Source organism: Ranitomeya variabilis, chromosome 2 (assembly GCF_051348905.1).
Source record: "Ranitomeya variabilis isolate aRanVar5 chromosome 2, aRanVar5.hap1, whole genome shotgun sequence".
Classification (NCBI taxonomy): domain Eukaryota; kingdom Metazoa; phylum Chordata; class Amphibia; order Anura; family Dendrobatidae; genus Ranitomeya; species Ranitomeya variabilis.
The window spans coordinates 1,096,306,742-1,096,450,920 of record NC_135233.1 but is presented as its reverse complement, the minus strand read 5'-3'; positions in this window follow the sequence as shown (position 1 = coordinate 1,096,450,920).

Genomic DNA, 144,179 nt, shown 5'->3' with positions numbered 1-144,179 from the left:
ATATTACTCGTGGCCATGACGACGATTTCACCATAATAGCCAGTAATGGTCAGCCGTTGCCACAAGTGGGGTATAAAAAGGCCACCATCAAGGTGGGGCGGGTGGAATTGAAAGCCCAAGGGATTGTGATTGTTGATATTGATCGCCGAGAATGTAACCCCATGATGACTATCGGTACTAATGTTATAGAAAATTGTCTTGCAGAAGTTATTGTTTTGTTGCAACAGTAAGCAGAAACCGCTGGCCACAGTGAACAACGTGCCCTGCAAAAAGAAATCAGAGCTCTGATGCAGAGACAGCAGGTAGAGCTGACTGGTGGTGAGATTGGTCGTGTCACTGTGAGTGATTCAAACCCTATCGCGATACCCCCCAGGAGTGAGATGTTAATATGGTGCCGGGCAGCCATAGGCCTCAGGGGTAAGGACTACCAGGCCTTGGTAGAACCCGTATATTCAGACAATAGGCCTACTGTTCTGACAGCCCGGGGGGTGGTCGATGTTCGCCAGGGGAGGGTGCCCATACGTGTCCTTAATTGTGGGGAGGAAGAGGTCCACCTCACCAAGTATGTCACGCTTGCCAAACTGTTCGCTGTCAATAATAGTGTGATACAGACACCTGAACCCTTGGTCCAGTCAAACGTGGCGGAGGACAATGGTTCTGCAGGGCACTCAAAAGATTGGTGTCAAGAATTGCATGTGGGCACTGACTCTACCCCATCCCATCAGAAACAGGGGGCCCACAGGGTGGTTCACGAGTACGAGCAGGTATTCAGCAAACACCCCTTAGATTTTGGACAGGTGAAAGGGATCCAACATCATATCCCCACGGGAGATCACCGACCCATAAAAGAGAGATACCGCCCTGTACCCCCAGCTCATTACCAGTGTGCCAAGGACATGTTGTGAGAAATGAAGGAGGCTGGAGTGGTGAGAGACAGTTGTAGCCCCTGGGCAGCTCCATTAGTCCTTGTTAAAAAGAAGGATGGTACAATGAGGATGTGTGTTGATTACAGGCAGTTGAATCACATTACACATAAGGACGCATACCCACTGCCCAGGATAGAGGAGTCTCTGGCTGCCTTAAAATCTGCTAACTACTTCTCTACCCTAGATCTCAACAGTGGGTACTGGCAGGTTCCCGTGGCGGAGGCGGACAAGGAGAAGACGGCCTTCACGACACCGATGGGTCTCTGCGAATTTAACTACATGCCCTTCGGATTGTGCAATGCTCCAGGGACGTTCCAGAGAATGATGGAGTGCTGCCTGGGGCACAAGAACTTTGAAACCGTGCTGCTGTATTTAGATGATGTCATTGTCTTCTCTAAGACCTACGATGACCATCTGAAGCACCTGGCTGAGGTGTTTGAAGCCTTGTCCAACTTTGGCTTGAAGGTGAAACCGTCCAAATGTCATCTGCTGAAACCAAAAGTGCAGTACCTGGGCCATGTGGTGAGCGCCGAAGGAGTGGCCCCAGACCCCGACAAGGTCACGGTGATCCAGGACTGGCCAAAGCCCAGCAACCTCCACGAAGTCCGGCAGTTCCTCGGGCTGGTAGGCTATTACCGGAGGTTCATTAAGGACTTCACCAAGAAGGCCGCGCCCTTGCAAAACCTGTTGGTGGGCCAGTCAAAGAAGACCAAAGGGAGGAACATCCCATTTGATTGAAACGAGGGGCTGGAGGGATCCTTCACTTGCTTAAAGTCGGCACTGACGGGAGAAGAGGTACTGGCCTACCCCGAATACGACCAACCATTTGTGCTGTACACGGATGCCAGTAATATAGGATTGGGAGCCGTGCTGTCCCAGGTCAAGAAAGGCAAGGAGAGGGTAATCGCTTACGCCAGCAGGAAACTCCGTCCCACGGAAAGGAACCCTGACAACTACAGTTCCTTTAAGCTGGAATTCCTTGCCATTGTCTGGGCAGTGACAGAGAGGTTCAAACACTACCTGGCCTCAGCAAAATTCACAGTCTTCACGGATAACAATCCGCTAACGCATCTGGATATCACCAAACTCGGGGCCTTGGAACAGCGGTGGATGGCCCGGCTGTCCAACTACGACTTCACCATCAAGTATCGTGCAGGACACAAAAATGCAAATGCCGATGCCTTATCTCGAATGCCCAATTTGCCAGAAACGGGGGAAGACCCGGAGGCACTTGAAGAGGTGGAGCTGCCTGCATTCCATCGCCCCAAAGCTACTCAGAACTCCCATCATGTGAAGAACAGGCGTAAGAACCAACCGGATGCCACGCTGAATCCCCTGCCCCATCACGGGTGGTCGGAAATCCAGGATGGTGACCCCGCGGTCCGTCGGGTGAAAGAGCTCTTGACGCAGGCAGGGTTACATCCCGGCCCAGATGATCCACAGGAGACCCAACAGCTGTGGAAGGGGAGAAGCAAACTGTTTATCCATGAATGATGGCAAGCTGTGCCGAAGAAGCATCGACCCACGTACTCATGAATTGGTGTGGCAGATAGTGGTGCCAAGGCGAGATGCGCCCATGGTTCTGGGAGCCTACCACGATGGAGTCGGAAACTTCAGATAGAAGAAGCTAGAGAGGCTACTCTGAGGGAGGTTCTATTGGATTGGCATGAAGAGAGCCATTGAGAAGTGGTGTCGGGAGTGCGGTCCATGTAGCCTACGCAGGAAGGACCGTGGTAGCCAACGGGCTCCCCTGCGGCCTATCATCACCAAACGGCCGCTCGAACTGGTCGCGCTGGATCATGTGAAGCTGACACCTAGCCGGTCGGGCTGTATCTACGCTCTTACCATCGTAGATCACTACTCCAGATTTTTGGTGGTTGTACCTGTCAAGGATCTAACAGCCAGAACTGCCGCCAAGGCCTTCCAGCAGTACTTTTGTAGGCCCCATGGCTACCCGCAGAAGGTACTGACCGATCAGGGACCAGCATTCGAGGCAGAAGTGTTCCAAGAGTTCTGCCAACTGTACGGGTGCAAGAAGATCAGAACCACACCGTACCATCCTCAAACCAATGGGATGTGCGAAAAGATGAACCAAGTGGTGATCGACTTATTGAAGACCTTGCCCGTAGAGGAACGGAACCTGTGGCCGACAAAGTTGCCTGACTTGGTGGATATATACAATCACATCCCAGTAAATTCCACCAACTGCACTCCAGCGTACCTGATGCGAGGAAGTTCCAGCCAGTTACCCGTTGATCTGGACATGGGGGTCCTCGTCCCCGAAGATACCTCGCCGGATGCGGATTGGGATGCAGAAAGGCAGCGAAGGTACTGCAAAGTACAGGAGTGCGTGGAAAGAAGTCTCACCCAGGCTAGGCAAAAACAAGAAAGGGACTACAACCAGCACGCTCCTGCGATTCCCCTGTCTCCTGGTGAGCAAGTACTCAAACGAAAGAGGAGACTACACAAGCTCGATGACCAATGGGAAGCGGAACCGTATACCATCCTGCCATCCGATTTCGACAATACGAAGGTCTGTCTCATCAGCAAGGACGGAGGGGAGACCTCGACAGCGATATCCAGGGATCACCTTAAGGCCTGCCCTGATAAGTTGAGAGAGAGGGAAACGGCTCCAGGAATCTCCCCGCCTGTAGAAAAGGAGAAGATGATCCACACCGTCCTTGGTGACTTTCCCCAGTCCTGGACTCAGATAAATCAGGCCATCGTGGTACCTGTTCTAACGTTCCACCAGCCGAACCCACCAGAAACAATGGTGGTACCAGATCATCCGGACTCGCAACCTCAACAAGTCCTACCTGAAGATGCCGTGCCAACCATTGAGCTGGCAAATCCTCCCTCTGCTATCGGCGAGCCTGCCGTACCCACTGTTGCTAGCAGCAGCAGCCCTGAGAGCTCCAGCTTGCCCGTGCTACCCAGACTCACTAGAAGCGTAGCTAGAAGACAGTGCACTACACCAGCGGTAGCAAGCATAGCGGGCCCTGTTAGGTCAATAGCGACCCCTGCGCTGCGGAGGTCCACACGCAGCACTCAGAATCAAATTCCCCTCCGCTACAAAACTTGGAGGTATTAATGAGGGCTGCTATTTCGTTGAAAATGTTTGTGTGCATATCTTCTGTTACAGGTTTTAAAAAAATGGACAACGGAGTAATGGACAGTGAATTGCTCCAAAAACTTCTAAAAGGGGGACCCCTTTGTTTACCCGGGGTCCCCGCTGTTTCAACCACTGAACTGAGAGTCATAAACTGTGCATGACCTAACTTTCGCAACATTCAAGAAGTCCTCACCTCCCATAATGGGAAGCACTGTTATGTTTAATTGTTTATGATATTTCAAATTGTTGTGTGTTTCCTATTAACATGTATTGTTGTTCTTGTTTTCCCAGTTCGGGAGTACTGGATTTATCCGGGGGTGAGTGCAGCGCCCCAGAGTCCTGGTCGTTGCAGTAATGTCGCTCTGCCATTAAGGGGAGTGATGTTACGTCTGACTGCATTAAAGGAGTTCACCTGATCAGGTAACACTCACACTACATTTCACACTCCGGCCACCAGGGGGAGTGGTTCTATCTAGTAGGCCACTCCTCACACTCTGGTAAAACTGGGGGTTGGACAGGAAGACAGGGAGAAGTAACTGGGAAGAGCTAGAGAGAGGACCTGTCAGGGATGGGATCCTGACAGATTCCTAAGAAAGGACAAAAAGTGAGAGAAACAGGAATACAGCAAAGAGGCGATAGGACCAGAAGGAGTTGTGCTGTAAGATCGAGGCAACATCCTTCTGAGGCGCAAATAGTCGGTGGCCGGAACGCCGAGAAAGTAAGAGACTTTAAGCAATACTTCAAACCATGGCAGGACAGCCAATTATAGGTTGGCTGTCTCACTTAAACACCTAAGCAGACAACGGAGGCAGCTGTGGGAGAGGGGCGACTCTAGGGTCCCGGAAGAACTGCAGGCCTACCCCATCATACGGGGGCGTCCTAGCCATATCATCTGGGGGACGGAGAGAGAACGAACATCAGAAGCAGACAGAATCAGTTGTGAGGACTATCCCGGGGTGCTCAGCAGGGAAGGACTACAACACACAGGTGCTAGAAGGTAGACGCTTATTCCCACCTGTTAAGGGGACTCCTGATGTGCCTTTGGACCGGCCGATCTCAGACAGCCCGGTTAACAGCGCTCCGGATTGGACACCTCGAAGCCTTCAGTAAAGAGGTACAGAGACTGCAACCTGGTGTCCTCGTTATTTACTGCGACCGGCACTACACGGCACTACCACCACCATCCACTCCTATTATTGGGTGCCCCTCAGCAGGGTCACGGACCGGGTCCAGCCACCGTGACAACCCCAGGACAGAGACTCAGAGGCCCGGTACCGGGTACCCCTCGGCCCTGCGGCGGTGGGAGCGCCACAACTGCATCAATATACTCCACACAATTCTTCAGGTTTCAGCCTTACACAGAATAATAATATGAGTAATGAATCATGCTCTCTATAAATGCTGCTACTTTGAAAATCTTACCCACACATCCCTTTCTAAAGGGAAATTCGACTTAATACCTTTGTTAGCATACGCCATATACTGCTCATATACTCAGCACCCCAGTAGGTGGGTGAAACGCCAGGGTGTAAAATCTGTGTCTGACTGTAAAATCACTGGCCCTTCCCCTGTGGTGTGTCCTTCCCAATCTGCTGTCCAGGAAGCAGGTGCTGATGCCTCCAGTCCACAACGTGCAGTTGCACAGACACAACAGTCAGCAACCACATCCAGTTCATTGTCCCAGCGCAGTTTTCAGTTGTCCCTTGTCAGCATATATGTCTAAGCAGGTCTAAGGCTACGTTCACATTTGCGTTGTGCGCCGCAGCGTCGGTGCCGCAACGCACAACGCAAACAAAAACGCAGCAAAACGCATGCACAACACTGCGTTTTGCGCCGCATGCGTCCTTTTTTTGATTGATTTTGGACGCAGCAAAAATGCAACTTGCTGCGTCCTCTGCTCCCGGACGCGTGCGCCGCAGTGACGCATGCGGCGCAAAACGCAAGTGCGACGCATGTCCATGCGCCCCCATGTTAAATATAGGGGCGCATGACGCATGCGGCGACGATGCAGCGCCCGACGCTGCGGCGCAGACCGCAAATGTGAACGTTACTTAAGTGACTATGTTAATATGCTCCACAGACCTATTCAGGTCATAGCCTTACACATATTGGATCATGGTCATTGCCATGCTAAGGTCTTTACCTGCACTCTGTAGCACTGCCTTTCACCTAAGTAATACAGCCCACAGACCTCGACACTCTCTGGGACATATCCTGTAATTTCTCCATTGTTGCTCAAAATCATGAAAGATCCATTCTGCCTGTTTGGGTAGTTTCCAGAAGAAGTGCGTAGGCTTGTGCAGATTGATCATTTGCACTCCTGGCTCTTTCCGTTGAAGAGGCTGCTTCCAAGTAAAATGAGGCTTGTACATGTTCCTGACATGGGTTTCAGGCCTGACAGACTGACCACAATACAGGCCCTCACTTGCATACACTATACTAAGAATTTAATTCTAATTCTTTTGGTGTCTGGTAGAATCAAATTTACTGTCATTGAGCATACAGCTCCCCAAGTCCTGTATTATATTCACCTTATTGGGATCCGGTGGCCAAAATGAACTCTGGAGCTCACAAAACTCAGGTTTCACGGCACCTGCTGGCCCTTTGATAATGTGAAGCGAGTGCCGCATAATGACATGGCAGTGGACATGGTGGTGGCGAGCGAAGGCCAAAACTCAAATAGGCATGTTTGAACTGGCATTATAAAGAGATGGGGAATATGTATTCCACTATCTTGCCGACTATTTGGAATAATGGAGGAACCTCATAAATGTAGGAGTGACAGCTCTCCCAATGTATGATACAGGGCCACCTGAGGGCTCTTCCAAAACTCAGGTTTCATGACACCTGTTGGCCCTCTGAAAATGTGAAGCGAGGGCCGCATAATGACATGGCGGTGGACATGGTGGCGGTGTTGGCGGGCAAAGCCCAAAATTGAAATGGGCATGTTTGAACTGGCATTGTAAAGTGATGGGGAATATGTATTCCACTATCTTGCTAACAATTTGGAATGAGGGAGGGACCTCCCAAATGTAGGAGTGAGAGCCCTCACAAATGTAAAAGGAAAAACTAACGCCAAAATGCTCCATGTGAACAAATGCTAAAGGGGATATATAAATACAGTATATATGTATATAAGTTTTGCTTTGCATTATATGCATGTCATTTCTTAGCATTTTTTCCTTTTATAAAAAGACCTATCAAACGAAATCTTTACTTTTTAATCCATAAAACTGACACAATAGTCTAGTCTGACAATATTTTCCCAGATACCAAATGTGAGTCAGAAAGGCATGCGGGCATCTTCTTCATGCTGCTCTAATTTAGTTTTAGCCTTTTCCCATCAATTTCAGCTTTTTCTCAGGCCCTCCGACCTGTTTGTTGGGTCCATCAGAAAAATATTCGGCTTTCCCCTTGACTTGCATTGGATTTGTTATTCGGTACGAATACATGGATATTAGAAATTATTTATATATATATAATTATACTAGCTGTACTACCCGGCTTCGCCCGGGGTAATAACTGCTGTTAGAATGTGTTAACAAAAATTTATTCTGCACAAAAAAACCACAAAACAAATAGATAGAAATGTAATTATTAAAAGGCAAAAACTAAGCTAATAGAAGCATTTTACAACATATATTTCAACACCAGAGATATTCCACACAGATTTAACTAAATTGGCCAAGTAATGTGAAGTAATCTTCTACTACTTATTCGAGAGCCTTTTGAGAAACGACATTCTTAGTTTTTCCTTCAGGTGCAAAGACAAACAGATTTTTGGCTGTTCCAACTCTTGAACAGGCCACATAAAGTTGACCATGAGAAAAGCATGGAGATTGTAAATCTAAGCTAGCTGAAGAGCCCAGCGTTGCCTGGGCATAGTAAATATCTGTGGTTAGTTATAGCACCTCACTTCTCTTATTTTCCCATCACGCCTCTCATTTTCCCCATCACATCTTTCATTTTCCCCCTCACATCTCTCATTTTCTCCCTCACACCTCTCATTTTCCCCCTCACTCCTCTTATTTTCCCCCTCACTCCTCTTATTCCCCCTAACACTTGTCAATTCGACCTCACATCTGTCATTTTCCGATCACTCCACTATTTTCCCTCACTCCTCTCATTTTGCACTCACACCTTTTCATTTTCACCTCACACCTCTCATTTTCACCTCAGTATATACATGTTTGTCATCTCTCTTATATATAGTATACACCTGTATGTCATCTCCTGTATATAGTATATACCTGTATGTCATCTCCCCTGTATATAGTATATTCCTGCTGTGTGTCATCTCCCCTGTATATAGTATATACCTGTATGTCATCTCCTCCTATATATAGTATATACCTGTATGTAATCTCCTCCTGTATATAGTATATACCTGTGTGTCATCTCACCTATATATAGTATATATCTGTGTGTCATCTCCTCCTGTATATAGTATATACCTGTATGTCATCTCCTCCTATACATAGCATATACCTGTATGTCATCTCCTCCTGTATATACTATATACCTGTAGGTAATCTGCTCCTATATATAGTATATACCTGTGTGTCATCTCCTTCTGTATATAGTATATACCTGTATGTCATCTCCTGCTGTATGTAGTATGTACCTGTATGTCATCTCCTCTATATAGTATATACCTGTGTGTCATCTCTCCTGTATATAGTATATATCTGTGTGTCATTTCCTCCTGCATATAGTATATACCTGTGTGTCATCTCCCCTGTAAATAGTATATACCTGTGTGTCATCTCCTCCTGTATATAGTATATATCTGTATGTAATCTCCTCCTGTATTAGACCTCGTTCACACGTTATTTGGTCAGTATTTTTACCTCAGTATTTGTAAGCTAAATTGGCAGCCTGATAAATCGCCAGCCAACAGTAAGCCCACCCCCTGGCAGTATATATTAGCTCACACATACACATAATAGACTGGTCAAGTGACTGACAGCTGCCGGATTCCTATATGGTACATTTGTTGCTCTTGTAGTTTGTCTGCTTATTAATCAGATTTTTATTTTTGAAGGATAATACCAGACTTGTGTGTGTTTTAGGGCGAGTTTCGTGTGTCAAGTTGTGTGTGTTTAGTTGCGTGTGGCGACATGCATGTAGCAACTTTTTGTGTGTCGAGTTGCATGTGACAGGTTAGTGTAGCAAGTTGTGTGCAGCAAGTTTTGCGCATGGCGAGTTTTGCGCGTGGCGAGTTTTATGTGTGGTGCCTTTTGAGTATGTGCAAGTTTTGTGTGAGGCAACTTTTGCATGTGTTGCAACTTTTGTGCATGTGGCAATTTTTCCGCGTGTGCAAGTTTTGCGTGTGGCGAGTTTTCCATGAGGTGAGTTTTGCACGTGTGGCGAGTTTTGCATGTGGAGAGTTTTGCGCGTGGTGAGTTTTGAGCAGCGACTTTTGTGTTTCAACTTTTATGTGGCGAGGTTGGTGTATGTGTGGTGAAATGTGCGCTGAGGGTGGTATATGTGTTCGAGCACGTGGTAGTGTGTGGCGCATTTTGTGTGTGTGTTCATATCCCCGTGGTGGTGTGATTATCCCATGTTGGGGCCCCACCTTAGCAACTGTACAGTATATGCTCTTTGGCGCCATCGCTCTCATTCTTTAAGTCCCCCTTGTTCACATCTGGCAGCTGTTAATTTGCCTCCAACACTTTTCCTTTCATTTTTTCCCCATTATGTAGATAGGGGCAAAATTGTTTGGTGAATTGGAAAGCGCGGGGTTAAAATTTCACCTCACAACATAGCTTTGACGCTCTCGGGGTCCAGACGTGTGACTGTGCAAAATTTTGTGGCTGTAGCTGCGACGGTTCAGATGCCAATCCCGGACATACACACATACATACATTCAGCTTTATATATTAGATATCCCGAATCTGAATATGTCACTATTCTCTCATCATTGACAATGACCACTGAGTTCTCTTCCAACGCTAACATTCTTTGATTCTAGGATGAGAACAGTAAGGTCACCTGAGTTTATAGTAGCTGTTTTCCTTGCTTTGTAAATGCCAGACTGATAAACAGCCGGAGTCAGGCACTTTGATTTCTGGCATTCAACAGTCTGGCACTGAAGTTACCGTGAGACTTGGTGGGTTGTACTCAGGCAACCTTTTAGGTTTCCAGAGTTCAGAGCCACCGGGTCTCCCAGCACCTGCGAGGCCCAGAAACCTCAAATGAAAGTTAGGACATTTTAAGATAACTGAAGTTTCCAGCTGCTGTAACACCTGAAGGCTGTAAACTAAGGTGACCTTGGGTGTGTATTCCACTGTACTGGTTAATAAATAAAAAAAATGAAGTGTGCATCTATTCGTGATAACCAACTCAGCTAAATCTGACAGCTGAGGGTTGAAGCCCGCATCTGTCAGTTTTGCCTGGCTGGTTATCACAAAAATGCAGGTGAACCCACACTGGATTTTCTGCCTCCCCCCATTCAAGTGGATGGGGTCCAGGTTTGGGTTCGGGCCTGGGTACTATTCTGGTACGTGAACCGAACCTTTTTTTAACTGTTTGCCAAATCATCTAAACCAGAACATTCAGGGGTTTGCTCTTCTCTACACCTGATTCCTAACTGCAACACAGTTTTATTTCATACAATTTGGATTATAAAATAGGGCCTCCTGACTGAACCCCAATATTATGACTAACAATTTTTATGTGGAAATTTGTCATCATGATTCCTCACTGCAGCACAGTTTTATCCCAAACTACCGTATATACTCGAGTATAAGCCGACCCGAGTATAAGCCGACCCCCCTAATTTTGCAACAAAAAAACTGGGAAAACTTATTGACTCGAGTATAAGACGAATGTGGAAAATGCAGCAGCTACCGGCAAATGTCAAAAATAAAAATAGACACCAATAAAAGTAAAATTAATTGAGACATCAGTAGGTTAAGTGTTTTTGAATATCCATATGGAATCAGGAGCCCCATATAATGCTCCATACAGTTCATTATGGCCCCATAAGATGCTCCATATAATGCTCCATGCAGTTCTTTACGGCCCCATGTAATGCTCCATATAATGCTCCATGCAGTTCATTATGGCCCCATAGATGCCCAATATAATGCTCCATGCAGTTCTTTATGGCCCCATATAATGCTCCATATAATGCTCCATGCAGTTATGGTCCCATAGATGCCCCATATAATGCTCCATACAGCTCATTATGGTCCCATAGATGCCCCATATAATGCTCCATACAGCTCATTATGGTCCCATAGATGCCCCATATAATGCTTCATGCAGTTTTTTATGGCCCCATAAATGCCCCATATAATGCCCTACATAATGCTCCATGCAGTTATGGACCTATAGATGCCCCATATAATGCTCCATGCAGTTATGAACCCATAGATGCTCCATATAATGCTCCATGCAGTTATGGCCCCATAGATGTCCCATATAATGCTCCATACAGCTCATTATGGCCCCATAGATGCCCCATATAATGCTGCATGCAGTTCTTTATGGCCCCATAGATGCCCCATATAATGCCCTATATAATGCTCCATGCAGTTATGGCCCCATAGAAGCCCCATATAATTCTCCATGCAGTTATGGCCCCATAGATGCTCTATATAATGCTCCATATAATGCTCCATGCAGTTATGGCCCCATAGAAGCCCCATATAATGCTCCATGCAGTTATGGACCCATAGATGCTCCATATAATGCTCCATATAATGCTCCATGCAGTTATGGCCCCATAGATGCCCCATATAATGCTCCATGCAGTTCTTTATGGCCCCGTAGGAGCCACATATAACATTGTGCCACATGTAATGCTGCTGCTGCACTAAAAAAAATGACATACTCATCTCTCATCGCTGCCCGCTGCTCCTCAGCATCCCGTCTCTCCGCACTGATTGTTCAGGCAGAGGGCGGCGTGCACACTAATACGTCTTCGCACCCTCTGACCTGAACAGTCACTGCAGAGGACACGGAAGACGAGGTGGCAGTGGAACGCGGAAAGGTGAATATGACATACTCACCTACTCCCGGCTCTCCAGGCGCGGTCCCTGCATGTCCCACGGTCTTCGGGCGCGGCAGCTTCCTTTAGTGAGCGGTCACATGGTACCGCTCATTACAGTAATGGGAATGTGGCTCCACCCTTATGGGAGTGGGGTCCATATTCATTATTTTAATGAGCGGTACTGTAATGATTATAAGGGATAACTAAGGAGACACTTTGCATGGAACAAGACAACTACAGGACACAGTTTCATAAGTGGTAAAGTCTATATTATCACACGGTGATTCAAACAGGTGCAGAGAGAAACTCAAGTCCACAACACTTGGTGCAAATAATAAACGCAGCTTAGCAGTCTATAGGAAACTTCAGAGGAAAGTGCAATCAAGCAGAAAGTCTATGAAGCACAATTATTCTTGGGGATACTTGACACGAATAAGTCCTTGGTAGTCCAAACACAGATAGATATGCTTATAAGGCAGTTCAAATAATATCTTAGCACAACCAGGGAGGCCTGGGTAAAAGTCTCAGGTTTAAGCAGAGAAGCAACAGCTTACATGTCCAGCAAATGCAGATGGAAACAAACACAAGCAGCAGATGAAGGAGGATTACTGGAAACCAATGTATGCAGCAGAAACTCAGAGCTGAGTAGCAGGATCTCCACACAGGTTCACAGGAGCAGGTGCAGGTGCAGGTGCAAAGCCAGGGAGTTGTCAGGAGCTGGATGCAAGGCAGAATACTCTTGCACAGACTGAAGGCTGGGGTGGAGTTATATAGCAGGAAGACAAGTGCACATGAGACCAAAGATGCCATCTTGGAAAAGGGCAGTAATTCACAAAAGGTAATCAAAATGTTCAGAGTCCTGACAGGTACCAGTGACCACTGAACAGGGGAAGAAGCTGCCACTCCCGGAGACGTGGGACATGCAGGGAGCGCGCCAGGAGCGCTGGGAGCAGGTGAGTATTTGACAGGCATCGCTCCCCCTCACCCGCCGACCCCCCCGCCTTCCATGACTCGAATGTAAGCTGAGAGGGGCACTTTCAGCCCATTTTTTTGGGCTGAAAATCTCGGCTTATAACAACATAAAACAGGGCCTCCTTGCTCTATCCCAATATTAGGCCTTACGATTTTTAAAAGGAAATGGGTCTTTTGATTCCTCACTGTAACACAGCTTTTGCCCAAATGATTTCAATTAGCAAATGGGGCCTCCTGAAACTGCAACACAGTTTTATCATAATCTAGTTATATACTTGAAGATCGATTTCACACAGGACAGGATCTTATGTAGCTAACTGACAAGTTCACTTTCATCATCAGCAGCAGCAGCAGCCTCTCTGCTCTGTTACACTGAGAAAGTAGGAACTGAAAAACATAATGTCCGATTTTATATGAAGAGGGACATGTGACTTCAGAAGCCTATTAGAGATGACCTTGTTTCATGACGTTGATGGTTTCTGTGCCCTATTTTGCTGCTGGAATGTACACACATTAAATTATTACAGAACAGAAAAATAAATAAATAAAATTACACTCCGCAGCTCCTCTGACCAAGGCAAACCCTCTCGCTTCATAAAACATATCCCAATGGTTCATCATACAGCACCACTATCCTAGACAAAGGCAAAACAAAAGCCTTAGTGGAACCGCAATCATTTACCAATCTGTTATCAATTTTTGCCGAATTTGAGGAAAAAAGCTTGCGAAGTCAAACATGTATCTGATTGTGCTACATTCGCGTTAATATGAGATTGGAAAACGTTTTCCAAAAGAGTTCACTCATCTCTAGTAATAATTTCCCCTTCCTAGGCCCTAGATTGGTAAAATTCCGTATCCTGGGCCCATGTCAAGAATATAGACTCCCATCCTGGGCTCCTTCCAGTGATAATGACCCTCATCCTGGGCCCTTTCAGAAACAATGTCCCTATCCAGGGCACCTGCTTGGTATAATTCCTCAACCTGGGCCCATTCCAAGAATGTAGTCCCCCATACTGGGCCCCTTCCAGTAATAATGTCCCCATCCTGGCTTATTCCAGTAATTATGCCCTCATCTTGGACCCATTCCTGGTATAATGCCCCCAAACTGGGCCTCTTCATGGTGTAATGCCTCCCATCCTGGCTTGTTTCTGTTCTTTTCCATTACACACTTTTAGGGGCTGAGGTCAGTGTGCTGCTTTTCAGTCAGTGACGGGAGTAGGCACTTCAGTACACATTATCAGACCCCTCAAAGTACCACGTGAGTCAGCGTGCTCATATTGCCTCCTGGATGGAGCAGTGCTGAGTGAAGCTCTGGAGTATAATACAAACTGTAATTAAATTTCCCTTACTTATAAAGTGAAAGAACAGGTGGATATATCTTGGTGATATCTATTTACCATTTTGATGTATGTAAAATGAGCTTTATATGTTATGTGATCTGCTATGCTATTTTAGACCTGGTCCGGCTCGGAGTCTATGTGATGGAGTTTGCATTTTCATTTTAGTAAGATTCATTCATTTGAATAAGTGGAAAAAGTTTGTCATTAAAGCTTTGATAAAGCCTTTCTGTGTTATCAGGATCCTCATAGCACAGGAGAGATGGCTGATTCCTCAGAGAGCAAAATGAATTTCCAAACTCTGGGCACTCTGGCCCCAAGACTGATTGCTTTCTTTTTCGGATTAGTAATACATTTATTTATCATAGTCAATAATATCAATGACTGGTGGAAAGGACGATCAGTGACGTCTGTTGACCACATTGTAACTTCTCTCGGAGTGTCAAGGTTGTGCGCCGAATGTGCTAATACTATATTGGTCTATGTGGACACATTCTTCCAGCTATCAAATGTATCTCTGAAGATTATATTGTGGGCTTTTGATTTCTTTTTTTATTCCAATATTTGGTTAACAACTCTGCTCTCCATCGTATATTGTCTGAAGATCTCCAACCTCCGCACCAGACTGTTCCTGTATCTGAGGAGGGTGATATTACCCAGGACTGGTCACTTCATTGTAGCCTCTGGAAATCTCGCTGTTGTCAGTTGTCTGCTAACCGTAGGGATGGTACATTCTGAGGTTCCGAATGATGAAGCATACAATATAACCATGAAAACTCAAGCCATGGGCTGCATTCCTGTTAATTCTGTAATACCTTTAACTATAGGAATCTCCATCCCACTTCTATTCTATTCTATCTCCTCCATTGTCCTCTTTGCCTCTCTGTATCTTCACACAGTAAAGATGAAGAGGAGCAGTAATTTATCCATCAATTTGGAGACATATTACTCAGCGATGAAATTCGAATCTGTCACTTTCACATATAATATCACATTTTTTGCTGGTTATGTGTTTTGTTCTTTTTATTACAATTTTTACTGTGTAAACCTTCCGTGGGTTTATATTGTCCTGGATTTTCTACCGACTCTACATTCCTCCTACCTGATCTATAGAACAGCCAAACTCCATAGTCAGATGTCCAAGGTTCTTCAGAATGTCATTGATGTCATATTGCAAAGGAGAAGTGAAGAAATCAGAAATAGCTCCAGGAGGTGAATCCATATGGACCCACGCTAATCAGCTCAATGAACTGGAATTGACGATGTTTGGACCTAATTGGCTTTCTGTCAGTTCAACACCGAAACGGAGATAATACACTGCAGTACTCAATTACTACAGTCTATTAGTTCCATAGTTGGCCAGTAGGTAATACATAAAGAAAATAATGAAAACATGTTCTTAACCCTTTCACCACCTTGAGATTTCCCATTTTTGCGCTTTCCTTTTTTGTTCTCCATCATCCCAACTTTTCTATTTTTACATCAATTAGCCACATGAAGGCTTGTGTTTTGCTGGACGAGTGATACTTTTGAATGACACTATCGAATTTACCATATATTGTACTGGAATATGGTGAAAAAAAAAAATTCAATTTTGGTGAAATTGCAAAAAAAATGTAGTTCTTCAATTTTTTTTTTATTTACCATGCTTGCTAAATGCTAAAAGTGACCTGCATAGACATGGCCTGGGAATCTGTGATGTGAGACACAGGAGAACTGAGTTCTGTGGATACTTTCTGAAAATTGATGATTTAATCTATGCTTGGAATATTTCAAGTCTCCAAATCAATTCATGAAGACTCTGGGCATCCTGGTGAACATTTATTCTCTCTATGTGTTGGTACTTGGAGTTGGAGTTATTGACCAAAAAAGTCAGCGGGGACCTCAAGCTGATAGCCAAGGAAGCCCCTGCAGTGTTTGCCAGAGTGAATTGTTCTGACATCCAGAGCAGCAGATTCTGTGCTCACCGTGGAAACATTCAGGAGCTGCAAAAGCCTGAGAACATCTCTTATAGAGCTACCGGAGAAGATTCTGAGACAGCTGTCATGTCGAACGCTGTTCAGACCAGGTCGTCCGACAGACAGCGGTAGTTCCGCTTTTGACTACTATTTTCTCATTGGCATCGGCTAGATTTTGTCTAGCTGTTCCGGGGTTTATTTACCTGATCCTCGGATTGGAAGCTGGGCCATGCCCATTGCCTTTAAATAGCTTTCCTGATCATTGGGCATCGCCGATTATAGCTTCTGTCTTGCATTGTTATCTCGGTCTGGAGTGGAGAGCTGGTCGTTGGAGATTCGTTGCTGGTGGTGTATTTTCCTTTGTCTTATTTACTCCTTCCTATATTTGTGTTTATTTTGCCCTGCGCATTTATAGTGTATTCCTGAGTGACTGCGGCGTGGTGTATATTTTTCTTTATCCTTATCTGTGCTAACTGTGGGTATTGGTGTATTGCATTCACTGGGTGGAGTGCGGAGGTTTTCAGCTTAGGGTTGTAACAGGAGGCAGGGTGAGGTTCGAGGCCTGGACATGCACACCATCAGTGTAAACTTCAGGTAGAGGGTCAGTCAGCATTTCCCTAGTCTGAGGGAAATTGCAGGGGCCCGGGTTATTAGCTCTCGCCCACCTTGTCTCCCCGTGACAACAGCACCCGGGTTCTCATTGTAAATAAGGAGCAGAAGACATCTTTAATAGCTTGCTGGATATGGCAGCAGCGAGAGAGGAGCATGACACTGTAAGCTGAGGATTTCCCTTTCTAGTCATCAGCTGGACCATAGGGACTTCTCATCAGTTCCAAACTCCAAAAGCTGCTGAATTTCGGATACATAGAAAACCTGATGAGAAGCTGTGAGAGGCTCTAAAGCTTAGAAGTCATCACTATAAGGGATATCTGAAGAAGATCAACAACTTCATCTGGACTGTTAGTCAAGCAGAAGATCAGAGGTTGTGATTGTGAATGCCTGTCGGGCGCAGAAGAGCAATACACAAGGTGAGAGTGAGAGGAAAACTGTGAGATAATTGTTTTGATGTTTCTGGAGAGTTCACTTCTCACAATCTTCGTCTTGTATGAATATAGCAATATTTTTGCAGACTGGGACATAACAATAATGATCAAACACAATAAAGAGGGACTTTAAATCGATGTATTCCTGATTGATCTTGCATTTAAAGTGGAAGATCTGAACCTCGATTTATTAATATCATTATAAGACTACTAAAGGAAAAAGGAAAGTAGATTTCAGTGTGACTTTGTTGGGAAAAGCTGTTTGTTTAATATACTGTACATTTCTGGCTTTGACAAAAAATTGAAATTAATATCTTCCCTGACTATACTGTCATTTAAACTCTGTTAAAACATATTCTAAAAAATGGGAAAACTGTGTAAACACAATCTGTAGATTTATTCTACTAGAAAGTCAGAAAGGAAATATTTTAAAAGGAAAAAATTAAACACTCTGAGGAGCAAATCCCTTACATACTTGAAAGCTGCATAAATCTCCATCTTGTTATTAGACATAAAAGATGACTTAAACGTGACATAGTTGAGGATATAGGGCTTACAGACCTTTCACCACCATTCTCTAGGAGACCCAATATAACAGTTTATATACTGTTGGAATATTTTGCCAACCCAGGTTGAATACAACCTCAAGATTTATATTCTTACTACCGTAATTTTCTTACTAAAAAGAAATAATAAAAAATAAAATAAATAATAAAAATGGAAAAAACTATTTCAATACTCACTCATAAGCAAATACAAATTATTACCCTTCTACTAGTAGATTGCCCTTATCTGAAAATAAAGCTGGACCACAAAGAATCAGGAAAACACAACTTCAATCATCACAAGCTGACGGTACAGCTTAATGTATCAATCCTCCTAAGTCTCCCACACAAAATGAAAATGAATCACAGGTGCAAATTCAGGAGAATAAAAACAACAATAAAGACGTACAACTATTAAAAAAATCCAATATAAGCAGGTCTACCCCACGACTTTATCGCACTGTGAACAAAAAGAAGGAATTACAATCTTGGATATAAAAGAGGCGACCTCACAATCTGATATGGAAGATGAATTATCTCCTTCTCCAAGTCCAGAAAAACAGCGTCCTACGATTGAGCCAATAAATCCCAATATTATAGTACGAAAAAAAATTGTTCACTAACATTGTTACACTACAAGTTGCACCAAGTAACTAGTGATGAGTGAGTATACTTCTTGCTCGGGTTTTCCTGAGCACACTCGGGTGGTCTCCGAATATTTGTGACTACTCAGAGATTTAGTTTTTGTTGACGCAGCTGCATGATTTCCAGCTACTAGTCAGCCTGAGTTCATGTGGGGATTGCCTGGTTGCTAGGGAATCCCCACATTTAATCAAGCTGTCTAGTAGCCGCAAATCATGCAGCTGCGGCAAGGAAAACTAAATCTCTGAGCAGTCATAAACACTCGGAGACCAACCGAGCAACGAATATACTCGCTCATCAGTACAAGTAACGCCTCAGAAGAATATATGAGAGGAATTATAGCTTCATTAAATGATACTTTTAACTTGTCTTTGGGACAACAAACTCAGTTACTCCAATCAAGCATTGAAGGAATCGACCAAACATTTAAAGTTAATGAAAAGAAAATAGAACAATTAGAAAAAAAAAGATCATCTCCTTAAGAAAAAATAAAGAACAAACTTGTGACGAAATGCATTAAATTAAAACTAAGCTAGCGGATATTGAACATCATAGCAGGAGAAACAGCATAAAACAACATAATATCTCAGAGCGAATTGATGGACTACATAAGGGACCTCCTTGCTAAAAACCATTCCATCATTAACCGAAATGGATTGCACCATTGACAGAATCCATCGCCTCTCTCACCCAAATTCTCTCTCTCCTGAGTTGCCAAGAGACATCAATTTAAGATGTCACTTCTTTCATCCCAAAGAAAAAGTACTACATTACATGAGAGAAAATGGACATCTACCATCCATCTGAAAAGAAATTATTATATTTAGGAATTCCTTCCCTAATAAAACAAACGGACTACGCCAAAATAGAATAATATAGAGATGGGCATTTACTGATAAATTGCTTATATCTTTCAAAGGAAGAATCTCTCCTTTCTTTATATTTAAGAAAGGAAAAGAATTCATTGTTGCATTGGAAAAAGTGGACATTGTAGATCCAAGGCCTCACTGCCATTTTACATGAATCTAACTTCAGGTCTCACGATTAAAAGGTTTTAAATTCTTGAGATCTTATATCGATGATGACCTTAAATGGAGTTTTCAGGTTCTTGCTTCTATTATGAAGCATAAAGCCATGATGACTCTGATGCAGCTGACATTTTTCATATGGTTTCATGTAAAAATATTGCTTGGTCACACATATACAAGATTGTATATGTTTTGCTTCATTTTTTGACTATAGGTAGTATCGCCACAAACATTTATGCACCAAAAAAGAGATAAGACTTGAGGATCAAAGACCATTATCGGAGACTTTCATTTAATTAATATCGGTATTGTTTTGGTAATACTGGTTTTATTGTCATTTAATGTTTGCTATATTGTTTTTTTTAGGTAAATATTATTGTAATTGATAGAGATTTTGCTTTTTAATTTCTTTTTTCTATTTTGTTTAGGTTTGTTAGCTTCTAGGTTTAAATTAGATAATGATTGTCAGGTACATTATATTTTATAATAATAATTAGAAATTAATAATAGATAAAGGTAAAAACAAATGAGTACTAAGATTTTTTTACTTTGAATGTGAAAGGACTGAACAGTTCAGGAAAAAGATTTTTAACATGGAAAGAGAAAAGTTCAAGCAGATCAGAAGTAATTTGTATCCAAGAGATTAAATACACTTATAATAAAAGACAAATACATTTTTAATAACTTAAAAAATCCAAGAATATGAACAAGGAAATCTTATCTTACTTTGAGACTTTAATACAATCCCAGACAAAACTTTTGATTCCACTGAACTATCGAGAAAACATTACCCCACCCTTAATATTTGACTTACCCAACATCAATTGTTAGATGTATTCAGGTGTATGAACACTTAATCTATGGAATATGTATTTTAATCACCCATTCATAAGACTACATAATTCTACCAATTTGAAATTTGAAAAAAAAATCATAATTGGCAATAAGACTTTTTCAGATCCTTAACCTGTTGTAGGTACAATTAAACTTGGATTTGAAGATAAGTCACATTTTTCTTGGAAACCCAATTCCTCAGTTATACAGTCCCCTAAATTTAAGGAAGAATTGGAATCCTCCTTTAAGAACTATTTTTTAGAGACTACTACCGAAGTTGACAATCCTTTTACTATTTGGAATGGTAATAAAGCAATTAAAAAAGGAAAACTCATACAAATATCACTTAGAACTAAAAAAAAATAAATAAGGAACCAATAATTTACAAACCATAATTAAAGAGAAAGAAAAAATAAAACAAAGCAATTTGATGCAATCAAAATATTAATCTTGAGATTCTTAAATTAAAAGTAGAATTGAGAAATCTGTTGTTCTCAGAATATGACAAATATGTTAAAATATTTGGATCCAATCCATTGATAAGCCGTCTAAGTTTATGTCTTCAAGGATAAAACAAATAAAAATAAATAATAGGATTAACAATATAAAAAACAAAGATGGCTCATACAATTTTCACCCCAAAGAAATTGTGGAAATATTCACTAGTCATTATCGAAATCTATATAACTTAGCAGAAGATCCTCTTAAGGTACCTTCACACTAAGCGATGCTGCAGCGATACAGACAACGATCCCGAGGTCCCCGGGTAACCAGGGTAAACATCGGGTTGCTAAGCGCAGGGCCGCGCTTAGTAACCCTATGTTTACCCTGGTTACCAGTGTAAAATGTAAAAAAACAAACAGTACATACTTACATTCGCGTCCCCCGGCATCCGCTTCCTGCACTGACTGTGAGTGCCGGCCCTAACAGCAGAGCGGTGACGTCACCGCTGTGCTGTACTTTCACTTTACGGCCGGCGCTCAGTCAGTGCAGGAAGCGGACGGCGGGGGACGCGAAGGTGAGTATGTACTGTTTGTTTTTTTACATTTTACACTGGTAACCAGGGTAAACATCGGGTTACTAAGCGCGGCCCTGCGCTTAGTAACCCGATATTTACCCTGGTTACCAGTGTAAAATGTCGCTGGTATCGTTGCTTTTGCTGTTAAACACAACGATACACGGCGATCTTACGACCAAATAAAGTTCTGAACTTTAACCAACGACCAGCGATATCACAGCAGGATCCTGATCGCTGCTGCCTGTCACACTCAACGATATCGCTAGCCAGGACGCTGCAACGTCACGGATCGCTAGCGATATCGTTTAGTGTGAAGGTACCTTTACTCCTCAACCAAATGTTACAGCTTGAAATTTTTTTAGACAAGATTAACTTACCAACAATTAAAAAACAACAACTGGATATGCTAATTATTCATTTTTCTGAAGCTGAAACTCTATTATATTATATGATATATTATATTATATGAAAAAATCTTAAAACAAGGAAAACTGTTGGACACGATGGCTTTTCAAATGATTTTTATAAAAACATTTGCTAAAATAAGATTTTCAACTATGCCACACTCAAAAGTAAATATCCTAAGGAAATGCTTCAAGTGACAATTACTATGATACAAAAATGTAATACAGATGAGAGTTTAGTAACTAGTTATAGGCCAATCTCTCTTATAAATACAAATATAAAAATGTTTTTAAAAATCCTGGCTGACAGGCTCAAAAATTATTTGTTTTTCTTATTCATAATGGCCAAGTAGGTTTTGGATAAAGCCACCAAACAACTGATGGAATACGAAGAGCAATTAATTTAATTTAATTTTTAAGTAAGTCAAAAACTCATTCTCTTATGTTGGCATTAGATGTGGAGAAGGCTTTCTACAGAATTAACTGGGAATTTTTAAGAGAAACGTTAAACAAATTTGGATTTAATGAACAGAGTATTAAGAACATCATGGTGATAAACTCTCACATGACGGCTAAGATTTTAGCCAATAATCATCTATAAATGCCTTCCCCATTGCTGGTGGAACTAGCCAGGGGTGCTCACTATCCCTACTGTTGTTTGCTCTGATTATGGAACCAATGCCGGAACTAATTAGATCTAACAGTAAAATTAAATGGATACTTACTAAAAAGATGGATTTTAAGATCAGGCTATTTGAGGATGATTTAATACTATCTTTAAGTGACCCTAACAGTTCAATCAGAAAGTTATTAAAAAAACATTGAAAGGGTTCGTTGGGGTCTCATACTATAAAATTGATGAAAATAGATCGAAGATTTTACTTTCCTATATAGAAGAATCTAAATCTTACATGTCTACATATGTAAACACATGTATAAAAAATTGTGCTGGTTAAAGCCTCTGCAATGGTGAATGGTATTAATAAACCCCTGCAAAGTACTAGAACGATCAGCATACAGACCACTACTGGAGAAGTCCGCCTGAATAAATGTAAATACAAATAATAGATTCAACGTAATTCCACAATTGTTAGTGCATATCTGAGCCCATAAATAACAGTCTGTGAATTTTTAAAAAAATGCAGTTCTTACCCCCATCCAGAGACCATGGAGGAAGATTGTAGGTGGTCCGCAATGATAAGAATGAAGTCAAAAGGGTAATTCAAGTAATATCAGATAGCTGCCCCGGCCGGTGGCAACGTATCCCTCCAGAGCTTGCAGCGTGCAGCAGGATCCAGACAGACGGGCGTCTCACAGAGTGCGAACAGTGAGAGCGGCGTGTCTGAAGGACCTGCGTGACGTGGTGAGTAACGTGACCGTGCACGTGACTAGAAGGGATGTACGGATAGCGGTAAGGACCATAAACCGACAAGTTTCGGAGACATCTGTCTCCTTCCTAAATCTTATATTAAAAACCTAACTTCCTTTGAGTGAGAAGAGAATTTTATTAGCTACCTTGGTATTAATCTATCTAAAAATTTCCAAAACACAATTGAAATTAATTTAAATAATCTTACTTGGAAACAAATTGGTGACTTAGTCAAACAAATAAATAAAAAGATATTAAAATGTCCCCAAAATTAGCCCTTCTTTCCTTGGAAATAGAACAAGTTGACCCAAAATTTAGAGCAATTATGATACACTTGTTTTAACGGTCAAAAACTCTATATTTGGCATGTTGAAAATAAACAGTAGTACCAAACATTCAGGATATTATTAAGAAAATCTGTTTACATAATTCTTATGAACAAAGATATGCAATTAGAAATGACTCTTGGAAGAAATATTTACATAAATGGGAACCCTGGTCAGAGTTTATAGAACATCCTTAATGGAGAAGTATAATCTCTTTTGTTTGATTTAAGATTGTTTTGTTCTGTTATATAAAAAAAAGGTTTGCATAACCAATGCTGTTGTGTGTAAAAATAGTGTAGACTAATTCAGTACTCCTTAAATTTTATATAACCCATTTTATTCCTTAGGCCGGAGTCACACTGCAGCGAGATACGGCTGAGTCTCGCAGGTTAAAACAAAGCTCTGGCACCGGCACTCCGGAGCAGAGCATGCGGCTCCATGTATTGCTATGCGGCCGCATGCTCCGCTCTGGATTGCCGGTGCTGGAGCTTTGTTTTAACCTGTGAGACTTGGCCATGTCTCGCTGTGTGTGATCCCGGCCTCACTATCAGACTATCCTTTCCTCCCCCTTCATTTCTCTTTTAATAAATGTTCAGCCTTTCTAATCTTTTCCCCTTTGCCACTTTTCCCTTCTCTTTCAACTCTATTTGTTTTTAAAATTATTAGTATTTTATGTATAACATTAGTGTAATAAACAATGTATATTGTTAATTATTTTCTTTATATGTTTTAATAAGTTAAAAATTAGTGATGAGTAAGTGATGAGTAAGTCTGCTTGTTGCTTGGGTTTTCCGAGCATGCTCATGTGGTCTCCCAGCATTTTGGGCGTGCAAAGAGGTTTCGTTTGTGTCTCAGCAGCTGCAAGATTTGCTGAATACATGTGTGGAATGCCTGCTTGTTAGGGAATCCACACATGTATTAACCCCTTCACCCCGAAGCCTGTTTTCACCTAAGTGATGGCCAATTTTTACAATTCTGACCACTGTCACTTTATGAGGTCATAACTCTGAAACGCTTCAATGGATCCTGGTGATTCTGACATTGTTTTCTCGTGACATATTGTTCTTTATGATAGTAGTAAAACTTCTTTGATATGACTTGCATTTATTTGTGAAAGAAACGAAAATTTGGCGAAAATTGTGAAAATTTTGCAATTTTCAAAATTTAGTTTTTATGCCCTTAAATGAGAGAGTTATATCACATAATATAGTTAATAAACAACATTTCCCACATGTCTGCTTTACATCAGTACAATTTTGGAAACATAATTTTTTATTGTTAGGGAGTTATAAGGGTTAAAAGTTGACCAGCGATTTCTCATTTTTACAACACCATTTTTTTTAGGGACCACATCTCATTTGAAGTCATTTTGAGGGGTCTATATGATAGAAAATGCCCAAGTGTGACACCATTCTAAAACTGCACCCGTCAAGGTGCTCAAAACCACATTCAAGAAGTTTATTAACCCTTCAGGTGTTTCACAGGAATTTTTGGAATGTTTAAATAAAAATGAACAAGTGACACCATTTTGGAAAGTAGACCCCCTAAGGAACTAATCTAGATGTGTGGTGAGCACTTTGAACCTCCAAGTGCTTCACAAAAGTTTATAATGTAGAGTCATAAAAAAAATCATATTTATTTTCACAATAAATTATATTTTCGGCCCAAATTTTTTATTTTTCCAAGGGTAACAGGACAAATCAGACCCCAATAGTTGTTGTGCAATTTGTCCTGAGTACGTTGATACCCCATATATGGGGGTAAACCACTGTTTGAGCGCATGGAAGAGCTCGGAAGGGAGGGAGCGCCGTTTGACTTTTCAATGCAAAATTGGTTGGAATTGAGATTGGAACCCATGTCGCATTTGGAGAGCCCCTGATGTGCCTAAACAGTGGAAACCCCCCACAAGTGACCCCATTTTGGAAAAAAGACCGCCTAAGGAACTTATTTAGATGTGTGGAGAGCACTTTTAACCCCCAGTTGTTTCACTAAAGTTTAGAATGTAGAGCCGTGAAAATTAAAAAATCATTTTTTTTCCACAAAATAATCTTTTAACCCGCAATGTTTTTCCCAAGGGTAACAGGGGAAATTGGACCTGAAAAATTGTTGTACAATTTGTCCTGAGTACGCTGATACCCCATATGTGGGGGTAAACCCCTGTTTGGGTGCACGGGAGAGCTCAGAAGGGAAGGAACACTGTTTTAGTTATTCAACACAAAATTGGCTGGAATTGAGATCGGACCCCATGTCGTGTTTGGAGAGCCCCTGATGTGCCTAAAAAGTGTAAAACCCCAATTGTAACTGAAACCCTAACCAAACACACCCCTAACCCTAATCCCAACCATAACCCTAACCACACCCCTAACCCTAATCCCAACCCTAATCCTAACAGTAAATGTAATCCAAACCCTAACTTTAGCCCCAATCCTAACCCTAACTTTAGCCCCAACCCTAACTTTAGCCCCAACCCTAACACCAACCCTAACTTTAGCCCCAACCCTAACCCTAAACCCTACCCTAACCCCAACCCTAACCCTAACCCTAGCCCTAACCCTAGCCCTAACCCTAGCCCTAACCCTAACCCTAGCCCTAACCCTAGCCCTAACCCAAGCCCTGACCCTAACCCTAATGGGAAAATGGAAATAAATACATTTTTAAAATTTTATTATTTTTCCCTAACTAAGGGGGTGATGAAGGGGGGTTTGCTTTACTTTTATAGCTTTTATTGGCGGATTTTTATGATTGGCAGCCGTCACACACTAAAAGACGCTTTTTATTGCAAAAAATAGGTTTTGCATCACCACATTTTGAGAGCTATAATTTATCCATATTTTGGCCCACAGAGTCATGTAAGGTCTTGTTTTTGCGGGACGAGTTGATGTTTTTATTGGTACCATTTTCAGGCACATGACCTTTTTTGATCGCTTTTTATTCTAATTTTTGGGAGGCACAATGAACAAAAACCAGCAATTCTTGAATTTCTTTTAGGGGGGGGACGTTTATACCATTCCATGTGTGGTAAAATTGATAAAGCAGCTTTATTCTTCAGGTCAGTACGATTACAGCGATATCTCATTTATATCATTTTTTTATGTTTTGGCGCTTTTACACAACAAAATCTATTTTATATAAAAAATAATTGCTTTTGCATCGCTTTATTCCGAGAGCTATAACTTTTTTATTTTTCTGCTGATGATACTGTATGGCAGCTTTTTTTTTGCGGGACAAGATGACCTTTTCAGCGGTTACATGTTTATTTATATCTGTCTTTTTGATCGCGTGTTATTCCACTTTTTGTTCGCCGGTATGATAATAAAGCGTTGTTTTTTTGCCTCGTTTTTTGTTTATTTTTTTTGCGGTGATCACTGAAGGGGTTAACTAGTGGGATAGTTTTATAGAACGGGTCGTTTCGGAAGCGGCGATACCAAATATGTACTTACTTTTATTGTTGTTTTTTTATTTACATAAATAAATGGATTTATTAGGATTTTTTTTTCTTTATTGGGGATTTTTTTTTTCATACATTCTTTTTTTTAAACTTTCTAACATTGTTCCAGGGTGGGACATCACTATATTAGATCAAAATTCATAAAGTAGCAAAACGAACGGCACCAGGTGATGTGAATCCACACTCGTATCTTTGAAGACAGGATTCTTTGCGGGACATGTGTAGTACGTCTATAACTAGCAATATAAGAGTGGTGCTCCACTTGATGAAAATATAGCCAATTATCCAACGAAATAAGAAGAAAAGAAGTGGCACTCACCCAGGATTTGCTGAACGATACTTGTCCTTTATTGAACAATCACAACATCGCGGACTTTGTTACACGGAGAGGCGGCAGGTAGAGGGAGGGTTGCGGGGAGTGAGGAGAGGACGACGGCCGTTTCGCGCTTGTGCGCTTCCACAGGTCCAGGTGCACAACTAACAACGTCATATCCTTTATAAGGGGGCAGACTTAGTTACGTGAATAAAGTGAAGAAGTGTTACTTTAAAAACGTGCATATATTGACCTTAAACAGCATAACTCTGGAAGTAGCAGTAATTATATCACACATTTCTGAATAATTTCATTTTTTTAAGAAACATTTAAAGAAATATCGCCATGTCCAATTTGTCGTTGAGACCTATAGGTCCCTGCGCGTTGGTCTCAATGATCCACCGCGCTTCGCGCTGAAGCAGTATTTTATTGCGGTCACCGCCTTGAGGTGGATAATCAACCACTTCAAGACCTGCAAAACGTAGCAGATTTGGATTTGCATTATGCTTTTCACGCATATGTTTAATTAAGCGGGGACAGCCTTTCCCAGTGGAAATTGAATTATGATGTTCTCTAAATCTGTTGACAAGCGGGCGGATAGTTTTACCAATGTAAAAAAATAAACACGGACAGAAAACAATATAGACCACAAATTTAGTTTTACAAGTAATAAACTGACGGACTGTGTAATTAATTCCACCGATGCGTACAGGGTTGTTCAAAAATCTCAGGTGACAAAAACTGCAGTTTCCACATTTGTGGTTCCCCTGCGGTTGTAATTTTTGTAGCCAATTATTTCTAATGGGTAAGAGACGATTTTTTACCAAAAGATCTCCCAGATTTTTTGTACGCTTGTACGCAAAACACGGGTGAATTGTAGTGATTTCTGCCAGATCTTTATCGCTTTGGAGCACATGCCAGTTTTTATTAATGGCAGAATAAATTTCCTTGTCTATAGGACTATGTGTGAATGCGAAGACAAATTTTTGGTAACTAATTTCTTGAGAGCGGGGTTGTTTAGTTTTTTTACGATTTCTCAGCAGATCTTTTTGTTTGAGTTTTTCTACCCTGTTTTCCGCTGCTATCAAGATATCAGAAGGATAATTTCTATTTAAAAAATTAGTTTTTAATTTGGCTATTTGTAACGAGAAGGAATATATTGTATTAAGTGAGCAGCTGAATAAAGCTAAAATTGAATTAGCTTCACGTGTCACTGATGAGTATAATAGGTTGTTCTTGAAAAAATTGGAGAAAAAACTTGTTATAATTCAATTGGATACGAAACAAAAGAAAAAAGAAAAGTTTCTGAGGGATAAGAACGATTTTGCCACAGGACAAATTTTCTCATGGAATAAAAACAAAAGAAAAAACTACCAAAGAAATTATTTTTTCAAAAAATCAAGTAAACGCAGGTTCTCAAGAGACGGATGGGTGACGGACTCGGACTCCAGTGGAATAGATGATGTGGCAGGGAATGAATCCTCTACACCCACTCCCACTGCTTCTAATATCCCTTTAGGAAAAGGACCCGACGGGGGGGCCGCAAAAACAAACACGCAAAAGAAGCGCAAGCAGGTGTCTTGGAGGCGATAGATAACAACGCAAATCAACTCCAAATCATTAATTTATATAATAAAGTCTTGTCCGATGAGCAAACTAAAGTACTTTCTATGGGTCTAAATTTTTGTATTCCAGCTGAATTTAATTTGACCGATTTCAAGATCGATTTATTTAAAGCCACGAGAAAACTGCATTTAAAAAAGTTTTTTTCTAACATTAAAAAGAATGCCATTGATTCAACATCAGGTAATGCTTCTACAGAAATTCCTGCAACCATAGGGAATCTGGGTTTTATGGCTGTCCCACCGTCGGATCCACACGATATTGAGGATGCCTGGCTATTAGCCAATATTTGCAACCAAACGTCTGATAAGGATGATACCGAGATCAAAGTACCTGGAAGTAGTATTTTTGAACCCTTCAAAGGTGGCATAAAATCCACATTTATGCCCCCCATATCTCCAGGCAACTGTATTGATCTCTTTCAAGACTTGGTTGTAAAGGACGTTGAAGCCATTTTATATACAAAGCCCAAGAAGAATCTCTCTTTAGGGGAAGAAAAAGCAATACATGAAATGCAACAGTGGAATGACGTAGTCATAAGAAAGGCGGACAAGGGGGGAAATTTAGTTATATTGGAGAAAAGCTATTACATCAATGAAGCTTTGTCACAATTAAATGATAGAACCACCTACATTCCTCTTGACTTTAATCCCACTAACAGGTTTAAAGAGAAATTAAGAATGCTACTTAATAAATATGTGACTAAAGGCACTTTAATGAAAAGTAAAGCAGAGAAACTGCTTCCAGATTTCCCCAGCATACCGCATTGGTACAGCTTACCCAAGATCCACAAGAATGCTACTAAGCCCCCTGGACGTCCTATTATATCTGGAATTGGATCACTTACGGAACCCTTGTCCCAATTTCTCGATTGGCTACTGAAACCACTGTTGCAAAAAATTCCTTCCTTTGTGAAAGACTCGGGGGATTTTCTGTCTGCATTACAATTTTTTGACTGGCAACCAACTTTTGCTTTGGCATCTATAGACGTCGTGAGCTTATACACGAGGATACCTCAGGCTAAAGGCATTGATGCAATCCGAACAATCTTGTCTAACACTGATAAAGATCATGATTTTATTACATTTATTACTGAAAGTTTGGAATTTGTTCTATCGCACAATGCTTTTAAATTTATGGATAAATGGTTTTTGCAATGCACAGGCACTGCAATGGGTACGCCCGTTGCATGTGTCTTTGCTAACCTTTTCCTGGCTGCCTTCGAGGAGAAATATATAACGTCTGCAACGAATCCCTTCTTGAGTCATATACGCATATTTTTGAGATTTGCTGACGACATTTTTATTGTCTGGGACGGGTCCGAAAAGGACTTTGATGCATTTGTTGTTTATCTCAATAATGTTAATGATGAGAATATGCAATTTACTGCCTGTTTTGGAGGTAATTCGCTTGATTTCCTTGATGTAAAAATTGACATTATGGATGGGAAGGTGAACACACGGGTACATAAAAAATTGACTGCAACTAACAATTTATTGCATTATAATAGTGCACACCCGGCCCATACAAAAAAGGGTATACCATATAGCCAGATGATGCGTTATCGGAAAATTAATAATAACAATGCAATATTTAAAGAACAAATAGCCGAATTAAAAACTAATTTTTTAAATAGAAATTATCCTTCTGATATCTTGATAGCAGCGGAGAACAGGGTAGAAAAACTCAAACAAAAAGATCTGCTGAGAAATCGTAAAAAAACTAAACAACCCCGCTCTCAAGAAATTAGTTACCAAAAATTTGTCTTCGCATTCACACATAGTCCTATAGACAAGGAAATTTATTCTGCCATTAATAAAAACTGGCATGTGCTCCAAAGCGATAAAGATCTGGCAGAAATCACTACAATTCACCCGTGTTTTGCGTACAAGCGTACAAAAAATCTGGGAGATCTTTTGGTAAAAAATCGTCTCTTACCCGTTAGAAATAATTGGCTACAAAAATTACAACCGCAGGGGAACCACAAATGTGGAAACTGCAGTTTTTGTCACCTGAGATTTTTGAACAACCCTGTACGCATCGGTGGAATTAATTACACAGTCCGTCAGTTTATTACTTGTAAAACTAAATTTGTGGTCTATATTGTTTTCTGTCCGTGTTTATTTTTTTACATTGGTAAAACTATCCGCCCGCTTGTCAACAGATTTAGAGAACATCATAATTCAATTTCCACCGGGAAAGGCTGTCCCCGCTTAATTAAACATATGCGTGAAAAGCATAATGCAAATCCAAATCTGCTACGTTTTGCAGGTCTTGAAGTGGTTGATTATCCACCTCAAGGCGGTGACCGCAATAAAATACTGCTTCAGCGCGAAGCGCGGTGGATCATTGAGACCAACGCGCAGGGACCTATAGGTCTCAACGACAAATTGGACATGGCGATATTTCTTTAAATGTTTCTTAAAAAAATGAAATTATTCAGAAATGTGTGATATAATTACTGCTACTTCCAGAGTTATGCTGTTTAAGGTCAATATATGCACGTTTTTAAAGTAACACTTCTTCACTTTATTCACGTAACTAAGTCTGCCCCCTTATAAAGGATATGACGTTGTTAGTTGTGCACCTGGACCCGTGGAAGCGCACAAGCGCGAAACGGCCGTCGTCCTCTCCTCACTCCCCGCAACCCTCCCTCTACCTGCCGCCTCTCCGTGTAACAAAGTCCGCGATGTTGTGATTGTTCAATAAAGGACAAGTATCGTTCAGCAAATCCTAGGTGAGTGCCACTTCTTTTCTTCTTATTTCGTTCGATAATTGACTATTTAGATCAGATCGCTGATCTGACACTGTGCATAGCACTGTGTCAGATCAGCAATCTGACATGTAGTGCAGGAGGCTTTCCGGCACCTGTTCTGAGCAGGCGCCGGCTAGCCACCTCACTTTATGACCCAGAAGGAGTCCTGCGCCCATCTTGGATCCAGGAACTCCTTCTGGAATACCCTGTCAACGCAATCGCATCGCGTTGCTCTGGTGGGAGAGCGCAGGGAGCCCCCGTCCCTGTGCGATCCCCCTCTATGCCTCTGTCACTACTGACAGCGGCATCAGAGGGGTTAAATGCCTGCGATCGGTGCTAGCGCCGATCGTGGGCATTGCTGCGGGGTGTCAGCTGTCATATACAGCTGACACCCGCACCCGATCACCGTGGCGCTCAGCGCGAGACCGCGGTAATCGGTGCATCGTAAGAGTACTGCGGCTGGCACAATTGCAGTTGCCGCAGCGCTGTACTAGTATGGCGCATGGTACAAAGCCGCAAATCATGCAGCTGTGGGGACTCAAACATAATCTCCAAGCACACCCAAAATAGCAGGGGCTGCTGTGGAGCGCACACTGACGGATATTACTATGGGTAAGCTGAGCGTCCTTTAAAGGGAACCTGTCACCACGTTTTTGGAAGATGGGATAAAAATAGCGTTAAATAGGGGCAGAGGTGGGCGTTACATTAGTGTGTGTGTTGTGCGTTTATTACCCACCTAAGTTGCCGAAATAACTTTGCAAAGTCTCCGTTTTCGCCTGTCAATCAGGCTGGTCAGGTCGCATGGGCGTTGTCTTCCCCCAGATTTGGCGTAGTTTTCCGTTGGTGGCGTAGTGGTGTGCGCATGCCCAAAGTCCGGAATCCTCTTCCAGGGGATTTAAAATAGCGCGGTGTTCGTTATTGCATTGGTGATCGGTGGGCGCGGCCATCTTCCTTTGGCCGCGCGTGCGCAGAAGCGGCGCTCTGCTGGCCGCGGCTTCAGGAAAATGGCCGCGGGATGCCGCGCGTGCGCAGATGGATATCGCGGCGGCCATTTTCCTGAAGCCGCGGCCAGCAGAGCGCCGCTTCTGCGCACGCGCGGCCAAAGGAAGATGGCCGCGCCCACCGATCACCAATGCAATAACGAACACCGCGCTATTTTAAATCCCCTGGAAGAGGATTCCGGACTTTGGGCATGCGCACACCACTACGCCACCAACGGAAAACTACGCCAAATCTGGGTGAAGACACCACGCCCATGTGACCTGACCAGCCTGATTGACAGGCGAAAACGGAGACTTTGCAAAGTTATTTCGGCAACTTAGGTGGGTAATAAACGCATAACAAACACACTAATGTAACGCCCACCTCTGCCCCTATTTAACGCTATTTTTATCCCATCTTCCAAAAACGTGGTGACAGGTTCCCTTTAAAGGGGTCCGTATATCTTTTTTCTTGTACCATGCCTAATTGAGAATTAGAGATTCAGGATTTGCCTGTTTATGCTGGTATATAGAGTGTATGGTACATGCACAGATATCCAACCCTATTATGGGGTTTTACCTGTTATAGTGGATACTGGTGAATTTGGACTACACGCTTACTAGGTCTGCTCACTTATTTATTCCGTTATTGCAGTTGTGTCATTCTTCCCCCTCATGAGTTGTTGTCTGAAGCCTTTTTCATGTCTGTTTTATACTGATTTTGTGATTTTGTATTCATTAATAAAATATTAAATTGGTTAATTAAGTGGGACATGTACTCCTTTTTGGTCGTGTGTAGGATTTATAGTATTCGGAGTGTCCTGAGATATCTATGAGAAGTCTATCAATGGGGCAATTTGCCCCTTGGAGATATTTCTACATGTTTCAGTGGATTGTTTTTCTATAAGTATCGGCCAATACCCGATACTTACGGTATCGGAATGCTCAACACTAATCTACACACACATTATCAAATTTATACTAGCGCATGGCCGTGCGGCCATACAAACCTTTTATAGCTGTAGCTCTCAAGGAACTTCATAGTGGTCCAATAGGAGCTACTACAGGACCTGAGCATGTGACCCCCGACCTCCAATGGGAGGTCGTCCTATGGGCATGCTCAGTATGGTAAAAGCAGGAATTAGTCCCTGAAACGCCAGCTCGCTGCTGATCAGTGCTGGCTACAAAGGCAGAGCCTGGAAAGTGTCGTTTAAAGTTTGCAACAAGCCACCTGGGAGACACACCAAACATGTGGAAGAAAGTGCTCTGGTCAGATGAAACCAAAATCAAACCTTTTGGCAACAATGCCAAACAATATGTTTGGCATAAAGGCAACACAGCTCATCACCCTGAACACACCATCCCCACTGTCAAACATGTTTGTGGCAGCATCATGGTTTGGGCCTGCTTTTCTTCAGCAGGGACAGGGAAGATGGTTAAAATTGAATGGAAGATGGATGCAGCCAAATACAGGACCATTCTTGAAGAAAACCTGTTGGAGCCTGCAAAGGACCTGAGACTGGGACCGAGACAACGATCCCAAAGCAAAATCTACAATGGATTGGCTCACAAACAAATGTATCCAGGTGTTAGAATGGCTAACTCAAAGTCCAGAACTCAATTCAATTGAGAATCTGTGGAAAGAGCTGAAAAGTGCTCTTCACAAACGATCTCTATCAAACCTCACTGAGCTCAAGCTGATGCCAAGGAAAAATGGGCAAAAATTTCAGTTTCTCGTTGTACAAAACTGATAGAGACATACCCCAATGACTTGCAGCTGTAATCGCATCAAAAGGTGGTGCAACAAAGTATTACGTTAAAGGGGCCGAATAATATTGCACACCCCACTTTTCAGTTTTTGAATTTCCACAAAATTTTAAATAACCAATGAATTTCATTCATCTTCACAATTGTGTTCCACTTGTGTTAGGTGTTGAGTTCCCGCTGCTGCACAAGGGGAATCACTAACCATCTCCGCTGCGGTCTCCAATTCTCCTCCAGCTGAAGTGCAGCCTGCTCAGCAGAGATGTCGGTCCCAGCGTCTGGCTCAAGAAGATACTGTGCGGCTGGTTAATGCTGTCCTTCCAGGCTCAGCCATCGTAACCAGTACTGATCAGCGGTGAGCAGGCGCTCCTGGGACTAAGTCCTGCTTTTCTTCTTCAGAGCATGCCCAAGGGATGACCTCCCATTGGAGGTCAGGGGTCACATGCTCAGGTCCTGTAGCAGCTCCTATTGGATCACTAGAAAGGTCCTGGAGAGCTTCCGCTATCAAAGTTTTGCATGGCCTCATGGCCATGCGCTAGTATAAATCTAATATCGTGTGTGTGTGTGGATGTGTGCTTGTTCTGGTAAATGCTCCTAATCATACCCCTTCCTAGTGATGTTGAATGGTCGAGAATGATGGAGCAATCTAGCGCCAGACAGTGCTATCCAGCATAGGAGCACGATACTTCCGCATCAACCAGCAGCGACCGCCAGTGAGGTGCCTTACGCAATTAGTGCACTTTCCTAGCCCTAGTTAGGGTGGTTAGTGGCATCCGCCAGAGAGGCGCTGCACGCACTCAGTGAGGTAAATCATTAGTCAGATTTTCCCTGGCACCGCAGTTCTGGTGCCGAGCACAAGTGGTCTAGATGGATTCTTACTCCGCGTCTTGGGGGTAGAGTCCTGTGACTTTATATTTGCGTTCCCTCTGCGGTATTGCAGCCCTGTGATGCAACAGGGTTCACTTCCTTCATACCTGGTAAAGCTTACCCATGTGTGTTCTCTTTATACGCCATTTACTGTCCACCATTACTGAGCAGCAGGTATCATCTCTACACGATGGACCTCGGGCTGCGAATGCACCTCATATCTCTCATTATATTATTTGGTGCATTCCGCCAGTTATACTAGAGCCAGGATCTGGCTAGTAATGGAGGACGAACAGTAACTGCAGCAGTACATCCAGCAGCTGAAGGGCAGGTTGGCGGCTCTCGACCACACAACCTTGGCTGTGGATGTTACCACAGTAGCTGTTCAGGCTGCTAGCGTGGCTGCAGCTAGTTTGTCCACTGCCACCCCTGTTCTGACCTTATCCAGCCACCCACTGCCAGATAAGTACTCTGGCGATAGCAAGTCATGCAGGGGATTCGTGAACCAGTATGCGATACACATTGAGCTCCTGCTCCACGTTTCCCCTCAGAGTGGGCTAAAGTGGGATTCATTATATCTCTCTTGTCGCATAGGGGGTTGGAGGGGGCTACGCCGCTGTGGGAGCGTGACAAAAATGTGGTGCCGCATGCTCTGCGGTTCCTGTGCACTCTGAAACAGGTCTCTGTGGGACCTCAAGTCTGGCACTGACACAGAGCTCATCCTTGGTCAGCCATTTTTCTGTCAACTTCCAGACTTTAGCATCTAAGCTGGAGTGGCCGGATAAAGCCCTCAGCCCTCATGTATTTTGGAGGGGGCTGGCTGACCATGTGAAGGACGCTTTGGCCACTAGGGAGATTCAAGCCACACTGGAGGAGCTAATAGCTGTATCAACTCGCATCGACCTTTGTTTTAATGAGCAAAGGTTGGAGCGAGCCCAGTGTAGGCAGAGGTTTCGGCTGGCTCCCACCTTCGCCATACCTTTGGAATCTCTGGTCCAGGCATCCGAGCCACATGAAGCAATGGAGGTGTAACGAGCGAGATCTATGTCCCTGACCGCTCGTGTACTCAAGGTCTGTCATGTCTGCCAGCAGTTGGGACATTATGTCAGAAAATGTTCCCAGCGGTTGGGAGAACGTCAGCGTCTAGTGGTTGCAAGAGGAGGTACAGTAGACATGGCGACATTTTCCTCCAAATTGTCCTTCAAGGGGATAATTACCATAGGCCCATCCACTCATACGGTAGAGCATTGCATGGATTCTGGGGTGGAGGGCAATTTCATGTCTTCTGCCTTTGCCCAATGGCACGCAGTACCCCTGGTGATGCTCGCCAAACCAGTGACCGTCCGAGTGGTGAATGGGTCAACACTGTCCTCACAGATAACACACCAGACCATCCCATTCACGCTTTCTATGTCACCATTCCATCAGGAGATTATCTCCTTACTTGTCATTCCTGAGGGAATTAATAAGGTACTGTTATGGATACCTTGGCTACGGGACCACTCCCCTCATATTGAGTGGTCCACAGGGTGATTTTTGGGATAGAGTGAATCTTGCGATGGTAGATGTCAGAGGGAGTGCGTTCAGGTTGCTACTACTGAGGTACCCACAGATCTTTCCTCTCTCCCCAAGCACTATTGGCCCTATGCGGATGTGTTCTCTAAGAGGGTTGCGGGGACTCTTCTGCCTCACCGACCCTATGACCGTCCTATTGACCTCTTGCCTGGTGCTGAGCCTCCACGGAGTCGAGTCTACCCGTTATCTCTCCTAGAGATGGAGGAAATGTCTCAGTACATCCAGGAGAATCTGGCAAGAGGATTCATTAGGATGTCAGTGTCACCCGAAGGGGCTGGGTTCTTTTTCGTGCAGAAGAAGAACAGAGAATTACATCCGTGCATAGACTACAGGGGTCTAAACTCCATAACCGTTAAGTATAAGTACCATCTGCCACTTATATCTGAGCTCTTCAAAAGGTTGCGGGGGGCTAGGGTATTTACTAAGCTTGATCTACGGGGTGTTTAGAACCTGGTTCGCATCCGTGAGGGGGACAATTGGAAGACGGCATTTTACACCAGGGATGGGCACTATGAATACCTGGTGATTCCATTCAGGCTCTGTAATGCTCCAGCCATTTTCCAAGACTTTGTGAACGATATCTTCCAGGATATGCTCACCACCTTGGTCGTAGTCTATCTGGATAATATTCTCATCTACTCTCCAGATATAGACTCCCACTGGAGAGATGTTTGCAAAGTCTTCGACCTCTTACGGGCAAAGTATCTCTATGCCAAGTTGGAGAAGTTTGTGTTTGAGCAGAAGTCCTTGCCTTTCCTGGGCTATATCATCTCTGCCCGGGGTTGGCCATGGATCCTGCCAAGCTACAGGCTGTGATAGACTGGCAGGAACTCTATTCTCTCAAAGCAGTCCAACACTTTATGGGGTTCATTAACTATTATCGCAAGTTCATTCCCCACTTCTCAACCTTGGTAGCTCCCCTGGTTGCCCTAACCAAGAAGGGAGCTAATCCCAAATTGTGGTCGGAGGTCTCCAAGGCCTTCCTCTCTATTAAGTCACACTTCACTAGCACTCCCATTTTACATCGCCCCGATGTTGATAAAACATTTATCATGCCTCTTCTGTCGGTGCTGGAGCAGTCCTCTTCCAGAAGGATGCTCAAGGTCAGAAGCATCCTTGCTTCTTCTTTTCCAAGACCATCTCACCGGCAGAGAGGAATTATTCCATCGGGGACAGGGAGTTGCTAGCCATGAAGTTGGCCTTTTCGGAGTGGAGACACCTCCTGGAGGGGGCTCGCTATGCCTTTCAAGTATTCACCGACCAAAAAAATGTGGTATATTTACAAACCGCCTGTTCTTCTCCCGGTTCAACTTCACCCTGCATTTTCTCTCCAGGGAGAAGAACATTCATGCCGACGCTCTCTCCCCCTCCATAGTGTCATCAGAGGAGGGGGAGGAGGAGCCTCAGCTTATTGTCCCTTCAGAGAGCCTGAGAACTGTGGCTCCGGTTTTGCCAGAGTCTGTGCCCCCGGGCAAGACTTTTGTGCCACTCAGTTTGCAACTGGAGATTCTCTCTTGGGCTCACTTGTCCAGGATGGGTGGACATTTTGGGACTAGGAGGACATCTGAGCTTCTGGCGAGGATGTACTGGTGTCGACTGCATATAGCCCGTGACGTTGGAGACTATATTCAGGCATGTGTCTCCTGTGCCAAGAATAAGTCTCCTCGACAATGACCTACTGGGTTGCTTTACCCTTTGCCCTCTGCCGGCGGCAGACAGGCCCTGGGAGATGGTCGGGATGGACTTGGTGGTGGACTTACCAAGTCCCGTAGCTGCACCACTATTTGGGTAGTCACCGACCAGTTTTTCAAAATAGTGCACTTGGTGCCACTTCCACGGTTACCTTCTGCACGGATCTTGGCAGCGTTGTTTATTAAGCACGTTTACCGCCTACATGGTATGCCAGACAAAATTGTCAGTGACTGGGTTCCCCAGTTTGCGTCTCGGTTCTGGAGAGAGCTTTGTCTTTTATTCAGCATTGAGCTGAATCTCTCTTCAGCATACCATCCCAAGACAAATGGGTTGTTAGAGAGGGCCAACCAGAACCTGGTCACATACCTGCAACATTTTGTTTCAGCCAGGCAGCATGACTGGGCATGCTTGCTACCATGGGTGTAGTTTGCGTTGAACAATGTCGTAGCCAACTCCCCTGGGCAGACCCCATTCCACTTTAATTAAGGCCAGCATCCACAGGTTCCTGTGCCCATGCCCGTGTCTTCCACCAACTCCAGGGTGGCAGACTGGGCTGTGGAGGCACGTGACATTTGGGACCATACACAGGATGCCATCCGGTCCTCCAAGGAGAGAATGAGGTCCTCCATCGATTCACATCGGCACCGCACTCCGACCTTTGCTCCTGGTGACTTGGTGTGGCTCTCTCATGCTGCGAGTTGAGTCCACCAAGTTTGCACCTCCCTATATGGGTCCCTTCAAGGTCCTGGAACAGGTTAAACTTGTGGTCTGCCATCTGGCCCTTCCTCCACGCTAAGGCATCACTGACACTGTTCATGTGTCCCTCCTAAATCCCGTTCACATATACCTGTTTTCTGAGTCATCTGCCGGGACATTGGGTTCGTCCATGGATAACGAGGTGAACGCCATTATGGGGTATAAGGTGGTACATGGCAAAAGATTCTATTTGGTGGATTGGAAGGGTCATGGCCCAGAGGACAGGCCCTGGGAGCCTGCTGAGCACATTCGGGCTCCGTAGCTCATTGCGGCCTTCGAGCGTAGGGAGGCCCAAGGAGGGGGGTAATGTTAGGTGTTGAGTTCCCACCGCTGCACTGGGGGAATCTCAAACCATCTCCGCTGTGCTCTCCCATTCTCCTCCAGCCGCAGTGGAGCCTGCTCAGCAGAAACGTCGGTCCCAGAGTCTGGCTCAAGCTGATACTGTGTGGCTGGTTACTGCTGTCCTTCCAGCCTCAGCCATCGTAACCAGTACTGATCAGTGGTGAGCAAGTGCTCCTGGGACTGCGACCTGCTTATTGTAGGCCGCAACCACATTCAATCATACAATATGTTGGTCGCACCATGCAAACGATGCATGCTAGATTGAACAAGCATCCACAGAATATCCGAATTGGCTTTCTCCTGCACAGCCTTTTTAAACATTTTTTAACTGTGCATCAAAAAAATCCAAAAACTTTGAAACTAACGATTATTGACCACATACCTGATACCATGGCGGATCACTTCAATTGTCTAATTAATAGAGAAAGCTTTTGGATCTTCAAGCTTGGCACGCTTGCCCCTGAAGGTCTGAATCTAACAATTGATAAAATGACCAGATAACCTTATTTGCCTTTTTTATCATCTGTCCATTTTATTTATGTGCTTCTGGTCTTTTTATTTTGTCTACTAACCTGTTAACATTTTATATTTATTTATTTTATTACCTTTAGCATGTTTTATACATTTAAAACATGGTTAATTCATGCTTTTTTAGCCTATGTTTTTTATCTTACGTTTTATATGAAATGGCTGCTTTTTTTTCCCCTTTTTTTCTCTCCTTTTTGATCATATGATGTCATCTTAACATGTGACTATGATTTTATCATGTGACCATTTTGACTGCTGTGAATGGCTGCTTCCCATTTAAATACCACATCCCCTTTGTTATTAATAAACATCCACCTGATGAAGACTGATGCTCTGTCAAAACGCATTGTGGTTTAACCCCATCTCTCATCTGTTTCTCTTTCCTGCGCTCCTAAGACTGTTTTTCATTGTCTCATTGCTCCCATCCTCCATTGGAGGTTCTTGGCTGGAGCTGAGGTGGAGACCTGACTTCCTGTCCACCCCTAGGCTGCTTCCTAAGCGCTCCTATATGACCGCTCATCAATGACTCTTATTTCATTGGCATAACACTCATGTTGTATGGTACAAATAATCACTTTCTTGGCCTATTCCGTTTGGATCAGTAAAGGCAAGCTTGCAGTGGTGCCAACCTTTACAAGGCTTCCGATTGGTGTGTGATGTTGACTTGTAAGACTGAGCCACATGAATTAAACAGGCAATGGCACAAACAAGCGAGTTCCAGGTTGAGAACCTGCTGAAACAGTGGGATTTGTGGTAATTGTCTGAATTCACCATACGTAGAACAGATACCTGAGGGCGTATTTCCTCATCTGCGACTGGATCTACCAGTTCAAAGGTGTCTGACTCGTCACTGTAAGGTGACGGATGGTATAAGAATGCATGGCCCGTAAACAAGGTTGTGTTCTTAAGGTGGTTTGAATTAACAGATCTAGTTGTGTGGTCCACAGGATTGTGGTGTGTGGACCCACAGCACCAATGTTTAGGGCAGGTGGATCTCCTGATACTTAGCCCCCGATTGTTGATGTCAATTTCTGCGTGGCCATTCTGGAATATTCTCTCCATGAAGGCAAAGAAGAGCTCTCTTGTTTCTGGTGCCTTCTGCAGTTTGCGTTGGATGGAGACAAATCGACTGTGGACAAGTTCTCTATTGTTGGGTAAGTGTTGCCTCTGGGATTTAAATGCCATCTGTTTGACTCATCTCTTACTATCTCTCAATCCATGCTGTCCAAAAACAGTCTGTCTTCTATGGACATTGCTTCTCTTGTTATGTGGAAAACTGTGCATCCTATTTGATCTTGCTCGCGATTACATGTGTGGTCTTCACAGGAAACATCAGCTAACAGACAAGGTAGAGGAGCATTGCGTAGCAACTCTTATCAGGAAGCTACTACTGCATGGCTGGAAGAGAGACGGACATCCATTTTAAAGAGTATCGGTGAGCATACTGTTGACTGAGGTTGGCTTGTGTGCTCCATCTAAACAGACGTCTCCTACAATGACCCATCCCATGTCAAGTCTCTGTGCATATGGGGCATTCAGTAGGCCGTTAATCTGTCCTCTAGCTTTATGAACTTCTAGTATGTCTTTTCCGAGGAGTAAGACAATCGAATATTCTTGGTCCAGCTATGGTATCAGGTGGGCTATACTCTTCAGATGGGAATGGTGAGCTGCTACCTCTGGCATAGGCATCTTAGACCTATTGTCAGGAATTTGGTTGCACTCCAGTGTTGATGGCAATGCTATGCAGGTTTGACTGTCTATAGACTGTACGTTTAATCCAGTTGCTTTTCTTCCTGCCGTCTCAGCAGTACCCGCACATGTCTTCAAGGAGTAATGAGAGCTGGGGCCAGCAATGTTGAAGGTGTCGAAGAGAAAGGACTTGGCTAGAGACCTGTTCTGAACATCCAAGATTGCATATACCTTGATTGTTTTATCCCGGTGGCTCACTGGGTAGACTCTGACAAGGCAGATCTTCGAGCAGGATCTTCCTGCTACAAGTTCCTTACAGATCTCTGTACACTGAGAAGTGACTACTGGGGTGTCTACGTCAGTGCCCATCGACCTTTTGCCACACTTCTCTACTTGTGATGATACCCATGATTGTAGTTCAAGGGGTAAGGCTGTGTTGTGCTCCATGCTACCACATTATTCGCATTTCACACTGGTTTCACAGTTCTTGGCGAAGTGTGAGGTCGATGCACAGCATCTGAAACATATCTTGTTTTCTTTGAGGAAACCTTTGCGGTCTTCTAGAGACTTCTCCCCGAAAGCTCTGCATTTTAGCAGAGGATGTGGTTGCTTGTGTAGGAGGCAGTGTTTGCTGAGATCCTGAGGTTTGACTTCCTCTGGAGAGGTCTTGCTTGACCTGTAAGGAAACTGTTGTGAATTCCATTCTTGGGCTCCATCCTGTGGTTACGAATGGTATTTTTGGGAGTTCTGCTCTTGGGCTCCCTCTGGTGGTTTCGAGTGGAACTTAGCAGCTGCTTTCACTAATCGGTTCCCTGGCCTTGTTATTTAACTGGGCTTTAGGCTGTAGTTGATGCCAGCTGTCAATGTTTTTTCCTGTGGATTCAGTCCTTTCCTGGAAGTTCTCTGTTGGCCAGTCCATTTCAGCTTAAGATAAGTTCTGCTAGTTTTTGGGTGTTTCCCTGCTTATGACCTTCTGTTCAGTTTAAGTTATGTGTCTTTAGTCCAGCTTGTCATTATGAAATATTCCGGCTAGTTGGAAGCTCTGGGGTTCGCAGATTTGCTCCTCCACACCGTGAGTCGGTGTGGAGGTTATTTTTGTAAACTCTGCGTGGACATTTTGTTTTTTATATTGACCGCACAGTAACCTTTTCTATCTCTGTCTATTTAGATAGTATTGGCCTCCTTTGCTAAAATCTAGTTTCATTTCTGAGTTTGTCATTTCCCTCTCCACTCACCGTCAATATTTGTGGGGGGCTATCTTTCCTTTGGGGGTTTCTCTGAGGCGAGATAGTTTTCCGTTTCCATCTTCAGGGGTAGCTAGTTCTTAGGCTGTGAAGAGGCTTCTAGGCAGGGATAGGAACGCTCCATGGCTATTTCTAGTGTTGGTGTTAGGAGTAGGGATTGCGGTCAGCAAAGCTACCACCTCCTCAGAGCTAGTACATTATTTGTTTTACCCACCAGGTCATCTCAGTACTGCTCCGTACCCACCAGGTCATAACTGTACAGCTGGCCCACAATGTGTTAAATGCATCTCAAAAGAGGGAAGAGAAAGTTCTGAATCATTGTTTTGGGTTTTTTTTTGTTGCTTGTTTCGCCTTTTTTTTTCCCCTTGATTTTTGGATGGTGCAGGAGCTTGGTGCTGATATGGAGGTTCAGGGTCTGTCTGCGCATGTTGATCATCTTGCTGCAAGGGTACAGAGTATCCAAGACTATGTTGTTCAAACTCCTGTTTCTGAGCCTAGAATTCCTATCCCTGATTTGTTTTCTGGGGATAGATCTAAGTTTTTTAACTTTAAAAATAATAGCAGATTGTTTTTTGCTCTGAGACCCCGTTCCTCTGGTGACCCCATTCAGCAGGTGAAGATTGTTATTTCTCTGCTGCGTGGCAACCCACAGGACTGGGCATTCTCCCTTGAGCCAGGGAATCCTGCATTGCTCAATGTAGATTCATTTTTTCAAGCACTTGGACTGCTTTATGACGAACCCAATTCTGTGGATCAGCCAGAAAAATTTTTGCTGGCTCTGTGTCAGGATCAGGAAGCGGTAGAGATATATTGTCAGAAATTTAGAAAGTGGTCTGTGCTTACAAAATGGAATGAGGATGCCCTGGCAGCTATTTTCAGAAAGGGTCTTTCTGAAGCCCTTAAAGATGTTATGGTGGGGTTTCCCACGCCTGCTGGTTTGAACTAATCAATGTCTCTGGCCATTCAGATTGATCGGCGCCGACGGGAACGTAAGGTGGTGCACCATATGGCGGTGTCCTCTGGGCAGAGTTCTGAGCCTATGCAATGTGATAGGATTTTGACGAGAGCAGAACGGCAGGAGTTCAGATGTCAGAATGGGCTGTGTTTTACTGTGGTGATGCTACTCATGCTATATCTGACTGCCCGAAGCGAACTAAGAGGGTTGCTAGGTCGGTTACCATCAGTACTGTACAGCCTAAATTTCTCTTGTCTATTACCCTGATTTGCTCATTGTCGTCCTTTTCTGTAATGGCATTTGTGGATTCTGGCGCTGCCCTGAACTTAATGGACCTAGAATTTGCCAAGCGCTGTGGTTTTTCCTTGGAGCCTTTGCAGAGCCCTATTCCCTTGAGGGGGATTGATGCTACGCCATTGGCCAAGAATAAACCTCAGTACTGGACACAGTTAGCCATGAACAAGGCTCCAGCACATCAGGAAAATATTCGCTTTTTGGTGTTGCATAATTTGCATGATGTGGTTGTGCTGGGGTTTCCATGGTTACAGGTACATAATCCAGTGCTGGATTGGAAATCTATGTCTGTGACTAGTTGGGGTTGTCAGGGGATACATAGTGACATTCCTCTGATGTCAATTTCCTCGTCCCCTTCTCCTGAAGTTCCTCAGTTTTTGTTTTCCAGGATATATTTGAGGAGCCTAAATCCAGTCCTCTGCCTCCTCATAGGGACTGTGATTGCGCTATTAATTTGATTCCTGGCTGTAAGTTCCCTAAGGGTCGACTTTTCAATCTGTCTGTGCCAGAGCATGCCGCTATGCGGAGTTATGTAAAGGAGTCCTTGGAGAAGGGGCATATTCGCCCGTCTTCGTCACCGTTGGGAGCGGAGTTCTTTTTTGTTGCCAAGAAGGATGGCTCCTTGATGCCCTGTATAGATTATCGCCTTCTCAATAAGATCACGGTCAAATTCCAGTACCCTTTGCCTTTGCTCTCTGATTTGTTTGCTCGGATTAAAGGGGCTAGCTGGTTTACCAAGATTGACCTTCGAGGGGCGTATAATCTTGTCCGCATCAAACAGGGTGATGAATGGAAAACAGCATTTAATACACCCGAAGGCCATTCTGAATATCTTGTGATGCCTTTCGGGCTCTCTAATGCTCCATCTGTGTTTCAGTCCTTTATGCATGATATATTCCCGGGAGTATCTGGATAAATTCATGATTGTATATTTGGATGATATTTTGTTTTTTTCCGATGATTGGGAGTCTCATGTGAAGCAGGTCAGGATGGAATTTCAGATTTTTCGTGCTAATACACTGTTTGTAAAGGGGTCTAAGTGCCTTTTTGGAGTTCAGAAGGTTTCTTTTCTGGGGATCATTTTTTCTCCCTCGGCTATTGAAATGGACCCTGTTAAGGTCCAGGCTATTTATGATTGGACTCAACCCACATCTGTGAAGAGCCTTCAGAAATTTTTGGGCTTTGCTAATTTTTATCGCCGCTTCATTGCTAATTTTTCTACTGTGGTTAAACCTCTGACCGATTTGACCAAGAAAGGTGCTGATGTGGTGAATTGGTCCTCTGCGGCTGTGGAGGCTGTTGTGAATTTCGTCTGGGCTCCCTCTGGTGGCCTTTAGCGATACTGCGGGTCTGGAGCTGGGCTCAGCTGCCTCATTTCCTGCTATGCTGGTTCCTATTTAACTCCACCTGGACCTTTACTTGTTGCCTGCTGTCGTTGTATTCAGTACTGGTTCTGACCTCTCCTGGATTTTCCTGGTGACCTGTCTATTTCTGAGAAGCTAAGTCTTGCTACTTCTTCTTGCTCATTGTTTCCTTGAAAATGTTTCTCGGTATATGATGTGTTCAGTCCAACTTGCTTATATGTGATTTTTCGCTTGCTGGTAGCTCTGGGGAGCAGAGTGCGCCCCTCACATCGTGAGTCGGTGTGGGGGTTCTTGTACTTTCTGCGTGGATAGTTTTTGATAGTTTTTGTACTGACCGCACAGATTCCTGCTATCTTCTGTCTATTTAGTGTTAGCGGGCCTCATTTGCTTAAACCTGTTTTTCATTCCTACGTTTGTATTTTCCCCTTAACTCACTGTTATTATTTGTGGGGGGCTGCCTAAACTTTGGGGTTATTTCTCTGAGGCAAGTGAGGCTTGCTTTCTCTCTAGGGGTAGCTAGTTTCTCAGGCTGTGAAGAGGCGTCTAGGTTTTTAGGTAACGCTCCACGGCTGCCTTTAGTGTGTGGATAGGATCAGGATTGCGGTCGGTATAGTTCCCACATCCCCGGAGCTTGTCCTACTATTCAGGTTTACCTATCAGGTCAGTTTGGTGATCCTACCACCGGATCATAACAGTACAGCAGGCCAGTAAAGAGTTAATGCATCGCAAAAGAGGGATAAGAGAAATCCTGAGTTAATTTTTTTTTCCTCTGCAGTGTGTCTAGCCTCTCTCCTCCCCTTAATCTCTGGGTGGTTCAGAATTCAGCTGCAGCTATGGACCTTCAGAATCTGTCTTCTAGTGTGGATCATCTCACTGCTAGGGTACAAGGCATTCAGGATTATGTAGTCGGCAGTCCTATGTCAGAGCCTAAGATACCTATTCCTGAGCTGTTCTCCGGAGACAGATCTAGGTTTTTGAACTTTAAAAATAATTGCAAATTATTCCTTTCTCTGAGACCTCGTTCCTCTGGTGATCCGGTTCAGCAAGTTAAAATTATTATTTCTTTGTTGCGTGGTGACCCTCAAGATTGGGCATTCTCTCTGGCGCCGGGAGATCCTGCATTGCAGAATGTGGATGCGTTTTTTCTGGCGCTTGGAGTGCTTTATGAGGAACCTAATCTGGTAGACCAAGCAGAAAAGGTTTTGCTGGCTCTCTCCCAGGGTCAGGATGAAGCAGAGGTTTTCTGTCAGAAGTTTAGGAAATGGTCTGTGCTCACTCAATGGAATGAGTGTGCCCTGGCAGCGATTTTCAGAAAGGGTCTTTCTGAAGCCATTAAGGATGTTATGGTCCTTAATGGGTCTGAATGAGTCAATGTCTTTGGCCATTCAGATTGATCGGCGCTTACGGAGCGCAAACCAGTGCACCATCTGGCGGTATTTTCTGAGCAGAAGCCTGAGTCTATGCAATGTGACAGGATTCTGACCAGAATTGAACGGCAAAATCACAGACGTCAGAATGGGTTGTGCTTTTACTGTGGTGATTCTGCTCATGTTATCTCAGATTGTTCTAAACGCATAAAAAACTTCGCTAAGTCTGTCACCATTGGTACTGTACAGCCTAAATTCATTTTGTCTGTTACTTTGATTTGCTCTCTGTCATCCTACTCAGTTATGGCTTTTGTGGATTCAGGTGCTGCCCTGAATTTGATGGATTTGTCTTTTGCCAGGCGCTGTGGTTTTATCTTGGAGCCTTTGCAATTCCCTATTCCACTAAAGGGAATTGATGACATGCCATTGGCCAAGAATAAACCTCAGTACTGGGCTCAAGTGACCATGTGCATGACTCCTGCACATCAGGATGTGATTCGCTTTCTTGTGTTACATAATTTGCATGATGTTGTCGTGTTAGGTCTGCCATGGCTGCAGGCTCATAATCCAGTCCTGGATTGGAAAGCAATGTCTGTGTCAAGTTGGGGTTGCGAGGGGATTCATGGCAATGCTCCTTTGGTGTCTATTGCTTCTTCTACTCCTTCTGAAGTCCCTGAATTTTTGTCAGACTACCAGGATGTATTTGATGAGCCCAAGTCCAGTGCCCTACCGCCTCATAGGGATTGTGATTGCGCCATAAATTTGATTCCTGGTAGTAAGTTTCCTAAGGGACGACTTTTTAATTTGTCTGTACCAAAACATGCCGCTATGCGGAGTTATATCAAGGAGTCTTTGGAGAAGGGGCATATTCGCCCGTCCTCGTCCCCTTTGGGTGCGGGGTTCTTTTTTGTGGCCAAGAAGGATGGTTCTCTGAGACCCTGTATAGATTATCGCCTTCTAAATAACATCACGGTCAAATTTCAGAATCCTTTGCCACTGTTGTCCGATCTGTTTGCTCGGATTAGGGGGGCCAGTTGGTTCACCAAGATAGATCTTCGTGGAGCTTATAATCTTGTGCGTATAAAGCAGGGCAATGAATGGAAAACTGCATTCAATACGCCCGAAGGCTATTTTGAGTACTTGGTGATGCCTTTTGGGCTTTCTAATGCCCCTTCTGTGTTCCAGTCCTTCATGCACGATATCTTCCGAGAATATCTGGATAGGTTTATGATTGTGTACCTAGATGATATTTTGGTCTTTTCTGATGATTGGGAATCTCATGTGAAGCAGGTCAGGATGGTATTTCAGGTCCTGCGAGCCAATGCCTTGTTTGTGAAGGGCTCTAAATGTCTCTTCGGAGTCCAGAAGGTTTCCTTTGTGGGCTTTATTTTTTCTCCTTCTACCATTGAGATGGATCCAGTCAAGGTCCAGGCTATTTATGACTGGACTCAACCTACATCGGTAAAGAGTCTTCAGAAGTTCTTGGGTTTTGCGAATTTTTACCGTCGCTTCATCACTAATTTTTCCAGTGTGGTTAAGCCTTTGACGGATTTGACCAAGAAGGGTTCTGATGTGACAAATTGGTCTCCTGCGGCCGTGGAGGCCTTTCAGGAGCTCAAACGTCGGTTCTCTTCGGCTCCTGTCTTGCGTCAGCCGGATGTCTCTGCCCTTCCAGGTCGAGGTTGATGCTTCTGAGATTGGAGCTGGGGCTGTCTTGTCACAGAGAAGCTCTGATGGCTCTGTGATGAGGCCATGTGCTTTCTTTTCAAGAAAGTTTTCGCCTGCCGAGCGGAATTATGATGTTGGTAATCGGGAGTTGTTGGCAATGAAATGGGTATTTGAGGAGTGGCGACATTGGCTTGAGGGAGCCAAACATCGTGTGGTGGTCTTGACGGATCACAAGAATTTTACTTATCTCGAGTCTGCTAAACGGCTAAATCCTAGACAGGCTCGATCGTCGCTGTTTTTCTCCCGTTTCGATTTCGTGGTTTCATACCTTCCGGGTTCGAAGAACGTGAAGGCTGATGCTCTTTCTAGGAGCTTTGTGCCTGACTCTCTGGGAGTTTCTGAACCGGCTGGTGTCCTCAGAGAGGGGGTGATTTTGTCTGCCATTTCACTTGATTTACAACGGGTACTTCAGGAATTTCAGTCCAATAGACCTGACCGTTGTCCACCGGAGAGACTGTTTGTCCCGGATAGATGGACCAGTAGAGTCATTTCCGAGGTTCATTCTTCGGTGTTGGTGGGTCATCCTGGTATTTTTTGTACCAGGGATTTGGTGGCTAGGTCCTTTTGGTGGCCTTCCTTGTCGCGGGATGTGCGTTCCTTTGTGCAGTCCTGTGGGATTTGTGCTCGGGCCAAGCCTTGCTGTTCTCGTGCCAGTGGATTGCTTTTGCCTTTACCTGTCCCGAAGAGGATGTCTGTCATCTGGGTGGTTTGTGATCGTTTTTCTAAGATGTTCCATTTGGTGCCCTTGCCTTAGCTGCCTTCCTCCTCTGATTTGGTTCCACTGTTTTTTCAGAATGTGGTTCGTTTGCATGGTATTCCTGAGAATATTGTGTCTGACAGAGGATCCCAGTTTGTGTCCAGATATTGGCGGTCCTTTTGTGCTAAGATGGGCATTGAATTATCTTTTTCATCGGCCTTCCATCCTCAGACGAATGGCCAAACCGAACGAACTAATCAGACCTTGGAGACTTATCTGAGATGTTTTGTTTCTGCGGATCAGGATGATTGGGTGACTTTTTTGCCATTGGCTGAGTTCGCCCTCAATAATCGGGCTAGTTCTGCTACTTTGGTTTCACCTTTTTATTGCAATTCTGGTTTTCATCCTCGTTTTTCCTCAGGTCAGGTTGAGCCTTCTGACTGTCCTGGGGTGGATTCTGTGGTGGATAGGTTGCAGCAGATTTGGAACCATGTGGTGGACAATTTGACGTTGTCACAAGAGAAGGCTCAGCGCTTTGCTAACCGCCGTCGCTGTGTGGGTCCCCGACTTCTTGTGGGGGATTTGGTATGGTTGTCTTCTCGTTATGTTCCGATGAAGGTTTCCTCTCCTAAGTTCAAGCCTCGTTTCATCGGTCCTTATAAGATTTTGGAAATCCTCAACCCTGTGTCATTTCGTTTGGACCTCCCAGCATCATTTGCCATTCACAATGTGTTCCATAGGTAGTGTTGAGCAATACCGTCCGATACTTGAAAGTATCGGTATCGGAAAGTATCGGCCGGTACCGGCAAAGTATCGGATCTAATCCGATACCGATACCCGATACCAATACAAGTCAATGGGACTCAAGTATCGGACGGTATCCTTGATGGTTCCCAGGGTCTGAAGGAGAGGAAACTCTCCTTCAGGCCCTGGGATCCATATTAATGTGTAAAATAAAGAATTAAAATAAAAAATATTGATATACTCACCTCTCCGACGCAGCCTGGACTTTACCGCCGTAACCGGGAGCCTTCTTTGCTTAAAATGCGCGCGTTTAATGGTTTCCGTGATGTCACGGCTTCTGATTGGTCGCGTGCCGCTCATGTGACCGCGACGCGACCAATCACAACAAGCCGTGACGTAATTTTCAGGTCCTGAATGCCTAGAGCAAAGAAGGCTCCCGGTTATGGTGGTAAAGTCCAGGGGCCTCCGGACAGGTGAGTATATCCCTATTTTTTATTTGAATTCTTTATTTTACACATTTATATGGATCCCAGGGCCTGAAAGAGAGTTTCCTCTCCTTCAGACCCTGGGAACCATACACTGGAAACTTCCGATTCCGATTCCCGATACCACGAAAGTATCGGATCTCGGTATCAGAATTCCGATACCGTTAAGTATCGGCCGATACCCGATACTTGCGGTATCGGAATGCTCAACACTATTCATAGGTCATTGTTGCGGAGATATGTGGTGCCTGTGGTTCCTTCTGTTGACTCTCCTGCTCCGGTCTTGGTCGAGGGAGAATTAGAGTATGTGGTGGAGAAGATCTTGGATTCTCGTGTTTCGAGACGGAAACTTCAGTACTTAGTTAAATGGAAGGGCTATGGTCAGGAGGATAATTCCTGGGTTGTCGCCTCTGATGTCCATGCGGCCGATTTGGTTTGTGCCTTTCATTCGGCTCGTCCTGATTGGCCTGGGGGCTCTGGTGAGGGTTCGGTGACCCCTCCTCAAGGGGGGGTACTGTTGTGAATTTCGTATGGGCTCCCTCTGGTGGCCTTTAGCGATACTGCGGGTCTGGAGCTGGGCTCAGCTGCCTCATTTCCTGCTATGCTGGTTCCTATTTAACTCCACCTGGACCTTTACTTGTTGCCTGCTGTCGTTGTATTCAGTACTGGTTCTGACCTCTCCTGGATTTTCCTGGTGACCTGTCTATTTCTGAGAAGCTAAGTCTTGCTACTTCTTTTTGCTCATTGTTTCCTTGAAAATGTTTCTCAGTATATGATGTGTTCAGTCCAGCTTGCTTATATGTGATTTTTCGCTTGCTGGTAGCTCTGGGGAGCAGAGTGCGCCCCTCACATCGTGAGTCGGTGTGGGGGTTCTTGTACTTTCTGCGTGGATAGTTTTTGATAGTTTTTGTACCGACCGCACAGATTCCTGCTATCTTCTGTCTATTTAGTGTTAGCGGGCCTCATTTGCTTAAACCTGTTTTTCATTCCTGCATTTGTATTTTCCCCTTAACTCACCGTTATTATTTGTGGGGGGCTGCCTAAACTTTGGGGTTATTTCTCTGAGGCAAGTGAGGCTTGCTTTCTCACTAGGGGTAGCTAGTTTCTCAGGCTGTGAAGAGGCGTCTAGGTTTTTAGGTAACGCTCTACGGATGCCTTTAGTGTGTGTGGATAAGATCAGGATTGCGGTCGGTATAGTTCCCACATCCCTGGAGCTTGTCCTACTATTCAGGTTTACCTATCAGGTCAGTTTGGTGATCCTACCACCGGATCATAACAGGAGGCCTTTCAGGAGCTTAAGCGTCGTTTTACTTCTGCCCCTGTGTTGCGTCAGCCAGATGTTTCTCTCCCTTTTCAGGTTGAGGTTGACGCTTCTGAGATTGGGGCAGGTGCTGTTCTGTCTCAGAGAAGTTCTGATGGCTCTGTGTTGAAACCGTGTGCTTTCTTCTCCAGAAAGTTTTTGCCTGCTGAGCGTAATTATGATGTTTGCAATTGGGAGTTGTTGGCTATGAAGTGGGCATTTGAGGAGTGGCGACATTGGCTTGAGGGAGCCAAGCATCGTGTTGTGGTCTTGACCGATCATAAGAATCTGATTTACCTTGAGTCTGCCAAGCGGTTGAATCCTAGACAGGCTTGGTGGTCTTTGTTTTTCTCCCGTTTTGATTTTGTGGTCTCGTATCTTCCGGGATCTAAGAATGTGAAGGCTGATGCCCTGTCTAGGAGTTTTACGCCTGATTCTCCGGGAATCCATGAGATGGCTGATATTCTCAAGGAGGGGGTGATTCTTTCTGCTATCTCCCCTGATTTGCGGCGGGTGCTTCAGGAGTTTCAGGCTGATAGACCCGACCGCTGTCCTGTGGGGAAATTGTTTGTTCCTGATAGATGGACTAATAAGGTGATTTCTGAGATTCATTGTTCGGTGTTGGCCGGTCATCCTGGGATCTTTGGTACCAGAGATTTGGTTGCCAGGTCCTTTTGGTGGCCTTCTTTGTCGCGGGATGTGCGTTCCTTCGTGCAGTCCTGTGGGATTTGTGCCCGGGCTACGCCCCTGCTGTTCTCGTGCTAGTGGGTTGCTTTTGCCTTTGCCTATCCCTGAGAGGCCCTGGACGCATATTTCCATGGATTTTATTTCTGATCTTCCTGTTTCCCAGAAGATGTCTGTCATCTGGGTGGTTTGTGACCGGTTTTCTAAAATGGTCCACTTGGTACCTTTGCCTAAGTTGCCTTCCTCCTCTGATTTGGTTCCTTTGTTTTTCCAGCATGTGGTTCGTTTGCATGGTATTCCGGAGAATATTGTGTCTGACAGAGGTACCCAGTTTGTTTCTAGGTTTTGGCGGTCCTTTTGTGTTAGAATGGGCATTAATTTGTCTTTTTCTTCGGCATTTCACCCTCAGACAAATGGACAGACGAAGCGAACCAATCAGACCTTGGAAACCTATTTGAGATGCTTTGTGTCTGCTGATCAGGATGATTGGGTTACCTTCTTGCCGTTGGCTGAGTTTGCCCTTAATAATCGGGCTAGTTCGGCTACTTTGGTTTCGCCTTTTTTTTGTAACTTCGGTTTTCATCCTCGTTTTTCTTCAGGGAAGGTTGAGCCTTCGGACTGTCCTGGGGTAGATTCTGTGGTGGACAGGTTGCAGCGGATTTGGACTCATGTGGTGGACAATTTAACATTGTCTCAGGAAAAGGCTCAACGTTTTGCTAACCGCCGTCGGTGCGTTGGTCCCCGGCTTCGGGTTGGGGATTTGGTCTGGTTGTCTTCTCGTCATGTTCCTATGAAGGTCTCTTCCCCTAAGTTCAAGCCTCGTTTTATTGGTCCTTATAGGATTTCTGAACTTATCAATCTGGTGTCTTTTCGTTTGGCCCTTCCAGCTTCTTTTTCCATTCATAATGTGTTCCATAGATCTTTGTTGCGGAGATATGTGGTGCCCATGGTTCCCTCCGTTGACCCTCCTGCTCCGGTGTTGGTTGAGGGGGAGCTGGAATATGTGGTGGAGAAGATTTTGGATTCTCGTCTTTCAAGGCGGAAACTTCAGTATCTGGTCAAGTGGAAGGGTTATGGCCAGGAGGATAACTCTTGGGTTTTTGCCTCCGATGTCCATGCTGCCGATTTGGTATGTGCTTTTCATTTGGCTCATCCCGATCAGCCTGGGGGCTCTGGTGAGGGTTCGGTGACCCCTCCTCAAGGGGGGGGGGGGTACTGTTGTGAATTCCATTCTTGGGCTTCATCCTGTGGTTACGAATGGTATTTTTGGGAGTTCTGCTCTTGGGCTCCCTCTGGTCGTTTCGAGTGGAACTTAGCAGCTGCTTTCACTAATCGGTTCCCTGGCCTTGTTATTTAACTGGGCTTTAGGCTGTAGTTGATGCCAGCTGTCAATGTTTTTTCCTGTGGATTCAGTCCTTTCCTGGAAGTTCTCTGTTGTCCAGTCCATTTCAGCTTAAGATAAGTTCTGCTAGTTTTTGGGTGTTTCCCTGCTTATGACCTTCTGTTCAGTTTAAGTTATGTCTCTTTAGTCCAGCTTGTCATTATGAAATATTCCGGCTAGTTGGAAGCTCTGGGGTTTGCAGATTTGCTCCTCCACACCGTGAGTCGGTGTGGAGGTTATTTTTGTAAACTCTGCGTGGACATTTTGTTTTTTATACTGACCGCACAGTAGCCTTTTCTATCTCTGTCTATTTAGATAGTATTGGCCTCCTTTGCTAAAATCTAGTTTCATTTCTGAGTTTGTCATTTCCCTCTCCACTCACCGTCAATATTTGTGGGGGGCTATCTTTCCTTTGGGGGTTTCTCTGAGGCGAGATAGTTTTCCGTTTCCATCTTCAGGGGTAGCTAGTTCTTAGGCTGTGAAGAGGCGTCTAGGCAGAGATAGGAACGCTCCACGGCTATTTCTAGTGTTGGTGTTAGGAGTAGGGATTGCAGTCAGTAAAGCTACCACCTCCTCAGAGCTAGTACATTATTTGTTTCAGTCTAGCTGGAAGCTCTGGGGAAGCAGATTTGCCCTCCACACCGTGAGTCGGTGTGGAGATTATTTTTGTAAACTCTGCATGGACTTTTAGCTTTTAATACTGACCGCACAGTATCCTTTCCTATTCTGTCTATTTAGAGTAGTAGTGGCCTCCTTTGCTAAAATCTGTTTTCATTTCTGTGTATGTCATTTCCCTCTCCACTCACAGTCAATATTTGTGGGGGGCTATCTTTCCTTTTGGGGATTTTCTCTGAGGCAGGATAGCTTTCTGTTTCCATCTTTAGGGGTAGTTAGTTCTCAGGCTGTGACGAGGTGTCTAGGGAGTGACAGGAACATCCCACGGCTACTTCTAGTGTTGGTGTTAGGATTAGGAACTGCAGTCAGTACAGATACCACCTCCTCAGAGCTCGTCCCATGTTGCTCCTTAACCACCAGGTCATAACAAAAGTATACAGTGTGATGCAAGCTTTGAGAATTACACAGATCTCTAATAATCACATCCTATGTACTGGCTGCTGTACAGTTAATCACATTTCTGTACAATACTGTATTGCAAGAAAGGGATGCTAATCTTACCAGATATGCTTTTACAGACAGAAAACTCAAGTTGGAACAGTTACAGGAGGGCAAATAAAAACGTGTGTCCCATGAAGTACACAGAAGAAAATGGAGTTTCTTCTCCCCAGCATACCTTGCTTCAATCCCACAATGCAACACACTATTTGCTGCTAAAGACACAGGCGGTAAATTGAGCCACCACTAGATGGCGCTATAACCAACAAGCCAGCACATAGATACAAACATATTGCCCTATACTCAGAGGGCAGAACACCTATCCTGGGCCCTGGCGTGGAATAATGCCCCATCTTGGGCTCATTTCAAGAAGATAGTACCTCATCCTGGCCCCTTTCAGTAATAATGACCATCATTCTGGACCCTACCAGGCACTTTGTAACACCTTATCAGACTCCTCAAAATATCACGTGAGTTGAGATGCTCATCTTGTCTCCTGGATGGAGTGGTCATGAGTGAAGCTCTGGAGAATAATATATGCTGTAACAAAATGTCCTGAACTTACAAGGTGAAAGAACAGGTGAATATATCTTGGTGATATCTATTTTCCATTTTGATGTATGTAAAATGAGCTTTATATGTTATGTGATCTACTATGCTATTTTAGACTTGGTCCACTTCGGAGTCTATGTGATGTAGTTTGCATTTTCTTTTTAGTAAGATTCATTCATTTGAATAAGTGGAAAAAGTTTGTCTTTAAAGCTTTGATAAAGCCTTTCTGTGTTATCAGGATCCTCATAGCACAGGAGAGATGGCTGATTCCTCAGAGAGCAAAACAAATTTCTACAATCTGGACCCTTTGGCCCCAAGACTGATTAGTAATACATTTATTTGTCATAGTCAATAATGTCAATGACTGGTGGAAAGGACGATCGGTGACTTCTGTTGACCACATTATAACTTCTCTTGGAGTTTCAAGGTTGTGCGCCGAATGTGTTCATACTTTATATGGCTTTGTGGACACATTCTTCCAGCTGTCACATGTATCTCTGATTATTTTAATGTTGGTTTATGATTTCTTTTATTATTCCAATATTTGGTTAACAACTCTGATCTCCACTGTATATTGTCTGAAGATCTCCAACCTCCACACCAGACTGTTCCTGTATCTGAGGAGGGTGATATTACCCAGGACTGGTCATTTCATTGTAGCCTCTGGAAATCTCGCTGTTGTCAGTTGTCTGATAACCCTGTAGGGGGCACATTCTGAGGTTCCGAATGATGAAACATACAATATAACCATGAAAACTCAAGCCATGGGCTGCATTTCTGTTAATTCTGAATTACCTTTAACTATAGGAACCTCCATCCCACTAGTTTTCCAATTTATCTCCTCCGTCCTCCTCTTCACCTCATTGTATCTTCACACAGTAAAGATGAAGAAGAGCAGTAATTTATCCATCAATTTGGAGACATATTACTCAGTGATGACATTCGTATCTGTCACTTTCACATATAACACTACATTTTTTGCTGGTTATCTTTTTTGTGCTTTTTATTACGATGCTTACTGTGTAGAGCTTCCATGGGTTTATATGGTCCTGGATTTTCTACCGGTTCTATATTCCTCTTATATGATCTATAGAACAGCCAAACTCCGGAGTCAGATGTCCAAGGTTCTGCAGAATTTCAGGGATGTCATATTGCCAAAGAGAGGTGAAGAAACCAGAACCAACTCCAGGAGGTGAACTGGAATTGACAATGTTGGGTTGGGACCTAGTTGGCTATCTGCAGTTCCACAGTGAAAAGGTTGATAATACACTGCAGGACTCAATTATTACAGTCTATTAGTTCTCTTGTGGGACCAGTAGGTATTGTATAAAGAAAAGAAAGAAACAATGTATTAACCCCTTCACCAATTTGAGATTTCCCATTTTTTCTCATTTGTATTTTGTTCCCTATATTCCCATAGCCATAAGTTTTCTATTTTTCCATTAATATAGCAGTATGAAGGCTTGTTTTTTTGCGGGACGAGTGATACTTTTGAATGACACTACTGAATTTAGCATTTATTGTACTGGAAAATGGTAAAAAATTAAATGTCTATTGCGGTGAAATTGCAAAAAAAAAATGCAATTTCACAATTTTTTTTATTTACCATGTTCACTAAATGCTAAAAGTGACCTGCATGGGCAAGGCCTGGAAAACTGTGAGGTGGACACAGGAGACCTGAGCTCTCTGGATACTTTCTGAAAAGCGATAATTTAAGCTACTCTTAGAAGATTTGAAGTCTCCAAACCAATTCATGAAGACTCTGGAAATCCTGGTGAACATTTATTCTCTCTATGTGTTGGCACCTGGAGTTGGAGTTATTGACCAAAAAAATCAGTGGGGACCTGAACCTGATAGCCAAGGAATCCCTTGCAGTGTTTAACCAGAGTGAATTGTTCTGACATCCAGAGCAGCAGATTCTGTGCTCACCGTGGAGCTGCAAAAGCCAGAGAACATCTCTTATAGAACTACCGGAGAAGATTCGGAGACAGCACCAGGGTTCTCATTGGAAATAAGGAGCAGAGGACATCTTTGAAACCTTGCTGGTTATGGCGCAGTAAGAGAGGAGCGTGACACTGTAAGCTGAGGATTTCCCTTTCCAGTCATCAGCTGGACCATAAGGACTTCTCATCGGTTCCAAAACCTGCTGTACTTCGAATACGTAGAAAACCTGATGAGAAGCTGTGAGAGGCTCTAAAGCTTAAAATACATCACTAAAAGGATATCTGAAGAAGATCAACAACTTCATCTGGACTGTAAGTCAAGCAGAAGATCAGAGGTTGTGAATCTGATTACCCGTTGGACGCAGGAGAGTAATACAGGAGGCGAGATTGAGAGGAAAACTGTGAGACAATTTTTTTGATGTGTATAGCGAGTTCACTTCTCACAATCTGCATCTTGTACTAATATAGCAATACTTTTGCAGAATGGGACATATCAATAATGATCAAACACAATAAAGAGGGACTTTAATTCGATGTATTCCTGATTGATCTTGCATTTATAGTGGAAGTTCTAAACCTTGATATGTTAATATCATTATAAGACTACTAAAGCACAAACTAAAGTAAATTACAATGTGACAGTGTGTTTGTTTAATACATTTCTAGTTTTTGACAAAAAATTGAGAATAATAACTTCCCTGACTATACAGTTATTTAAACTCTGTTAAAACGTATTCCAAAAAAGGTGGGAAAACTGTGGAAACACGCTCCATAGTTTTATTCTACTAGAAGTAAGCAAATAAGTAAGGAAATATTTAAAAAGGAAAAGAATTAAAGACTGTGGAGAAAATCCCTTATATATTTGAAATGTGGATAAATCTCCATCTTATTATTGAATATAAAAGAGGACTTAAAAGTGTCACATTTGTGGATATAACACTTACAGACCTTTAACCACCATTGTCTAGTAGTCCCAGTATAACTAGGTACTCTTCAAACATTTTGTCAACTCAGGCTGATTGCAACCTTAGAATTTATTATCTAATTTTTTTCTAACTTTCTTACTAAAAAGAAATAATAAAATAATAAAAACTAAAAAAAAAATAATTATAAAAAAGAAAAAAAAAACTATTTCAATACTTGCTCAAAATCAAAATACAAATATTTCCCCTTCTACTAGTAATCTGCCCTTATCTGAAAATAAGGCAGGACCACAAAGAATGAGGAAAACACAACTTCAATCTTCACAAGCTGAAGGTACAGTTAAATGTATCAATTCTCCCAAGTCTCCCGCACAAAAGAGAAAAGAAGCACAGGAGCAAAATCAGGAGAAGATAAACAACAATAAAGAAGTACAACAATCAAAAGAATCTAATATAAGTATGTCCACCACTCGACCTTCTAGCACTATAAATAAAAGGAAGGAGTTACAATCTTGGAGAGAAAAGAGGCGACCTCACAATCTGATATGGAAGATGATGCAGAATACTTGCTTTCTCCAAGCCCAGAAAAACAGCATCCTAGGATTTAACCAATAGATCTTAATATTATATTATGACCCAAAATATTCACTAACATTGATACACTACAAGCTACACAAAATAACACCTCAGAAGAATATATAAGAGGAACTATAGCTTCATTAAATGATATATTTAACTTGTCTTTGGGAAACCAAACTCAATTACAGCAATCAAGCATTGAAGGAATCAACCAAACTTTTAAAGTTAATGAAAAGAAAATAGAACAATTAGAAAAAAAGAACACCTCCTTAAGAAAAAAATCAAGAACAAACTTGAGACGAAATACATCAAATTAGCGGATATTGAACATCATAGTAGGAGAAACAACATTAAGTCAGAGGGATTCCTGAAAAGCCAAATCAGTATCTCAATTCACAGACACGGTGTTTCGGGCTGTTGGCCCTCGTCATGAGAACTGATTTGGCTAGGTGTGAGGCTCTGGACTGGGGTCTAAGGAGTAACATTTCTTCTTATGGAGAGTGACATACCAGCTGGCTTGTCAAGGTAAGGAGGCTTATTCACCGTGCAATGCTCCTCTGGGAATTTAAATATGCAAATTACCTCTTCTGAGAAAAAAGAGGACTTAACTCTATAGCGCCACCTGTTGGAAGTAGCGATCCTACAAGTCCCAATCAACCCTTTAACGAGTCGTGCAATATGACTTAGGATAAAATCCAAATCAGTATATCAATTCGAAGACACGGTGCTTCGGGCTGTTGGCCCTCATCAGTGCAAAGCACGAGAACTGATTTGAATAACGCTATGAATAACACTATGTAGTAACTCTAGTTTCACCCACACCTTCAAGTGGCCACTTTTCCAGGTTGCATGAAACAGAGATACCATGGAGTCTTCAAACGAGGGGCCATAAACCCCAAGAAAATAAAAGTCACAAGGATTCAGATCAAACCACCACCGGCATAGCTTCAGGAAACCTTAATGTTTTACAATGACAAACAGCAAACATATAGAGGCTTACAACTGTTTGTGAAGTGAATAAACAAACATTTATCAAGATTGTGTCACTATGAGCATTGTCTGTCACATCTCTAAATGTTTTACAAGAAATGCAGCTATGTGATTGTCTGAATGCATTCAGTATACAGTATTTCAATCTTGTTTACAAATCGCCATTTGTATAATCTCCATTTGTACATTTGAGGCAGACAAAGTTAAGACTCGCAAGGAGAGAAATTAATATAGTGGACAAAGGTATATTTTTAATGAACTACTGAGGCAAAGTAACAGGATTGCTTTATCAAATTTATATGAAGTGTATTGTGTCCAATGTTAGCAACCAGGCAACACAAAAAGGAGCTTTTCAAGTGAGCTCTTTAAGGTACACAAATGTTATGAAGTGTTTACCAACAAGGATGTGGTTTCACCAATGGAGGGTACCTTTTGTAAAAATAGACTAGTGGCATCACAGCCCCCTGTGACCAATCTTCACCGGCCTATAACAGTACAAAACACGTTCACTTGGTGATCTAGTGGCAGTTAAACAAGAGACATTGCAGGAGACAGAGTAGGCCCAATAGAATGCCATGCCCAATTCCCCAATGTGGGGTCCTTCTTGGACTAATTAAAATAGTGCCATCACAACCCCCTAACCCTAAATGCCCCAAACAGACCACGTTCACCCTGCTGATCTACTGGCAGGTACTGGACAGATTGCAGGAGACCGAGTTAAGAAGTAGGCCCAAAGTAATGTTATGCCCAATTCCCCAATGTAAAATCCATTTTTTTTTAAATAAAAGAGTGGCATGATAGTCCCCTTGGCCAAAATGCACCGTACAGAGCACTTTGACTCTGGTGATCTAGTGGCAGGTACAGGACAGATTGAAGGAGACCGAGTTAAGAAATAGGCCCAAAGGAATGTCATGCCCAATTCCCCAATGTGTTGTCCTTTTTGGACTTAAAAATATTGTGCCATCACAGCCCACTTACCCAAAATTCACCGGCCTAGAACAGTACTGAGCACATGCACCCTGGTCATCTAGTGGCAGTTAAAGGACACATTGCAGGGGACAGACTTAAGAAGTAGGCCCAATGTAATGTAATGCCCAATTCCCCAAAGTGGGGTCCAGTTTTTACAAAATGACATAGTGCCTTCACAGCCCCGTGCCCAAAAATCACCAGTCTATATCAGTACTGAGCACGTGCACCCTGGTCATCTACTGGCAGTTAACGAACACATTGCAGGAGACAGACTTAAGAAGTAGGCCCAATGTAATGTAATGCCCAATTCCCCAATGTAGGGTCCTTTTTTCACTAAATTAAATAGTGCCATCACAGCCCCCTGCCCAAAAATCACTGGCCTATAACAGTACTAAGCACGTGCACCCTGGTCATGTCTTCGGAGATAAGAAAGAGACATTGCAGGAGACAGAGTTAATAATTAGGGCCAATGTAGTGGTGTGGGTCCCTGAGACTTGTAATGCAGTGTATGATCTGCCAAACAATTCCCCAATGGAGGTACCTTTTTTAAAAACACACTAGTGCCATCGCATGCCCCTAGCCCAAACTTCAACGGCCTATAACAGTACTGAGCACGTTCACCCTGGTGATCTAGTGCCAGGTACATTTTTGATTGCAGGAGACCGAGTTAAGAAGTCGGCCCAATGGAATGTCATGCCCAACTCCCCAATGTGGGGTCCATTTTTTAAAACAATAAGAGTGCCATCACAGCCCCCTTGCCCAAAATGCACCATACAGAGCTTGTTCACACTGGTAATCTACTGGCAGGTACAGAACAGATTGCAGGCGACCGAGTTAAGAAGTAGGCCCAATGTAATGTCATGCCCAATTCCCCAATGTAAAATCCTTTTCTTTTAAAATAAAAGAGTGCCATCACAGCACCCTTGGCCAAAATGCACCGTGCAGAGCAAGTTCACACTGATGATCTACTGGCAGGTACAGGACAGATTGCAGGCGACCGAGTTAAAAAGTCAGCCCAATGGAATGTCATGCCCAATTCACCACTGTAAAATCCTTTTTTTAAAAAATAAAAGAGTGCCATCACAGCACCCTTGGCCAAAATTCACCGTACAGACCACGTTCACCCTGGTGATATAGTAGTTCTGGATGAAGAGGATGAGGATAAGGAGGAGGATAAGAACAAACAGACCAAATCTGGAAGCGTATACCTATGTGTGGTTGTGAAGAGGTGCATGAGAATACACCTCCGCAAAACAGAGAATGTATTTGAGGTTATGTTTCGCTGTTTTCACTTGGTGGTGTACAGAAGTCTTTCCCAATCCAGGCCTTGTTCATTTTTAAAAGAGTCGGCCTGTCAGCATTTTAAGTTGACAGGCGGATGCGCTTATCTGTTATAATTACACCAGCGGCACTAAAAACCCTCTCTGACAGAACGCTAGGAGCAGGGCAGGCCAGGACCTCCAAGGCACAGAGAGTTAGTTCATGCCACGTGTCCAGCTTAGATACCCAATAATTAAAAGGCACAGAGGAATCACAGAGGACGTTTGCACGATCTGCAAGGTACTCCCTCACCATCTTCCCAAACATTGCACTTCTTGTGACAGCACCCCTTGCCTCTGTGCCACCACGATGGGAGGGTCTGAAAAAACTGTACCAGAACTTGGCTATTATTCCCCTGCCTAAGCTGGATTGTACTTCTGTCTCTCTCGCTTGGTTGTACAACAAACTGTGATGTCTGCTGCCAGCGTTCTCACATGGGAATTTTCTAAGTAATTCCACAACAAGGGCCCTGTGGTACTGCAACATTTTAGTACACCTCTCTGCCTCAGACAGAAGAGATTGAAAGGTCTCCTTGTAGCGTGAGTCTAGAAGTGTCCCCAACCAGTAATGAGTGTCAAACAAAATTTTGATAATCCGAGGGTCACATGAAATTCAGCGCAACATAAAGTCAGCCATGAGTGCCAGACTGCTAACAGGCAAGACTTCCGTGTCCTCACCAGCAGGATGACTGGTCATGCTGTCCTCCTCCTCCTCTTCCCTGTCCTCAGGCCATCCCCGCTGAACAGAAGCTAAAACAGAAGCTGTCTGCAGTGTGATTTCTAGAAGTGTGTTCTAAAAGTGTGGATTACAGTAGAATTAAAACCTGAATTGAACCTGAAGGGAACTGAAGGTAACTGGCCAGTCACTGCAAACAATGTTTCTGTTTGTTGTCACTTTTACCCCGATAATCTTTCACTTTCTGCTACCTCCCCCAATCCCCACACCAAGTAAGGAACTGTTCATCTCCTCTTCAATCCTCCCCATCCATCTCACCTCCTCCTCAGAACTGTTCCTTAACATACAATCCTCTGTCTCAAAGCACAGGCAGCCCCCTCACGCTCTCTCCTGCTCCCACCTGCTAACACTATCTCTGCTCCTTCTCACTGCTGGTGATATCTCTCCAAATCCTGGTCCTCCTCACCACATTCCCACAGTCATTTCTACCTCCCATCCACGCTCCATCACAAACTTCCGTAACCTCTCTAACCTTATACCCATTCGCCCAGCCCCCGCTTCCCCAGTCCCACTAACAGGAGCTCTATGGAACGCTCGCTCTGTCTGTAACAAGCTTTCCTACATCCATGATCTTTTTGTTACTACCAAACTTTCCTTCCTCGCCATCACCGAAACCTGGCTCACCCCTTCTGACACAACCTCTCCTACTGCACTCTCTTACGGTGGCTTCCACCTTTCTCACACACCCCGCCCCAGCAGCAAGCATGGTGGAGGAGTTGGTTTTCTCCTGTCAGATAACTGCTCCTTCACCCCAATCCCACTGCTACCCTCTGTTACCCTCCCTTCCTTTGAGGTGCACTCTGTGCGCATCTACTCCCCCTCCAACCTCCAACTGGCTGTCATTTACCGCCCCCCGGGGCCAGCCACCATCTTCTTTGACCACTTCACCACCTGGCTACTTCATTTCCTTTCTGCAGACATCCCCACTATCATCATGGGCGATTTCAACATCCCCATTGACACTTCCCTCTCAGCTGCCACTAAACTTCTATCTCTCTCTTCCTCCTTCGGCCTCACTCAATGGTCTTCTGCAGCCACTCACAAAGATGGTCACACACTGGACCTCATCTTCACCCGCCTCTGCTCCCTATCTAACCTCTCTAACTCACCTCTTCCTCTCTCTGACCACAACCTTCTCACATTCTCATCTCTCTCCACTCCATGTCTAGAGTCCCCACCCCACAAACTTTCACACCCTCGCAGAAATCTTAAACATCTTGACCTACATTCATTCTCTGAATCCCTCCTCCCTCTCACAGACATAAGTTCCATACACAATGCGGATGACGCTGCCACTCTATATAACACCACAATAGCTGTAGCTTTGGAATCTGCTGCCCCACTTACACATACCAAAGCTTGCAAAATCAACAGACAGCCCTGGCACACCAGCCTGACCAAAGAACTGAGGCGAGCTTCCAGGGCTGCTGAGCGCAGATGGAAAAGATCCCACTCCAACGACCACTTAATCGCATTCAAACAGTCCCTCACTACTTTCAAGACCGCACTCGCCACAGCTAAACAAACCTACTTCTCATCTCTCATATCCTCCCTGTCTCACAACCCTAAACAGTTATTCAACACCTTCAATTCTCTCCTCCGTCCCCCAGCACCTCCTCCCTCCTCACTTATCTCTGCTGAAGACTTTGCCTCATTCTTCAAGCAGAAGATTGATAACATCAGAGACAGTTTTGGTCAACAAGCCCCAGAGCCCTTCCTCCCAACTTCCCTACCCTCCACCTCCAAAACCAACTACTCCACCATTACAGAAGATCAACTCGCCACTCTACTCTCAAGATCGCATCTCACCACCTGTGCACTTGACCCGCTCCCATCCCACCTCATCCCAAACCTCTCCACAATCTTCATCCCAACCCTAACCCATCTCTTCAACCTATCACTAACAACTGGTGTTTTCCCCTCAAGCTTTAAACATGCCTCCATCACACCTATCCTCAAAAAGCCCTCTCTTGACCCATCCTCTGTATCTAGCTATCGCCCTATATCACTTCTCCCCTATGCCTCAAAACTACTGGAACAACACGTCTACCTTGAACTGTCCTCCCATCTCTCTTCTTGCTCCCTCTTTGACCGCTTACAATCTGGCTTCCGGTCACACCATTCCACTGAAACTGCGCTAACTAAGGTCACCAATGACCTCTTAACCGCCAAGAGCAAGCGACACTACTCTGTTCTCCTCCTCCTCGACCTGTCGGCTGCCTTTGACACAGTGGACCATTCCCTATTATTACAGACCCTCTCATCCCTTGGCATCACAGACTTGGCCCTATCCTGGATCTCATCATACCTAACAGACCGGATATTCAGCGTCTCCCACTCACACACCACCTCCTCACCTCGCCCCCTCTCTGTCGGAGTCCCACAAGGTTCATTCCTTGGGCCCCTGCTCTTCTCCATTTATACCTTTGGCCTGGGACAGCTCATAGAATCTCATGGCTTTCAGTATCACCTCTATGCTGATGACACACAGATCTACATCTCTGGACCAGATATCACCTCGCTACTAACCAGAATCCCTCAATGTCTGTCCACTGTTTCATCCTTCTTCTCCGCTAAATTTCTGAAACTTAACATGGACAAAACAGAATTCATCATCTTTCCCCCATCTCACGTGACCCCCCCAACGAACCTATCCATTACAGTAAATGGCTGCCCACTCTCCCCAGTCCCACAAGCTCGCTGCCTCGGGGTTATCCTTGACGCTGATCTCTCCTTCAAACCACATATCCAAGCCCTTTCCACTTCCTGCCGACTTCAACTCAAAAATATTGCACGAATCCGTTCATTCCTCAACCAAGAATCTGCAAAAACCCTAGTCCATGCCCTCATCATCTCTCGCCTTGACTACTGCAACCTCCTGCTCTGTGGCCTCCCCTCAAACACTCTCGCACCCCTCCAATCTATTCTAAACTCTGCTGCCCGACTAATCCACCTGTCCCCCCGCTATTCTCCGGCCTCTCCCCTCTGTCAATCCCTTCACTGGCTCCCCATTACCCAGAGACTCCAGTACAAAACCCTAACCATGACATACAAAGCCATCCACAACCTGTCTCCTCCATACATCTGTGACCTCGTCTCCCGATACTTACCTGCACGCAACCTCCGATCCTCACAAGATCTCCTTCTCTACTCCCCTCTTATCTCCTCTTCCCACAATCGTATACAAGATTTCTCTCGCGTATCACCCCTACTCTGGAACCCTCTACCACAACACATCAGACTCTCGCCCACCATCGAAACCTTCAAAAAGAATCTGAAGACCCACCTCTTCATACAAGCCTACAACCTGCAGTAACCACCGATCGACCAAACCGCTGCATGACCAGCTCTACCCTCGCCTACTGTATTCTCACCCATCCCTTGTAGATTGTGAGCCTTCGCGGGCAGGGTCCTCTCTCCTACTGTACCAGTTATGACTTGTATTGTTCAAGATTATTGTACTTGTTTTTATTATGTATACCCTTCCTCACTTGTAAAGCGCCATGGAATAAATGGCGCTATAACAATAAAAAATAATAATAATAATAATAATAATAATACAGATGTGTTTGTAGTACCAACTATAGCGCATGAAGGTAGCTCCTGTTCCTCCTCCTCCTCCTCATTGCCTACCAAACCACGTTGAGAAGACATGAGGCTGGGCTGAGTGTAATCCCCCTATATGTTTCCTTGCTCCATGTCCTCGTGCTCCGCCTGCAATGCATCATCTTTGATTGTCAGCAGAGAGTTTTTCAGAATGCTGAGAAGCGGGATGGCGATGCTAATTATGGCGTCATGGCCGCTCACCATGTTGGTGCAGTCCTAAAAGTTTTGGAGAATGTTACATACTGTATGCCTGACATCCATGTCCACTCCTGAGGCCTTATGTGTGGAGTCTTACCTGAAATTCGACGGCCTTGTTAATGTTGGTAGTCAACAATGGCCCTCTTCTGCTCACAAATCCTTTCCAACATATGCAGCGTAGAGTTCCAGCGTGTGGGGACATCACACAACAGTCGGTGAGCTGGAAGCTGAAAACGCTGCTGAAGCACGGCAAGGGCGGCTGAAGCTGTAGCTAACTTTCTACAATGGGCAGACAGGCGGCGTACTTTCACTAGCAGATCAGGCAGCTACGGGTAGGTTTTCAGAAAATGTTGAACCACGAGGTTAAGCACATGGGCCAAGCAAGGTACGCGTGTGTGCTTACCTTGCCTCAGAGCCGCCACCAGGTTACGGCCATTGTCACACATGACCATGCCTGGCTGTAGGTTCAGTGGTGTCATCCAAACATCTGACTGCTCTTTTAGTGCTGTCCAAAACTGTTCTGCATTTTTTGCTTTGTCACCTATGCAAATTAGCTTCAGCACAGCCTGTTGCCGCTTGGCTGAGGCAGTGCTGCAGTGCTTCCAGCTTCAGACTGATGTGTTGATTTCAGAGATGGAGGATGAAGAGAAGGAGGAGGAGGTGCAGGAGCTGTAGACTGTGGGGGCAACCCTGATTGATGTAGGGCCAGCAATCCTTGGCGTGGGGAGGATGTGTTCCATCCCAAGGTCCGACTGGGTCCCGGCTTCCACTATGATAACCCAGTGTGCCATCATTGAGATGTACCATCCCTGCCCACAAGCACTTGTCCACATGTCCGTGGTTAGGTGGACTTTCCCAGTAACAGCATTGTTGAGAGCTTGAGTAATGTTGTGGGACACATGCTGGTGTAATGCCGGTACTGCACACCGGGAGAAATAGTGGCAACTGGGGACCAAGTGCCTTGGGAAGGTGCCACCATCAGGTTGCGGAAAGCTTCCATCTCAACAAGCCTAAAAGGCGGCATTTCTAGCGCAAGCAGAAGAGAAATATTAGAATTGAGGACTGTGGCCTGTGTGGCATTGGCTGGGTATTTCCGCTTGCGTTCCAAAGACTGGGTTATAGACAACTGAACGCTGTGCTGGGACAAGGACATGGACGTGCTTGCTGATGGTGCTGCTTGACTGTGGACCACAACAGGTGCAGGGCTAGAGGCATCTTCTCATGAACGGTGTACTGGGAATTGGCTTCTATGCAAAACAGTGGAAGAAGCAGTGGTGTGACTAGCAGGCAGTGGTCCTGTAGCCTGGGGTTTGACCCACAAAGTCTGGTGCTTTGCTTGCATGTGCCTGATCACGCTGGTGGTGGTCAGGCTGGTTGTTTTGCTATCTCTGCTGATGCGGGCATGGCAGGTGCTGCAAATGGCCTGTCTGGCGTTATCAGCAGAGTCTTTAAAAAATAGCCAGACTTGGGAAGATCTCACAGGTGGAATGGCAACTTCACTCATGTTGGTGTTACGGGGAATGGATGCACGTCTTCTGTCTGTGGCCACCACACTGCTTCTTCCTACCTGTTGGGAGGATATGCCTCCTTCCCCATTTGTGCTGCTGTCCTTGATATGCATGTCCTCCTGCCAGGTTGGGTCAGTCACTATGTCATCCACCACCTCATCTTCCACATCCGCACCCTGCTCCTCCTCCTGACTTTCTGACAATTGTGTCTCATCATCGTCCACCTCTTGTGACACTTTCCCACCATCGCTTTCATGTGACCAGGGCTGGTTAAAGCTTTGGGCAGCTCTACATGCGATCTCATCTTTCCCCAAGTTGACAAGCAGAGATTTCTGAATCTTGAAATGGAAAACTGAACAGCTCTTCCGAGTGTCCAACTGTGGGATCAGTTGTCTCAGGGCACTCGGCATGGTAGGAGGAAGGAGACTCAGGCTGAGGAATATCCTGGCCACACTCATGGCTACTTAGACTTGACCGTGTGGAAGACAAGGTGGTGGTGGTGGCTAAGTGACTGGAAGCATTATCCGCTATCCAACCAAGAACCGTTTCACACTGCCCTGGCTTCAATAGTGGTGTGCTGCGGTCCCCTAGAAACTGGGACAGGAAGGTCGAGTGAGAAGATGTGGGTCTTTGCTGTTGCCCTCTTTCATCTTGCCCACGGCCTCATCCTCTGGATACACCATCAGCATCACATCCACTTCCCCATCCCTTGCCCCTTTCCTTAACCATTTTAAATGGACTACTGCACTATTTCAAATGCTCAACACAAATGTCTTTATTAGTAGCGAAATAACATGTGATCAGTATGCCTGCAAATCTACGATTTTTCAAACCCAAACACCAGGAAGGCAGCAGCCTTATCCAACAGACTGTATTCAATTTAATTTTTTTAAACTTAATTTATACAAAATAGTGCTGTATAGAATTTGAGTATCACGCTGCCAAAAAATAAGTACACCGGCCTCCAATGCCCAAACTTGGAGCACAGAGATATATGACGGCTGTAACAGAAATATCACACTGGCAAACCTGTGGCCTTTCAATTTTTTTTATGCTAAATAGCACTGTATAGTATTTGAGTATCACACAGCCAAATAATAAGTACACCGGCCTCCAATGCCCAAACTTGGAGCACAGAGATATATGATGGCTGTAACGGAAATACCACACTGGCAAATCTGTGGCCTTTCAATTTTTTTTTTATGCAAAATAGTGCTGTATAGAATTTGAGCATCACACATCCAAAAAATAAGTACACCGGCCTACAATGCCCAAACTTGGAGCACAGATGTTAGGTGTCGAGTTACCATCTCTGCACAGAGGGAATCTCAATCCTTCTCCAGCCTCAGTGGAGCATGCTTAGTGGAGACGTCGGTCCCAGCGTCTGGCTCAGGCAGATACTCTGCTCCTGGTTACTCCAGCTCTTCCAGGTTCTGACATTATAGCCAGCACTGGTTGAGTATCACACACCCAAAAAATAAGTACACCGGCCTCCAATGCCTAAACTTGGAGCACAGAGATATATGACGGCTGTAATGGAAATACCACACTGGCAAATCTGTGGCCTTTCAATGTTTTTGATGCTAAATAGTGCTGTATAGAATATGAGTATCACTCAGCCAAAAAATAAGTACACCAGCCTCCAATGCTGAGAGATATGATGGCTGTAACGGAAATACCACACTGGCAAATCTGTGGCCTTTCAATTTTTTGGACGCGAATTAGCGCAGTATAGAATTTGAGTATCACACAGCCACAAATTAAGTACACCGGCCTCCAATGCCCAAACTTGGAGAACAGAGATATATGACGGCAGTAACGGAAATACCACACTGGCAAATCTGTAGCCTTTCAATTTTTTTATGCTAAATAGCGCTGTATAGAATTTGAGTATCACACAGCCAAAAAATAAGTACACCGTCCTCCAATGACCAAACTTGGAGCACGCAGATATTTGAGGCCTTTTTCAGTGAATTTAAAACAACAACAAAAAGAAAGAGGGCACAAGGGTAGCACACACAACTATGATACGTATGCCTGACAAACTTTAACTTTTCAACAGGCCACAGTCTGACAGAACAGACTGTATATGTATTTTCTTGGGGGGGGGGGGAATTTTGGAAAATAAATAGGTATATAGACAGTAAATAAGCTGCAGCAGCAGGCAGTTTTGGAGCTTTGGGAGGGATGCAGTGGAAGCTATGGACGCTCATACAGTGCCTGCAGGCCTTGCACTGATGTGGATGTGCTGTGCCCTGCCTACATAGCGCTGCAATATTGGGACCCACGAATTAGCCCTAAAATGGACTTTTGGTTTCTGAGGAGTTGTGGATGTAAGAGTTGCAGACCTACACTACCTCTAAAAACCACGATTCTGACCCTATCTCGGCAGCAGCTCTCCCTGCTCTCGCTGAAACAGGGACAGAATGCGGCGAGCAGGGCGGCGCCAGGTATCTTATACTCGTGATGATGCTGTGTGGCCCAGCCAATCACTGCACGACCACAACAAAGATGGCTGCAGCGTTTCATGGCCTGGCAGAGAATCTCTGCACCGTGATCTAAAGTCTGCCAAAACTGCTGGGTGGAGACTGCAGTTACTGCATAATACCGGAAATGCTCGCTGCTCGCTGAGTACACCGAGCATAGCGATACTCGGGCAAGTGACGAGTAGTGGCAAGCACGTTCGCTCATCACTAATTACTATCCTTTTGGTCACATACATGGGCCATGCTAATAGGCTGAATAGCCACTATGGTACGTTACATGTGGTTTTCACCTTTGACTGAATGCGTTTTATAAATATATTCCACTTTAATATACTCTATCATCATATTTACACTCCTGGTATCACTCATTAATACAGGATAGTGGTCATCAGTGGCAATACCACGTACCAATTTGCAGTCAGGTAGGTTTTTCCCTTTCCATTTACCTGTCCTTCTTTCTCCACATTTATCACACCCTGTGAATTATTGTACTTTAATTAGTGCACTTTCTTGTTATTCTCACACTTTGTGTAAAAATCCTATTTTGGACCATGATGTGGATCTACTCTCGTGTCTTACAATTTACCGATGAATTGACCCGTTTATAATTCATATTTTGCATATACTTTATTTTTTTATATTTTTTTCTATTTTGTTATATTTCTGTAGTCCACTGAAGAAGGTCTGATTGACTGAAAAGTTTTTATATATACTATTTACTACAACACGTGGACTATATTAAATTTCCACTTAAACAATCTCTTGTGTGCCAAGTTTATTCTACTAGTCAAGCACGGTTTGGGAACCTACATACAGTTGTGCTTACGTTTCACATATCTATTCTGAGTGCATGGGCTGAAGAGGAGGAGAAGGAAAGGGAGTTGGAGGAGGATATGGAGAGTTATCCTTCTGGTGGGGACAGGGAAGTCTTTCTTGTTTGGAGTCTGACTTTATTTCAAGCTTCCTTTCCCGTGACCCTCGCATTATATTCACTTCGTCCAACAGTGATTACTGGTTGTTCCCCTTTTTGACCCACGCCACAGGGAGAACTTTCCATCTCTCTTTCCTGAGGTGGGGCAAGCTAGAATAATGGTGCAATACCAGGAGGACCTTGTCAAACAATTAGTACATAAATTCTCATCTGACAATGCTGGCAGGAGAGGTCATAAATCCTTGAGAAATCAAGAAGTAGAGATGATATAAATATATACCAGTACCAACAAAGGCAGGGGAATATTATCGAAGATCTGGGACAGTTTGAGTTCCCAGCCTCCAGGCCTTGATGCTCTGGGTAGTCTGAAAAGGAGGGAAATGCTTTTGAAGATGGTGAAGTAGTATCTAGCTGACTGTACCAGCATACTCCATGATTCCTTTGTGCCATAGAAGTATTGGGTATCCAAGCTGGACACGTGGCATGAACTGTCCCTATTCACCTTGAAGGTGCTGGTCTGGTCATCCGCCTGTCAACTGAAAATGCTGACAGGTTGAATCTTGTCAAAATAAAAAAGTCCCAGACTTTTCAACTCCACCACATGACAGCAGTGGAACATAAAGCCATTTCAAATGTTACTTTTTTATTTGGTGTACTCCTGTGCACCCCTTCCCATCCAAAAAAGGGTATGTGGTTCACGGTTTCTTCTTTTTATGGTGCTCCTCCTCCACCATATTAGCAGGATCATTATGCAACCTTTGCTCATAATTTTTAGGAGGGTCCTCATACAGCCCTTGCTCATAGTTTTAATCAGGTTTTCAGGAGACTCTTTCTCAAAATTGTACATAGTCCCTTCTCCAGCAGCTATCCCTACACTAAAAATACAGCTAACAGCGGCAGTGAATAGAATACATGTAGGCCTGATAAATTGTATTTGTTTTCTGCAGCAAGGCCTGAAATGCACTACTAGCCCTTCTCCGGAAGCTGTCCCTAATTTAAATAGTACATCTAACAGCAGTATTGAATAGAATAAATGTAGGCCTGATAAGGAGTTTCATTTTTTGTTTTCTGCAGCAAGGCCTCCAAGGCACTACTATCCCTTCTCACCCTGCTATTTTTCCCTATACTAAATAGTACAGCTAACAGCAGTGTTGAATAGAATACATGTGGCCCTGAAAATGACTGTTTAGTTATAGGATTTTCATCAGCAAGGCCTGTAATGAAATATAAACCCTGACTATAGGCCTGTAATGCTCACTTTCCATTCTCCAGACCCGATGGCGTGATGATGCCGACCAAGTGCAATAATGCCAGAAGCTACCATGAATATGCCATTACCGTGATTGGAAGGCACTCCTTTCACGTTTAGTGGTAGAAAAACAGCCTCAAAATGTGCAGGGACTCGAGCTTGTGCACAAGCACGAGGAATACTCGATCAAGTATCAAGTGTGCCCAATCACCCTGATGCCCGATTGAATATCGGGCACTGGTGAGTATGAATATGCGAACCCGAACAGTAAAGTTTGTGGTCCACACCAAACATCTAGTGACCGTCCATGGAACCGAACACAGACTTCTCCGAACAAAGGTTGTCGAAAGGCTGCAGGGCAGCTTTGCTGTGTTGGCACTTCCGGTTCAATCACAGCCATGTCAACTATTGCCAGAGCTGTGATTGGCAAGAGTGCTGTGTAAAAAATAAATAAATAAATAAATAAATAAAGACTTGCGGTCCCCTGTATTTTTGGTAACCAGCACAGACAAAGCTGATGGCTGCAGGCTGCAGCACCCAGCTGTCAGCTTTATCATGGCTGGTTTTCAAGAATACAGGGGTCCCACACTGTTTTTTAAATTATTTAAATAAACAATTTTTAAAAAGTCCCTCTCTTAATTGATAGCAATCCAAGCTAAAGCAGCTGGGAACTGATATTCTCAGACTGGAAATCAAAATTATACTCACCTGTCTGGAATAATTCCATGCCAGATGTTTTATGTCTGCTGACATCAAGCCCAGGGGTAAGTAATGGAGAGGCTTCTATCAGACACCCTCATAACTAACACAGTAGTCAAATGTAATAAAGACAGAGTAAAGTCCTTTAATTAAAATATGCACACATACTCCTTTGCTTGAAATAAAAACTCCCAGACCATATTTTACCCATTTATTCCACAAAAATAAAATTAAAAAAGCAAAGTTATACCCACCTTTCCACTGATACTCTATTAATGGCCATGTCCCATGATGATGCAGATGGTTTGGAGAGTTATCACATCAGTGATGCGACAGCTCTCCATGCCAGCCACCGGAACATACTGAGTAGAAACTGAGACCCGCTCTATGTGACCGGCGGTAACCTTATGACACCACCGCCGGTTATCGGTAAAACTAGAAGAGACTCCAAACCATTTTTTTAAATTTATTTATTGTACAGGTGCCTGATGTTGAATACTCCCATGATCATTCGGCTGCTCTTATCAGTCAACACCTGTGACCAGCGGTATCCTTTTTACTGTCAGTCACAGCTGATGGCTCAATTGCTGTCATCTGTGTGACAGCCTGGGAACCGCAGCTCTCTAACCAGCAGTAATGATCTTACAGCTGATCAGAGAGCCGGTGTTTGAAGTGCTGTCACACAGATGACAGTGTGGGAAATTCCGAAACTTCGTGCCTGTTCTGTTACGCGAACCAAACTTTTTTTCAATGTTCGGTTTAAGATGATGGATCCAAACTTCCTTGGGTCCACCCATCCCTAGCAGACTCGCTTATCACTAGTGAACATATCTTGATGATAGCTACATTTCCATTGTGATTAATATAAAATGAGCTTGACATGTTATGAAATCTGTTCTGCATTTCTAGACCTGTTCCATTTAGAAATGTTATTGATATAGTTTGCATTTTCCTAGCATAGATTCCATCATTTGAATACATGGAAAAGTTTGTCATGGAACTATCAATATAACCTTGCTGTGTTATCAGTATCCCCATAGGATAGAGATGGCTGATTCCACAGTTGATGACACTGATTTCCAGAGTCGGGTTCTCCTGGTCACAATACTGATTCTTCTCTTGTTCGGGTTAGTAACGCATTTATTTGTTATAGGCAACAATCTCAACGACTGGTGGAAAGGAAGATCAGTTACTTCTATTGACCACATTGTAACTGCTCTTGGGATTTCGAGGATGTGCACCCAATGTGTGAATGCTAATAATTTTGTTGCTTTGTTTTTTTCTTAACAGCCCATACTCATTTGTTACTATGTATACTTTAATTTGTGTTAACGCTTTTTTTTATATTCCAATCTTTGGTTAACATCTCTGCTCTCCATTGTCTTCTGTCTGAAGATCTCAAACCTCCGCACCAGACTGTTCCTGTTTCTGAAGAGGGTGATATTACCCAGGACTGGTCATTTCATCGTAGCCTCCGGACTTATTTCTGCCATCAGTTGTTTTATTCAATTATGGAATGTTCCCAATGGTGACACTTACAATACAACCATGAAAAATCAAGACAATGGTTGCATTTATATTAGTTCTATGGCACAAATTATTTTAGGAATCTTCTTTCCACTTCTTTTCTATTTCATCTCCTCCGTTGTCCTCTTCACCTCAATGTATCGTCACACAGTAAAGATGAAGATGAGCAGTAATTTATCCATCAATTTGGAGACATATTACTCAGCGATGAAATTTGTATCCATCACCTTCACATACAATATTACATATTTTAGTGGTTATCTTTTTTGTGTCTTGTATTACTATTTTTACTGTATAGACCTTGTAGGGCTTTATTTTGTCTTGGACTTTCTACCAATTCTACATTCCTCCTACCTGATCTACAGAACATCAAAACTGTGGAGTCGGGTGTCCAAGGCTCTTCAGAATGTCATTGAATTCTTCTACCAAAGGAAAGGTCCAGAAAGCAGTAGAAGCTAAAATCACTAATCAGCTCAATGAATTAAAATTGACTCAGCCCAGCCCATTGAAGTGCATGAGGCTAAGTTGAGCTGAGTTGCATGGCGATGTGCTTGCATGAATAGTGAAGGTTGTGGTCCATTTATGCTTCTGATTGGTGGTAGTCCCAGGCCAGCTCCCTCCTTATGGTTGTTTGATTTTATCCAGTCAAAAAGAAGAATAGTTGACAGGTTGTTCGCTCTTGCTTTTAAACTGTAAGGGAGGTACTGGCTTGGTTATCTTTTTAACCTTCTTAGTCACTAATTTTGGGGTTGTTGTGTGTTTTCATAACCTCCTTTCCCATTTATGCCTAAAATGTAAGTTCAGGTGGGATTTTGGTCTAAAGGAAAGGATGGGAGCCTTTACCTAAACTAGTCCATTCGTAACTCACCTGATATTATCATTCATGGATTATCGTTTGCATATAATCTTTACTACATTTATTTAGTTTAGAGAAAAGCCATTGTTCACATTTAATATTTTCTATACATGAAAGTCACTAACAACTTACTATTAGCAGATGTTCTGTTTATATTGTTAGTCCGATAATACCTGGAGTGTACAATAGAATCCAGCTGTGAATAAATTGTTAGATTGATTGGCTCAAATCTTTTGTAATCACATTGATATTTGTTTTAATTTTGGAAATTATACTTTTGTTTTTCATGCTTTTGTGGCTATGAATCCGTAAACTCACAAATACACTGTTGAAATCCATTCTTGATGCATCGGGAAGTCCGTATTCACCCCTACAACTGTCATGTGATCTTTGCTGCAGAGATTCCAGCATTCATTGAGATTCTGCTGATTGATGAAGCGACTTAAGGAAAAAGGACAATGACAAAAAATAATGTCAAAAGTGTAATCAGATGTTTGATGAGTTCAAGTCCAGAGGGTCAAGGAGAGATGTTCTGTAGTGATGAGCGAGTTTTCCAGAGCACGCGGTGACCTCCGAGTATTTGTTATTGCTCGGAGATATAGTTTTCATCGTCTCAGTTGCATGATTTACGGCTTCCAGATAAGCTGAATGCATGTGGAAATTCCCTAACAAACAGGCATTCCTCACATGCATTCAGCGTATCTGGAAGCCGTAAATCATGCAACTGAGGCGATGAAAACTATATCTCCGAGCAATAACTAATACTCGGAGGTCACCCGAGCGTGCTCAGGAAAACCAGACCAACGAGTACACTCGCTCATCACTAATGTTCTGCAAACTGAGCAGATACAAAGCTCATGGGCCAAGATCAGTAAAGTGTCCGAGGATAAATAACAGTGTAAGTGTGGAACAAAGGCCAACATTCATTGCTCGGTGGTGAATAACCCATTTAGGAGGTGCACATTCTGCCACCCACATTCTGAACGTCCAACTCTAAAATTTCACATTAGAGATGAACTATGATAAATAAAGAAGCCCTGAAACGCAAGACCACCAGCCCTTACACAATATCATCTGTCCATTCCACCCACATCCCGAGTCGAAAAGAAATGCATTGCACATTGTGGCAGACTGTTATGTTTAATTAAAGGGAGTTCTCATCATAACATACTATTATTATTAGTTATTGTTATAGCGCCATTTATTCCATGGTGCTTTACATGTGAGGAGGGGCGTACATAATAAAAACAAGTACAATATTCTTAGACAATACAAGTCATAACTGGTACAGGAGGAGAGAGGACCCTGCCCGCGAAGGCTCACAATCTACAAGGGATGGGTGAGAATACAGTAGGTGAGGATAGAGCTGGTCATGCAGCGGTTTGGTTGATCGGTGGTTACTGCAGGTTGTAGGCTTGTCGGAAGAGGTGGGTCTTCAGGCTCTTTTTGAAGGTTTCGATGGTAGGCGAGAGTCTGATGTGTTGTGGTAGAGGGTTCCAGAGTAGGGGTGATATGCGAGAGAAATCTTGTATACAATTGTGGGAAGAGGAGATAAGAGGGGAGTAGAGAAGGAGATCTTGTGAGGATCGGAGGTTGCGTGTAGGTAAGTACCTGGAGACGAGGTCACAGATGTATGGAGGAGACAGGTTATGGATGGCTTTGTATGTCATGGTTAGGGTTTATCACATATGCACAGGATATGCCATGGTGCAGCATAAAAAAACCCTAACTGTGCAAACCACAACAGAACAGCAAAACATATCCACACAACACTGCCGAAACACAGCAGTGTAGCACTAGATAGCAACACAACCAAGGCTGGCTCCAGGTTTTCATGGGCCCCTTAACACATAACACAATTCATGATGTACAGATACGGCAGAGAATTATAGGTATAGTGCTGTGATGGCGAACCTATGTCACTCGTGCCACAGGGGGCACACAGAACCCTCTCTGGAGGCATGTGCAGCGCCCCAGAGTCCTGGTCGTTGCAGTACTGTGGCTCCGCCACTATGGGGAGCTATGGTGCGTCCGATGGCACTGAAGGAGTTCATCTGATCAGGTATCACAGACACCAATACATTTCACAGCCGGGCCTCCGGGGGGAGCTAAGGGTGCTATTCATTAGGCCACTCCCCACCATAGTGGGTAAACTGGGGGTCAGGCAGGAAGTTAGATCAGAAAGCTGACTGGGTTGGAACCAGGCAACACCTTGTGGCAGAGGGTGTTGTAGGGGAAGATACAGTAGGGTCTCTGTCAGGGGTGGGATCCTGACAGAGGCTTGGCAACGAGAACGAACGTAACGGGACCGTGCCTGCTCCGGGTAGCGGCGGTGCCCAAGAAAGGATTAGAAGAGAGATAGATTGTGCTGAGTGAGAAACGGGATCACACAAAGGAGAAATACCAGTAGGAGTCGTGCTGTAAGACCGAAGCAACATCCTACTGAGGCGCAATACTGGTGGCCGGAACGCCGAGGGAGTAGAACAACATTCAGCTTCAAGCAATACTCCAAACAGCGGCAGGGCAGTCAGTCTCAGGCGGGCTGTCTAACTCAAATCACCTATGAAGTCTTGGGAGGCAATTGTGGGAGAGGGGCGTCTCTAGGGTCCCGGAAGAACTCCAGGCCTACCCGTCAAACGGGTGCCGTTCCTACCCGAACCTCAGGGAGGGACGGAGGATTAGCAGAACATCATCTAGTCGAGTTGTGAGGGAACATCAGAAACAGACACAACAGTTGTGGGGTACTTTCCGTAAGCACAGCAGGGAAGGACTACAACACATAGCGCTAGGGGAAGGCACAGATTTCCTCCTGTGAAGAGAACTCTGGAAGTGTCATTGGACCGGCCGGACTTGCGCAGCCTGGTGAGCCGTATTCTGGATTGAGGACCCAGAGATCTTCAGTAAAGAGGTAAAGAGACTGCAACCTGATGTCCTCATTATTTATCGCGACCTGCACCCCACAACTGCACCGTTACAACACCACTTATTGCACCGGACGTCCCCCACTGACAGACAGGGCCACGGACCGGGTCTAGCCATCGTGACAACCCCAGAACTGAGATTCAGAGGCCCGGCTCCGGGTACCCCTCGGCCATGCGGCGGTGTGGGGGCGCTCCACATGCATGTCAAGACTGCCACTGCACACAATCCACTCCCTTCCGATGTTAAATGTATTTGCGTCTTTTAGACGCTAATACATTTAAATCAGGGGTAGGGAACCTCCGGCCCACGAGCCACATGTGGCCCATGGTGGCTTTTCATTGGGCCTGCGGGCAGGTCCCCGGAGTCTGTAATGCTCAGTCGGCAGCCGTATCCTGCCAGCTGCCCTTTAACGCCCAAGTGCATGGTTTGCAGCATTCATTACAGAACGCTGCCTGCACATGACTGATTGTGTCATCGGGGTGGGCGGGGTTAGTGCCCAATGCGCTCCTGTCCTTCTGTCCTGGTATATGAGCTGCTGCAAGAGAGTCTAGAGGGATCTCTGTGCTGGCAGCTCTATGATTGTGTGCTGGTGGTTTCTGTGCCCACAGCTCTGTGCCTTTCTGCTGGTGATCTCTGCCCCTCAGCTATGTGTCCTTATGTGATCTCTATGCCCCCCTGTGATCTCTGTAGCCTCAGCTATGTGCCCAACCTGTGATCTCTGTGCCCCATAGCTATATGTCCCCCTGTAATCCCTATGCACCTATGTGCCCCCTATGATTTCTGCGCCCCCTGCTCTGTTCCCCCTGTGATCTCTGTTCTGCATGATCTCTCTGCCCCCCAGCTATATGACCCTCTATGCTTTCTGTGCCCTCAAGCTACATACCCCCTGTGATCTCTCAGCCATCAGCTATGTGAAACCCTGTGATCTCTGTGGCTCCCAGCTTTGTGCCCCCTCTGATCTATGTGCTCCCCTGTAATTCCTGTGCCCCCTGCTATGTACTCCCTGTGATATTTGTGCTTCCATGTAGTCTCTGTGCCCCGTGTGATCTCTGGCCCCTCCAGTTATGTGCCTCCAGCTATGTGCCCCCCTGTGATCTTCATGCCACCCCCTGGTGATCTCTATGTCCCCTTGGTGATCTATGTGCTTCACTGGCAATGCTGTCAGCCTCAGGTCTAACGTGAAACATTGCTGCTGAGGTGGAAGAGGAGTGAAGACTATGGTCGTGCACTGGTAAGAGCTCCAGCAGGAGCTGGACATTAAATGTATTAAGTAGTTTTGAGAGAGGTGGGGATGGGGAGCTGCTTTAATTCAGAGGGAGTGTGTGTATCTGTGTGTAAATATTTTGCAGAGAGTTAGTGTCCGAGCGTATATGTATACATGTGCTCCACACAGTATAATGAACCCCATATAATTCTCCATAAAGTGTAATGAGTCCCATATAATGCTCCATACAGTATAATAAACCCCATATCATTTTCCATCTATATATATAATTGTCTAAGGTCCACTTCCGTCTGTTTGTCTGTCACAGAAATCCCGCATCGCTGATTGGTCGGCTGGGCGCGACCAATCAGCGACAGGCACAGTCCGGCCGCGAATTAACCCCTCCCTACTACCCTCCAGTCAGTGCCCCCTCCATACTCCCCTCCAGTCAGCGCCCACATAGCGTTTTAGCAGTCCATTAAATGGACTGCGTTACACTGTGGCATAACACGGTGTAACACAGTCCGTTAATGCTGCCATTAACCCTGTAAGTGTGACCAACTTTTTACTATTGATGCTGCCTATGCAGCATAAATAGTAAAAACATTTAATGTTAAAATTAATTTTAAAAAATCATTATATTGTCACCTTCCGGCATCCGCGGCAGCCTTTCCCGCTCCTCGGGTCGCTCCGAACCCAAGAATGCATTGCGGCAATTACCCCAGATGACGTAGCGGTCTCGCGAATGGAGCGTCACAAGGAGCATCGCTAAAGGCCTGGGCTGGATCTGGGGGCCGCCGGAAGGTGAGTATATAAATTTTTTTTATTTTAATTATTTTTTTAACAGGGATATGGTGCCCATATTGCTATATACTATGTGGGCTGTGTTATATACTGTGTGGGCTGTGTTATATACTGTGTCGCTGTGCTATATACTACGTGGGCTGTGCTATATACTACATGGCTGTGCAATATACTATGTGGCTGTGCTGTATACTACGTGTCTGTTATATACTACGTGGGCTGTGTTATATACTGCGTGGGCTGTGCTATATACTACGTGGGCTGTGCAATATACTATGTGGAGTGTGTTATATACCACTTGGGCTGTGCTATATACTACATGGGTTGTGTTATATACTGCATGGGCTGTGTTATATACTGTGTGGGCTGTGCTATATACTATGTGGGCTGTGCTATATACTACATGGGCTGTGTTATATACTGCATGGGCTGTGTTATATACTGCGTGGGCTGTGCTATATACTATGTGGCTGTGCTCTATATTACGTGGCTGCGCAATAAACTATGTGGCTGTGCAATATACTATGTGACTGTGTTATATACTACGTGGCTGTGTTATATACTATGTGACTGTGCTATATACTACGTGGGCTGTGCTATATGCTACGTGGGTTGTGGGACTCTTTCATCCGGGGCCCTCAAAAACCGGGAGCTGGCCTGTGTATTCATTGCATTATTCTGAAATATTCATAAATATACTACATACATATTCTAGAATACCCAATGCGTTAGAATCGGGCCATCATCTAGTATAGTACAATGAGCCCCATTGTCAGGAAAAATGACGCAATGTCTTATTGTTCAATCACACACTGAGTTCGGCTACGTCGTTTGGTTTTGCAGACACCCCCTCACAACCCCTCCTTCTCTCTCTCTGCCTGCATGTGAAATCCTTTACTCCTTTCCCCCTCTCTGAATAATGTGTTAATTAGCAGAACCCAGCTCTTTGTCTGCAGCCATGAGCTCCATGTGTGTACGAGAAAGTTATTCAAGATGAAATAACTTGACCCCAAGTAGCAGTATAGGTGTGAAAATTACATGTTTGGGATGTGCAACGATAGCGCTACACACCAGTGCTTTTTCTCAGCTCAGTGCCTGCCAGAATCTGAGAAACGCATTACTGCTTATCCGAGTCACATAGCCAAGTCATGTTTGGATTTAAATGAATACCAATGTCATGCTGAGAAAAATCATAGTTTTGTCATCCATCTACGAGCCTCACAGACCGAGTTAGGATGGCTATGAGCTATTAGAAGGTTTTCCATACCTTTCCAAGGGTGGTGTATCCAGCCCCTCAGTGATGTCACTAGCAGAGGGTATAAAATATGGGACCTCATTTTAGGAGTAGCATTTTGCCCAGGAAGTCAGCTAACAGAAACTCTGAAATCTGGTCTGATGCATTGGGATATGTCACCCTTCCCCCAGCTGCATGGCCAGCCATAATATGAGAGAACTGTAAGTGTTCTTTTAACTTTAATCCCTTTTTATTTGTAATCTTTCTGTGCATACTATAATTGTCTCATCTTGTAATATTATTTTTATATAATTTTGTAAACACTGCCTATTTCTTTTTGGAGTAAAAGTTATATTTACTAGCTTCGTTTTCCTTGCTCTTAAATGTACCCACAACATAAACATATTATTGGCAAATATTTTGCCCCAGCTATCCGCTCAAGCAGCTTCTCGATGTGTGGCATTGGATGAGCATCTGAGGCTGTGATGGCGTTGAGCCCCCTGTAGTCCACACAGAACCTGGTGGTCCAATCCTTCTTTGGCAGGAGGACTACAGGAGAGACCCACACACTTTTAGACCATTGAATCACCCTCCAGCTGTAATATCTCATCGATCTCCTGGCACATAACCTGCTGTACCTCATTGGAGATATGATAGGGTGTTTGCCGTAGTGGGGCATGATTTCTGGTATCCACCTCGTGGACCGCTAACTCAGTCCTTCTGCAACTGCGACCACTGGGGTTCAGAAAGCCAGGTGCTTAGCTCCTCTTCCTTGATGGACCCACCAGCCTTGGCTTGGACCAGCATTGTCAGTAGGGGGTATTCCTAACCAACTTTGGGCAGGTTGCAGACCAGTAGGACACAGGCTTCATGTTCATGATGAGCCTTCATCTTATTGATGGGAAAGGCCTTTCGCCTACCCCGAGCGTGGTCAAGCGTGACCATGTAGGTTACTGGGTTGAGCTGTTTGGTGTATGATGTACGGGGCATCCCAGGCTGCCTGAAGCTTATCCTTCTGTACAGGGGCCAGCACCCACACCTTCTGACCCACCTTGTAGGTTTGCTCTCGGGCATTCTTGTCGTACCACTACTTTTGATTAGCCTGTTGTCATGCTCCAACTTCATCAATGTCTGCATTTGAAGGGTTCAGCTCTTCTTCCCAGGATTTCCTTACCAACCCAAAGGGCCCCTGAACTCACCTGCCATACATGAGCTCGAAGGCGAAAAACCCCGTTGAGGCCTGCAGAACCTCTCAGTAAGCGAATAGCAGGTGTGAGAGGTACCACTCCCAGTCGCATCCTTGGGTCTCAACAAGCATGCGTATCATCTGTTTGAGGGTACCGTTGAAGGGCTCACACAAACCATTTGTCTGGGGGTGATATGCAATCGATACCAGATGCTTCACCTGCATTTTCTTACAGAGAGCATCCATTAGACAAGACATGAATTGGGTTACTTGGTTGGTAAGCATCTTCTTGGGAAATCCTACCCATGAAAAGGTGGCCAACATTTCATCCGCCACCTTATCCGCCCTAGTTGATGACAGAGCCACTGCCTCTGGGTACCGGGTAGCGTAGTCTACCAAAATGAGGATGTATTGTTTTCCAGAGCTGCTGGGGACGGCCAGCGGGCAAACAATGTCCACCATGATCCTCTGGAAAGGCTCCTATATCACAGGCAAAGGGATCAGGGGAGCTTTAACACTAGAACTACTGGTATAGTCATTTTGACTTCTTTCATTTTTTATTTCTCTTCTGTGACTACATTTTTCGGAATTCCGGCTTGAGACTCGGTGACTTTTCCTAAAATAGTACAAATACAAAAGAAAATATGTGGCAGCATTCACAAGATGACGTGGTTCATTCCTTTATTGAAGATAAAAGATTCATTACAGCATGTTCACGGCACGGGGGAGTACGGACATAGAGGAAGTGAGCAGGGATCGACAACAGCTGTTTCGCACTATTCCAGCGCTTCTACAATTCTACTAATGAACTGTAGATAGCTAGGAAATATTTAACAGCACAGCACAGGAGGTGCCTAGATTATATGGTGACGGATGCAGAGTGCAGCACTGCAGTCCAAACACAGCCGAAATCCCACGGCAGATTACAAAGTGCACTGTGTAAAAAAAGGGGGGGGGGGATATATACAATATACCTGTATAGGAAGGGTCAGCCAGGTCCCGTAAGGCACACCCCAACGCGCGTTTTGGATCTCAGTCCTTCGTCAGGGGGACCCCCTAGCTTCTACAGTACATTTAGTTTTCTTATTGGTACTACTTGCACATTTTTTGCAGTTGTGCACTATAAATATCAGTCGCACCTGCTTCATTTATGCACTTTGTGCGGATGTGACAATTTTCATGGTCTTTGCACAATTATTGCACATTGCACTTTATTCTTTCTGCATCATTTGCACAAAATATTGTGAGACGTATTATAGAGGCTGTATATGTTTTAAAGGATATTTTTTACATATACCCATTATTTTGCACTTTATATTGTATTTTTTGCACATATATTATACAGTTTGGTAATATTGCTTAAAACATTTTTTGCACACATTTTTTTCACATTTTAGAGTGGTTAATATATGGGCCTATGTATATATATATATATATATATATATATATATATATATATATATGTAATCTTCGTATACATGTATTGTTTATGCTATATCCCACATATAGATTTTTTTGTCAGATTATTTGTCTTATTTTTGGGGGGTTATATTAAACCTGATATTTTGAATATATAATTGGGTCAGTCTGTACCATCTCCCATATTGATTTAGGTTTTAATTATAAATTATTACTTCGTCCTGTTGTGCGCACAATTGTTATATTATTTTATTTTTATTGCTGCCAATCAGATACAATAAAGGCATTTTTATATCTCACCTCTGCTTGGTAATGTTTCTGGGTAACTCTATATTGGCTGTGGTTACTCTTTCTGATTAGTGGTTCTCCACAGAACACTAGTCACTGGTATAATACACACATATTTTATTTTATTTTTTTATTCTTATGTTGATTCTATAAGTTATTGGTATACAGTGATTGGTTCATCTGTGGTTGTGTTAATCACACTAGCGTCAGTACGGACCCGTCGCAGTGTGTGGGGCCGACGTACCGACTCATCCTGTGAAATAAAATCACAACGGGGGTAGTGGATGCAGTTTTTCAACGCATCTGCTGCCCCATTGTGAGTTGCGGGGAGGAGGGGGTGGAGTTTCGGCCGCTCATGCGAAAATGCATGCATTGTATTGCATGCAATGCATGCATGCATGGTCGAAAATGGCAGACACGATGCACAAAAAAACGTTACATGGAACGTTTTTTGGTGCCAACGGTCCGCCAAAACACGACGCATCCGTCGCACGACGGATGCGACGTGTGGCAATCCGTCGCAATGCGCCGCTAATGAAAGTCTATGGAGAAAAAACGCATCCTGCGGGCAACTTTGCAGGATGCGTTTTTTCTCCAAAATGACGCATTGTGATGTGCGTTGAATGACGCAAGTGTGAAAGTAGAATTATCCAACGTCACCTACCATAGCACTGACTTCAGAGAGAAGAGGTGTAGTGTAAAGCATGGGTTACATAATCCAATTTGATTACAATCCAATCCCTGTCTCATGCATACTGTGTAAGGCTGAGTTCACACGTAGCAGAATTGCCACGGAAATTTCCGCGGCAATTCTGCGCCTCCTGCCGCGGGTATATTGCATGCAGAATTTGCATGCATATACCCGCAGAAAACTAGCGTTTTGCAAGCATAATTAGCTTGCAGAATGCTAGCGATTTCCAAGCGATCTGTAGCATCGCTTGGAAAACTGTTTGACAGGTTGGTCACACTTCAACCAAAGAAAACCAACAGCACACAGCTGAAGGCTGCATGCTCCAAAGTCCAGGGATCCAATAGGACCAATACTCACAATAGAAAAAGAAGGAGCAGCAACCATTCCAGGTGAAAAAATGTCCAAAGTCTTTATTCCGCCATAGTAAAATTACAACGTTTCGGCCATGATGGCCTTTATCAAGTATAAGATTAATCACATGTGGCCATCTTAAATAGTGTGGAGCCTATACAGCCACCAATCACCACTAAGAGGCGGCCTTTATTAAACATGTTAAAAGACAATATAATATACGTCTGCACCAAAGCTCAAATGGAGTACACATTAAATCACATTTAATTACATGCACATCATATAAAAACTATATCTGAAATACATAAGGGAAACATGTTATCAACGTAAACACATCGCTGCCCCAATCCTAACACAGCTCCTCCGTTGTTATGGTGATAATGCCACCAATCCCTGGCCGTGGATACAATAAACAAACCCCCTAGCCAATCCTAGGTTATCTCAAAAAGAAGCGCTAAAACTCTCACTATCCAATCATCACATACCTATATGATGATGTCCATGAGGCAGCGTACGCCAGCGCCTGCGCACACACACACACCCGGCAGGAGATCACATGACCACCACCGGAGTGCGCCGAGCGCATGCGCCGATCGTCGCCTACCTAAGCGTCATCACTGGGAGCGCCCAGCCGGGTGGACACGTGATCCACCAGGGGGCGGAAAACTGCTCACTCGGGGAACGCACGTGACACACCGGATCTGCGCCCACAGGGAGACGCGGACCTAGCCATTACCATGGCAACAATCTATATCATATACTGCAGAGTACATCGTGATTTGGCACGCAAGAATCAAAAGGAAGGGGACTACAATTACACACGGATTGTGCACAGTTGGAAGGGGGCTATAGTTACAATCAGAACAAAAGAGGGAGGGGAAAAGGAACCAAGGAGGAAAATCCTCCACATCCTCCACATGTCCCTTGTATGTCAAATCCCCGATGCACTGTAGAAAACACAAAAACAAGAAAAAAACAAGAATCAAAACGAAAAGATAAAATATATACAGCAGCACATAATTAAAACCTACACGCATGAGAACACACTATAAGGGAGAAGGGGACTTAGGACATACATATTTGAAGGTTATAATCAACATTTAACCCTCTGGGTTGTAGGGTCTCCAACACCGAGACCCACCTTAGCTCTTTCTGTTTTAATTTCCGTGTCCTATTACCCCCTCTCCGCAAAAACGGGACCCCATCAATAACTCCAAAGCGCAATTAATTAATCGAATGTCTACAATCACTGAAATGCTTTGGAATAGGTAATTCCAATAGTTTTGTTCTTATAGTGCTTTTGTGCTTACTTATCCGGGCTCGAATTTCCATAGTAGTCTCGACGACGTACATAAGTCCGCACGGACATACTATTAAATAGATGACAAATTTCGAAGAGCACGTGTAGCGTTCATTGATCATAAACCTCTTCCCCGTCCGAGGGTGGTTGAAGCTATCGCCTTTTAACATGTTGCCACAGCAAGCACAATTGAGACAGGGAAAGTTGCCCATCCGAGGTGGACACAATGTCCTTTGGACGGCAACTTTACCTGTGCCAATATCGGACATAACCAATTTGTCTCTTAAATTACGTCCCCTGTTGTGAACTATACCTTTTGGCTCCCTCTTGTGGTCACTAGTGATTTGGCACTTGGGTTGTCTTTTACCAGGTTGGTACTCACCTGCTTCGTTAGACCATGGGTGTTGCTATTTAAACTTCCTGGATTCTCAGTCCAGTGCCTGGCATCGTTGTAATCAGTTCACTTCTGTTTGCTCCTGTCTTCAGGTCCTGGTTCTTTGCAAGATAAGCTAAGTCCTGCTTTCGTACTTTTTGATCATTTGCATTGTTCTTATTTTTTGTCCAGCTTGTACAAAATGTGATTCCTGATATCGCTGGAAGCTCTAGGGGGCTGATATTCTCCCCCCACACCGTCAGTCGGTTTGGGGGTTCTTGGATATTCAGCGTGGATATTTTGCAGGGTTTTTTGCTGACCATATAAGTCTTCTTACTATATTCTGCTATTAGTCAGTGGGCCTCTCTTTGCTAAATCTAGTTCATTCTTACGTTTGTCTTTTCCTCTTACCTCACCGTTATTATTTGTTGGGGGCTTGTATTACTTTGGGGTCTTTTCTCTGGAGGCAAGAGAGGTCTTATTTTCCCTGATAGGGTTAGTTAGTTCTCCGGCTGGCGCGAGACGTCTAGGATCAACATAGGCACGTTCCCCGGCTGCTGTTAGTGTTTGCGCTAGGATCAGGTATATGGTCAGCCTAGTTACCACTTCCCTATGAGCGAGTATTTATGTTTTGCAGACTTTGCGGTAATCTCTGAGGTCCCCTGCCATTGGGACCATAACAGTATGCCAGGCCAATAAATAGTTAATGCATTGCTGAAGTGGGATTAAAAGAAAAGAAGTTCTGAGTTTTGTTTTTTTTTTTTCTTCCTCCCCTTTATCTCTGAGTGGCTTCAAACTTTGCTGCAGACATGAATGTTCAGACCTTGATTACTAGTGTGGATCAGCTTGCTGCACGTGTGCAGGGCATTCAGGATTTTGTTGTTAGCAGTCCTATGTCAGAGCCTAAGATACCTATTCCTGAGCTGTTCTCTGGAGATCGATTTAAATTTAGGAATTTTAGGAATAATTGTAAATTGTTTCTATCTTTGAAACCTCGTTCGTCTGGAGATTCAGCTCAGCAAGTAAAAATTGTTATCTCCTTCTTGCGTGGCGACCCTCAGGATTGGGCTTTCTCGTTAGCGCCAGGAGATCCGGCATTGGCGGATGTTGATGCGTTTTTTCTGGCGCTCAGATTGCTTTATGAGGAGCCTAATCTTGAAATTCAGGCAGAAAATGCTCTACTGGCCATCTCTCAGGGCCAGGATGAAGCTGAGGTGTACTGCCAAAAATTTCGGAAGTGGTCCGTGCTTACTCGATGGAATGAATGTGCTCTGGCCGCAAATTTCAGAAATGGCCTTTCTGAAGCCATTAAGAATGTGATGGTGGGTTTTACAATTCCTACAAGTCTGAATGATTCTATGGCGCTGGCTATTCAGATTGATCGGCGTTTGCGGGAGCGCAAATCCGCTAAACCTCTGGCGGTGTTGTCTGAACAGACACCTGTCTCAATGCAATGTGATAGAATCCTGACTAGAACCGAACGACAAAATCATAGACGTCAGAATGGGCTGTGTTTTTACTGTGGTGATTCTACACATGTTATATCAGCATGCTCTAAACGCCTAACCAAGGTTGTCAGTCCTGTCACCATTGGTAATTTGCAGCCTAAATTTATTTTGTCTGTGACTTTAATTTGTTCATTGTCTTCCTACCCTGTTATGGCATTTGTGGATTCAGGTGCTGCCCTGAGTCTTATGGACTTGTCGTTTGCCAAACGCTGCGGTTTTGTCCTGGAGCCTTTAAAAGTTCCGATTCCTCTCAGAGGAATTGATGCTACGCCACTGGCGGAAAATAAACCGCAGTATTGGACACAAGTAACCATGTGCATGACTCCTGAACATCGGGAGGTGATTCGTTTTCTTGTTCTGCATAAAATGAATGATTTGGTCGTTTTAGGTCTGCCATGGTTACAGACCCATAATCCTGTTTTGGATTGGAAGGCTATGTCTGTGTCAAGTTGGGGTTGTCAGGGAATTCATTGCGATTCTCCGCCGGTGTCTATTGCTACTTCTATTCCTTCAGAAGTTCCTGAGTATTTGTGTGACTATCAGGATGTATTCAGTGAGTCCAGGTCCAGTGCTCTTCCTCCTCATAGGGACTGTGACTGCGCTATAGATTTGATTCCTGGCAGTAAATTTCCTAAGGGACGATTATTTAATTTGTCTGTACCCAAGCATGCCGCGATGCGTTCTTATGTCAAGGAATCTTTGGAGAAGGGGCTTATTCGTCCATCCTCTTCCCCTCTCGGTGCGGGATTCTTTTTTGTGGCCAAGAAAGACGGGTCTTTGAGACCTTGTATAGACTATTGGCTTCTGAATAAAATCACTGTTAAGTTTCATTATCCTTTGCCACTATTGTCAGACTTGTTTGCTCGGATTAAGGGTGCCAAGTGATTCACCAAGATAGAGCTTCGTGGGGCGTACAACCTTGTGCGCATTAGACAGGGTGATGAATGGAAAACTGCATTCAATACGCCCGAAGGTCATTTTGAATACTTGGTGATGCCCTTTGGGCTCTCTAATGCCCCTTCAGTGTTTCAGTCCTTTATGCATGATATCTTCCGGAAGTATCTGGATAAATTTTTGATTGTGTATCTGGATGATATTCTAGTTTTCTCGGATGATTGGGATTCTCATGTAAAGCAGGTCAGGATGGTGTTTCAGGTTTTGCGTGATAACGCTTTGTTTGTGAAGGGCTCAAAGTGTCTCTTAGGAGTGCAGAAGGTTTCCTTTTTGGGTTTTATTTTCTCCCCTTCTGCTGTGGAGATGGACCCAGTCAAGGTCCGAGCTATTCATGATTGGACTCAGCCCACTTCTGTTAAGAGTCTTCAGAAGTTCTTGGGGTTTGCTAATTTCTACCGTCGCTTTATCGCTAATTTTTCTAGCGTTGTTAAACCTCTGACGGATATGACCAAGAAAGGTTCTGATGTCGCTAATTGGGCTCCTGCGGCCATTGAGGCCTTCCGGGAGCTGAAGAGCCGGTTTACTTCGGCGCCTGTTTTGTGCCAGCCTGATGTCTCACTTCCCTTTCAGGTTGAAGTGGATGCTTCTGAGATTGGTGCTGGGGCTGTTTTGTCGCAGAGAGGCTCTGGTTGCTCTGTGATGAGACCATGTGTTTTTTTCTCTAGGAAGTTTTCGCCTGCTGAGCGGAACTATGATGTTGGTAATCGGGAGTTGTTGGCCATGAAGTGGGCATTTGAGGAGTGGCGTCATTGGCTCGAGGGTGCTAAGCATCGTGTGGTGGTCTTGACTGATCACAAAAATCTGATGTATCTCGAGTCAGCTAAGCGCCTGAATCCTAGACAGGCTCGTTGGTCATTGTTTTTCTCTCGTTTTGACTTTGTGGTCTCGTACCTGCCTGGTTCGAAGAATGTTAAGGCTGATGCTCTTTCTAGGAGCTTTGTGCCTGACTCTCCTGGAGTCTCGGAGCCGGCTGGTATTCTTAAAGAGGGAGTAATCGTGTCGGCCATATCTCCTGATTTGCGACGTGTGTTGCAGAGATTTCAGGCTGGTAGACCTGACTCTTGTCCACCCGACAGACTGTTTGTTCCTGATAAATGGACCAGCAAAGTCATTTCCGAGGTTCATTCCTCGGTGTTGGCAGGGCATCCGGGAATTTTTGGTACCCGAGATTTGGTGGCTAGGTCCTTTTGGTGGCCTTCCTTGTCACGGGATGTGCGGTCATTTGTGCAGTCCTGTGGGACTTGTGCTCGGGCTAAGCCTTGTTGTTCTCGTGCTAGCGGGTTGCTTCTGCCCTTGCACGTCCCGAAGAGGCCTTGGACACACATTTCCATGGATTTCATTTCTGATCTTCCGGTGTCTCAAGGAATGTCTGTCATTTGGGTGGTGTGTGATCGTTTTTCCAAGATGGTCCATTTAGTACCCTTGCCTAATTTGCCTTCCTCTTCCGATTTGGTTCCTTTGTTTTTTCAGAATGTGGTTCGGTTACACGGCATTCCGGAGAATATCATGTCCGACAGAGGATCCCAGTTTGTGTCCAGATTCTGGCGATCTTTTTGTGCTAAAATGGTCATTGATTTGTCGTTTTCATCTGCCTTCCATCCTCAGACTAATGGTCAAACGGAGCGAACTAATCAGACACTGGAGGCTTATTTGAGATGTTTTGTTTCTGCGGACCAGGATGATTGGGTGACCTTCTTGCCATTGGCGGAGTTTGCCCTTAATAATCGGGCTAGTTCCGCTACTTTGGTTTCGCCATTCTTCTGCAACTCTGGTTTTCATCCTCGTTTCTCCTCGGGTCATGTTGAGTCTTCTGACTGTCCTGGGGTGGATTCCGTGGCGGATAGGTTGCAGCGGATTTGGAATCATGTGGTGGACAACTTGAAGTTGTCACAGGAGAAGGCTCAGCGTTTTGCCAACCGCCGCCGCGGTGTGGGCCCCCGACTTCGTGTTGGGGATTTGGTTTGGTTGTCTTCTCGGTATGTCCCTTTGAAGGTTTCCTCTCCTAAATTTAAGCCTCGCTTTATTGGTCCTTATAAAATTTTGGAAGTTCTTAACCCGGTTTCTTTTCGTTTGGATCTTCCGGTGTCGTTTGCCATTCACAACGTGTTCCATAGGTCTTTGTTGCGGCGGTACGTTGTGCCTGTGGTTCATGCTGTTGAACCTCCTGCTCCAGTGTTGGTTGAGGGTGAGTTGGAGTATGTAGTGGAGAAGATCTTGGATTCTCGTCTCTCTAGACGGAGGCTTCAGTATTTGGTCAAATGGAAGGGCTATGGTCAGGAGGATAATTCCTGGGTGGCCGCCTCTGATGTTCATGCGGCCGATTTGGTTCGTGCCTTCCACGCAGCTCATCCTGGTCGCCCTAGTGGTCTTGGTGAGGGTTCGGTGACCCCTCCTTAAAGGGGGGGTACTGTTGTGAACTATACCTTTTGGCTCCCTCTTGTGGTCACTAGTGATTTGGCACTTGGATTGTCTTTTACCAGGTTGGTACTCACCTGCTTCGTTAGACCATGGGTGTTGCTATTTAAACTTCCTGGATTCTCAGTCCAGTGCCTGGCATCGTTGTAATCAGTTCACTTCTGTTTGCTCCTGTCTTCAGGTCCTGGTTCTTTGCAAGATAAGCTAAGTCCTGCTTTCGTACTTTTTGATCATTTGCATTGTTCTTATTTTTTGTCCAGCTTGTACAAAATGTGATTCCTGATATTGCTGGAAGCTCTAGGGGGCTGATATTCTCCCCCCACACCGTCAGTCGGTTTGGGGGTTCTTGGATATTCAGCGTGGATATTTTGCAGGGTTTTTTGCTGACCATATAAGTCTTCTTACTATATTCTGCTATTAGTCAGTGGGCCTCTCTTTGCTAAATCTAGTTCATTCTTACGTTTGTCTTTTCCTCTTACCTCACCGTTATTATTTGTTGGGGGCTTGTATTACTTTGGGGTCTTTTCTCTGGAGGCAAGAGAGGTCTTATTTTCCCTGAGAGGGGTAGTTAGTTCTCCGGCTGGCGCGAGACGTCTAGGATCAACGTAGGCACGTTCCCCGGCTGCTGTTAGTGTTTGCGCTAGGATCAGGTATATGGTCAGCCTAGTTACCACTTCCCTATGAGCGAATATTTATGTTTTGCAGACTTTGCGGTAATCTCTGAGGTCCCCTGCCATTGGGACCATAACAGTCCCCATCTATAGGATAGAATAGGTCGTGCATGAAAATCCTGAATCTGGGGCATACCTTTATTCAGTATCCCCCAGGGCCTATTCAAAATATTGGCAATGCCATTGCTAGCAGGACAATATGTAGACACAAAAGGTATACATTTTTGTTTGACTTTTCTTTGAGTTCGTAAATCTCCATTGGATAGTTGTAGTATTTTATCCCTATGACCAATCACTTTAGATTTCGGATAGCCTCTATGTAGAAATTTTTTACACATTTCCTCCAATCTTATCTCACAGGTTGCATTGTCTGTCACAATCCTCTTTACCCGGACCAATTGACTCCAAGGAAGTGAATCCATCATCTTCCTTGGATGGTAACTATCATAGCATAAGAGGCTATTCCTATCCGTTACCTTTGTGAACAAATCAGTACATAGGTTACCATCTTGTTTATACACCATAGTGTCCAAGAATTGTACCCTATCAGCCGAGTATGTCATAGTGAATTTTAGTTCAGGATGTATGTTATTCAGTTCCGTAAGAAAATCAAAAAGGACCTCCTCCGTACCCTCCCATATACAAAAAATGTCGTCGATATAGCGCCACCAGGCCCGGACGTGGCCCCAGAAGCTGGAACTGTACACATGTTGATCCTCGAGCACCGCCATGTAGATGTTCGCATAAGTGGGGGCCACATTGGACCCCATGGCGGTACCCCTTAACTGCTGGTAGTAGTCATCCCCAAAGAGGAAAAAATTCCTCCTGAGGATGAACTCCAGCAGTGTGAGGACCAACTGTGCACAATCCGGAGGCACGTCCGAGCCTGATAGCACCACACCGACGGCATGCAGACCCCTTTCATGTTCGATTGATGTGTACAAAGACACAACATCGAATGATACTAGAAAAGTAGAAGCACTAGTAGGAATACCACTTAATTTCTCCAAGAAATCGTTGGTGTCTCTAATATACGAACGTGCAGAGGTGGAAAAACATCGAAGGACTTTGTCTAGAAAAATTGACACCTTATTACACATAGACCCCCTACCGGATACAATTGGACGCCCGGGGGGGTTCAACAAATCTTTGTGTATCTTTGGTAGTGTATATAGGATTGGGGTAATTGGTGCATCTACATATAGAAATTCAAACAGCTTCTGATCGATGAGTCCATTGTGAAGGGAGTCATCGATCAGAAGCTGCAACTCACCCTGAAAGGCAGTGGTAGGGTCACATTTCAATTTTTTATAGACTGCAGTGTCTGACAGTTGTCTCATAATTTCCGCTCTGCATTTAACAGTGTCCATAATTACCACTGCTCCGCCTTTGTCGGCTGGTTTTATTGTGATTTCAGCATTATCTGACAAGCGATCAAGGGCCTGTCTCTCAGCCCTGGACAGGTTATTATATACAGCATTGTGAAAACCATTCTTCAGTAGTTTTATATCCCTCTCCACCAATTCGATGTAAGATTCAACAAAATGATTTTTAACATGGGGTTGAAAAGAGCTTTTATTATATAAACCCGCCCCTTTAAGGGTAAAACCACCCACACTCACATCTGGGGGTTCAATACTATTCTGTTGTGTCTCGGAGAAATATGTAGCTAACCGTAGCCTTCTGAAGAATGCATATAAATCACACTCAATTTGAAACCAGTCAGGCAGATTTTTAGGACAAAAGGAAAGGCCTTTGGCCAGGATATTGCATTCAACTTCTGACAACTGTATAGATGATATATTTACCACCAGTTCACTGTAGTTTAATTCGCTTTCCGGCGTTCGTCCTTGTTCCGAGTCCTCACGGGGGACCTGTAGATTTTCCTTCGATCTTGATTCCTGCCGGTTCCTCCTGTGTTTTCTCCCACCTCTGCGGCTCCTCCTTTTGTAGTTATCATATCTGTTTTTTTGGTTCCTAAGAAAATACAAGAAGAGGAAGAAGCAGCTCCCAGGTTAGAGTCATCAGTGGAGTCTGACTCCGCCGTTGTGAAACCAAATCTCTGTGGATCCCTCTCCTGTGGTATCTTCTTTCTCCTATGCTGATGAAAGGCTCTAGGTCTTCTATTATTGAGGGATGATTGTGAACCAGGATGCCATGAAAAAATACGACCAGATCTATAGTCTTTCATATCACGGAACCATTTCGACCTTTTGGTCTTCTCAATGTCACTACGGAATTTAACAAGATTTTCCTCCAATCGAGTTTTATACAATTCAAACTCATGTGTGGTCATCATACCAGTCAGTTGTTTTTCCAAATCCACCACAGTTATTTCAATAAGCTCCATCTCTTTCCGAAGAAATTTGATGTTTAGGAGCATTAAATCAAAAGAAAATTTGTTGGTGATGGATTCAAATTTGTTGCAAAATTGTACATTATCCGCCATCAATGTAGGGCGTAAGTGTGGACGTAACCCCCGTGGTATCCTACGGGCTTTGTAGTATTCAGTGAGTGTTGTCACATGTAGTTCAAAAGAGATAAATCTCCTTTTCTCACTTTCATGTTTCCTACATAACATCTCCGCAGTAGGTTTACTTAAAAAAGCATTGTCATTAGACGTACCAGATAGGATCCGTATAGCGTCCTCATCCGTGTAGGAGAAAGTTGTGGCAGTATCCAGTTCACCCACCTCTGGATTTCTTGTAGGCTCCATTGCCATTATCTGGTGCACGCTGGTTCAGATCCAAACCACTTCAACCAAAGAAAACCAACAGCACACAGCTGAAGGCTGCACGCTCCAAAGTCCAGGGATCCAATAGGACCAATACTCACAATAGAAAAAGAAGGAGCAGCAACCATTCCAGGTGAAAAAATGTCCAAAGTCTTTATTCCGCCATAGTAAAATTACAACGTTTCGGCCATGATGGCCTTTATCAAGTATAAGATTAATCACATGTGGCCATCTTAAATAGTGTGGAGCCTATACAGCCACCAATCACCACTAAGAGGCGGCCTTTATTAAACATGTTAAAAGACAATATAATATACGTCTGCACCAAAGCTCAAATGGAGTACACATTAAATCACATTTAATTACATGCACATCATATAAAAACTATATCTGAAATACATAAGGGAAACATGTTATCAACGTAAACACATCGCTGCCCCAATCCTAACACAGCTCCTCCGTTGTTATGGTGATAATGCCACCAATCCCTGGCCGTGGATACAATAAACAAACCCCCTAGCCAATCCTAGGTTATCTCAAAAAGAAGCGCTAAAACTCTCACTATCCAATCATCACATACCTATATGATGATGTCCATGAGGCAGCGTACGCCAGCGCCTGCGCACACACACACACCCGGCAGGAGATCACATGACCACCACCGGAGTGCGCCGAGCGCATGCGCCGATCGTCGCCTACCTAAGCGTCATCACTGGGAGCGCCCAGCCGGGTGGACACGTGATCCACCAGGGGGCGGAAAACTGCTCACTCGGGGAACGCACGTGACACACCGGATCTGCGCCCACAGGGAGACGCGGACCTAGCCATTACCATGGCAACAATCTATATCATATACTGCAGAGTACATCGTGATTTGGCACGCAAGAATCAAAAGGAAGGGGACTACAATTACACACGGATTGTGCACAGTTGGAAGGGGGCTATAGTTACAATCAGAACAAAAGAGGGAGGGGAAAAGGAACCAAGGAGGAAAATCCTCCACATCCTCCACATGTCCCTTGTATGTCAAATCCCCGATGCACTGTAGAAAACACAAAAACAAGAAAAAAACAAGAATCAAAACGAAAAGATAAAATATATACAGCAGCACATAATTAAAACCTACACGCATGAGAACACACTATAAGGGAGAAGGGGACTTAGGACATACATATTTGAAGGTTATAATCAACATTTAACCCTCTGGGTTGTAGGGTCTCCAACACCGAGACCCACCTTAGCTCTTTCTGTTTTAATTTCCGTGTCCTATCACCCCCTCTCCGCAAAAACGGGACCCCATCAATAACTCCAAAGCGCAATTAATTAATCGAATGTCTACAATCACTGAAATGCTTTGGAATAGGTAATTCCAATAGTTTTGTTCTTATAGTGCTTTTGTGCTTACTTATCCGGGCTCGAATTTCCATAGTAGTCTCGACGACGTACATAAGTCCGCACGGACATACTATTAAATAGATGACAAATTTCGAAGAGCACGTGTAGCGTTCATTGATCATAAACCTCTTCCCCGTCCGAGGGTGGTTGAAGCTATCGCCTTTTAACATGTTGCCACAGCAAGCACAATTGAGACAGGGAAAGTTGCCCATCCGAGGTGGACACAATGTCCTTTGGACGGCAACTTTACCTGTGCCAATATCGGACATAACCAATTTGTCTCTTAAATTACGTCCCCTGTTGTGAACTATACCTTTTGGCTCCCTCTTGTGGTCACTAGTGATTTGGCACTTGGGTTGTCTTTTACCAGGTTGGTACTCACCTGCTTCGTTAGACCATGGGTGTTGCTATTTAAACTTCCTGGATTCTCAGTCCAGTGCCTGGCATCGTTGTAATCAGTTCACTTCTGTTTGCTCCTGTCTTCAGGTCCTGGTTCTTTGCAAGATAAGCTAAGTCCTGCTTTCGTACTTTTTGATCATTTGCATTGTTCTTATTTTTTGTCCAGCTTGTACAAAATGTGATTCCTGATATCGCTGGAAGCTCTAGGGGGCTGATATTCTCCCCCCACACCGTCAGTCGGTTTGGGGGTTCTTGGATATTCAGCGTGGATATTTTGCAGGGTTTTTTGCTGACCATATAAGTCTTCTTACTATATTCTGCTATTAGTCAGTGGGCCTCTCTTTGCTAAATCTAGTTCATTCTTACGTTTGTCTTTTCCTCTTACCTCACCGTTATTATTTGTTGGGGGCTTGTATTACTTTGGGGTCTTTTCTCTGGAGGCAAGAGAGGTCTTATTTTCCCTGATAGGGTTAGTTAGTTCTCCGGCTGGCGCGAGACGTCTAGGATCAACATAGGCACGTTCCCCGGCTGCTGTTAGTGTTTGCGCTAGGATCAGGTATATGGTCAGCCTAGTTACCACTTCCCTATGAGCGAGTATTTATGTTTTGCAGACTTTGCGGTAATCTCTGAGGTCCCCTGCCATTGGGACCATAACAGTATGCCAGGCCAATAAATAGTTAATGCATTGCTGAAGTGGGATTAAAAGAAAAGAAGTTCTGAGTTTTTTTTTTTTTTTTTCTTCCTCCCCTTTATCTCTGAGTGGCTTCAAACTTTGCTGCAGACATGAATGTTCAGACCTTGATTACTAGTGTGGATCAGCTTGCTGCACGTGTGCAGGGCATTCAGGATTTTGTTGTTAGCAGTCCTATGTCAGAGCCTAAGATACCTATTCCTGAGCTGTTCTCTGGAGATCGATTTAAATTTAGGAATTTTAGGAATAATTGTAAATTGTTTCTATCTTTGAAACCTCGTTCGTCTGGAGATTCAGCTCAGCAAGTAAAAATTGTTATCTCCTTCTTGCGTGGCGACCCTCAGGATTGGGCTTTCTCGTTAGCGCCAGGAGATCCGGCATTGGCGGATGTTGATGCGTTTTTTCTGGCGCTCAGATTGCTTTATGAGGAGCCTAATCTTGAAATTCAGGCAGAAAATGCTCTACTGGCCATCTCTCAGGGCCAGGATGAAGCTGAGGTGTACTGCCAAAAATTTCGGAAGTGGTCCGTGCTTACTCGATGGAATGAATGTGCTCTGGCCGCAAATTTCAGAAATGGCCTTTCTGAAGCCATTAAGAATGTGATGGTGGGTTTTACAATTCCTACAAGTCTGAATGATTCTATGGCGCTGGCTATTCAGATTGATCGGCGTTTGCGGGAGCGCAAATCCGCTAAACCTCTGGCGGTGTTGTCTGAACAGACACCTGTCTCAATGCAATGTGATAGAATCCTGACTAGAACCGAACGACAAAATCATAGACGTCAGAATGGGCTGTGTTTTTACTGTGGTGATTCTACACATGTTATATCAGCATGCTCTAAACGCCTAACCAAGGTTGTCAGTCCTGTCACCATTGGTAATTTGCAGCCTAAATTTATTTTGTCTGTGACTTTAATTTGTTCATTGTCTTCCTACCCTGTTATGGCATTTGTGGATTCAGGTGCTGCCCTGAGTCTTATGGACTTGTCGTTTGCCAAACGCTGCGGTTTTGTCCTGGAGCCTTTAAAAGTTCCGATTCCTCTCAGAGGAATTGATGCTACGCCACTGGCGGAAAATAAACCGCAGTATTGGACACAAGTAACCATGTGCATGACTCCTGAACATCGGGAGGTGATTCGTTTTCTTGTTCTGCATAAAATGAATGATTTGGTCGTTTTAGGTCTGCCATGGTTACAGACCCATAATCCTGTTTTGGATTGGAAGGCTATGTCTGTGTCAAGTTGGGGTTGTCAGGGAATTCATTGCGATTCTCCGCCGGTGTCTATTGCTACTTCTATTCCTTCAGAAGTTCCTGAGTATTTGTGTGACTATCAGGATGTATTCAGTGAGTCCAGGTCCAGTGCTCTTCCTCCTCATAGGGACTGTGACTGCGCTATAGATTTGATTCCTGGCAGTAAATTTCCTAAGGGACGATTATTTAATTTGTCTGTACCCAAGCATGCCGCGATGCGTTCTTATGTCAAGGAATCTTTGGAGAAGGGGCTTATTCGTCCATCCTCTTCCCCTCTCGGTGCGGGATTCTTTTTTGTGGCCAAGAAAGACGGGTCTTTGAGACCTTGTATAGACTATTGGCTTCTGAATAAAATCACTGTTAAGTTTCATTATCCTTTGCCACTATTGTCAGACTTGTTTGCTCGGATTAAGGGTGCCAAGTGGTTCACCAAGATAGAGCTTCGTGGGGCGTACAACCTTGTGCGCATTAGACAGGGTGATGAATGGAAAACTGCATTCAATACGCCCGAAGGTCATTTTGAATACTTGGTGATGCCCTTTGGGCTCTCTAATGCCCCTTCAGTGTTTCAGTCCTTTATGCATGATATCTTCCGGAAGTATCTGGATAAATTTTTGATTGTGTATCTGGATGATATTCTAGTTTTCTCGGATGATTGGGATTCTCATGTAAAGCAGGTCAGGATGGTGTTTCAGGTTTTGCGTGATAACGCTTTGTTTGTGAAGGGCTCAAAGTGTCTCTTAGGAGTGCAGAAGGTTTCCTTTTTGGGTTTTATTTTCTCCCCTTCTGCTGTGGAGATGGACCCAGTCAAGGTCCGAGCTATTCATGATTGGACTCAGCCCACTTCTGTTAAGAGTCTTCAGAAGTTCTTGGGGTTTGCTAATTTCTACCGTCGCTTTATCGCTAATTTTTCTAGCGTTGTTAAACCTCTGACGGATATGACCAAGAAAGGTTCTGATGTCGCTAATTGGGCTCCTGCGGCCATTGAGGCCTTCCGGGAGCTGAAGAGCCGGTTTACTTCGGCGCCTGTTTTGTGCCAGCCTGATGTCTCACTTCCCTTTCAGGTTGAAGTGGATGCTTCTGAGATTGGTGCTGGGGCTGTTTTGTCGCAGAGAGGCTCTGGTTGCTCTGTGATGAGACCATGTGTTTTTTTCTCTAGGAAGTTTTCGCCTGCTGAGCGGAACTATGATGTTGGTAATCGGGAGTTGTTGGCCATGAAGTGGGCATTTGAGGAGTGGCGTCATTGGCTCGAGGGTGCTAAGCATCGTGTGGTGGTCTTGACTGATCACAAAAATCTGATGTATCTCGAGTCAGCTAAGCGCCTGAATCCTAGACAGGCTCGTTGGTCATTGTTTTTCTCTCGTTTTGACTTTGTGGTCTCGTACCTGCCTGGTTCGAAGAATGTTAAGGCTGATGCTCTTTCTAGGAGCTTTGTGCCTGACTCTCCTGGAGTCTCGGAGCCGGCTGGTATTCTTAAAGAGGGAGTAATCGTGTCGGCCATATCTCCTGATTTGCGACGTGTGTTGCAGAGATTTCAGGCTGGTAGACCTGACTCTTGTCCACCCGACAGACTGTTTGTTCCTGATAAATGGACCAGCAAAGTCATTTCCGAGGTTCATTCCTCGGTGTTGGCAGGGCATCCGGGAATTTTTGGTACCCGAGATTTGGTGGCTAGGTCCTTTTGGTGGCCTTCCTTGTCACGGGATGTGCGGTCATTTGTGCAGTCCTGTGGGACTTGTGCTCGGGCTAAGCCTTGTTGTTCTCGTGCTAGCGGGTTGCTTCTGCCCTTGCACGTCCCGAAGAGGCCTTGGACACACATTTCCATGGATTTCATTTCTGATCTTCCGGTGTCTCAAGGAATGTCTGTCATTTGGGTGGTGTGTGATCGTTTTTCCAAGATGGTCCATTTAGTACCCTTGCCTAATTTGCCTTCCTCTTCCGATTTGGTTCCTTTGTTTTTTCAGAATGTGGTTCGGTTACACGGCATTCCGGAGAATATCATGTCCGACAGAGGATCCCAGTTTGTGTCCAGATTCTGGCGATCTTTTTGTGCTAAAATGGTCATTGATTTGTCGTTTTCATCTGCCTTCCATCCTCAGACTAATGGTCAAACGGAGCGAACTAATCAGACACTGGAGGCTTATTTGAGATGTTTTGTTTCTGCGGACCAGGATGATTGGGTGACCTTCTTGCCATTGGCGGAGTTTGCCCTTAATAATCGGGCTAGTTCCGCTACTTTGGTTTCGCCATTCTTCTGCAACTCTGGTTTTCATCCTCGTTTCTCCTCGGGTCATGTTGAGTCTTCTGACTGTCCTGGGGTGGATTCCGTGGCGGATAGGTTGCAGCGGATTTGGAATCATGTGGTGGACAACTTGAAGTTGTCACAGGAGAAGGCTCAGCGTTTTGCCAACCGCCGCCGCGGTGTGGGCCCCCGACTTCGTGTTGGGGATTTGGTTTGGTTGTCTTCTCGGTATGTCCCTTTGAAGGTTTCCTCTCCTAAATTTAAGCCTCGCTTTATTGGTCCTTATAAAATTTTGGAAGTTCTTAACCCGGTTTCTTTTCGTTTGGATCTTCCGGTGTCGTTTGCCATTCACAACGTGTTCCATAGGTCTTTGTTGCGGCGGTACGTTGTGCCTGTGGTTCATGCTGTTGAACCTCCTGCTCCAGTGTTGGTTGAGGGTGAGTTGGAGTATGTAGTGGAGAAGATCTTGGATTCTCGTCTCTCTAGACGGAGGCTTCAGTATTTGGTCAAATGGAAGGGCTATGGTCAGGAGGATAATTCCTGGGTGGCCGCCTCTGATGTTCATGCGGCCGATTTGGTTCGTGCCTTCCACGCAGCTCATCCTGGTCGCCCTAGTGGTCTTGGTGAGGGTTCGGTGACCCCTCCTTAAAGGGGGGGTACTGTTGTGAACTATACCTTTTGGCTCCCTCTTGTGGTCACTAGTGATTTGGCACTTGGATTGTCTTTTACCAGGTTGGTACTCACCTGCTTCGTTAGACCATGGGTGTTGCTATTTAAACTTCCTGGATTCTCAGTCCAGTGCCTGGCATCGTTGTAATCAGTTCACTTCTGTTTGCTCCTGTCTTCAGGTCCTGGTTCTTTGCAAGATAAGCTAAGTCCTGCTTTCGTACTTTTTGATCATTTGCATTGTTCTTATTTTTTGTCCAGCTTGTACAAAATGTGATTCCTGATATTGCTGGAAGCTCTAGGGGGCTGATATTCTCCCCCCACACCGTCAGTCGGTTTGGGGGTTCTTGGATATTCAGCGTGGATATTTTGCAGGGTTTTTTGCTGACCATATAAGTCTTCTTACTATATTCTGCTATTAGTCAGTGGGCCTCTCTTTGCTAAATCTAGTTCATTCTTACGTTTGTCTTTTCCTCTTACCTCACCGTTATTATTTGTTGGGGGCTTGTATTACTTTGGGGTCTTTTCTCTGGAGGCAAGAGAGGTCTTATTTTCCCTGAGAGGGGTAGTTAGTTCTCCGGCTGGCGCGAGACGTCTAGGATCAACGTAGGCACGTTCCCCGGCTGCTGTTAGTGTTTGCGCTAGGATCAGGTATATGGTCAGCCTAGTTACCACTTCCCTATGAGCGAATATTTATGTTTTGCAGACTTTGCGGTAATCTCTGAGGTCCCCTGCCATTGGGACCATAACAGTCCCCATCTATAGGATAGAATAGGTCGTGCATGAAAATCCTGAATCTGGGGCATACCTTTATTCAGTATCCCCCAGGGCCTATTCAAAATATTGGCAATGCCATTGCTAGCAGGACAATATGTAGACACAAAAGGTATACATTTTTGTTTGACTTTTCTTTGAGTTCGTAAATCTCCATTGGATAGTTGTAGTATTTTATCCCTATGACCAATCACTTTAGATTTCGGATAGCCTCTATGTAGAAATTTTTTACACATTTCCTCCAATCTTATCTCACAGGTTGCATTGTCTGTCACAATCCTCTTTACCCGGACCAATTGACTCCAAGGAAGTGAATCCATCATCTTCCTTGGATGGTAACTATCATAGCATAAGAGGCTATTCCTATCCGTTACCTTTGTGAACAAATCAGTACATAGGTTACCATCTTGTTTATACACCATAGTGTCCAAGAATTGTACCCTATCAGCCGAGTATGTCATAGTGAATTTTAGTTCAGGATGTATGTTATTCAGTTCCGTAAGAAAATCAAAAAGGACCTCCTCCGTACCCTCCCATATACAAAAAATGTCGTCGATATAGCGCCACCAGGCCCGGACGTGGCCCCAGAAGCTGGAACTGTACACATGTTGATCCTCGAGCACCGCCATGTAGATGTTCGCATAAGTGGGGGCCACATTGGACCCCATGGCGGTACCCCTTAACTGCTGGTAGTAGTCATCCCCAAAGAGGAAAAAATTCCTCCTGAGGATGAACTCCAGCAGTGTGAGGACCAACTGTGCACAATCCGGAGGCACGTCCGAGCCTGATAGCACCACACCGACGGCATGCAGACCCCTTTCATGTTCGATTGATGTGTACAAAGACACAACATCGAATGATACTAGAAAAGTAGAAGCACTAGTAGGAATACCACTTAATTTCTCCAAGAAATCGTTGGTGTCTCTAATATACGAACGTGCAGAGGTGGAAAAACATCGAAGGACTTTGTCTAGAAAAATTGACACCTTATTACACATAGACCCCCTACCGGATACAATTGGACGCCCGGGGGGGTTCAACAAATCTTTGTGTATCTTTGGTAGTGTATATAGGATTGGGGTAATTGGTGCATCTACATATAGAAATTCAAACAGCTTCTGATCGATGAGTCCATTGTGAAGGGAGTCATCGATCAGAAGCTGCAACTCACCCTGAAAGGCAGTGGTAGGGTCACATTTCAATTTTTTATAGACTGCAGTGTCTGACAGTTGTCTCATAATTTCCGCTCTGCATTTAACAGTGTCCATAATTACCACTGCTCCGCCTTTGTCGGCTGGTTTTATTGTGATTTCAGCATTATCTGACAAGCGATCAAGGGCCTGTCTCTCAGCCCTGGACAGGTTATTATATACAGCATTGTGAAAACCATTCTTCAGTAGTTTTATATCCCTCTCCACCAATTCGATGTAAGATTCAACAAAATGATTTTTAACATGGGGTTGAAAAGAGCTTTTATTATATAAACCCGCCCCTTTAAGGGTAAAACCACCCACACTCACATCTGGGGGTTCAATACTATTCTGTTGTGTCTCGGAGAAATATGTAGCTAACCGTAGCCTTCTGAAGAATGCATATAAATCACACTCAATTTGAAACCAGTCAGGCAGATTTTTAGGACAAAAGGAAAGGCCTTTGGCCAGGATATTGCATTCAACTTCTGACAACTGTATAGATGATATATTTACCACCAGTTCACTGTAGTTTAATTCGCTTTCCGGCGTTCGTCCTTGTTCCGAGTCCTCACGGGGGACCTGTAGATTTTCCTTCGATCTTGATTCCTGCCGGTTCCTCCTGTGTTTTCTCCCACCTCTGCGGCTCCTCCTTTTGTAGTTATCATATCTGTTTTTTTGGTTCCTAAGAAAATACAAGAAGAGGAAGAAGCAGCTCCCAGGTTAGAGTCATCAGTGGAGTCTGACTCCGCCGTTGTGAAACCAAATCTCTGTGGATCCCTCTCCTGTGGTATCTTCTTTCTCCTATGCTGATGAAAGGCTCTAGGTCTTCTATTATTGAGGGATGATTGTGAACCAGGATGCCATGAAAAAATACGACCAGATCTATAGTCTTTCATATCACGGAACCATTTCGACCTTTTGGTCTTCTCAATGTCACTACGGAATTTAACAAGATTTTCCTCCAATCGAGTTTTATACAATTCAAACTCATGTGTGGTCATCATACCAGTCAGTTGTTTTTCCAAATCCACCACAGTTATTTCAATAAGCTCCATCTCTTTCCGAAGAAATTTGATGTTTAGGAGCATTAAATCAAAAGAAAATTTGTTGGTGATGGATTCAAATTTGTTGCAAAATTGTACATTATCCGCCATCAATGTAGGGCGTAAGTGTGGACGTAACCCCCGTGGTATCCTACGGGCTTTGTAGTATTCAGTGAGTGTTGTCACATGTAGTTCAAAAGAGATAAATCTCCTTTTCTCACTTTCATGTTTCCTACATAACATCTCCGCAGTAGGTTTACTTAAAAAAGCATTGTCATTAGACGTACCAGATAGGATCCGTATAGCGTCCTCATCCGTGTAGGAGAAAGTTGTGGCAGTATCCAGTTCACCCACCTCTGGATTTCTTGTAGGCTCCATTGCCATTATCTGGTGCACGCTGGTTCAGATCCAAACCACTTCAACCAAAGAAAACCAACAGCACACAGCTGAAGGCTGCACGCTCCAAAGTCCAGGGATCCAATAGGACCAATACTCACAATAGAAAAAGAAGGAGCAGCAACCATTCCAGGTGAAAAAATGTCCAAAGTCTTTATTCCGCCATAGTAAAATTACAACGTTTCGGCCATGATGGCCTTTATCAAGTATAAGATTAATCACATGTGGCCATCTTAAATAGTGTGGAGCCTATACAGCCACCAATCACCACTAAGAGGCGGCCTTTATTAAACATGTTAAAAGACAATATAATATACGTCTGCACCAAAGCTCAAATGGAGTACACATTAAATCACATTTAATTACATGCACATCATATAAAAACTATATCTGAAATACATAAGGGAAACATGTTATCAACGTAAACACATCGCTGCCCCAATCCTAACACAGCTCCTCCGTTGTTATGGTGATAATGCCACCAATCCCTGGCCGTGGATACAATAAACAAACCCCCTAGCCAATCCTAGGTTATCTCAAAAAGAAGCGCTAAAACTCTCACTATCCAATCATCACATACCTATATGATGATGTCCATGAGGCAGCGTACGCCAGCGCCTGCGCACACACACACACCCGGCAGGAGATCACATGACCACCACCGGAGTGCGCCGAGCGCATGCGCCGATCGTCGCCTACCTAAGCGTCATCACTGGGAGCGCCCAGCCGGGTGGACACGTGATCCACCAGGGGGCGGAAAACTGCTCACTCGGGGAACGCACGTGACACACCGGATCTGCGCCCACAGGGAGACGCGGACCTAGCCATTACCATGGCAACAATCTATATCATATACTGCAGAGTACATCGTGATTTGGCACGCAAGAATCAAAAGGAAGGGGACTACAATTACACACGGATTGTGCACAGTTGGAAGGGGGCTATAGTTACAATCAGAACAAAAGAGGGAGGGGAAAAGGAACCAAGGAGGAAAATCCTCCACATCCTCCACATGTCCCTTGTATGTCAAATCCCCGATGCACTGTAGAAAACACAAAAACAAGAAAAAAACAAGAATCAAAAGGAAAAGATAAAATATATACAGCAGCACATAGCACATAGTGTTTGACAAGTGTGACCAACTTTTTACTATAGATGCAGCCTATGCAGCATCTATAGTAAAAGACAGAATGTTAAAAATAATAAAAAAAATTAAGAAAAAAGGTTATACTCACCTCAGCGGCGTCCGTTCCTAATGCTGTGTGTTCAGGACCTTCCATTGACGTAGCGGTCACGTGACCGCGGGTCATGTGACCGCGACGTCATCGCAGGTCCTTCACACACACCTCGAAAGCCGCTGAGAAGGTCGGGCCGCCAGAGGGTGAGTATATCGCTATTTTTTATTTTAATTCTTTTTTTTTTTACCACTTATATGGTGCCAAGTCCGTGGAGGAGAGTCTCCTCTCCTCCACCCTGGGTACCAACCGCACATGATCTTCTTACTTCCCGCATGGTGTGCACAGCCCTGTGCGGGAAGTAAGCAGATCAATGCACTCCTATGTGTGCAGAATCGCCGCGATTCCGCAATTTTAATGAACATGCTGCGTTTTTTTCTGGATTGCGATTCCGCTCAGGAAAAAAATGCAGCATGTGCACAAAAAATGCGGAATGCATTCTGTTACATAGGATGCTTAATGTTAGTGTTTTTTTCGCGGTTTTATAGCGTTTTTGAAGCGAAAAACCGCAAAAAAAATGCAAAAAATCTGCTACGTGTGCACACAGCCTAATGCTGAACTGAAAAGAGTTTGTTTGAAATACTGTAGGCTCTTATCTTATGCTAAAGAAGGGTGTTGTTTTTCTCTGGTCCTAGCAGTAGACAGTAGTCTAGATAGTAATTTACTTTCAGTTCAGCTGAAGAGATAAAGCGGACACAAGCAGACATAAGAGCTCAAAAAACTCATACAAGTATATAGCAGATAGAACATTTTATTGTCATATTATTCAATTATTTTGTACTGTATAGTGTGAAGCAGCAATTCTTTTGGGGGAAAAACTATATTTGCATACAGCTTGATGTTATTAGTTATAGTTTACAGCTAGAAAGAATATTTTTTTATCTGCAAATGGGCAATATGCATGAATATAGCAATAATGCAATGTAATGGTTTATGACGCGAAAACGATACAAATTACGTGTTTTTCTTCATTTTTCTTTTGTTTATGATCAACCATGTTCACATACAGTATAATTCTGCAAAAAAATGTATAAAATTAGCTAAAACATCAAGACTTGTATAGGTCCAGTCAAAAATGAATGAACATTATACGTCTTTTATTATTGTTTTACTTAGTTTACTTTTGTTATTTCCTGTAGAAAAATATGAAAAATCTGAAAAAAAACATTCCAAAGCATTACTGTTGGATCTCACAATAATAATAAATTAAAAATATTAATAAATAACCACAAATGAAACTCAAAAAATAAACGAAAACAAGTCAGTAGTCAAAATGACTACATTCAGTAGTTCTAGTGGGGGTCACGAGTTCAGTAGTTCTAGTGTTAAGAGCAGGTCCCACCTTCCCCACTCTTTGGCAGTGATTCAGGAGTGGCAGTAGTTTGTCACATCTGTCCCCATCATGGGCCAATAGAAGTGTAAAAGTGTTGAGACAGTCGGTCCTTAGTTTTGCTGATCCCCAAGTGTCCAGCAAGTGGGATCTCATGGGCAATCCGCAACAACTTACCCCTGAATTGGTACTGGACTACCAGCTGTTTTTCCCTCAACCACTCTTTTTGGGATTGACTGGGAACTGTCTCCTGGTAAAACCTTCCTCGTTCCCAGAACACCCTCTCCTTTTCAGTCATGGAGGTGGGCGTCTCGACGAGGTGTCCCAAGTTCTCCAGGCTTGCATCTAAGTGCAGAGCAGCCTGCAACTCCTGACTGGAGGCAGCCAGAAGTGTCATCAGGGTCCCTTCCCCACGGGGACCCTCTGGGACTTGCTCTGGGTCCATCTCTGGTTCTGTCACCCTGTGATTGAAGAGGGTCCGGAAGGCAGAACGTTATCTGGGTTCCAGGCACTCTGACTGTGGGTGTCAGCAGCTACGCAGGCTGTCTCCCTGGGGATTTCCACATACCCATCAGCCGGCGCTGCAATGGGTTCTACCTCCCCATCCAACCTTATCACTTCGGGAGCAGTGCTACCTATGTGGCAGTTACCTTCCTCTGTGGCACTAGTCAGTTGCACGGCATCACCTTCCTCACGGTTCCCATGCGTCACCCCATTTCCCCTTGCACCATCGATGGATCCTTTTAGGGGTTCCTCAGCTATTTCACGCAGCAGAGTGAAGCGGCTGAGCACTCCTGCACCTGTAGACACAGCATCATTAGGAGATAAATGGTTAGCAGGTAAAACATGCACATTTTCATCTTCATTACCATCATCATCATTACGAGATAAATCACTCTAAGGTAACGCATGCAATTTCCCATCATTAGCATCACCCTTAGTATCAGATTGGGGAGGGGAATCAGGGATGTAATATGCAAACATTCTCCCCAAACCAGTCCCCAATAAAACATCGGTGGGCAAGTTATCGGACAACCCCACTTCCTTTACCCCGCTCCCGGGACTCCAATCTATAAACACCCGGGCCATTGGCAAGGGACAGCAGATGCCCACAATCTCGGTGACAGTCAGGGTTTTCCCAGGAATAATCTCTTCAGGGGCTGCCAGTTTGGATCAGATGAGGGTTCATTCAGCCCCTGTGTCCTTGAGGCCTGTAGTGACATGGCCCCCCATGGTGATGTCCTGCACATTGTCATAGACCCTCTTAACTGCCCCACCCACCAAAAGAACTGCCGAATTAGGCCGTGGGACCCTGGTTGGGGTTTTTTCTGCTTTTCCAGACAGTTGGCACTGATATGACCAGACCTATTGCAGGCAAAACACTTGCGAAGGTAGGTGATAGGTCTGGTGCTGGCAACAAGGACAGGGCCTCAGGTGAGTCGGCTGGCAGGGGCACTGGGGTTGGTTGATGGCTTACCCCCTCTCCAGCTGGCGTTGACTGGCTTCCGCACTTCTGGTTTATGGTTGACGTCATAGACATTGGCAATCTGCACTGCTTTATCTGCATCTATGGCTTCTTGGTCCATCACAAACTGTCGCACCTCAGCTGGGCAAAGATGTAGAATCTGGTCTTTGATCATCAGGTATTGCAGCTGCTCAAAGGTGGTCACTGACAGTCCTTGGATCCACTGGTCAAAGTGGGTCCTGAGTCCATGCACCACATCACTATAACTGTCGTGTGGGGCATGTTGGAGGTTCCAGAACTTTTTACAGTAAACCTCAGGGGTCAGTTGGTACTTCTTTATCAGGGCCTGCTTGATGCCCTTATAGTCTCCATCTTGTCCTGGCGGGAGAGAAACAAATGCCTCCAGAGCTTTGCCTTTTAGCCCTGGGGTCAGGTATCAGGCCCATTGGTTCTCAGGCAGGTACTGTCAGCAGGCTTTCTCTAAGGCCCTCTGAATAGTGTCCAAGTCCCCATCCTTTTCCATCACAGGAAAGTGCTCTGGCCAGGGTTTGGGGAACTGAGTGCTGCTGGACTCACTGCTGGGCTGGGAGGACCTATGCCCCTGGATGCGGGCTAAAGCCAGCTGGTACTGTCTCTCTGTCTCTCGCTCAGCTCTCTCCCACTGGGCTCTCTCCGCCTCCCGCTGGGCTCTCTCTGCCTCCCGCTGCTCTGCTTTCTTTGGCTATTGCTTTATCAGCCTCAGATGTCCATCACAGTAATCGGCGGGGAGTTACTCCAAGGCCACCTGCAGGTGGGAGTCCAACCCACCCTGGTTGCAAGTAGGGCCGGCATTCAGTGGTTGGACCTCTGCCGCAGCAACACCTGCGCTGGTGCTGGCTTCTGCGTCCACTGGGCTCTGAGGTCAGGTTTGGTCCACTTCAAATTGCACCAGTTCTGTGACCATTTGGGCCTTGGTTTTGCCATGGGGTCCAGCCTGTGGCACGTGCATATTCCAACAAGAGTGTCCATATTCTGCTGGGTGTACCAGTGCTCTCCTTTTGCGGTCATCATTGCCAAATAAAAGATAGGATAAAAAAGCAAAGAGAAAGGAAGGGGGTATTCGAAAGTAAACACACGGTATCGTCTCAGGACTAGTAAACACTGAGCTCGTTCTCCAAAATTTTTTGTGCAGGATCCTCTCAAGAACCATGCAAGTTTTCAGTGAGAGGAATGATCGCTAAACCAGATCACGAAATAAATTTTATTTATGCTGACGAACTGGAGCAACCAAACACCCCCGGTTCATGACACCCATATATTGCTTCATACATAACAGACCCTATATAATTTTCCATACAGTATATGATGGGCCCTATATAATTCTCAATATATAAAGGGCCACATATGATGCTACAGTATATGATGGGCACCATATAATGCTCAATATATAAAGGGCCCATATGATGCTACAGTATATGATGGGCCCTATATAATGCTCAATATATAAAGGGCCCATATGATGCTACAGTATATGATGGGCCCTATATAATGCTCAATATATAAAGGGCCCATATGATGCTACAGTATATGATGGACCCTATATAATGCTCAATATATAAAGGGCCCCGTATGATGCTACAGTATATGATGGGCACCATATGATGCTCCATATATAATGGGCACCATATATGATGCTCCAGTGTATAATGGGCCCCTTATAATGCTCCATATATAATTGTTCCCAAATGTGATGCTCCATATCTCCCCTCAGCCTAAAGCCGGATGCTTTTGGCACCTTCAGTCACCAAACAAGTCTAAATAGAGCACTCTTTGGCACTTTGCGAGAGGAGGATTTGCCAGTAACCTTTTATTAGATCGAGGGAGGTGATGTTTCTGGCAGACACTAAATTTTCTATGAGTTCATCGACTTAGGGTATCGGATACATTTCAAATTCAGTCACCTTCTTCAAAATTACCATGCTTCAGACTTTGGGGATTCTATACAGTTTTTGGTTCACTTGCACTTGTGGTTCTGTCCGGATTCCATGTTCAACAACCTGTGTAGAGTTGTGTTCAAAAGTTTACATACCCCAGCAGAATTTTTGCTTTTTTGTTCTTTTTTTCCGAGAATATGAATGATAACACCAAAACGTTTTCTCCACTCATGGTTAGTGGTTGGGTGAAGCCATTTATTGTCAAACTACTGCGTTTTCTCTTTATAAATCATAATGACAACCAAAACATCCAAATGACCCTGATGAAAAGTTCACATGCCCCATTTCTTAATACTGTGTATTGTCCAATCTAACATGTCTAATGACATTTTGAAGTCTTTTGTGGTAGTTGTGGATGAGCTTATTTATTTTTTCAGACGCTAAAGCTGTCCACTCTTATTGGCAAAAAGCCTCCAGTTCCTGTAAATTCTTGGGCTGTCTAGCATGAACTGCAAGCTTGAAATCTCCCCAGAGTGGCTCAATGATAATGAGGTCAGGAGAAGGAGATGGCCACTCCAGAACCTTCATTTTGTTCTGCTGTCGTCAATGACAGGTCAACTTGGCCTTGTGTTTTGGATCATTTTCATGTTGGAACGTCCAAGTGCGTCCCATGAACAGCTTCTGGGCTGATGAGTACAAATTTGACTCCAGTATTTGCTTATAAGGTGCTGCATTCATCTTTCCTTCAACTTTGACCAAGTTTCCTGTGCCTTTGTAGCTCCTACATCCCAAAAACATCAGTGATCCACCTCTGTGCTTTACCGTAGGAATGGTGTTGCTTTCATAATAGGCCTTGTTGACCTCTCTCCAAATGTAGCATTTATGTTTGTGGCCAAAAAGTTCAATTTTGGTCTCATCACTCCTTATTCCAAAAGTTTTGAGGTTTGTCTCTGTGCTGTTTTGCATATTGTAGGTGAGGTACTTTGTGGCATTTGCGAAGTAATGGCTTTTTCTAGCGACTCCACCACGCAGCACATTTTTCTTCAAGTGCCTCTTTATTGTGCATCTTGAAACAGCCACACGGCTAGTTTTCAGAGTGTCCTCTATTTCAGCTGATGCTATTTATGGGTTTTACTTTGCATCCCAAACAATTTTCCTGGCAGTTGTGGACAACATTTTTGTTGGTCTACCTGACCGTGGTTTTGATTTTACAGAGCTCCTGATTTTCCATTTGTTAATCACAGTTTGAACACTGCTGACTGGCATTATCAATTCCTTGGATATCTTTTTGTATCCCTTTCCTGTTTTATACAGTTCAGCTACCTTTTCCAATAGATCCGTTGACATTTCTTTTGCTTTCCCCATGATTTACATTCCAGAAACGTCAGTGGCTGGATGAAAGATGCAAGAGTCTGTCTACATCCCAGAAACTCACTAAGCTTTTATTATGCACACACACTGATTACAAGCAAACAGGTCACAGGTGAGAATGTTACCTTTAGTAGCCATTCACACCCATTTGTTTCAACTTCTGTGCATGTTATCAGGCCAAAATCACCAGGGTACGTGAACTTTTGATGAGGGCCATTTGGATGTTTTGGGTTGTCATTGTGATTTAAAAGAGAAAACACAGTAGTTTGACAATAAAAGGCTTCCCCCAACCACTAACCATGAGTGGAGAAAAAGTTTTGGTGTTAATATTCATATTCTCTGAAAAAAGGCCAGGAAAGCAAAAATTCTGTTGGGGTATGGAAACTTTTGATCACAACTGTACATCCCAGCAACTCCGAAAACAGGTCCTGATTCTGCAGAAGTAGTTCTCGGCACTGTTGTTTCTTGGCCAGTAACATACTTTGTGTCCCCTTCTGGCCTGTCTAACCCACATGGAGTTTCAACAAAGTTTCTCTGTTGCCCTGAATTGATGGGTAGCGGCACAAGAGGAGTTTGGAAGGGAGAGCTGGTAACGTTTAACTGGCAGGTGGGCCATGACTTGCAATACCTTAGGATGTCCTGGTGACATGTGGGCCAACAGTACCACTGCATGACCCAATCTTGAGTTTTTTCCACACCCAGATGGCCAAGCAAGACATATGAATAGGCCCTATGCAACACCCTTTGTCTATGGGGTCCTGGTACCAACAAATGCTTCACTATCTCCTCCCTTATCTTATTAACCCAGTACAATAAGTTCCCACTCAAAATGAAATATGGAAACTTGGTTTCAGCCCTTGATGCCTGTGTTATGCTGTTTATTACAGTTACCTTATTTAATGCCTCCTTTAGTGTTAGGTCCCTTTTTTGGGTGAACTCAAAATTTTCTCTGGTCACCCCTATCTCAAGAATGTCTGCCTCAGGGGATACTACCTTCTCCTCTTCACCCATTACACAGAAGGGAAACTCATCAAACTCTGGGATTGGTGAGACTTTTTTAGGGCCAACCCATTTCTTACCCGAACAATCAACGTCTGCCCCTCATCCTAAAGCAACACAAAGTCCCTGTGTAACGATCGCACCCAGACAGGTTGGCGTGAGCGTGCGGGGGTGTGGCCCCACTGTGCGACAAGCCAAACTATCCTGGAAGGGGAATGACTAAGCAGCTTCCTTGGTGTTCACTAGAGCCTGTGATGGTGAGGTCAGGCTTATGCAGCAGGTAGCTGCCAGGTACCACACCAGGGTGGAGTTTGGCTGCTGATCCCACTTGGGGACGGAACACAGGCAGGCAGGCAGGCACGGCTGAGACATTGGCAGGCAGGCAGGCAGAATGGAGGGTATATGGGAACAGGTAGGAACCTGACCCCGTAGCAGGACAGCAAGGAGCGGATGCAAAGCAGAATCACAGGAGGCAGAGCCAAGAGCAGAGATGTAGGAGGTGGAGCTAAGAGCAAAACCACAGGAGGCGGAGCTAAGAGCAGAAATGTAGGAGACAGAGCTAAGAGAAGAACCGCAGGAGGCAGGGCCAAGAGCAGAACCGCAGGAGGCAGAGCCAAGAGCAGAACTGCTGAAGGCAGAGCCAAGAGCAGAACCGCAGGAGGCGAAGCAAAGTGTAGAACAGCTGGAGGCGGAGAAAAGAGCAGAACCACAGGAGGCGGAGCAAAGAGCAGAACCTCTGGAGGTGGAGCCAAGAGCAGAACCGCTGGAGGCAGAGCCAAGAGCAGAACCACTGGAGGCAGAGCCAAGAGCAGAACCGCTGGAGGCGGAGCCAAGGGCAGAACCACAAGAGCAGAAAGGCACACAGCCACAGGTTGCAGCAAGCAGAGCAGAGGGAGGCAGAGCCACAGGTTGCGGCAGGCAGAGCAGAACCGCAAAGTGTGCAGCAGAGCAGAAAAGAGCAGAGCCGCAAGATTGCGGTGAGCAGAGAGCCACAGAGCCACAGGTTGCAGCGAGTGGAGCAGCGCCGCAAAGTGCACAGCAGAGCAGAACAGAGCAGAGCCGCTGCTTGCGGCGAGTGGAGCAGGTTTGAATGGACACAAAGGTATGCACAGCTGAGTGGGAAAGGCAAACAGTCAAGGAAACAAGGAAACAATAGGAACAGATATAGACCAGAGTACAGACAGGATCAGGAAAGGGACAAGACACAGAGACAAGGATTCAGACCAGGTTATCAAGCCCCACTGGGTGCAGAAACAAGAGACAGGTACAGGCCAGGGTACAACGCCCCACTGGGTGGCTCAGACAGGTCAGGACCTGGCAGCTTAGTAGCTAGAGCCTAACTGATGGAAACAGTTGCTCACGCATCCTCCAATGGGTGGGGATGCCTTAAGTATGTGCGGCCTCTTGACAATTGGCAGGGGCACCTTAGGAAGGTGCACACAGTCTCAATAAGAAGCAGGAATTGTCAGCGCTGTATCCCTATGCACACAGCCAGGAAGCATGTCAGAGCAGGAGGAAGACATGAGGAACGTAACATGAAGCTGGCAGCAGACAGAACTCACAGCATGGCCTGGAACAGTGAGTTAGTGTAAGGCAGGTGGGGGCTGGGAGGCCATGAAGTGATGCCGGAAGGGTTGTTACACCCTGCCATTTAAAATTTGGTGCAATAAATCCTAGACCACACCAGCCTTATGGGACTCAGTACCTTGGGCTGTCTCAATGACCACTCAGGCCACCAGATAGTCTTTAGCATCCCCGTCATTGAATTGGACACCCACCTTCTCCCCGGGGATAAATTGGAGGGGGAGTGTAACGTATGACACAGTCCTTGGTGCTATGGGAAATTGCCTGCTTCAGGAACAAACACTACAATGTTTAGCTTTCCTTCACATGACAAAACAGCTTCAGAGCTTTCACCTCCAGGACTCCCACCACACCAAATGCTCTAGAAGGCTCGGTATTTTTCTTCTGGACTTCTTCCATTCAACAGCTGTTTAATCACTCTAGCACTAAACAAGGCTGATTAACCCCTCTCAGTACTTTGTGCGCTTGAACATTTTTCTATGTTTATATTACTGCAGCTAACAATCTTAATGCTACATATCTCCCCTCCAGTACGTTGCCAGTAGCTTTGTCACTTTATCCTTTGATTATAGAGTCTATTTGAATAGTATCCTGAGAGTCTCTGCTTGTTTCCATGAAGTTGTAAAAATATACCCTGTGCATGTCCATGTGCTTCATGACAAAGTAGGTTTAAGATTTGTTATAATTTGCCAGTGCTGGTGCTGACAGGATTCTGCCTTTCAGTTGATTAAACTTTTTTCTTTTTTTGTGAGGGTAACTGTACCTTGTTTGTTTACTCCTGCTAATGCATCATATAAGGGCCGCAACATACTTGATGTGTTAGGAATCCATTCCCTACAGTAATCTGCAAGTCCTAAAATGGCCCTGAGCTTTGTAAGGGTGGTACAGAGTGCTGTTTGATTAATTGATTTCCTCCTTTCTGGGGTGACATGTTTTCGGCATTGTGATATAAAATGTTTTAAAAACATGACTCTAGCTTCAGCAAGTTGAAGTTTATCTTTGGAAGCCTAACACCCTGCCTCTACTAAGAATTTCAAGAGGGAAACTTATCTAATTAACTTAACTAATCTTCTAAGCATCCTTGTAGCCCTGAGGCACGCAGCTCATCTACATACTGAATAAGTTGTGCGGTCTCCATGCCTCTAGAACCCTAGCCATTGCCTCTGTAAAAGCTGAACGATAAGTTACCCCTCTCTGTAGTAATGTAGTCAAGCAAAACTGTTTTCCATTAATGTCAAGCAGCAGCTGACTTTCATCATTTGTTGGTTTAGAAAGAAGGCATTTGGTTGATCTATTACAGTGAAGAATTCAGCGGATGGCAGTATTTAGTACAATAAAGTGTAGGGATTTCTGAAAATGGAGGTGTCTATTATCATTGATTTGTTTATCTCTTGTAGATGATGGACGACGCGGAATCACTAAGGCCATGTGCACACGTTCAGTATTTTTCACGTTTTTTTTGCGTTTTTTCGCTATAAAAACGTGATAAAAACGCGAAAAAAACGCTTACATATGCCTCCTATTATTTTAAGTGTATTCCGCATTTTTTGTGCAAATGTAGCCTTTTTTTCCGCAAAAAAATCGCATCGCGGAAAAAAAAGCAACATGTTCATTAAAATGCGGAATTGCAGGGGATTCCGCACACCTAGGAGTCCATTGATCTGCTTACTTCCCGCACGGGGCTGTGCACACCATGCGGGAAGTAAGCAGATTATGTGCGGTTGGTACCCAGGGTGGAGGAGAGGAGACTCTCCTCCACGCACTGGGCACCATATAAGTGGTCAAAAAAATAAGAATTAAAATAAAAAACAGTCCTATACTCACCCTCGATGTCTTCCCGCCTCCACTGCATGCTGCCGTTCGGTTCCTGTAGCTGGTGTGTGGCGAAAGACCTGCCGATGACGTCACTGTCCTGTGATTGGTCGTGAGCGGTCATGTGACCGCTCACGTGACCGTGACGTCACGGAAGGTCCTGTGCGCACAGACCAGCTATAGGAAGACGAACGGACGCCGCTGATGAGATGTCTGGGTGAGTATAAGCATTTTTTTATTTTTTTTATTTTTTTTAAACATTCTATCTTTTACTATAGATGCTGCATAAGCTGCATCTATAGTAAAAAGTTGGTCACACTTGTCAAACAGTATGTTTGACAAGTGTGACCAACTTGTCAGTCAGTTTTCCAAGCGATGCTACAGATCGCTTGGAAAACTTTAGCATTCTGCAAGCTAATTACGCTTGCAGAATGCTAAAAAAACGCGAAAAAAGCGGAAAAAAACCGCAAAAAAACCGCAAAAAAAAAAATGCGGATTTCTTGCAGAAAATTTCCGGTTTTCTTCAGGAAATTTCTGCAAGAAATCCTGAACGTGTGCACATACCCTAAGGTTCCCCCAATAATATTTACTTAATGGGAACAATGGGGTGTTCCAAGGGGTATGCACTCTCTTAGTACCCCAACTGGCAAGTACTGCTGCACTTGTTCAGTGATCGATTTTGTTTTTTCGTGGCTATGGGGGGGATATTGTTTACTCTTTACTGACACTGTATATGGTGGGAGGAGGTGGTGGTGAAGGGCCTGGGGAAGAGGAAGAAACAGAGGATTAAGGTTAACAATATCTATAAGTTCACGTCTGTTGCCTCACAGATGGTTGCCATGGGAAGAACAAATGAAGAACCATGAAAAGGATGAGAAGGAAGAGGTGATGGACGCGTAACAGTTAGAAGATGAAGATGATAATGATTCCCTCAATGTTGTCCATGGTTGTAAGGAGAGGATGGAGGAAGAAAGCTTGAGTGTTATCCGGTCACCAACACGCTGTGAAATTGGACCTCATGAAAGAGACCGACCCATGAGCGGCTTCTTGCAGCACTATCTGCAACATGATTGATACCCGTATAGTAATGATTCCAAATAGTGCAGACTACTGGGTTGCCAGTGTGCTCTATCCATAATTAGTGTTGAGCATTCCGATACCGCAAGTATCGGGTATCGGCCGATATTTGCGGTATCGGAATTCCGATACCGAGATCCGATACTTTTGTGATATCGGGAATCGGTATCGGGATCGATATTAATGTGTAAAATAAAGAATAAAAATAAAAAATATTGATATACTCACCTCTCCGACGCAGCCTGGACCTTACCGATGTAACCGGCAGCTTCCGTTCCTAAAAATGAGCGCTTGAAAGACCTTAGATGACGTCGCGGCTTGTGATTGGTCGCGTGAGCGGCCCGGTAAGGTCCAGGCTGCGTCGGAGAGGTGAGTATATCAATATTTTTTATTTTTATTCTTTATTTTACACATTAATATGGATCCCAGGGCCTGAAGGAGAGTTTCCTCTCCTTCAGACCCTGGGAACCATCAGGATACCTTCCGATACTTGGTGTCCCATTGACTTGTATTGGTATCGGGTATCGGTATCGGCGATATCCGATACTTTTCGGGTATCGGCCGATACTATCCGATACCGATACTTTCAAGTATCGGACGGTATCGCTCAACACTATCCATAATACAAAAGTAAATTTTGTAAGTTTCTCCCCCCCCGGAAAGGGACACTCCTTTGCTGTAGTATCAAAACATGCTGGAAGACAAATCTTGACAGTGGTTTTCCCCAAGACAGCAGTGAGGCACACAGTTTGCATTGCAGCGATAGCCTTCCAACCACAGAAACCTTCAGTCATCAATGCAAAAATATTAGCAGCCTTGCAAAATTTTTATGTTCTACCTGTGTTGGCGAGAGTTTACTCCCAGTAATTATTTTTCAACCCACGCTACAAAGACATACAGATAGTAAATTTAGAGTTTGTGAGTCCCAATAGTGACACTGCCAGTAATGTCTGTAAATCAAAGGTTGAATTGTTGGTGCTATATAAGTGATAAAACACCCCCAAAAATTGGAAGTGATGTTGAGCCTCACTCGGGTGGCATAAATATCAGTTTGTTACTATTCTCAGAAAAATGTAAGGATAGTAACATGGGCAGTTGACTCAAAGACAGTGCAGGACTACTGGTATCGGTGGCCTACTGCTACAGGCAACACACATGAAGGAGACCCAACACGGAATCTACACATTTACAAAAATTAATTTGCACACACCAACAAAGTAACATTGATTTCACCACAGTAGAAATAGTCTAATAGGGAGCGACAGGTCTTCCACTATACCCAATCCAGCAGATGGACACCAAAACAGGATTGTTCACATTTGAAAAAAAATAGTGGCAGACACCAACAAAGTGGAATCAATTTTAATACAGTAGAAATATTACAAAAAGGGACCCACAGGCCTTCCACTACACCAATCCATCAGATGGACACCCAAGCAGGACTGTTCACATTTCCACAAATTAGTGTTAACATCTCCAGCAGCAGCAACAGCAGGCACATAAGCCACACTAAAGATATCAGAGACTGCAATTAGCGAGAACAATGCAGCACACTAAAAACTACAACATACAGTTACAGAAGTTGTCAGTTGTCTTTGGATAAGACATCACGTTAGTGGTTGACTAGTGCTTTGAGAAACATTAACACCTACCTCACATACACCTCGAACACCAAGCCTAATCCCTCTTCCACAACCTACCTCGCATTTTCACAGGTATGTTGCTCAGATAGTGTGCTAGGAGCACACTATTATCAGCTAAAAATTAGATTTTTTACTCTGCGCAACCTCTGCACACAGCTGTATTTCAGCGGCACAAAATTAGAAAGTGAAATATGGCGTGATGAATCACGTTACTCACTAAAGAAAGAACTGTTTTAGTGTGGATGAAGCCTGTATGACAAAGAAGATCTGATCCAAAAAATTTCAAAGTGAGATGTCCCCTATTGTATGATGTTAGTAACAGATTTTTTGTTTGTTTTTTTGTGTGGATGTATCCTGTATAACATTAATGTTCCAAACAATTTGTACGTGAGATGTACTACGTTACTAACAGAATACATTTTTGGGCCTTTTGATGAGGCCTGTATAACAAAGACTAGCTGCTCAAAACGATTCCAAACTGAGATCTCCCCTTCTGAATCACATTAGTAACGTAAATATATATATATTTTTAGTGTGGATGAGGCCTCTAGAATATAGAAGATTGACCGTGGCAATGGAACGTCCTCTTTCCTACAGTTACTGCTGGTAAGATGCAGGTTTGCCGCAGAAATATGGCCAACGTATCGTTACATGAAGTGATCAGGAAGAGGATCTGCTACGAGAGGTGTGAGATCCAGGATTCAGGCTACAACGATTACTCCTTTACCCAACACCAATTACCAGAGAGCGTTTGATGCTCGTCAGAAGATAGGTGTGACAGATGCGCGTCTCAAGTTATGCATAAAAGATGGCCTTGAGAAATTGGATGCCAAAGATGTACATAATCTAGAAGATAGGCTCAAAACAATTTCAAACTCAGATCTTGGCTGCTGTATCAAGTTTGTAAAAAAAAATAATATTAATTAATTTTAATGTGCAATAGCTGGGAACACAAAACAATTTCAACACCACTAAATGAAAAGGTTGGATATAGCGGGTTGTATCACATTTATCAACAGAAAAAATAAATATTTTATTGTGCATGAGGTCTGCAGACAGCTTCATATCACCGCCACAAAATGACAACGTGGGATATGACCGGCTGTATCAGATTCAGCAACAGAAAAAATGTTATTTTTTTTAATGCATGTTAGGTCTGCAGACAGTATTTCTTCATGTACAGCAGCTCAAATCACAGAACATTGTCACCAAGGCACTAAATGACAAAGTGGGATATGGCATGCTGGTTCACATTTAACTAGTGAAAAAATCTGATTTAGAATGCTTTACTCATGCATGGAGCACAATAGAAGCAGAGCACAACACGCTGGTAGGACATGTGCCCTGCTGGCTTTGTCTGTGGACCGCAATAATGGCCAAAATAAAATAATGCTGGAAGGTAAATTTAGCAGCTACACGGGATACGACCTAGCTACACTATCTGGTCGGGGTCACATTTGTGAGAAACTTTCATGACTCACAAGTCTCAATACCCAGCACTGCCATCGTCACTCAGACCGGTGCTCTCAGCTGCATAGAAATGCATGCAGCCCCATGCTCCAGTTCCGAGTGCCAGTGGCAGTGCTGGGTATTGCGAAGTGAGACTCGTGCGAGTTTCTCGCAAGTGTGACTCCAGCCTCTGTCTGATATATAACCGTCTAGCTAACTAGCTGGAATCTTGCTGCTAACAGTAGGAGTGTCAGGAGCAGACTCTCTGCGTTGTTACAGTGTCAAAATGGCACTAAAACAAGATGTCCGCTATTTATATGGAGAGGGACATGTGAATTTAGCAGCCAATGACACAAGCCGTGGTGTCAGGACATTGTGGATGTTTCCTGCACCCTGATTGGCTAGCTGCAATGTGCACACATAAATTTAGGGAAAAAAAATTACTGTTTACAAGAATGCCGCACCTCTGAGCTCTGCAAATCCCCTCCCCTCATCAAACACGTGCATTACGCTCATGATACACCACCATTATCATTGCTAAAGTGCTGAAAATACTTTTGTGGCAACGCAAATATTTTCACACACTTTTTACCGAATTTTACCAATTTTTATGTATTTTATAAAATTGTGCTCGTGTTTCCAATCACGAATCCGAATGTACCATATTTGTGCTGAGTTTATGTTTGGCGATCATTTTCTGGACAAATTCACTCATCACTAGTTATTAGAGGAGATGAAACTAGATCCCACAATTTATTGCTCAATTTTTCCCAAAAGCAGAGATGCCCCATATGTTGTAAAAAATTACTGTTAAGCCACATGGCATGTCTGAGAAGGAATGAGGGCTATTTGGCTTTTGGAGAACAGATTTTGCTAGAATAGATTACGGGCGACATTTTCAACTCTCCAAAGGTGTCAGAACAGTAGAAAATTCTCCTACAGCTGCAGTAACTATTTTGTAACATCCAAACCAGTCCTTTTTTCTGGATAATTGAAAATCTGTCAGTCTAGTGCCCATACATTGTGTCATCATACAGGGTAGAGCACCTATATATTGCACCACCCCATACATTGTGCCCAGCTTGTTCTTCTGTCGACGTACCTCGTAAATGAAGTGCTTTCTCCCCACTACAATAACGCCAAACATGGCCACTTACTGTGGTTTATGCACAGTGAGACTCAGAAAGAGGGAGGCAATTGAATTTGGGACTGAAGAATTCACTGGATTTTATTTGAGGGGGTGAGAGCCATGTCACTTTTTCAGAGCCTTTGTTCTACCAGTAACGTGGGAACCCACAATAGTTCCAGTGAGAGATGATAGACCTGATTGGGGGTTGGTTTTGTGGGTGATGAATTAGGGTTTCTATCGGTAACATTTTGGGGTACATAATGGGGTACAATTACAGCATTACCAGATTTATATTTTTGTGTGCTTTGCTATTGTTACAAACTAAAAACACTGTTTTAGCAAAATGAATTTGTTTTTTGCATCAACATATTCTGACAGTTGCAACTTTTTTTATATTTTTTGATGAATGAGCCATTAACGTCTTTTTGCGGGACGATTTGGTGTTTTATTTTATCACATTTTTTGACATTCAACTTTTTGATGGCTTTTTATTCACTTTTTGTGAGTCACTATGGTGAAAAACGATATTTTGTTGTGTTTTTTATTTATTTCTTTTATGGCATCAGCCAATCGGAATAAATAACATGCCAGTTTTATAGAGTGGGTCGTTCCAGATGTGGCGGTATGAATTATGTGTACTTTTTTGTTTATTTTTGTTTTATCACAAACACTGTGTTTTAAGTGTCAAAATGGATTTTGTGATTTGTGTGCCATTTTTTAATTACTTTTTTACGTATTTTATTTTACTTTTTTTTCACTTTTATTACACTTTTTCACTGTGGGACATGCATAATTTTTACTTTGATTACTGGTCTCAAACACTGTTCTACTCATGTACAGCAGTGCATGAGAGCAGTCACTGAATCACTGACTCATACTGTGAGATACAGCTTATAGCTGAATCTCACAGGCCACCATACCTTGGGGTCATCACATGACCTCAGAGTACCATGGCAACCATCGGGACCCATGATTCTTAATTCTCATGTGAACCCCATGTAACTATTTAACCCCTTCCTGACCTGTGACGCCATGAAAGTCGGTGCCAATCCGACCTGTGACACCTATGTGGCCTCATGGAGGGATCGCTTCCCTACAGATCGGGTAAAAGAGTTAACTCCAATTTCACCCATTCCACAGGGACAGGGGGAGTGGTGCTTCAGCCCAGGGGGGGTGGCTTCACCCCCTCATGGCTACGATCACTCTGATTGGCTGTTGAAAGTGCAACAGCCAATCAGAGCAATTTGTAATATTTCACCTATAAAAAGTGGTGAAATATTACAATCCAGCCATGGCCGATGCTACAATATCAACGGCCATGGCAGGAAACCCTGATGTGCCCCCCCCCCACAGCCACCGATCGCCTCCCCAGTCCTCCGTTCTGTCCCGTAGTTCCCTCCGTCCGCCTGTCCGCTCCCCCATCCTCCTGTCCACTCCCCCCGTGCTCCGATCCACCCCCGTGCTCCGATCCACCCCCCCGTGCTCCGATCCCCCCCTCATACTTACCGAGCCTCCCGGAGTCTGTCCGTCTTCTCCATGGGCGCCGCCATCTTCCAAAATGGCGGGCGCATGCGCAGTGCGCCCGCCGAATCTGCCGGCCGGCAGATTCGTTCCAGGTACATTTTGATCACTGTGATAAAACTTATCACAGTGATCAAAATAAAAAAATAGTAAATGAACCCCCCTTTATCACCCCCATAGGTAGGGACAATAATAAAATAAAGACAATATTTTTTTTTCTGCACTAGGGTTAGGGTTAGGGCTAGGGTTAGCATTAGGGTTAGGGTTAGGGTTAGGGCTAGGGTTAGGGTTAGGGCTAGGGTTAGGGCTAGGGTTAGGGTTAGAACTAGGGTTAGGGTTAGAATTAGGCTATGTGCACACGGTGCGGAGTTGGCTGCGAATCCGCAGCGGATTGGCCGCTGCGGATTCATAGCAGTTTTCCATCAGGTTTACAGTACCATGTAAACCTATGGATAACCAAATCCGCTGTGCCCATGGTGTGGAAAATACCGCGTGGAAACGCTGTGTTGTATTTTCCGCAGCATGTCAATTCTTTGTGCGGATTCCGCAGCGTTTTACACCTGTTCTTCAATAGGAATCTGCAGCTGAAATCCGCACAAAAAACACTGGAAATCCGCAGTAAATCCACAGGTAAAACGCAGTGCCTTTTACCTGCGGATTTTTCTAAAATGGTGCAGAAAAATCTCACACGAATCCGCAACGTGGGCACATAGCCTTAGGGTTAGGGTTGGAATTATAGTTAGGGTTGGAATTAGGGCTAGGATTGGAAATAGGGTTAAGATTAGGCCTGTGGTTAGGGTTATGGTTAGAGTTAGGGGTGTGTTGGGGTTAGGGTTGTGGTTAGGGTTGGGATTAGGGTTAGGGTTGGGATTAGGGTTAGGATTAGGGTTGGGATTAGGGTTATGGGTGTGTCGGGGTTAGGGTTGTGGTTAGGGGTGTGTTGGGGTTAGGGTTGTGATTAGGGTCATGGCTAGAGTTGGGATTAGGGTTAGGGGTGTGTTGGGGTGAGTGTTGGAGTTAGAATTGAGGGGCTTCCACTTTTTAGGCACATCAGGGGTCTCCAAACGCAACATGGCGCCACCACTGATTCCAGCCAATCTTGCGTTCAAAAAGTCAAATGGTGCTCCCTCCCTTCCGAGCCCTGACGTGCGCCCAATCAGTGGTTTACCCCCACATATGGGGTAACAGCATACTCAGGACAAACTGGGCAACAATTATTGGGGTCCAATTTCTCCTGTTACCCTTGCAAAAATAAAAAATTGCTTGCTAAAACATAATTTTAGAGGAATGAAAAATTATTTTTTATTTTCACTGCTCTGCGTCATAAACCTCTGTGAAGCACTTGGGGGTTCAAAGTGCTCACCACACATCTAGGTAGGTTCCTTTGGGGGTCTAGTTTCCAAAATGGGGTCAATTGTGGGGTGTTTCTACTGTTTAGGCACATCAAGGGCTCTGCAAATGCAACGTGACGCCCACAGACCATTCCATCAAAGTCTGCATTTCAAAAGTCACTACTTCCCTTCCGAGCCCCAACGTGTGCCCAAACAGTGGTTTACCCCCACATATGGGGTATCAGCATACTCCGGACAAACTGGGCAACAACTATTGGGGTCCAATTTCTCCTGTAACCCTTGTGAAAATAAAAAATTGCTTGCTAAAACATCATTTTTGAGGAAAGAAAAAAAAATTTTTTTAGTTTCATGGCTCTGCGTTGTAAACTTCAGTGAAGCACTTGGGGGTTCAAAGTGCTCACCACATAGCTAGATAAGTTCGTTGGGGGGTCTAGTTTCCAAAAGAGGGTCAATTGTGGGGGGTTTCCACTGTTTAGGCACATCAGGGGCTCTGCAAACGCAACGTGATTCCTGCAGACCATTCCATCAAAGTCTGCATTCCAAAACGTCACTACTTCCCTTCCGAGCCCCGACGTGTGCCCAAATAGTGGTTCCCCCCCACATATGGGGTATCAGCGTACTCAGGACAAACTAGACAACAACTTTTGGGGTCCAATTTCTCCTGATACCCTTGTGAAACTAAAAAATTGCTTGCTAAAACATAACTTTAGAGGAAAGAAAAAAGATTTTTTATTTTCACGGCTCTGCGTTGTAAACTTTTGCGAAGAACTTTGGGGGTCAAAGTGCTCACCACATATCTAGATAAGTTCCTCTAGTCTAGGTCTAGTTTACAAAATAGGGTCACTTGTGGGGGGTTTCTACTGTTTAGGCACATCAAGGGCTCTGCAAACGCAACGTGACGCCCACGGACCATTCCATCAAAGTCTGCATTTCAAAAGTCACTACTTCCCTTCCGAGCCTCAACATGTGCCCAAGCAGTGGTTTACCCCCACATATGGGGTATTAGTGTACTCAGGAGAAACTGGACAACAACTTTTGGGGTCCAATTTCTCCTGTTACTCTTGTGAAAATAAAAAACTGTGGGCTAAAAAATAATTTTTGAGAAAAGAAAAATGATTTTTTTTTTCACAGCTCTGCGTTATAAACTTCTGTGAAGCACTTGGGGGTTTAAAGTGGTCACCGAACATCTAGGTTAGTTCCATGGGAGATCTAGCTTCCAAAATGGGATCACATGTGGGGGAGCTCCAATGTTTAGGCACACAGGGGCTCTCCAAACGCGACATGGTGTCCGCTAACGATTGGAGCTAATTTTTCATTCAAAAAGTCAAATGGCGCACCTTCCCTTCCGAGCCCTGCCGTGTGCCCAAACAGTGGTTTACCCCAACATGTGAGGTATCAGTGTACTCAGGAGAAATGGTCCAATAAATTTTAGGATCCACTTTATCCTGTTGCTCATGTGGAAATGAACAAATTGAGGCTAAAATAATTTTTTTGTGAAAAAAAAGTACTTTTTAATTTTTACGGATCAATTTGTGAAGCACCTGGGGGTTCAAAGTGCTCACTATGCATCTAGATAAGTTCCTTTGGGTGTCTAGTTTCCAAAATGGGGTCACATGTGGAGGAGCTCCAATGCTTAGGCACACAGGGGCTCTCCTAACGCAACATGGTGTTCGCTAGCGATTGGAGCTAATTTTTCATTCAAAAGTAAAATGGCGCTCCTTCCCTTCCGAGCCTTGCCGTGTGCACAAACAGTGGTTTATGACCACATATGGGGTATCAGTGTACTCAGAAGCAATTGCCCAACACATTTTAGAATCCATTTTATCCTGTTGCCCATGTGAAAATGAAAAAATTGAGGATAAAAGAAATTTTTTGTGAAAAAAAAGTACTTTTTCGTTTTTACGGATCAATTTGTGAAGCACCTGGGGGTTCAAAGTGCTCACTATGCATCTAGATGAGCTCCATGGGGGGTCTAGTTTCCAAAATGGGGTCAGTTGTGGGGGAGCTCCAACGTTTAGGTGCACAGGGGCTCTCCAAACGCGACATGGTGTCCGCTAAAGATTGGAGCCAATTTTTCATTGAAAAAGCCAAATGGCGCTCCTTCCCTTCCGAACCCTGTTGTGCGCCCAAACAGTGGTTCCCCCAAACATATGGGGTATCGGCGTACTCAGGACAAATTGTACAATAAATTTTGTGGTCCAGTTTCTCTTTTTACCCTCGGGAAAATAAATAAATTGTTGCTAAAAGATCATTTTTGTGACTAAAAAGTTAAATGTTCATTTTTTCCTTCCATGTTGCTTCTGCTGCTGTGAAGCATCTGAAGGGTTAATAAACTTCTTGAATGTGGTTTTGAGTACCTTGAGGGGTGCAGTGTTTAGAATGGTGTCACTTTGGGGTATTTTCAGCCATATAGACCCCTCAAACTGATTTCAAATGTGAGGTGGTCCCTAAAAAAATGGTTTTGTAAATTTCGTTGTAAAAATGAGAAATTGCTGGTCAAATTTTAACCCTTATAACTTCCTAGCAAAAAAAAAAATTTGTTTCCAAAATTGTGCTGATGTAAAGTAGACATGTGGGTAATGTTATTTATTAACTATTTTGTGTCACATAACTCACTTGTTTAACAGAATAAAAATTCAAAATTTGAAAATTGCTAAATTTACAAAGTTTTAGCCAAATTTGCATTTTTTTCACAAATAAACGCAAAAATTATCGACCTAAATATACCACTATCATGAAGCCCAATATGTCAGGAAAAAACTTTCTCAGAACCGCTAGGATCCGTTGAAGCGTTCCTGAGTTATTACCTCATAAAGGGACACTGGTCAGAATTGCAAAAAATGGCCAGGTCATTAAGGTCAAAATAGGCTGGGTCATGAAGGGGTTAAATACCACTGTCATGATTGACAGTGGTATTTAAGAAGTTAATTGGCCCCCATCGGTAGCAAAACCATCCAGGGCCGATACTGCAGGGTGTCGGCTGTCATGTACAGCTGACATCCGTGGGAGTGATATTATATATACTCTCATTCCTCAGCTCCTCAGCATTGTTAAAAAGCGGCACTGACGAATAAGGTCCCTTGACAACTGGCGTTAAAAGGCGCAGTCGTTAAAGGGTTAAAAACTGCATTTTGTGTTTACTTTTGTTATCTTTGTTTAATATTTAAATTTCTTTACTGATCTGAAACATTTAAGTGTGACAAATATGCAAAAGAAATCAGGAAGGGGGAAAACACTTTTTCGCACACCTGCATGGTTTGGGGTCTATGGTCAAATTTGGGTAAAGTTCAAGACTTGAACTAGACATTTAAAAAAAAGTCTGCCTCAACCAGCTGTACCTGGACATCCACGGGTCCGCTCATCTCTATTTACAAGTAAAAACATCTTGTGATTTCTTATTTTCTCCTGTGACTGCTGTAAAATAAGCTGTACGTGTTATGTGATCTGCTCTGCATTAGTAGACCTGGTCCAGCTCGGAGTCGGAGTGATGGAGTTTGCATTTGTAATATTTGAATAAATGTAAAAAGGTGTCATCAAACCTTCAATAAAAGCTCACTTTGCAGTCAAGATCGTCAAAGTAAAGAAATGGCTGATTCTATAGAGGATGGCACTCACATCCAGAATCTTGGTCCTCTGACGCTGAAAATAATCAGTCTCATACTTGGACTGGTGATACATACGTTTATTATTGGTGTCAATGTCAACGATTGGTGGAAAGGACGATCGATGACTTCTGTTGAGCGCATTGTAGTTTTTCTTGGGATTTCTAGGATGTGCACTCAATTTGTTAATGCTCTCAATTACTCTGTGCTTACATTCTGTGCAAGAAGCCCGGGCTCATATATTCATCTGCTTATTATCGATATGTTTTATCTATTGTTTAATTATTCCAGCTTCTGGCTAACATGTCTGCTCTCTATTGTCTTCTGTCTGAAGATATCCACCCTTCGCACCGGGCTGTTCTTGTATTTAAAGACAATGATATTACCCAGGACGGGTCATTTTATTGCAGCCTCAGGACTTTTCTCTGCTTCCAGTTCCATAATACACTTATGTCTGGTTCTGAATGTAATGACTAAACCTAGAACTTACAATACAACCATGAATAATCCAAACATAGATTGCATTTCTGCTAAAAGTATATACAGTTTTACTTTAGGATCCGCCATGCCAATCAGTTTTAATTTCATCTTTACCATTCTCCTCTTTGTCTCATTGTATCTTCACACAGTAAAGATGAAGATGAGCAGTAATTTATCCATCAACTTGGACACATATTACTCAGCAATGAAATTTGTATCCTTCATCTTCATTTATAACACTGTTTACTTCATATGTCATAGTGTTAGTGTTTTTTATTACTATCTTTACTGTATAAATCTTCCTTTGCCTTATATTATGCTGGACTTTCTACCGGTTCTACATTCCTCCTTCCTGATCTACAGAATAGCCAAACTCCGGAGTCACATGTCCAAGGTTTTGCAGAATGTCATGAATTTCTTATTCCAAAGAAAGGATTCAGAAAAAGAGAAAGTTGGAACTTGATAAGAAAAATTTCTAGGATGCGCCATCAATGGTGCCCAAGACCTTAGTAGATCATGAGAAAGAAGGGGCCGTGATCTAATTGGAGCACTGCTCCCTTTTCTTGATTGTCCAGGTTTAGCAAATTACATATCAGGGGGACTGTGACTGGTTCAGCTCATACAAGTGAATTGGACAAAGTTCAGTTGAGCTTAAGGGCGATGTGCCTGGATCAACAAAGAAGGTCAATTCCCAATTATTATGCAAACATGAGAGTCCTCAGTGGTTGATACCTTTTAATGGCTAACTGAAAAGATGGTAACAAATTGCAAGCTTTCGAGACTACGCAGGTCCCTTCATCAGGCAAAGACTCGAAAGCTTGCAATTTGTTACCATCTTTTCAGTTAGTCATTAAAAGGTATCAACCGCTGAGGACTCTCACGTCTAAATATTTTTCTATCTACTGGCTATCACGCTACAACGATATATATCTTTCCTGTATCAATTATTATGCATAAATACATTTCTGATATATTCAAAGAAACATATTATGTAATTCTTTATGATTGATAAAGAGTGGCTGAGAATTATCAAGCCCATTTTCTTGCCATTTCCCCATTAACTAGAACTCTTTAAATATATTATGACGGTGTATGAGATTCCATAAATTATTATTTTTTGCTTATATACCCGATAATTATGCTGTAATTATTTCTAGCACTTTAAAGTGAGATAAAGTTGGATATTAAAAATCTAAAACACTACATTACACATAAAGCTGCAGTTTTAATGGCACATTTTTCACTTGCATGAACATTTAAAATAAATTAAATTATAAAAAAAAAGTGCAAAACAGTCCTCTCAGAGGCCTGGCTCAATATCAGTGGGCATAAGTATGGGCAAAAATCCAGTGGAAACCATTTCAGAGCTCACGTGTCACAACCCTGTTGTTAGGTAGTCATGACCATGGGCTCCTTCCCTGACCATAACACTAGGGGCATCTTAGCTTGCCCTGTTCACCGGATTACTTCTGATGGTGAAGATGCTGGGGCCACGTACCTTGCCTTAGTGTTGTGAATTCCGTTCTGGAGCTCCCTCCTGTGGTTGCTAATGGTATGTTTGTGAGTTCTGCCCTTGGGCTCCCTCTGGTGGTTTCGAGTGGAACTGCTGCTAATTTAGGTAGCTGTAGCAGCTGCCTTCACTAATCGCCTTGCCTGGGTTTGTTATTTAAACCTGCTCTGGGCTTTAGTTCATGCCAGCTGTCAATGTTCTTGGTTGGATTTGGTTCTCTCCTTGGATTTCTCATATGGCCTGTCCTTGTCAGCAAAAGATAATTTTTTGCTCGTTCTTGTTTGTCCATTTGCTTGGACTCTATTGCTCTGCAAATATGTCTCTTTTTGTCCAGCTTGTCACTATGTCTTATTAAGGCTAGCTGGAAGCTCTGGGAAAGCAGATTTGCCCCTCCACACCGTGAGTCGGTGTGGAGTTCATTTTTGTAAACTCTGCGTGGATTTTGTAGTTTTTTATACTGACCGCACAGTATCCTTTTCTCTCTGTCTATCAAGTTTAGTATTGGCCTCCTTTGCTGAAATCTGATTTCATTTCTGTGTACGTCATTTCCCTCTCCATTCACAGTCAATATTTGTGGGGGGCTGTCTTTCCTTTTGGGGTTTTCTCTGAGGCAAGATAGCTTTCTATTTCCTTCTTTAGGGCTAGTTAGTTCTTAGGCTGTGAAGAGGTGTCTAGGGAGAGTCAGGAACATCCCACGGCTATTACTAGTGTTGTTGTTAGGATTAGGGACTGCGGTCAGTAGAGATACCACCTTCTCAGAGCTCGTCCCATGTTGCGTTTTAGCCACCAGGTCATATCAGTGTGGCCTCTTAACCACCAGGTCATAACACTTAGCTCCTGAATCTGCCCTCAGTCTGTAATCTCCCCCCACCCAGGGAAGATGGGAGTAGTAGTGTACCATAATACACCAACCAAACTAACAAGGGATAAAGGAAAATACCAATCATACAAATATACTCACACAAACCACAGAGGTAAAAACTGGGAAGTGGAGAATGGGGTAAAACCTAAGTAAGCGACAGAGAAGATTTGCATACAACCAAAACCTAGCAACAGTCTCAGCTAAATCCAGCAAATGCTTTCTCAGACAATAACAAAACAAACCACCATCTCATAGTGATGCAGAATAAGCTAGCTCTAACAATGAGTGATAGCAAGGGCCCAGATTATATAGGAGATGGGAGTGTCTAACAGTTAACAGCTGAGAGCCTTAATGCAGGAAAGCTTCCAAGAGCTCTTAACTGAGCAGATTAACCCATGCACTGCTATAAGAAACCTGTCATGGGGTTACCGCAACAGAGAGGAGCCAGAAGATCGCAGCGTCAGATTGCTCCTACTCCTGCGCTGAAAAGAAGCACTTCACATTCTTTTTACATAGTGTTAATTTCTTAGCCACTCCTATCCCCTATATAATCTGGGTCCTGACTGAAACACATCATCAGAGCTAGCTTATGCTACATGGCTTGGAGGAGAGTTGTTTGGTGGTGTTGGGATCTGTACTCACACAGGTGCTATAGGAGGAAGACAGGAGACACGTTCTCTTAAAAGTCCATGCGGGTTTGTTTGTTTCATAAACCCAGCAGCCACTACAAAAGGTTCATGGCCTTTAGAGCAGGCAAAACAACACAAATGTCCTTAGCCAGATTCCGCTCCCTCAAGCCTGTGGCACACAGGCTGGGCAATGTCCAGCATGCAACTCAGTCTGGAGCCCAAAACACAGGAAGGCTTCTCCCTCTCTGCACACAGACCATGTGCCAAACAACAGCCTCCATTATGTAGGCTGTAACCACCCTCACAGGTGTGGTATGTGGGTAGCCAGACCCGCCCATCTCTCATAGCTACCCGCAACCCAGACCCATATGCACTAAACAACATACTAGTGTTTACGTGCACTAAAGCAAAATATTCCAGGTTACATCACAGGGAGCAGCCATCCCTGTGACACATACCTCCCATTGATTACACAGCCATTAACCTCCTTACAGTGGTTATAATAGAAGGAGTTTAGTGGATTTATCTGTGACTGTTGCTTGGTTTTGTAAGTGTGATAATTCTCTTTCCTCCTCTTACTTTGGTTTTCCCCATCCTCTACTCCCCAGTGCATTCCTCTGTTATATGTGAGTGAATATTTGTATGCCTGGTATTTTCAGTAGCCCTTGTTCGTGTTGCCTTGTTCATCTGGTTGGTGTACTGTGGTTCACGGTTGCTCCTCTCGTCCCTTGGTGGGGTAAGTAAACAGATGGTGGGCGGATACAGGAGATAAGGCAAGGTTGGTGGCCCAACATCTTCATCTTCAGAAGTAACCTGGGGAATAGGTTGAGCTAGACACCCCCTAGTGTTATGGACAGGGTAGGAGCCCCTGGTCCTAGGTCACATGACAACCAAGTCATAACAAAACCTGCACTGTTTAATATTATAGTGAAGTGCTTTCAAACAGTGCAGGAGTAGGAGAAATAAGATGCTGCAGTCATCTAGCTTCTCTCTGTCGCGGTAAACCCGTGACATCACCAGAGCACAATTTCGGTAAAAAAGGCAGACTTTCTAATGGGACCTGTGAGTCTAGAAATGCTTTATATGTAAAGACTTAGACTTACAACAAAAATCATGAATGAATACCCTAACTATAAAACCAATTTTTATTGTTAAAACCAAGGCAAACTATAGTGACAAAAACTCAAAAAAAACAGCAAGTGCTCAAACAAAACATACCCATAAACCTAATGGGGAATACTAGACGACCCTAGCTCCAGTACCTATAATTGCCCTTTCCTGGCTGCGGAGGTTGACACCCTAGGGGGAACGCTGTGGCACCCCCGCTCAACGATGGCTGACCCTAGAGGCCCTAATACACCCTACAGCCGCTAGTGAGAGCCTCTACCCACAGACCTGAGGATCCTCTATCACTATACAGGGAGCCAGCTGTGCTAGGGAAAAGCTAGATCCCCACTACATCTAAAAACATTGTATGAACACATGGCGAAAACTGGTGACAACAAGTTGGATGATGACGCTCTGTCATTAGACAGGGCTACTTCGAGATGGCTACTTCGATATGATGGTTAGTACCTGACTACCATAAGGCAGCCATACCCAAACCACCTATGCAAACCACATATATATATGCCATAGGGGATTACTCTTTCTTTCAACTTGGTACATACATTCCTGATACAAGTCCCCAGCAGGTGAATCCGATCCTGATATCACAGATACCCTACATAACAAAATCACAATGTGTGGTATATATCAATACTCATCTCTCGATGCATCAGCGGTACTGCACCATTCGCCATTGCTAATTAGCGCCTCAACGCGTTTCGCCTGTATGGGTTCATCAGGAGGCCTGATACCAAGATATCATGTGTCATATACAGTGATAGAAAGCTACCTGCCCGGTAAAGTTCACCTTCTTTTATAGTTACCGCCGCACTCACCGCAACAGGGGAACCTCCCTTCCACTTCCTGTGGCGTTCAAAGATATTGTGTATGCATGCCCATTCTGGAACGTAAAACATTGCAGCAGGTCACTCCCATTCGTTCCCCGTGGCATCATGTCAGGTAACTGCGCATGATCGCTCTGGATAACATATGTCAGTCCGCCCCCTGGTGACGCCAATCTCTGAATACTTCCGATTCAGGGTACCAGGACGGGGGAAACATGAACACGCCTCCAGGGCGAAACCTCCCACTCCGTCCCAGCGGCCATGTCCTGCCTGCACCGGAGAGCTGAGCGCAGTCGATCTACATCAGTCACAGTCACACGACCTGCCATCACAGCAGGGATAACCAAGGGGGACTGTGAGTGGAAGCGTAAAAGGCGCTACATATATGGGATGACAGCCCGCACTCTGTGGTCACCAAGCAACCGCAAACCGCATTTTCTGCCACTGCCAGATAACTCATATTCGGCACAAGGGCACCCAATGTACAGGTGCATAAAACTGTATAGCATAGTGCCGATACGTACACACATGGTTGCAAAGCAACCAAAGACGCTACCACATTGCCAGCATTCATCCCTACCGGTAATGGATGGAACGGTACAGGGACGGTCTATGGGCTAGTATAAACCAAATGAGGGTACATAGCTCATCGCTCACTGCTAGGTGCCCATGTAAAAATTGGGTGCCCGTGACGAACTGGCTCAGACCAAGCGATGTTACAAGTTTGGCAACCAGTACACAATACAAGAGATTCCCTATATATCCACATTAGCACAGGGTGTCCGTCATGCCGGCGCGTACCCTCACGGTTACCAGGCAACGTAAGGTGCTACATCCCAATTACTACCATACGTGGTCATAATACAATGAATAGGACTGATGTAAACCTATCCGGGTACCAAGTCCGACACCCATTCAACTTGAAGATGTAAGACATAATGTGCATTTTCCACAGAGACATACAGTGGGGCAAAAAAGTATTTAGTCCCACTGTATGTGGGAGGAGCCAAACTGTCTGGGGCAGCATAGTAAGATACCAAAATTCAGAAGAACATGCTGTGTAATATTAGGATCTTTAATGATTATATTGATTATATTATATGATTATACTGATTATATTACACCGGGATAACCCCAATAAAGAGATACTACGTGGGGTATCTCCGTCCATATGTTCTTAGTGGCTAAACCAATATGTATCAGGAGGCGGTAAGTATAAAAAGACAGATGAACCTAAGGAAATACAACAAAACTATAATACAAATAATATGTCATGGAAATCCATGTGATTCCCCAAAATATGGAGGATCCATCAAATACATTGGTATGGCTCAATAAACTTGAAAAGGACCAAAAAAGGAAAATCGTTAGAAGTCATATTTAATAGGGAAAATGGTGGAACAGAAAGTCTATAAGGTACCTACAGAAAGCACGCATATGATATCTGCTCATTGAGTCCCTTTGGTTCCAGAGATCCTAACCTAAAAATCCACTCACATTCCCATTGGAGGATCACCCTGTCGTGATTCCCCCCTCTTGGGTTCATCTTAACTACCTCTATAATCATGAATGTTGGAGGCAAATGGAAGTGTTGCCACGAGCATTTATAGGAAACCAACGAGAACTAATAGTTTACTGCATTGGCGGAGTCACCATCCAGCCTCTCTCAAAAAAGGGATTCCAAAGGGTCAGTTCCTCCGATTGAGGATGAACTGCTCTGGATATGGCATGTTTAAAAGCCAGGCGGGGGATATGTTTAACAGATTTGGTGAGAAAGGATATCCTAGGCATGTCCTCGATAGAGCCTTCGATGTTGCAAAGAAGGCAGATAGACAAACCCTGCTGCAAAAAAGTGTGAGGGAGGATTCTGGGGACATCCTGAGGATCATTGGCACATTTGACACGCAGCACCAGGTCATTAGGAAGATCTTTACTAAACATTGGGATGTACTCAGATTTGATCCTGACCTCTCAGACATAGTGGGTGAATGCCCCAATATCACGTTTAGAAAGGGTAGATCCATCAGGGACATGCTAGTGCATAGCCAGTACCAGAGACCGAAGCCTGGGGACACATGGTTGAGCAGCAGAACATGTGGGTTCTTCAAATGCGGGGACTGTAGCCTATGTAAATGGATGAGACCCTGTAAAAGGTTCCAGAGTTCCACCACGGGTAAAATCTTCTACCAACGTGAATTCTCCAACTGTAAGACAGTGGGTGTCGTGTATTTGGCATCCTGCTCCTGTCCAAGAGATTATGTTTAATAAACTAGAAAGAGCATGGTGCCCCAAGAACAATTATAATGACACAACATAAACAATAAAGTATGCAAACTAGAAATTTTATTGATAGGGTACAAAAGACTAAAAACAGCACGGATGTATGAGGATGTGATGTATGACTACTAAGAACAGCAACAAGGAAATACGCACATATACAAAGGTCACAAGGGTACAGTCATGGAGCCATGTGGCATAATAATAAAAGTAAAACTAGCAGTATTGTACACAAAAAGGGAAGTGGCACAGGGTGGGGAAAGGACACTATTGTATGTCAGTGACCAATGTCCTAAATGCAGGAGATTCCCACAATACCCAGCACCCGCCCCTATTGCAACTTGCCCGAAGAAAAAGTGCTATATCTAAGCCATAAGCCCCAGGCTGAGCTTACCCATATGTGCGATGTCCTATATATGGTGTCCAAAAAAGTGCCCCGACGCACGTTTCGCGATTGTCGCTTCCTCAAGAGATTATGTAGGGAAAACCAAGAGGGAGTTCAGGAGAAGAGTGGGGAGCATATGGGGGATATTCGTAACAAAAGAGACACCCCACTGGCCAAACACATGCACACTCACCACGATGGAGATCCAACAGAGGTGGGATTCATGATTATAGAGGTAGTTAAGATGAACCCAAGAGGGGGGAATCACGACAGCGTGATCCTCCAACGGGAATGTGAGTGGATTTTTAGGTTAGGATCTCTGGAACCAAAGGGACTCAATGAGCAGATATCATATGCGTGCTTTCTGTAGGTACCTTATAGACTTTATGTTCCACCATTTTCCCTATTAAATATGACTTCTAACGATTTTCCTTTTTTGGTCCTTTTCAAGTTTATTGAGCCATACCAATGTATTTGATGGATCCCCCATATTTTGGTGGATGTAATGCCCATGATAAATGACCATGAATAACCTATGTAATCTAGTGCTCACAGTCATGGCTCACAACAATGACTTGGCAAGGCGTACCTGAGTTATAGGAACATCACCTTCACTTATGTACAGTAGGTTGATTCCCAATTGTGCCAAGCCTAGCACATCCCTATACTACTGCTAAGACTTTCATTATATCACCTAAAGATGAGTACAAAGTACTCATAGACCACTATAGCACTCAAGATATAAAAACAATAACGTTTATTGAACATCAATCTTAAAAACACATCATAACATATGAGGATCTCAAAAGACTCAGTCAAAATCCATGTACAGCAGTGGTGATACATATACATATATCACATAGCATTGTATAGTGCATACATACAGGTCCTTCTCAAAAAATTAGCATATAGTGTTAAATTTCATTATTTACCATAATGTAATGATTACAATTAAACTTTCATATATTATAGATTCATTATCCACCAACTGAAATTTGTCAGGTCTTTTATTGTTTTAATACTGATGATTTTGGCCTACAACTCCTGATAACCCAAAAAACCTGTCTCAATAAATTAGCATATCAAGAAAAGGTTCTCTAAACAACCTATTACCCTAATCTTCTGAATCAACTAATTAACTCTAAACACATGCTAAAAATACCTGAGGCTTTTAAAAACTCCCTGCCTGGTTCATTACTCAAAACCCCCATCATGGGTAAGACTAGCGACCTGACAGATGTCAAGAAGGCCATCATTGACACCCTCAAGCAAGAGGGTAAGACCCAGAAAGAAATTTCTCAACAAATAGGCTGTTCCCAGAGTGCTGTATCAAGGCACCTCAATGGTAAGTCTGTTGGAAGGAAACAATGTGGCAGAAAACGCTGTACAACGAGAAGAGGGGACCGGACCCTGAGGAAGATTGTGGAGAAGGACCGATTCCAGACCTTGGGGAACCTGAGGAAGCAGTGGACTGAGTCTGGTGTGGAAACATCCAGAGCCACCGTGCACAGGCGTGTGCAGGAAATGGGCTACAGGTGCCGCATTCCCCAGGTAAAGCCACTTTTGAACCATAAACAGCGGCAGAAGCGCCTGACCTGGGCTACAGAGAAGCAGCACTGGACTGTTGCTAAGTGGTCCCAAGTACTTTTTTCTGATGAAAGCAAATTTTGCATGTCATTCGGAAATCAAGGTGCCAGAGTCCGGAGGAAGACAGGGGAGAAGGAAATGCCAAAATGCCTGAAGTCCAGTGTCAAGTACCCAGTCAGTGATGGTGTGGGGTGCCATGTCAGCTGCTGGTGTTGGTCCACTGTGTTTCATCAAGGGCAGGGTCAATGCAGCTAGCTATCAGGAGATTTTGGAGCACTTCATGCTTCCTGGCACCTGCTCACAGTGCCAAAACCACTGGTAAATGGTTTACTGACCATGGTATTACTGTGCTCAATTGGCCTGCCAACTCTCCTGACCAGAACCCCATAGAGAATCTGTGGGATATTGTGAAGAGAAAGTTGAGAGACGCAAGACCCAACACTCTGGATGAGCTTAAGGCCGCTATTGAAGCATCCTGGGCCTCCATAACATCTCAGCAGTGTCACAAGCTGATTGCCTCCATGCCACGCCGCATTGAAGCAGTCATTTCTGCCAAAGGATTCCCGACCAAGTATTGAGTGCATAACTGAACATTATAATTTGATGGTTTTTTTGTTTGTTATTAAAAAACACTTTTATTTGATTGGACGGTTGAAATATGCTAATTTATTGAGACAGGTTTTTTGGGTTATCAGGAGTTGTAGGCCAAAATCATCAGTATTAAAACAATAAAAGACCTGAAAAATTTCAGTTGGTGGATAATGAATCTATAATATATGAAAGTTTAATTGTAATCATTACATTATGGTAAATAATGAAATTTAACACTATATGCTAATTTTTTGAGAAGGACCTGTATATTCTAATCCCATATGAGGTTCACAAAACATCCTATAAGGTCACAGTCTCATATACATATTCATATCCGGATGAGGGGAACTTAACATTAGGGATATCCATATCCCGATCGGGATCTGTGGAAGCGCATGTAGCGCGAAACAGCTGTCATCCTTAGACACCAGGTTCTCCCTGTCCATGTCCATGTCCAAATAAAGACATTTTACAGCATCGGGGTTGGTGAGTGCTGACCACTTTTTTTTTCTTTTTTTTTCTTTTTTTTTTTTCTTTTGTTTTTGCAATATAATAAGAGCTAGTTCCTTCTCTTCGGCTGATGGGACTCGGTCTTTGGCGGTCACCAGCTATATATCTTGCAGTACATCATACGTTATATATTATGCGGTTTGTCCCTGTTCCAAAGTCTATATAGGACTAACATCAAGAAAACTTTGCATCAGGACCAGAGAACATGTGAGCGATATTATTGCGGCGGGAGTGGTGGATGACCTTTCAGTATTGAAAACGATACCCAAACACTTTAACCCCTTCACCCCCAAGGGTGGTTTGCACGTTAATGACCAGGCCAATTTTTACAATTCTGACCACTGTCCCTTTATGAGGTTATAATTCTGGAATTCTTCAATGGATCCTGGTGATTCTGCCACTGTTTTCTCATGACATATTGTACTTCATGATAGTGGTAAAATTTCTTTGATATTACCTGCGTTTATTTGTGAAAAAAACAGAAATTTGGTGAAAATTTTGAAAATTTCGCAATTTTCCAAATTTGAATTTTTAGGCAATTAAATCACAGTGATATGTCACACAAAATACTTAATAAGTAACATTTCCCACATGTCTACTTTACATCAGCGCAATTTTGGAACCAAAATTTTTTTGTTAGAGAGTTATAAGGGTTAAAAGTTGACCAGCAATTTCTCATTTTTACAACATCATTTTTTTTTAGGGAGCACATCTCATTTGAAGTCATTTTGAGGGGTCTATATGATAGAAAATACCCAAGTGTGACACCATTCTAAAAACTGCACCCCTCAAGGTGCCCAAAACCACATTCAAGAAGTTTATTAACCCTTCAGGTGTTTCACAGGAATTTTTGAAATGTTTAAATAAAAATGAACATTTAACTTTTTTTCACACAAAATTTAATTCAGCTCCAATTTGTTTTATTTTACTAAGGGTAACAGGAGAAAATGGACACCAAAAGTTGTTGTACAATTTGTCCTGAGTACGCCGATACCCCATATGTGGGGGTAAACCACTGTTTGGGCGCATGACAGAGCTCGGAAGCGAAGGAGCGCCGTGTGACTTTTCAATGCAAAATTGACAGGAATTGAGATGGGACGCCATGTTGCGTTTGGAGAGCCCCTGATGTGCCTAAACATTGAAACCCCCCACAAGTGACACCATTTTGGAAAGTAGACCCCATAAGGAACTTATCTAGAGGTGTGGTGAGCACTTTGACCCACCAAGTGCTTCACAGAAGTTTATAATGCAGAGCCGAAAAAATAAAACAAACATTTTTTCCCACAAAAATTAATTTTAGCCCCCAGTTTTGTATTTTCCCGAGGGTAACAGGAGAAATTGGACCCCAAAAGTTGTTGTCCAATTTGTCCTAAGTACGCTGATACCCCATATGTGGGGGGGAACCACTGTTTGGGCGCATGGGAGGGTGTTGTGAACTCTGTTTTCGGGCTCCCTCTTGTGGTCACTGGTGGTATGGTGTGACTTTTGCTTTGGGCTCCCCCTGGTGGCTTTGTTTGTTATCCTGCTGGTCTCTGGCTATCAGCTGGTTCGTTATCCTCTGGGAGGTTCCTATATAGCTCTGTTTTACTTCCACTTGTGGCCGGCTGTCGATGTAATCAGTGCTACTCAGATTCCTTCTGACTACCTTGCTCCCAGTCCATCCAGGATAAGCTAAGTTTTGTTTGCTCATTTTTTGATCAGCAGTGTTTATCATGTTTTCTGTTCCAGCTTGCTATTATGTAATTCCCTCGCTTGCTGGTTGCTCTAGTGGGCTGAGTTTCTCCCCACACACCGTTAGTTGGTGTGTGGGTTCTTGAAATCTCAGGATGGATATTTTGTAAGGGTTTTTTATTGATCGCATAGACCCCTGCTCTATTTTCTGCTTTCTAGTACTAGTGGGCCTCTTTTGCTGAATCTGATTTCATCTCTATGTATGTGCCTTCTTCTTACTTCACCGTTAATATTTGTTGGGGGCTTCTTTATCTTTGGGGATTATTTCTCTGGAGGCAAGCGAGGTCTTTCTTTCTCTTTAGGGGTAGCTAGTTCCTCAGGCTGGCTCGAGACGTCAAAAAATTTTTTAGGCACATTCACCAGCTACCTCTAGTTGTTTTGGATAGGTTCAGATTTGCGATCAGTCCAGTTACCATCTCCCTAGAGCTCGTCCTTAGTTTAATCACTTGCTGATCTATTTGTGATCCTCCACCACTTGGGATCATAACAGGAGGGCTAGGAAGGGATGGAGCGCCATTTGGAATGCAGACTTAGATGAAATGGTCTGCAGGCATCACATTGTGTTTGCAGAGCCCCTAATGTACCAGTAGAAACCCCCCACAAGTGACACCATTTTGGAAAGTAGACCCCCTAAGGAACTCATCTAGATGTGTTTTGAGAGCTTTGAACCCCCAAGTGTTTCACTACAGTTTATAACGCAGAGCCGTGAAAATAAAATAAAAAACATTTCCCCCAAAAAATATTTTTTAGCCCCCAGTTTTGTATTTTCCCAAGGGTAACAGGAGAAATTGGACCCCAAAAGTTGTTCTCCAATGTGTTCCGAGTACGCTGATACCCCATATGTTGGGGTAAACCCCTGTTTGGGTGCACGGGAGAGCTCGGAAGGGAAGGAGCACTGTTTTACTTTTTCAACGCAGAATTGGCTGGAATTTAGATCGGACGCCATGGCACGTTTGGAGAGCCCCTGATGTGCCTAAACAGTGGAAACCCCAATTATAACTGAAACCCTAATCCAAACACATCCTTAACCCTAATCCAAACGGTAACCCTAACCACACCTCTATCCCAGACACACCCCTAACCCTAATCCCAACCCTATTCCCAACTGTAAAGGTACCTTCACACAATGCCGATCGCTGCAGCGTCGCTGTTTGATCGCTGGGGAGCTGTCACACAGACCGCTCTCCAGCGATCAATGATGCCGAGGTCCCTGGGTAACCAGGGTAAACATCGGGTTGCTAAGCGCAGGGCCGCACTTAGTAACCCGATGTTTACCCTGGTTACCAGCGTAAAAGTAAAAAAACCAAACAGTACATACTCACCTGCGCGTCCCCCAGCGTCTGCTTCCTGACACTGACTGAGCTCCGGCCCTAACAGCACAGCGGTGACGTCACCGCTGTGCTTTCACTTTCACTTTAGGGCCGGCGCTCAGTAAGTGTCAGGAAGTAGACGCTGGGGGACGCGCAGGTGAGTATGTACTGTTTGTTTTTTTAACTTTTACGCTGGTAACCAGGGTAAACATCGGGTTACTAAGCGCGGCCCTGCGCTTGGTAACCCGATGTTTACCCTGGTTACCAGTGTAAAACATCGCTGGTATTGTTGCTTTTGCTTTCAAACACAACGATACACGGCGATCGGACGACCAAATAAAGTTCTGGACTTTATTCAGCGACCAGCGACATCACAGCAGGATCCTGATCGCTGCTGCGTGTCAAACTAAACGATATCGCTAGCGAGGACGCTGCAATGTCACGGATCGCTAGCGATATCGTTACAAAGTCGTTTCTTGTGAAGGTACCTTAAATGT